General features: G+C 40.9%; 4 protein-coding genes and 1 non-coding gene across 22 annotated transcripts; 1 reads left to right on the top strand and 4 right to left on the bottom strand.

The window, feature by feature from the left end:
* Positions 1–21,283: 21,283 nt before the first annotated feature.
* LOC144364614 (zinc finger protein 621-like) lies at positions 21,284–32,793 on the bottom strand. Of its 7 annotated transcripts, none has more exons than XM_021732453.3 (5): positions 32,563–32,793; positions 31,683–31,763; positions 26,269–26,395; positions 25,597–25,704; positions 21,284–24,268 (listed from the first exon to the last, which is right to left on the bottom strand). In XM_021732453.3, the coding sequence occupies exons 2-5, from the start codon at positions 31,731–31,733 to the stop codon at positions 23,199–23,201; spliced, it is 1,356 nt and encodes a 451-aa protein (XP_021588128.1). In that variant the 5' UTR covers positions 31,734–31,763; positions 32,563–32,793; the 3' UTR covers positions 21,284–23,198. The 7 variants fall into 7 exon arrangements, with proteins under 7 accessions (XP_021588128.1, XP_077894220.1, XP_021588136.1 ...); XM_078038094.1 differs by having other exon boundaries at positions 30,411–31,763; XM_021732461.3 differs by having other exon boundaries at positions 32,444–32,793.
* A 14,671-nt stretch (positions 32,794–47,464) lies between these two features.
* On the bottom strand, positions 47,465–68,642 carry Znf619 (zinc finger protein 619). 10 transcript variants are annotated; one of them, XM_078038089.1, is made up of 6 exons: positions 61,963–68,642; positions 61,113–61,181; positions 58,300–58,470; positions 57,268–57,394; positions 56,593–56,709; positions 47,465–52,741 (listed from the first exon to the last, which is right to left on the bottom strand). In XM_078038089.1, the coding sequence occupies exons 2-6, from the start codon at positions 61,146–61,148 to the stop codon at positions 51,363–51,365; spliced, it is 1,830 nt and encodes a 609-aa protein (XP_077894215.1). In that variant the 5' UTR covers positions 61,149–61,181; positions 61,963–68,642; the 3' UTR covers positions 47,465–51,362. The 10 variants fall into 10 exon arrangements, with proteins under 10 accessions (XP_077894215.1, XP_040145977.2, XP_040145975.2 ...); XM_040290043.2 differs by having other exon boundaries at positions 61,798–68,642; XM_040290041.2 differs by having other exon boundaries at positions 56,593–56,706; positions 61,669–68,642.
* Trnav-cac (transfer RNA valine (anticodon CAC)) lies at positions 56,083–56,156 on the top strand. Its single transcript has one exon. It is a non-coding gene; the product is annotated as a tRNA-Val (tRNA).
* Positions 68,643–68,792: 150 nt separating the features above from the next.
* Rpl14 (ribosomal protein L14) lies at positions 68,793–72,085 on the bottom strand. Its single transcript, XM_005317407.3, has 6 exons — positions 71,923–72,085; positions 71,319–71,420; positions 70,802–70,896; positions 69,540–69,639; positions 69,401–69,454; positions 68,793–69,141 (listed from the first exon to the last, which is right to left on the bottom strand). Exons 1-6 carry the CDS (start codon positions 71,923–71,925, stop codon positions 68,839–68,841), a joined length of 657 nt encoding a protein of 218 aa, XP_005317464.1. The 5' UTR covers positions 71,926–72,085; the 3' UTR covers positions 68,793–68,838.
* A 20,407-nt stretch (positions 72,086–92,492) lies between these two features.
* On the bottom strand, positions 92,493–126,476 carry Entpd3 (ectonucleoside triphosphate diphosphohydrolase 3). 3 transcript variants are annotated; one of them, XM_005317405.4, is made up of 11 exons: positions 126,290–126,476; positions 125,434–125,486; positions 122,391–122,518; positions 115,574–115,691; positions 104,031–104,181; positions 102,076–102,235; positions 100,931–101,164; positions 97,156–97,428; positions 96,896–97,006; positions 95,971–96,108; positions 92,493–93,797 (listed from the first exon to the last, which is right to left on the bottom strand). In XM_005317405.4, the coding sequence occupies exons 2-11, from the start codon at positions 125,471–125,473 to the stop codon at positions 93,561–93,563; spliced, it is 1,590 nt and encodes a 529-aa protein (XP_005317462.2). In that variant the 5' UTR covers positions 125,474–125,486; positions 126,290–126,476; the 3' UTR covers positions 92,493–93,560. The 3 variants fall into 3 exon arrangements, with proteins under 3 accessions (XP_005317462.2, XP_021588075.2, XP_077894223.1); XM_021732400.3 differs by having other exon boundaries at positions 126,226–126,473; XM_078038097.1 differs by lacking the exons at positions 125,434–125,486; positions 126,290–126,476 and adding an exon at positions 125,276–125,387.
* Positions 126,477–144,179: the final 17,703 nt, after the last annotated feature.

Consider the following 144,179-nt stretch of genomic DNA (forward strand, 5'->3'; position numbering starts at 1 on the left):
ACGAGTTCACAGTGATACTCATAGTGGCAGAGGATAAAAAGACTTTTACCAAAGAATATTGGTTAATAAAAGTAGAAGGAATAATAGAATTGGAAAATAATTCTTTCAACCTCCAAACATTGATTCAGACAAGGATCTGAAATGTCCTCCAAAGCCTTGTATTTAAAGACTTGGTTCCTCAATACGCAGCAATGTTCAGAGGTAGGGCTTTTAGTAAATGACCTTGAGGTCTTTCACCTCATCAGTAGACTAATCCTTTTTATGAATTAATAGTTTGAATGAACTACTGGGAAATGGTGGAAGCTGTTGGCAGGTGGAGCACAACTGGAGGAAGTAGATCACTGGGGACATGCCTTTGGGGACTATATCTTGTCCCTGACCCTTCCTTCCTCTCTCTCTCTCTCTCTGCCTCCTGGCTGCAATGAGCTGAGCGGCTTTCTTCCACCATGCCCTTCCACCATGATGTTCTGCCCCACCTCAGGCTCAAAGCAATGAAGCCAGGCAACCATAGACTGAACCCTCTGAAAACATGAGCCAAAATAAATATGTCCTCCTGTTTATGTCAGGTATTTTGGTCACAGTGCTAAAATGCTAACACAATCATTAATGGATATAAAACCATTAGGTGAAAGATTGTTGGGGAATAAGAAATTACCATAATGTTAAACTGTTACACTATAAATCACATAATTTTAAAGAGAAAAACCTTCCTTTACAGTGGAAAGATCTAGTGGCCACCATCTTGACCGAGTGACCAAATTTAGCATTAATGACAGTAGGACATCCTGGCACCAATTGAGTCCCCATAGGAAGCTACATAAATGATACAGCATCTGGGCTGGGGCTGGGGCTCAGTGGCAGAGCACTTACCTAGCATGCATGAGGCACTGGGTTCCATCCTCAGCACCACATACAAATAAACAAATAAAATAAAGGCATTTTGTCCATCTACAACTACAAAAAAAAAAATTTTTTTAATGATACAGCATCACCATGAAATGTTTTTACCAGAAATGTCTAAAAAGAACCTAATCAAACCTCAAGACACTCTTCAAGTGTGTAGGAGACACAAAGAAGAAAGAAACAAGTTAAACAGGATCCATCAGAAGTAATCATATAAGTCACAATAAAGGACTTTTTTTTCTTTACAAGACATCTCTTTCCAAAGTCAATATAAGCAGAACTTTCAAGATGGTGGAGTGTGTACAACCATACCTTCACACTTCTCCATGAAAGCAATGAAGATGCTGACACGATTATTAAAATCAACCAAAGGGTTACAACAATCTAAAGAGGAGCTATTCAAAACCCAGTAATGACAGTGAGGTTTGTGGAGGTTTTTAATATATTTTTATTTGTAATTAATACATGGTGATTTTGTACATTTGCGAGATACAGTGTGATGTGTCAATACTTGTATACAATGAGTAACGATCAGATCTGCATGATTAACAAATCTATCACCTCAGACATTTATTTGTGTTGGAAACGTTCCAACTCCTTTCTAATTTTGAATTATTCTGTGAACTGTTGTCAATCGTAATGGTCCTTCTCTTCTACAGAACATTCTAAATTATTCCTCCTATCCAAATGTCTCTCATACCCCATTAACCAGCCTCCTTCCATTCCTCCCTTCCAATTTATAGTATTTTACCTTGACTTATTCCCATAGCCTTCTTCCTAGTTCTAAGGAAAAGTTGAAAACCAACAGCCTTTGGGTTTGAGCTCTTCAAGAAGGCCTGTCCCCAGAATATGGCTGCTATTTTATTCTCACAGCTCTCTAGAAAACCCCATTTACAGGGCATGGTCATTATTTGCCCCAACTCAGAACTCCGCTCACTCCACAGGAAATGCCCGATTCCCAGGGCACTGGCAAAAACAATAAGTAGCAAAGTTCAACATCACAGTTGCCTAAGGCTGCCATGTCAATCCAAAAAAATTAAAGTATGACAATATTGCCAAACCAAATAAAGAATATCAATACATAGAGATATAACAAAAAATAACCAAATAAAAATTGTGAGCTGGGCACAGTGGTGCACACCTGTAATCCCAGCAGCTCAGGAGGCTGAGGCAGGAGGATTGTGAGTCCCAAGCCACCCTCAGCAATTTAATGAGGCCCTAGCAACTCAGAAAGACCCTGTTTCTAAATAAAATATTTTTTAAAAAAGGGTTGGGGATGTGGCTCAGTATTTAAAGGTCCCTGGGATCAATCCCTAGTACCAAAAATAAATAAATAAATAATAAAAGTTTCAATAAGAGATCCACAGCATATTTAGTGTAGCAGAAGACCAAATTGTTAAACTAGATAGAGGTTATTAGTCTTAGAAATAGAAAGACAAATTATTAAGAAATTATTAAGAAAAATAAACAAATAAACAGAGCCTTAAAGACCCATAAATATCACCAAACACACTAACATCTGCATGATGAAAATCTCAGTTGACAAGAAGAGAGAGAAAAGGGTAAAAGAGAATTTGAAGAAATAATGGCCAAAAACCCCAAATCTGATGGAAACTGTTAATCTACATACCTAAAAATTCAATGTACCCCATTGTGTTAGTCAGATTTCCATTAATATCATAAATATTTGAGGCAATCAATGTATAAAGAAAAAAGGTTTATTTTGGCTTTGGAGGTCCATCATGATCATTTGGCCCAATGGTTTGGGGCTGGGGTAAGGCAGCACATCATGGCAAGAGCATGTGGAAGAGAAAAATCACTTACCTCATGAGCAAGGAGCAAAACAAAGCAAAGAGAGATCTGGGCTCTCACCATGTCTTCCAAAGGCATGTCCCCAGTGACCTAAAGACCTCTTGCTAGGCCTAGCTCTTAAAAGTCCCACTTCCAATATTGCCATCACAGGGACCAAGCTTTATTTTTTAGTTGTAGTTGGACACAATACCTTTATTTATTTATTTGTATGTAGTGCTGAGGATCAAACTCAGGGACTCACACATGCTAGATAAGTGTTCTACCACTGAGCCACAACCCCAACCCAGGAACCAAGCTTTTTTTTTTTTTTTTTTAAAGAGAGAGTGAGAGAGGGGAGAGAGAGAGAGAGGGAGAGAATTTTTAATATTTATTTTTTAGTTCTCGGCGGACACAACATCTTTGCTGGTATGTGGTGCTGAGGATCGAACCCGGGCCGCACGCATGTCAGGAGAGCGCGCTACCAATTGAGCCACATCCCCAGCCCCAGGAACCAAGCTTTTAACAGATGAGCTTTTGGTGGTCATTTAAAATACAAACTATAGCACTCACACAAGATTAAAAAAAAATGTACCTACACTTGTCATAGTCAAATTTCAAAAGCCAAAGAGTGAATCTTGAAAGGAATAAGAGGAATAAGAACTCTGTATGGTCAAGGAATACTTAGTAAAATTAATAGATGATTTATCAAAAGAAATCATGGCGTTAGAAAGTAGAAGGAATTATTAAAGTGCTGAAAGAAAAAGACTGATAAACAAGAATTATACCCAGCAAACTATCCTTCAAATGAAAAGAAGAAATTAAGGCACTCCCAGATAAACACAGAGAGAATTTGCTTCTAGCAGATACATTCTACAGAAATATTTAATAAAGTCAGGATGAAAAGAATGAAAACTAGATGATAACTCAAAGCTTCACAAGAAATTAATAGAATTGCTAAAGCTGACTACATAAGTGAATGTATAAGGTAAAAAGAAACAATTTGTATGATAATAATAGCACAACAGATAGGGAAAGAATGGACACTACTTGAGTAAAGTTTATATATACACTGAAATTAAGATAGAATTCATGTGAATTAGATTGTTTCAAGTTGTTATTGTAAAACCCAGGGCACTCTCTAAGAAAACAATTCAAAATTTAAAAAAATACAGTAAATAAAATACAGTAAATAAACAACAAAGAAATGTGAATGGTACATAAAAATATTATACAACATAAAATAAGGTAACAATAGAAGAACATAGGAACAAGAAAGACAATACAGACAACAAAGGGCAAAGTTGTAGACTAAATCCTAGCATGCTAGTAATTACATTAAATGTAAATGGATTAAATCTAATCATAAGGCAAAGATTAACAATATGAATCTTTTAAATTATCACAAATTAGAATCAGAGGCACAATTAGACTAAAAGTATGCAGAATAATAATAGGAGCTAAAATAGCTATATTAATGTCAGACAGATTTTTAACTGCTTCTTTAATTTTTTAATTTAAATATTTTAAAAACACAATTCAGCCTGAAGAATGAATATGGACAGATATGCACCCCAAAAAAACTTTTTAAATTCTTAAAACTAAAACTTGCAGAATTTTATGAAGAAAGAGACTATGGTCATTGGAGACTACAATACTCTACCCTCAATCACTGATAGAAAATTAGACATTAAGTCAGTAAGGATATAGAAGAACTGAACAACTGTATCAACCAACTTGATTGACCTCAAAGGCACGTAGCAATCAGTTTAATCAACCACAGCACAGTTCACATTCTTTTAAAATACACATGGGACATTCTCCATAATATACCACATTCTAGACTGTAAAACAAGTCTTTCAAGTGCTTCCCAAAATTATAATAACTTTCAATTATCTGCTCCACTATCTGTCTCCCACTCAAGATTATAAGATTCAAGAGGGTGAAGACTTATTCACCACTATATCTCTATCCCAGTTCAGCGCCTAGAACATAATGAGAATCCCCATAAATATTTTTAGGAGAAAAAATGAATATATTTATTTACTGATCCACCAATATGTTGTTAACTAACATGTGTATCATTAGTTATTAGAACATATCATGTGTTAGTCTATCTTCCATGGCTATTCTAAAATACTTGAAGCTGGATAACTTATAAAAAAAAAACACAGGCTTATTTATCTCACAGTTTTGGAGCAGCATGGTGCTGGCTCTTATATGAGCCCCTTGGCTATATCAAAACATGGTGGGTAGCATCATAGCAAAAGCATGTGCAATAGGGAGAGATGTTGAGAGCCACAGCCAAAGGGGCCCCAGCAAACTTCCAGCTGCCAGCAAACTTCCAGCTGCCGGCTGATGATTGGCTCACAGCAGCCCCAGCAACATCTAGCTGATTGGCTCCTCTGCAGTGATGTTCATTGGGCTGTTTCCCTGCCCTTTCAGTCCACGGAGCTGCTCATTGGGGGACTTCTTTGGCTCCGCCCACACGACCCAGCCAATCGGCCTCAAGAGCAGGAGGATTGTGGGAGGTGGTGAGGCTTGCGTGGGTGAGAGGCTTGTGGGAAGCCGGTGGTGGCAGTTGGGCTCTGAGGGTTTTTTCCTGAGGAGCTGTTTTGTTTGGCGGTTGTAGTTCTGAAAATAAAGTTAGTTTCTTTTGACAAGTGGCTCTTGAATTGTGCCCAGCCAGATTGCAGCAGATAAGATGATGAAACAGAAAGCCAGAGAGAGAGACTATCTGAGAAGGCTTGCTCTTTTATAGTAACTCTAAAGAACTAATAAATGTGGTCCCATGAGAGCCACATTTATTCCTTCTGAGGGAAACTCCTAATGACCTAAAGACCTCCTCCTAGGTTCCATCCCTTAAAGGTCCCACCATGTCTTCATATTGATGCACTAGAGACCAAGCTTCCAACATATAAACCATCAGGGGACACGCTGAAACCATATCCAAACCGTACATACATAGCACTTCATTTTAGAATAGGTTTGTCTCTAAGGCACAGTTATCATTTTAGATTCAGGTCTGCTAAGTTCCCTGGAAGTCTCTGCCAGCCTGTTTTCATTATCTCCACCGTTTTGAGGTGGGAAGAAAATCAAACAGAATTAGCATTAGTAGTCATTTGGGAGGGGAAATATGTTGCAAAGAACACAGTAAATCAGTCAAGGGTGAGGCAGAAAACATCACAAAGAGGATCGTCTGTTGGGTTGTACCAGTGATTACTATAGCATCTGGCATATCGTGGGCTGCAGGGAGGTTTAAAAAACAAAAAGTGGCTTACGGTTTGTTTTCTTATCTTTGATTCTGTCAATCATCAAATGAGAGTTATTTTTGTTCTCTCCCTAGAGGATAGACAGATATCTCTCAAACACTGAAAATCTAGATTTTTTTTTCCCCTCCACAGGAGCATTTAATAAGTATTTGTGTTTATAAAAAGTTAAACATCAACTCAGAATCTACAGACAAAAACAATCCCCCAACACAGACATTTGCTGTTAAAAGGATAAGTTTATTGAGAAAATAACTAGACTGGGGAGAGGATGCAATACAGTCTTCATGCTTCTCTGAGGAGAAGGATCTAGAATTTGGAAAGGTCATTGCCTCATAGTGGGGAGAGAAAGGGAGAAAGGGGGATGTGCGTCATGGTGTTCAGAGGGGCTGAGGTGGCAGGACTGCAGGGGCACATCTTCTAGTCCTTGGGAAGACTGAGTTATACTTCCTGCAGTGTGGGAATTCTGTGAATGAGACCTAGTTATCTGTGTTTAAGAAGCCATTCAGACAACTCTTAAGCGCATTCAAGCTTAAAGAGCCCTGGTCAATAGAATGAGCCCCATTCGTGTTTTTAAAAATTGTTTGTATATACATACAAATATATATCACATATATCCCATTTGCTTTTCCATCTAACAAACTCCTTTGTTCTAAATTAAGTCCATGGCCTACATCAAATCCTGTCACTTCTAGAAGAGTTTCAGATTTTGCTTCATGCAAATCATTCCTTCTACTACGTTCTAATAATGTTTGGTGAAACCTACATTATCTTTGACAGTTTAGCTATTAATCTTGAAGTCTCTACTTCCTAGGATTGCACTTGGCATAGAGTAGATACTAATAAATGCTGGTGAGGGGATCGTTGGCCATGTGAGAGATTTTTTTTTTTAGAACATTCTATCAAATTTAGCATTTTGATAGCGATCTATTGTGTCTATATATTACTTTTGTTTTTTTTCAAATGTTTAATTCATATAAGTTAAATCTTTAAAATAAACAAGTATAAAATAAACATTTTAACTAAAAATGAATATTCTATGAAAATATATACATTGAAGTACTTATGGCTAAAGGGCCATGATGCAGCAAGTAACTCTTAAATATTTTAGAAAAAAATCTAACACTATCATCTGTTCATCTCTGAGAGAGTGAGAAAGAGACAGAAAGAGAGGAAGAAAAAGCAGATGTTAGAATAGTTCAAAATGTTAACAAGTGAATTAGGCTATATGCTCTTTCTATTCTTTTTTTTGGGGGGGGGGGCAGAGTACCAGAGATTGAACTCAAGGGCACTCAACCACTGAGGCACACCCCCCAGCCCTATTTTGTATTTTATTTAGAGACAGGGTCTCACTGAGTTGCTAAGGCTGGCTCTGAACTTGTGATCCTCCCACTAAGTCTTCCAAGCCGCTGGGATTACAGGCGTGCATCATGGCTCCTGACGGCTATTTCTATTCCTACAACTCTTCTATAAAGTATAAATTACTTCCACATTAAAAAAGCAACATCGCGGTATTTTAGGTATTCAGGAACTAAATAATTTAAATGTACAAGAATATAAGAGTGGGCATGCTTCCGAAAAACAAAGGAAATAACCAAGAAAAACAGTCCAGGAGATCCAGAATCTGGAGACCACCCAGCACAGGAGGAGGATGTCTCCTTTTAGAAAGCAATTGTATCCCGGGGTTAGGCAGAAACCAGTCCAGATTACAGTGGAAGGATAAGCTCCTCAAGGAAAACAACAACCACAAAACCCTGATGGATTGCTCAGGGTGTGTGAGTGCATGAAACAAGACATACTGTTGTCTCACAGGGCGGTGGAAGAAAGCGGTCATAAAGAATAAAACAAGCTAAAACAAATCTCCAGGCAACTATGAAAGAAAGAAAATGAAACCATAACTTATAACTTAGCTTAGAAAATAGTATTCACACAGTTATGACCATGTAAATGCTGTATTTTGTTATGATCAAACCTTATGATATAATAAGTTATAATAAATATTGGGAGAATAGTAGAGTGGGTGGAACTGCCAAAAAGCAAAATCCTTAACCATCACAGGAGCTCAACAGATTCTATCTAAAATGAATAACTCCCTCTGTGAAGAGCAGCACAAACCTATGTGTCAGCTACAGTCAGTGACCCCAGGTCTTCCTTCTACCTGGGTTTTGTTCTCATTCCCTTCTGCCAATAGTCATGCACAGCAAGAGACATCTTCACGGGGTAAACATGTCTCATTTCAAGTCAATGGTTCTACAGCCCTTTCTGATCAGCTAGGGCGTGGCAGTGTGCTGCAGTTGTGCCCAGTAGCACCCAAAGGAGGGCTTGTGAGGGGCTTCAAGGAGTAGATCTTTTGCTTACAGAAGACACACTTAATGAAGTGGACTTTAGGTATTGTCACGTCTGCATGTGGCATTTGTGCTGATGCAGACTTCTAGTGAGTTGAGGGGAGCCAGCCAGTGAGGCAGAGGGGAGGTGCAGAGAAGTGGAGACCTGATCACACTGTGCCTTATATTTTCTTTTGGAAATACTTTTAAAAAATAAAATCCATAAGAAAGAAGAAGAGAGAGGAGGGGAGGAGAATGAAGGAGACAGAAGAGGAGAGGTGAGGAGAAGGAAAGAAAATCAAAGTTCTTCACCTAGATGTAGCTATGAATACTTAGGGTGCATATTGGTCAAGTAATTTTGCATATCTAAGTGTGTGTGTAATATATATATATAAATTTACATATATATATATATTTCTATCATATACATCACAAATGATAGAAAAAAAGCAAAAGGGGGTTGTTCAATTCCATCAGGTAACGCCCAAGTCCAGAGTTGAAGCAAACTTCTTTGAAGGTGAAGGCCACTTGCTTTACTCAAGGCTGAGAGGGGATGCTTAGTTCATGGACAGTGCGGCCCCCCACAATGGGTGCATCCTTGTGGTTAGATTCAGATAGCTCATCTCTGGCTAGAATACTCAGAAGTGATGCGCTTCCTCAGGTTATCATGATGGAAGAAGCAATTTCCATTTGCCCTTCATTGATGGTGTGAATTTTAGTCATCAGTCAAGGTTTGACTAGATAGATTTCTAGATAGTAACTGAGCTTTCTCTTGCAAAAAAAAAAAATATTTCCATGAGTAGATATTTAAGACAGTGCAAATATTCTGCTCTTTGTTCAATTTCTGCTTAGATTGAATATCCACTTGATTCTCACCTATACAAATCTTCATCTAATAGTTGCAAAATGATGATTCTACAATTCTAGCAGTTCTAGAACATTTATCACTGAGTGTCAGGAGCTGCCCTGGATGCAGATGCCTTTAAGTCTATAAATAATCTACCAATTATTATCTTCAGCCAGGCATGGCAGTGCCAGGTCGCAGTAACCTGGGCGTTACCCCAACTTGAATAATAAGGCGTGGTTCCAGCTGTAGGCGTCACCCCACTGGAGTTAAGTTACACTCACATAGTCCTTTGTCATCCTACCTACCCCTTGCCTATTTGAAAGGCTTCTCTCCGATTAAAGGATTCAGCACATGCTCCTCACTCTTTTTCTTGCCTGCCTTCCCCCCACACACACACCCTTGTGGAAGCTGCAGCTGAGGAGCGGTCACTGAACTCAAAGAAAAGGTACTTTCTGTGTCTTTATTTATTTCCCAAATTCACTTGGAGTGACCCTGACAGGTTTAGTCATGAGATGCAACAACTCAGCACATGGCATTAATAGAATAGTCTGAGTAGGGATGGAATTTTAGATTGAAAGTCGTTTTCTTCAGAATTTTGAAGGCACTGCTCCACTATCTTTCAGCATCCCACATTGCTGTGGAGAAGTCTGGTGCTGTTGTGATTCCAGTTCCTTGATGTGTGACCTGTTCCCTATCCCATCCACCCCAGAAATTCTTGGTCTAGTTTCTTGATCTTGGTACCCTGGCACTGTATAATGATGTGCTGGAATTCAAAATGTTTTGTCCTTTTCTTTCTCCAGTTTCCATCATCCTGCTCCAATTTGAATTGGTTATTGTTTAGGACAAGTACACAGCTATCCTTCTTTCCCTTCACTAGTCTATAAATATTGGCTTTTCCATTTCCTGGACACCAAATCTTTCTTTTTTTTTTTTTTTTTTTGGTATGTTCCCTCCTTCTGCTGAACCATATTCTCTAATACTGTATCTCCAGCATTAATGTCACTAGAAAGAGAAAAACCAATCGCAGCTGGATGTGATGTTGAACAACTGTAGTCTGAGCTTCTCAGAAGGCCAAGGTGGGAGGGTTGTTTAATATCAGGAGTTCAAACCCATCCTGGGTAATGTCAAAGCTCTATCTGGAAGTGATAAATGATACACAGGGACAAATACAGAATCATTGTACATAGTTGTTCATGGCATAATCATCTCTAGTATCCCTGGTTCAATAGCATCTATTAACTTGTCTAAATGTACAAAGCAGTATTATATAACTGATAAACTAACTCTGGAAAAATAATAGAGGCTAACAGGAAAGAGAACAAAAGGGACTTTGAGGTTATTGAATATACTTCTTTTTTATTTTAAAAAATTTACAAACTAGGTGTTCACAGCCACCGCACCACCTCTAGCTCGCTGAGCTCCAGCCAAAGGAGAAGGGGAGTAAGCAAGGAGGTCTTTCTACCATGGCTGGTAAAGCACCCAGAAAACAACTGGCTACAAGAGCTGCTCACAAGAGTGCGCCCTCTACTGGCGGGGTGAAGAAACCTCATCCTTACAGGCCTGGTACTGTGGCACTCATTAGAGGTTATCAGAAGTTTGTGAACTTGATTCACAAACTCCCCTTCCAGCACCTGGTGCAAGTATTGCTCAATACTTCAAAACAGATCTGTGCTTCCAGAGCGCAGCTATTGGTGCTTTGCAGGAGGCAAGTGAGGCCTATCTGGTTGGCCATTTTGAAGACACCAACCTGTGTGCTCTCCATGCAAAACGTGTAACAACTGTGCCAAAAGACATTCAATTAGCACGCCACCTCATCTGTGGAGAACTTTCTTAAGAATTCACTATGATGGGAAACATTTCATTCTCAAAAAAAAAAAATTATATTCTTCCTATTATTGGTAGTTCTGAACGTTAGATTCCCCCCCCCAAGGGGTCAAAAGGAACCTAAGTATATGATTGCAAGTGGAAAAATAGAGGACAGAAATGAGGTATTGGCTGTTTTACCATTTTCATTTGTGTGTGAATTTTTAATATAAATGCAGGGATGTAAAGCATTAATGCAAATCAAAATGTTTCAGTGAACAAGTTTCAGCAGTTCAACTTTATAACAATTATAAATAAAATTGTTAAATTTTTCTGGACAATGTCAGCATTTGGATTTTTTAAAACAAGTAAATTTCTTATTGACAGCCACTAAGATTGTTTGTAGCACTTTTATCATAGAGTAGATTCCATCCATTCACTATGCTTTTCTGAGTTGTCCTACATGCAAGTACATGTTTTTAATGTTGTCTCTCTTCTGTGCTGTTCCTGTATGTTAGTTATTAAAATATATTAAACTATAAAAAATTTACAAACTTTAAAAATCATGAATGCATCATTTATGTATACATAAGGTATTCATCAAAGTATTAAGAGTTTCAAAATTGAAATATTGTGCTCAATAATAAGAGACAGACTGATTACATGAAGGACATAAATCCCTACTATGTAATACTATTTAACACCCTCCAGCTATTTAACATATCAGAGATGACCTGCTGCCTGGGACATGTGCATGATATTCTACTAAATGAAAAAAAGAGAGAATTTGTAAGAGGATATTTCATGTATGTGTGTCTGTGTATGTATTTGTATTAGTGTGTACATGGGTATGTTCACCAAAGTGTTAAATGATAAAGTCAGGCATAGATATTTTTCTAGGTAAGTCTTTTGCTCTCAGCATGTATTCCTTTTCTAATTAGAAAACTATTTTGATTTAAATTTAAAAGTCACTTTACATAACTAAAAGGTTAAAAATGGACAATCTATGCAAATGGTGTACTATCTCTTCTAAGTTGTTTGTAAAACAATTAAGTACCTTGTTTATGGAACATGAGAGAACCAAGGAGTACAAGAAAATAATGCTGCCTCCAAACACAGCAGCTGTATAGAGAACCTCCCTTCTCAGAAACAGGCACAATTTGGCTTCAGTTTTCTGCTACCTCTATATTTAATACTAATTTATACTCTTACAATTTAATGGATATCACTCCTTCCATAATTAACCAATTTGCTGGTAGTCACTTAAGAACAAATTACAGATCTGCTGTAGCTCAGTGGCAGAGCGCTTGCATAGCCTATGTGAGGCACTGGGTTTGATCCTTAGCACCACATAAAAATAAACAAACAAAGACATTCTGTCCATCTACAATTGCAAAAGAAAAATTAAAAAAAAAAACAGAACAAATTACAACTAAAGTGCTAATGTTGCCTGCAAAATAATAGCAAGCACAACAACAAAAAAAACTTGCTTATTTAATTCATTTCTTGATACACTGAAAACTCCTGCTATCCTTGAGACTGATAACATTAGAGTTGAGAGTGGGCAATAAAATACTCTAGCTCTGTTCTCAACCACTGAAAACACAAATAAGGTTATTTACTATCTCTGAAGTCTCGTATCTTTTTTAGACAAATCTGAGATTTTTATATCAGGAAGGAAAAAAAATTAAAAAAAAAAAAAACTTGCAATGCCCTGTGCTGAAATATCAAATAGGAAAGGACACCAGCAAAGTTTGTATTTTTATTATTAAAATCCTAGGTGTTAGCCCAGCAACTAGGGAGGCTGAGGCAGCAGATCACAAGTTTGAGGCCAGCCTCAGCAATTTAGTGAGGTTCTAAGCAACCTAGCAAGACCCTGTGTCAAAATAAAACATGAAAAGGGCTGGGGCTATACCTCAATGGGAAAACCCTGGATTGAATCTCTAGTGGAAAAAAAAAAAATGTAAGGTGTCCTTATGGAAGTAGCAAAATGGAATAGAAAGAAATTTGGGGGCCAATTGAAATTTCCTATAACACCATAAATACCTTGCAACTAGTAAGTAGACAGTGGAAATAATAAAACATTGATTATTGACTCATTTTAGTGGAAGATGAGCCATCTTCCAATCAGGCTTTATTTAACAAAATTGCCAAAATGTCTCCTTTAGGCAATCTGTTTAGTCATCTGGCTTTTAAAATAATGCAATTTTAAAAATTCATTTATTTATATTTGCATTGCTGGGGATTAAACCCAGAGCCTTGCACTTGCTATGCTAGGCAAGTGCTCTACCACTGAGCTCCCCCCACCCCTAAAATATGATTTTTATATTAAAGCAATGTTTATAACTTCTTTCTGGACAACCATGAAGTAAATTATTAATACTAATCTACTTTGTAGGCACATTAAGAAACCACACTTTGTAGTACTTATTAGAGTAATATGAGGTATTTTAGAAACAAATGACCTATTTTCAGACAAGAAATAGGTGGCAAATATGAGTGCTGGACAACGGGCAGCTCTTGGGACAACTTCCTGGGATTTGGGAGAGGTTGACAGAAAGAGGCAGAAGAACAAAGGAGATAAGAGGCAGAAAGACCTCGTATTTTTTTTTTTTTTTTTGCCTGTGCCACTAATACTCGATCCCTCTAAACTTTCTCTGTAACTTTACATAAAATGTATATTTCTACGTAGTACATTGTTATAGATTTTTTAAAATTATACTCATCTTTTGTGTTCTAATTTGTTATATATGACAGCAGAATGCGTTACAATTCATATTACACATATAGAGCACAATTTTTCATATCCCTGGTTGTACACAAAGTGGAGTCACACCATTTGTGTCTTCATGCATGTACTCAGGTAATGATGTCTGTCTCGTTCCACCGTCTTTCCTACCCCATGCCCTCTCCTTTCCCCTCCCTCCCCTTTACTCTATCTAAAGTTCATCTAATCCTCCCTTGTTCCCGCCAACCCCATTTTGAATTGTTGCAGGCCAGCCATAGGCTGTGTGTGTGAACTGTGAGCATTTTAAGCGCTTAATGGACTGGACTGACGTTGCTGCTCTGTCTGGGCTGTGCACATCTGTGTCCTTTTCGCCCCCTCTGCCTTTTGATCCCACACAGCACCTGAGATGGGTGTGTCAATCAATCTACTGACCACAAGACATCACAAGCAAGACTCCACCCCCTGAAACCTGACCCTTTGCTTTATTTGGCAAGAACAGTCCATCAAACCTTCATTTGTGTCATTTGTGTGTTCCCCTTATATAAGAATAAAGAATTCAGGTGGCTCTCTCTCTCTTCCAATGGACCCCTAAGGTTGAGAGCTGTCCCGGATTTTGAAAATGCATTTCTGTGTTCTTATGTGTTTTCTTCGCCGTTTTCGTAACTTACTGGTGCAGCCAGCTTTTGGGAACCCAGCATAGGTCGCCAGCCCAGTTAGTTGGTGATAATGAATCAGCATCTTGTATCAGAGAAAACATCCTTATATCAGAGAAAGCATTTGGTTTTTTGGGATTGGGTAACTTCAATTTACCTGTAAATGCCACAATTTTATTCTCTTTTAGTGCTAAATACTATTCCATTCAACCAATACATATATGAAAAAATGGTCAACATCTCTAGCAATTAGAGAAATGCAAATCAAAACTACTCTAAGATTTCATCTCACTCCAGACAGAGTGGCAGCTATTAAGAATACAAACAACAATAATTGTTGGCAAGGATGTGGGGGGAAAGGCACACTCATACATTGCTGGTGGGACTGCAAATTGGTGCAGACAATATAAAGAGCAGTTTGGAGATTCCTTGGAAAACTGGGAATAGAATCACCATTTGGCCCAGCTATCCCTCTCCTCAGTCTATACCCAAAGGACTTCAAAATAGCATTCTACAGGAACACAGCCACATCAATGTTTATAGCAGCACAATTCACAAACCTAAACTGTGGAACCAACCTAGATGCCCTTCAGTTGATGAATGGATAAAAATAATGTGGTATATATACACAATGGAATACTATTCAGCATTAAAAGAGAATAAAATCATGGCATTTGCAGGTAAATGGATGGAGTTGTAATAGATTTTTTAAATTTCCTACAAATCATATATTACAGTATATGTGGGTTTTTTGCAACTTGAGCTTTTTTGTTTTATTTTGTTTATTGGGTATTCTGGTATTTGTTACTTTGGTTTTATTTTATTTTTTATTTGTTCAGTTTTCTATGAACATGATCTGTAACATCTGGGAGCACAAATGATATTCAGAATTTTCTAGCTATTCTTTGTCCTTTTCCCTTCTACATAAACTTTAGAATTAGGCTGTCTAGTCACATACATATAACCACTTTGGAATTTTGACAGTTTTAATTTCCTAAATTCATTTGACAAAAACTTCAATCTCAGTGTTGTCCTTCCCTACTCATGAGTGCATCCTCATTTAGAGTCATTTTTAATGCCTGTAACGGACATTTTTTATAGCTGCCCCAAACATTTTGAGAATCATTTCCCATTTTAAGATTTCTCTATACTATGATTCTCATGTTCCCAGGAAGAATCCAAAAACTGTCATTTCCCAAAATCCCCTGCTACTTAGAAGCACACAGATAACCATTTCCACTGAGCAGGTACATCCTTGCAGAAGATGAAAGTAAAGATCCTAAGATTCTACAATCTACCAAAGTGACTGTGAGGCTATTTTTTTTTTCTCCAGAATACAAAGCAAAACTTGTGGGCCAGCCTCTGTCTTCTGTGGGTGTGGCAGTCCAACAGCAGGCCCTGGAAGCTTCTAGGTTTCCACTGGAACTGTTTGGTACTGTGGTTGGTGGTTTTTCCTGTATTCTGATTGTGTGGCAACCCATCTTATGCCTTGTTTAGAAATTCTGTGAGCTGGCTGGGCATGGTGGTGCATGACTGTAATCCTGTGGTTCAGGAGGCCGAGGCAGGAGGATTGCAAGTTCAAAGCCAGCCCTAGCAACTTAGTGAGGCACTAATCAACTTAGCAACAACTTGTTGCTAAATAAAACATAAGGGCTTGGGATGTGGCTCAGTGCTTTGCCCCTAGGTTCAATTCCTGATACAAAGAAAGGAAGGGGAAGGAGGGAGGGAGGGAGAAAGGGAGGGAGGGAGGGATAAAATTAATTCTGTGAACTAACAGTATATAGCAAATCCCCTCTGCTTAAAGCGGATTCTGTTGTCCACAATTGAACACTGCCTTCTACGGAATTGGGGACCAGAAGTGGGTTACTAAATGTGATAGACCCTTAAAAATGGTGGAACTGCTTATTGGAAGTGACTAAGAACATGGTGGTGTAGGATTAGATATGGCCAGTAAAGTGTAGGTAGGCCAGACAAGATGGGACCAAATTGGCTGCATGTGTCTTCTCATTCTGGCAGTAGGATGAAGACAGTAGGATGGAGCTTTCTGTTCTTTAGCAAAGGAAGACACACAAATATCAAGGTAATGCCAAGACTGTGAAGATGAAAGTTTAAGAGAAAGAAGTAGAAAGTTAACTAGTCTAGGAAACTAGAGCTGTCCCGGATTCCAGAAATGTAGTGACCGAGAGGAAGCATCAAGGACCTACTTGAGGTTACTGGTCATGATTTAAAGTGAGACAAATTCAGCATGGCAGCGTAGTTTTTCCAGATCACTTTTGGTAGCAAATGCGCAGGACCAGAGAAGGCAAAGAACTGTACTTAGAGCCAGGGTTTTGTCAATCAAATGTGACAAAGCAAGAGAAGGGCAAGGACAAGACTGCAGAGGAATTACTTTAAGATTCGTCCTTGGAATCAAAGCTAGGTGAAGAAAGAATGGGCAAAACAGAGGTAAAGGACAAGTCTAAGGGAAGTAAAAGACAGTGAGAAATAGGAAATAATGGAAGTTGAAGGATTATCAGCATCAGAACCCTAAAGGATTAAACTTGAAAGGTGATAGAGCAAGATATTTAAAGTGCTGAGATCACAGAGTGGGTGACATTTTGGATGATAACAAGATCCACATATTGACCAAAGGAGTGAGTGGTGGAGGTCAAACAGAAACAGAAATTAAATGATTATCAGAAGGGTTATCCATTGAATCATCAAAAATTAAGACAAGAATATTTTGAGATATTATGCACCTTGAATATATGCAATTTTTACTTGTTAATTATACCTCAATAAAGAGGAGGGAAAAATAATGAGGGGGGGCGGGGGAAAAGAATGACAGTTGGCCAGGAACTAAAATTGCCAAGAAATGAGGGGCTGTGACTCAGAGACTAGGGAGTACAGCCAGATGATATAAGGATTCAAAACTGGAGGATCTTAGAAAAGGAGAGAGGGTGAAAAATGGTCTGGAACTAGCGAAGGAAAACAAAGAGGATCCAGATCTGGTGTTAGGTATGTGTAAGAAATACAACCACCATTTGGAAATTCTGCCATTTCAGAGCAAGGTAGGAAAGCAATATCCTCAAAGTTCTTTTTAGAGGAAGAAGGTAAAGACAATGTTCAGGGCTGAGACAAAATACAGGGAATTTTGCTAATAATGAGTGCCAATTGTAGAGAGTAGAATGAAAGGATTTCAGAAGTTAGAGAGAGGTAACAAATGACAGAGGGGATAGAGATAATAGATAATAGATTCAGAGATGTGCAGAGATAATAGACTCAACTTGCTGGAGTTCAGGGCTACCTTGAGATGACCAATATAAGCACAAAGGACATGATGAAATAACGGTGAGCAGACAGATAATTGGGGGATAATTAGAGGGTCTGGAGTCCCCCTCTTTATTTCTGCCAGTGGAGGCATAGAGGCCTTTCTGTGTGTTAAAGGTTTAACAAGTACAAATGAAGGCCTGGAGCCCCCCCCCCCCCCCGCCGCCCGCCCCCAGTTCTGGGGATCTGGTTGAATTACTTAATACCTTCTTCCTTTGCAACCTCTCCATCTCCTTCTCTTTAGTGCCTATTTAACTGTTAAAGCACATATACTGAACATCTTTTTGCTATTTTCCCCTCCTTTTATCAAATACCTTCTAGGGAAATTTTCTTTTCCAGTGCTTATACTGTCTCATTTCTGATATGCATTTTTAGTTTTTCAGAAGTTTTTTTCTTCCTCTGAATTCTTTTTTATAGCATGCTCTTTTCTCATGGATGTGAACATCTCCTCTAATATTTTCTTCTTACATAGTATGTTTCCTTTAAGTGGGCTTCGTTGCCCACCCCCACCCCTTGCTTATTTCAGCCTTTCATACTCTTGGCTATTTATTTATATCTAAGAAAGGAACTGTGCATGGTTATAACTTCTCTGTAGAGCCCTTTCATTGGGGAATCTGAGATGTCAGTGTCATTGGTCTTGTCTTTTGACCTGACCAAAGTGGTTTTAGCTTAGCAGGTGCCAGAGTCTAGTTGGCAGCATTTTTAATAGAAATCACCTAGAGAGTAGAGAGCAGAATGAAAGGTTTTCAGAAGTTAGAGAGAGGTAACAAATGACAGAGAGGGGAGAGAGTTGGGGGGTGACAGAGAAGGACCAAACATTGAATGTGGCACCCATCCTCCAAAATTCCTGAGAATGAAAGAATGGGGAGGTGACCAGACAATCGAAGTGGTTTCTAAAGACTTTCAGCCAGTTCCTGTTTTAGCCCCACTTGAGTCCCCTGTTTTCAAAGGTACCTGTGAAGGACTACAGGGCCCCAAACCCAACGTTAGGAATTCTAACCCCTGTGCCCTACAGGATGTTCCCATGTACAACCCCCATGTTAAAACCCCACAAGCTGCACGTAGCACTTCCCAGCTGCACGTAACACTCCAAGCTCTATACAATGCCACCACCAGATGTTCCATATAGATAATCCTGGGAAGGCCAAGCTTGAGCAAATAGAGTAAAAACAGTAACTAAAAGAATAGGATGCAATTTATGGGTTTCTTTTCTGAGAACATAAAGTGAAAAAAACAAGTTTAGCCCCCAGGTGACCTAAGGGGCTAGACCTAGAGGAACTTAGATAAACCAATAGAATAACTGTTACTGTGCTAGGCTGAAACCTTGCCCCCTGCTTCCTATAAAAACTCTGTACCCCCGAGCCCGTGTGTGCCAGTCACCGAAGCTCCGGCTGAGGTTTTGCTGTGCACCCGCAGGCGCCTGTGTGAGAATAAACCCTCCTGCTGTTTGCATCCAGTGTCTCACGTGGTCCATTCCGGGTTGGGGGATCTGGGGGTCTTTCACCTGAATCCTCTATTCTTAAGCCCTTTGGGAATTCTGCCTTATAGCCTGGCTGCTCCACTTTGCCAATGTCTTAGGATTCACCTTTCTGGGGTCTGCTAAAAGTCAGACTTTTTTGGACGGCTTTCTTGCTTTCTAACTGCTATCTATCATCATCAGTTTTATTGTCCTTGTGAGTTTGTAATTCCTTTTTATCTTTTACCTCTTAACTGTTTTAGTGGCGTGCCAGGAAGGTGTGGACGCTAACATTCATGTTCAATTAACTACAACTTTCCCTCATGTATCTTATATCGGCTAAATTTAGTTTAGGGTTGGGGTTTGTTTTCGTTCTCTGTTAATTTTGTTATTGTTTCCCACCACTAAGCATCCACCCAAACTATAGGCTTCCAAACTTACTTTCTCAAGAATACATGTAAAACTCAAGGCCATTGCCAAGTAGGAATGACACATCGAAATTTCCCTGCCAGGTACCCCATGTTAAATGGATTTGCCTTGGAAATTTGCTGTGACCTTGCATGTGTGTTTGAGAAAGGTGACCCTGCTCAAGGACCAGGGTGGATCCAGGATTAGGGTGTATCCTGCAGGTTTTAGGAAGTATCTGGGTTTAAGATAATTTAGGTTTAGGGCGTTCACGAGCCACCACACACCTTGTAGATTCAAACAGCAATTCTTTATTCCCGAACTCACACTGGCCTCTACACACGTTTTGGGGAAATCCGAGTTCTACCCGCCAATTCACGTCCCAAAATACTTTGTCAATTCCACGAGAACTCAGCCGGAACTCAGGCAGTAGGAACGCCCTATTCCCAGCAGCAATAAACTTAAACCTGGAACTTCCCTAAAACCACATTGTCTTAAACCGGGAACGCCCTAAACCCAAATTATCTTAAACCCAGATATTTCCTAAAACCTGCAGGATACACCCTAATCCTGGATCCACACTGGTCCTTGAGCAGGGTCACCTTTCTCAAACACACATGCAAGGTCACAGCAAATTTCCAAGGCAAGTCCATTTAACATGGGGTACGCTGGCAAGGAAATTTCGATGGGTCATTCCTACTTGGCAATGGCCCTCAGCACTCAATACTGCTCTGAGTATCACCTTTTATATCCCATAGACTGATCTGTCCTATTCTTTTTTTAAATATTTTTTAGTTATAAGTGGACACAATACCTTTATTTTTATGTGTTTCTGAGGATCGAACCCAGTGCCTCATGCAAGCTAGGCGAGCGGTCTACCACTGAGCCACAACCCCAGCCCTGATATGTCCTTTCTTATTGTTATTCAATCTAAATCATCTCTAGAATCTACTGTGCTCTTTAATCCAAAGCTATTTTGAAGTGTATTAGTTCTACAAGAAGAAAAAAAACATTTTCCTCTTTACTTCAGCCAATAAGCAAATAAGTAGCAAGAGAGCGCCAATGTCAACCCCCACAAGCCTTCCCACAGTGGAGACTCGAGAACTCTTCATATTCTCTCCTATGTGGAAACTAGAGAGAAAAGAAGCAGAAAAGAAATGGATGTCTCATGAAAACAGAAAGGAGACCAGTAGAATAGAGGAAGGAGATCAAGGGGAGGGAGTGAGGATAGGAAATTAATGAAGAATGAACTTGACCAAATTATGTTGTATACATGAATGAATATATAACAATGATATCTAATATGCATAATTACAATGCACCCATAAAAAATTGTAGACTTACCAGGCATGTATGAGTTGTCAGATGAATCTATTATGTTTAACTATAAAGTTCTAATAAAATAAAATTTTTGTTTAAAAACAAAAAAAAGATTCAATTTAATATAATAAAACTCATGGCCATGGGGGAAGGGGTTCTTCATAATTACATAAGATTTCTTTGCCTCTCTTCCCAGCAGGACATGTTTCACTTGCTGTTCTCGGTTCTGACATCACCTGAACTAATTTTAGAAGTCTCCCTAAAGATCCACTGTGAACTAAGGCAGTCCCTCCCAAATCTCTTATGAATGGATGTTTCAAAATAGCCCACAGGCATTTTCTATCTAAGTCTCTCTCCAAAGAATGGTCCACACCTAAAGATCTGGCCAATACCACAGGTACCCAAAATCGGAATTTCAGGTAGTTAGGTCAGAAAATTACTTTTTTTCCCCAAGCACACAGGTAAATTCAGACTAAGTTTAAACACAAAAATGTAAATACTTTTTTATTACTTGCTATGGAGAAATATATAGATAGCAAACAACACTAAAGGAAAAAAGTGTATGGCCTGTCCATTGTGTTCAGGACTTATGTTTACATTAATGTTAATAATGCATAACTCAAGTTCTTTTCCCTTATTCACTTCCACAGCCTTTTGCACAGCTGTAATAAAAGAACCTCCTCAAGGGATCAACAAGACCAACTAAGCTTGGTGTGGTGGTGCATACCTGTAATCCCAGCAGCTCAGGAGGCTGAGGCAGGAGGATTTCAAGTTCCAGGCCAGCCTCAGCAAATCAGCAAGGCCCTAAGCAACTTGGCAAGATGCTGTCTCAAAGTAAAAAATTAATTAAAAAAAAAAAGGCTGGGGATGTGGTTCAATGGTAAAGTGCTCCTGGGTTCAATTCCCAGCAATGGGGGGAAAAAATCAACTGAAAATTCCACTTCATTAACCTACAACAGAAGCCTAGTCATTGATCTACTATGCAGCCCTCTTTGTTTCTAAAAAACAATTTGGGAAGCTTATTCAGATTTAACCTGAGTTGGATTCATATCACCACTTCTATTTCTTTGGTAATTCATCAAATTCAAACTTAGAACTCATGAAACCTGGAGAAAAGAAAATGGAGAAATCAGTGCTTACAAAGAGAAAAAACAGAATTCTCATCAGGAAAAACTTATACAACAGATGCAACATGAATAAAAGCCTTTGTGTATATTTATTTATTTTGTTTGGTGTATCTATGAGTCTATTTATATAGGAAACAACAGTTAAAAAGAAACATCTACATATCAAGAGCTAAACTAAAGGGGAAGCTGGGAGCAACAGCACATATCTATAATCCCAGCAGCTCAGGAAGCTGAGGCAGGAGGATCACAAGATGGAAGCCAACCTCAGCAACTTAGTGAGGCCCTAAGCAACTCAGTGAGATCCTGTCTTAAAATAAAAAAAAAATTAAAAGGACTAGAGATATGGCTCAGTGGTAAAGTATCTCTGGGTTTAAGCCCCGTACTCAAAAAAAAAAAAAAAAAAAAAAACCCTAAAGGTGAAAAATCCTCCTTTACCCGTAAAGAAATGATTGTGCATGATTGCTATCTCCATTATCAATGCATAAGTTTTATTATTTCATATTAACTTGTGCATAGAGTATTGGATCCTCAATGATCCATAACAAAGGCAACACAATTTCAAAAGTATCAATACCTACCTAGTGAATGGCCTGGTAAATAATCTGCATTGATTTTCAAAGTCTATAAGTGGAAATTTATTCTAATTCTCTACTTCCACAGATTTTTCATGCCTCCTCCTATTTCTCTGAGGTTGCTTCTCTCTAATTACATCAGCCTAATACAGGGATGTCCTCTTTCCTAACCTTCCTTAATGTACCTAAGTAACCTCTCAGTTCTTCTAACACTGGTAACCCTAGGATGCAGTCACAGTCACTGTTGTTCAAGTCTGAAAGGGACCAATGGAAATGTTCAGTATTTCCATTTTCTACCCAGAAAAGAATATATTATATGAACACAGTCTTTAAATGTATACAAATTACAATGGAGTTTATATAGAAACAGTAGTAACCCATGTAAGGGAAAGGAAAAAATACAAATAAAATCAAATTAAAGTGGAGATCTGTTGGTCATAAGAGCCATAGGAATGTCAAGACAAAGCTCATGAAGGCTGGGAGTGGTGGTGCACACTTGTAATGGCTTGGGAGGCTGAGATAGGAGGATTATAAGTTCAAAGCCAACCTCAACAAAAATTGAGGGGCTAAGCAACTCAAGTGAGACCCTGTCTCTAAATAAAATAAAAAAAAAAATAGAGCTGAGAATGTGGCTCAGTGGTCAAGTGCCCCTGAGTTCAATTCCCAGTACAAAAAAAAAAAAAAAAAAAAAGCTCATGAGGAGTGAGACGGGATCAGAATAATTGGGGTGGGCTTCACAGAAGGAGTAAAACTCTGAAAAACATGGACTATTTGGGTAGATGAAGAAGGTATTCCAGATATAGGCAGCAGCATGAACAAAGGCCCAGAGGTAGGAATAAGAACAGCATTTGGAAAGGTGAGTGAAGGCACAACCACAGCGGGAGCAGGGCATGACCCCTGGACAGGAACTGGTACTAAGGCTGGTGCTAAGGCTGGAGAAGGGCACTGGGGTCTGCTCAGGCTCAGCTCAAGAGCTTTGACAGGCTTCTCCTCGACTGGGTGTAACTTCTGATGCTGAACAGAACTTGCGTACCATTTGAAAGCTTTTCCACACACTTTACATTCATAAGGCTTCTCCCCGGTGTGAACTGTCTGATGCCGAATGCAGGTTATTTTCTGAGTGAAGGCTTTACCACACTCCTTACACTTGTAGGGTTTCTCCCCGGTATGAATTCTCTGATGGACAATAAAAAGTGACCTACACCCAAAAGCTTTCCAGCACTCCTTACATTTATAGAGCTTCTCCCCTGTGTGCAACCTCTGGTGCTGAACAAAGGCCGCGCTACGGCGGAAGGCCTTGCCACACTCCTTGCACACATAGGGCTTCTCTCCAGTGTGGATCCTCTGGTGCAGAGTCAAAGCTGTGCTGGAGCTCAGACCTTTGCCACACTCCTTACATTCATAGGGCCCCTCTCCAATGTGGTTTTTCTCATGGACAATACAGTCATAGCTAGACTTGAAAGCTTTGCCACATTCCTTACATTTGAAGGGCTTTTCTTCAGTGTGACTCATCTGATGCCGAAGAAGCTTTGAGTTGAATCTGAAGATCTTCCCACATTCTTTACATTTATAGAACTTCATTCCACCTCGAAGTATCAGATTTGGATTTAGACTGAAAGTCTGCCTTAGTGCCTTGCTTTTAAAACCAAAATGCTGAGTACTGTTTCTGGGCCCTTCTCCCTTGGGCATGCTGTGTAGCTCTGTCTCTTCAGAGGCTTCCTGCTTTATAAGTGGCTCTTCACTCTTGATCCAGGATTTACCACCTGCCCAGAGAAAGCACAAGTGTTACCAGTTACTTAGCCCAAAGGAAAATGGTCAGGAGATGCCAATTTCCCCTTGAAGAATGATCTTTAGAAAAATACCCTTGAAATGGCTATAAGTACCCACAAAGGAGAATGAGAGACACAAAGATAAATATTGACATACAAGTGGAGAAGTGGAGATGCTCAAAAACAGACCAGGAAAGACAACCAGGAAATGGCCCCCATGAGGAAGCCTGAAGAATGAACTAAGGCAGGGAAAATGGAAAGGAGAACCTCAGGAATGGGAAGGAAAGGAGGGAATGGGAAAAGAGGAAACCAAAAAAGATAAAGAGATAAGAGGGATTGGCAGGAAATTTAAAAAAAAAAAATTAAGACAGACCAGAGACCTAGGAGAGGAAAAAAAAGATGCAAGAATGGGAAGAACAGAAAAACAGCTCAGCAGGTCTCACAGGCTGAGAAACAGAAAGCAGAAAAACATGCCCCACCTATAACCCAGGAAACCACCCAAAATTCTAAATAATACCCTAATAATCTTTAAAATATTCTATATAATGTTCTGGATGGGATAAAAGAAAATTCTTTCAGAAGGGCAGCTGGAACAGAAGTTGGACTAGAGAGCCGTGGACCACCATGGCATCACTGCTCAAGGACCCACATACATCAACTCCTAGAGTGCATGAGAAGCAAGACTGGGAATTCTCCTACAAAAGAAGCTAATCAAAACCTTCCAAGACTGGTAAGCCAGCTCAGAGAACTTTAGGTATTCTGAGCGTGTGTGTTGGGGATATGCTAGGAAAATATTCCTGGCCAAATATTCCAGTCCCATCTTTGACAAATACAATATGGACCTAAAGATTATGGGAAATGGAACTTTTAGATGAATCAGATACAAAAAAGACAAAGCCATTCTTGTCATTGCTGAAGGCCTGAAAATAAAATTTGTAGCTCTAATACAAATCAGTTTGGCCCACAGGATCACATAATCCTTAAAGTTGGCTGAGACTTCACTTCTTTGCAATGAAAAATTGCATTAAAAAAATCAAGAATTCCCACTGCTAAGTGAGATAAGTAGTAGTTTTGGAGCTACTGGGTCATAGCTTTACTGCTTAGAAAAACAGCCACATGAATGGGCCGACAGTGTGGGGCTGTGCACTCCTAGGGGCTGGTTTTTCCAGGCTCGGGGTCAGAACTCAGTGAGGACAGAGGTGCACAGGGTATGACCTTAGCAATGACTGGGAGCTTTGATCCCTGCAGCAGAAGAAACATTTCTCACACAGTAAACCAGGAAGGCAAGGTAAGAAACATTACAACTAGGTTCTCTTACTCACCAGGACTGAGGTTGTGCAAAACCTCTGTCTCCCAGGGATCTGCACCCCATGGCGCTTCCCCTCTCTCCAGCTGGGAGATGAGAACAGGTTTGTGGAATGGAAATGCTACTTTAGGAAGAAAACAAGAAAGAAAGCTAAGAGGAGACATCCAGCACTGTTCCTGAGACCTCTTCAACCTACCTTCCACTGGGCTTATTAGGGAGGGATATAAAACACCCAGAAGGTCAAGTGAGCTACAGAAGAGTTCCAAGGAGGGGGTCCAACTGTGCTCCACAATGAACCAGGGGGATATGATCCTCCTCAGGAAGAAACTTTTCCATCTGGTCCTGACTTGGAAGAAAACTCCCTCTAGAAGCATGTATGTACTGCTTTCCTGGGAGACTTCACAGAGAAGTACCAACATCCCTAAAACTGCAAGGATGGAGAAACAAAGCACTCACCTGGGTTAGGAGCCAGGAAGGGCCTTGCCCTCAGGTCCCAGAACCACACCCTTCCCTGGAGTGTAAGGAACTTCAGTTTTAAAACCAAGGGAATCAGGGATTTCCCCACCCAGCATCTCTGGAGGAGGGTGATAGCATCCCTCTGGAGTCACCAGGCCTAAGGGATACTAGAATCTCCAAAGCATATGAGGCACTAACAGATCTCACAAAGGGCCCCTGGGAAACATCTTACCCAAGGAAGCCACATTCTCATAATTCTCCAGCATCACTTCCCTGTACAGAGCCCTCTGCGCAGGCTCCAGGCTGGCCCACTGATTCTGGGTGAAGTACACAGCCACATCCTCAAAAGTCACTGGCTCCTGAAACAACAGATTCCTGCTCAAGCTCTGAGTAAGGGGAAGAAGGGGGCAGTCTAACCTGCAGGGAAGAAATAGCCCGGCCTCAGTTCACCACCCTAAGCCCCAGAGAAGGTTTCCTTAGGAAGAAAAGCACCCAGCACCCCAGCCAGGAGTTGGCTGTCGGCCACGTTTCCTAAAATGGGGAGCACCAGAAATGTCCCATCTATACAACTCTGGAGCCCCAAATTGCTATCCCAATCACATAACCTGGCCTCCAGTACTCTCTTCCTGGTAACCAGGTCAACCCTTGTGTTCCTGGCTTTACAGATCTGTTCCTCTGGCACTTCCCATTTTCATGTACTCCATAATCCATCACTGTATTTTTTATATATTACCATTAAACACAGCTGCCACTCACCCTGTCTCTACCCATCCAAAGCACATATACAGCCCCAACTGCCTCTTCCTCAAGATCATTTCTGTGTGCAGAGCAGCCACTACTTACAAATGTTCTGCATTTTCTACCTATCTGCTTATCAGAAAGCTGCCTTTCTTGAAAGAAACTTGTACCCTGCCTATTCTGGATGTCTTCTCTGAACCACCTATCTTCAGAGACAGGTAGGAAGTGCCCTGTCCCTGGACACAGATCCATCTCCCAGTCTTCTGAGCTCCATCCCACCTACCCAGGCTGTCCTCCTCACTGAGTATGCCTATCTCTGCCTTCCCAGGGGCCATCTCCATCTTCCCAAGAGTGGAGAGAACTAATGTTTGTTGATTAGCCCCTGAGGTGAGTGACTTTAAATCTTGTATTTCACTTAATCCTTACAATACATATATTGTAAGGAATTAACATTCCCATTTTTCAAATGATAAAAGTAAAGTGCAGAAAGATAATTACTTTAGCCAAGATCATACAGCCAGGAAAATAGTAGAGCTCTAACTTCAACCCATATCTATCAAATATCAAAATGGGCTCTTTCAGCATACCAGTCCCCCACTCTGGGCTCATAAACTTCTCTAAAAACATAGCTAACCCCCTGAACTTCATCAAAATCTGGTACTACCTTCCCTTTGGAGACTAGTTTCTTGAACTCCCCAACTCCTCAAACCATCACTCAATCCTTATTTACCATATATCCTACTGGCCACCTGGCCCCTCCTCCCAATCTGGATTAAAGGTCAGTTATTTCAAAACCACACATAACATACTGGGAGCCAGAGCTTCTGAACCCTTCCATGACGCCCTGTGAAGACCCAGATAGTTTCAATCTGACTCTCAGAGTCTCTAAAGTAGCCTGTGCCCTGGAGTCTGCATGGGGGAATAGGGAGAAAGGAAAGCTACTAGAACTGCTTTTGGAGGAAACAAGGAAAAAACACACCAAGGATAAATTCTGGCAATTCAAATTGCTCACAGCAGCTCTACTGACTCTACATGTAGGTCCTTATGAGAGGTCCTTTTAAAACAAAAGCAATGAAAAGAACTCAGTTTAAAGGAGATACTGATTGAAAAAGAACAAACGTAGACACTTCTCAAAGGGAAGCTAGCCTTTTAACTGAGCAATGATGAGGTGCAAAGCACGCCCCAAAAATCCAAACAGCAGACTAAATCAAGTTGTCCTGTGAGTTATCATCGCTTCCACAACTGGGCATCAAAAGCTTCTAAGGATGACAAACACAGGCTTGCAGGTAAAACCAAACCTTACTCCCAACATCTCCAAAGCTTCATGAACACCTTTTTCCTTCCAGCCTAATGCTACCAATCTCTTCCTCCCCAAATTGACCTTCCCATCTGCCATCAAATATCCCAAGTTTCATGAGTTCTAAAAATATGCTTAACATTAAAGGGAAAATGTACTCTCTTAAGACACTTGGGTTTAGGATGTCTTTTTTCCCTCTTATGTATTTTGAAGGTCCCTCTGAACTTCACCTTGTTATTCTCCACAGTATTTTTCATCATTTGACTTACTACATTATTCGCTGTTTATCTGCCCCACCAGAATGTGCCAATGTCTTGGCTGGGCACAAGATCACGAGCCACTCACACTTTGTAGATTCAAACAGCAATTCTTTATTCCCGAACTCACACCGGCCTCTACACACGTTCTGGGGAAATTCGCGCTCTGCCTGCCAATTCACGTCCCAAAAATACTTTCTCAATTCCATGAGAACTCAGTGGGAACTCAGGCAGCAGTAACGCCCTAATCCCAGCAGCAATAAACTTAAAACTTGGAACTTCCCTAAAACCACATTGTCTTAAACCGGGAACACCTTAAACCCAAGGACGGGATACTCCCTAAAACCTTATCAGCTCTAAACCCGGATCCGCCATGGCCCTTGAGCAAGGCCACCTTACTAAAGCATACATGCAATGTCCCAGCGAATGTCCTCTAAGCAACATGGGGTACGCTGGCAAGGAAATGTTGATGCGTCAATCCTACTTGGCAATGGCCCTCAGCAAGAATGTAAGTCCCTCAGGCAGGGATTCTATTTTGTTCATGATTGGATTATTAGCACACACAATAGTGTCTGTCTTATACTGGATGCTTAATAACATTTGCTGAAAGAAGTAATTTCAAAATTGGTTTGGCCATAGATGGAAAAAATTTTTTTCAACTTGTGAGGAGGGTGGAGAAGCTATTATGAACACCACTGTAACAGTAAAATGTCACAATATATCTGTTAAATCTGAGGGATGAATATTTACCATGAGCTGAGGTCCTATGTTCTGCAATCAGGCAAAAGAGCATAAATATAGAAAAGTAATGAACATAAATATCTTTGCTTGAAGACAAAATAACTATCTGTCTAAAAGTATCTAAAGACCCAAGAGAATAAACTGAAACACTTAGAACTGACAAAAAGTTCATTAACTTATTTAGATACAGGATAAGTAAACTATAATTACTAGATTTCCTAAATATCATTGATACCACTGGTTATCAGTCGCAAGTTCTGCTCCCTCACATGTTGAAGTATGACATTAGAGAAGCACACCAAAGCAAGCATATAAACCAGGGTTTATTTAAAAGGGGTAACATAGACTTCTTCCAGGAGGGAGAAGGGGGCTATAGCTGGTATCCTGGTATCCCAAGAAGTGAGGGTGTTTTGCCTTTTTATATGTCCTAGGCTTCCTTTGTTCTCCTGCTCTCTTCTCCTTATCTCTCTCCTTCCTGCTACTAGGCTCAGGAGATGCTTGATGGGATGGCAAAAAGGTAAGAAGCAGATGAATGGGAAAGGGCCAGATGAAGGAGCCCAGAACACATTAATTAACAACTTTATAACTCCGTATAGGGAGGATAAATTCCTGGGACAGGTTACTTTAGCAACAGGTTGGAGCAGGAGCAGGGTAGAAGAAGGGCTCTGAAGGAATTAACATTTCAATTCCTCCATTCTCTAGATCCAACCCTTGCCTATCTGCCTGTTTAATTCTGGCTTCATCATCACAAACAAGTGGAAAATATAATGGGAGAAAATAAGATGCCTTTTATATAAAAATAAATAAGAACACACCTAACAAATTTTCATGCAAGATCAAGATGAGGAAAACTAAATGTTCACTTACTTGAAGAATTGAGTAAATTAGAATATAGAATTTCTGAATAGAATCAAATTTGTTTAAAAAAAAAAAAAGGTCAGTTATTTCCAGACTCACCTATGAATTCAACAAAATTCACTTTCCCACCCCAAAAATAATAATGAGATTCATGTAGGGCTGGGAAATTACTTAAAAGACTTCTGAAAAAAAAATACATGTGAAAGACTAGTCAACAATATTTTAGGAGAAAAATCTGAAAGAAAGAAGAGGGATAACTAAACCATATTTTAAAAGGACAATATGTTAGCTGGGCATAGTGATACGTGCCTGTAATCCGAGATATTTGGAAGGCTGTGGTGAGAGCGTGAGAATTTGAGACAGCATAAGCAACACAGCAAGATCCCAGCTCAAAAAAAAAAAAAAAGGCATAATATGTCAAGAAAATGAGAAGATAAACCACAGACAACAAGCAAATATTTGGCTGAGCGCAGTGGCACACACCTGTAATCCCAGCAGCTTGGGAGGCTGGCAGGAGGATCACGAGTTCAAAGCCAGCCTCACTTCTTGGGTTACCAGGATACCATGGTAAGTCCTTGGAGGAACCTTAATGTACATTACTAAGTGAAGAAAACCAATCTGAAAAAGCTATATACATACAGCTCCAACTCTGACATTCTAGATTAGACAAAACTATGGAGAGAGTAAAAAGATCAATCAATTGTTGTCAGAGGTTAAGGTAAAGAGGGGGATGAACAGGAAGTGCAGAGAAGATTTTTAGGGCAGTAAAGCTATCCTGTATGATACCATAATAATGGATACACATCATTATACATTTGTCCAAACCCAAACTCTAATGTAAACTCTGGCCTTTAGGGGACAATGATGTGTCGACATAGATTCATCCCTTGTAACAAATGTACCTCTCTGTGGCAAGATGTACACATGTAGAAACCTCTGTTTTAAGTGATGGTAGGAAGCATATGGGGACTCTGTGCTTTCTGCCCAATATTGCTGTGAACCTAAAACTTCAACAAAATATCAAGACTGTTTTCAAAATAGTAAATAAAAGAAAGAACACTACTTAATCTCTTACCTGAACTTCAATATTCTCTTCATTAACTCACTTGGCGAATTCACCACTAAGGACTGGAATTTTTTTTAATATGTAATTCTAACCATGTCACCTCCCCCTGTTTAAAATTCTTCTGTGGACTCCCCCTGGACTCTTCTAAGAGAAATAAAAGTCCTCACCATGATTCACACAATACCTGTGCCTACTTCTCCCACCACATATTGAACCACTGTCTCTGGCCTCTTCCTATTTCTGGAGAATACCCAGCTTTCTCTCCCACATCAGAGCCTTTGCATCTAGCATTTAGAAAATGCATACTGGAAAAACAATACTGGTCTTTCTGGGATACATCCACAATTTGTTGGATATATCAATTCTTCAGTGAAGAATTTCTCTTGATTTCAGCAGATAACTTTTGTTGGCAGAATGTGACCGGGACTTTCACTGGTAGAATGTGATCAGGACTTCCATTTTTGCTGGAGAATATTTGGGTTCCCTCACGTCTACTTTAAAGCTACACATTCAAGTTCACCACTGTACACACAAAACACTTATTTCCCCCTCCATATATCTTACATTGCCATATCCCTGGTGACAAAATCAAAGAGAAAACCACAGCCTAGCCAAATGAGGCCCTCTTCATCCTTGCCTGATTACCTGATAGCTAATGTGAGTGAAAAGACTTAAAGAAAACAGCTCACCTGAGGCGGAGCTGTTTGGGTCATGGCTGATAGTACGTCTCCTGGCTTCATGTACTGTCTTCTGGGTTGGGAAAGCAGAACCTTAGAAGTTAAAAGAAGAAGAGCCGTGAGTACTGTGAATCCTGTCCTAAGCACCACACCCACCCTCTCACTGGAGAAACTCTCGGGCTGTTCTCACACCATGACCCCATTTCCTTCACTGCTCTGCTCAGCTGGACAATCCTCCAGCTGCCTGCTCAGTCCGAAAAGCATTCTTGAGTCCATTCACATGCAGTGGATTGAGGGATCAAAGAACCACCAGACAAGTCTCCTCATTGGAGAAGTGCCGGTTTATGGAGGAACAACTCTGCACATTTATAGCGCTGGGGCGGGTTTAACAGTTTAATGGTTTAGCAGTTGGCACAGGGCGCTTTCTGATTGGTGGGTAAGGATCATGAGTCAGCAGGGCTCACCATTGGGGGACTCTTCCTGCTGCTGTCTTGGGGGATGGGGAAGTTAACACCGGAAGAGAAGCTCGCGGGGGACTCCCAACCCCTATAGTGTTGGGTCTCTACAAACGTGGTTTTACAGACTGCTTACAGGGACCTTGGCATTGAGCAGGGGTCTCTCTAGAGACAGGGGGCAGGCGTGGCTGAATGCGGACAAAGGGGAAATAGGGGAAATACTCGTGTCCCAGGGACTGATGCTGACCCGAGACTCAACAGGGATTTGAACACCCCACCCAGGGAAGGAGGAAACCACAATATCAGAAACATAAATACCGGACGAGAGAGGCTGTCGGGACAAGATTTTTTTTTTGAGGGGGGGGGCAGAAATGAGGCTCACGCCTCGGTGGGGCAGCCGGGGGCTGGGCGCCGACTCTAGAAGGTCGCGCTGCTACCTCGGGCGGCTTCTGCGAGGCTCAAACTCTCGAGCGCAGGTGACGGAGGGGCAGGCCACCATTGGGACCCAGTTCAAGGGAGGAGGCTGACGAGCCGCCAGGGGCAGCGAAGAATCTGGCAACCCAAGACTTGGCCCGGTGGAACTTGCTAACAGACAACAATCTTCCTCCGCGAACATCTAGAAGAAGCTGGAAACTAAAAGCCGATCCGGAAGCAAGCAAGCGCCCAAGGGCCCTCTAGGCCGCCTGGAGGCCCCACATCTCGGTGGTCCCCGCCGCCGGACCCACGTGACTCGGCGCCCAGCGCAGTACTGGTTGCAGCGGCCGTCTACTGATCTGTGGCAGATGACACATCCTATATATTAGCATGTGTCTCTGAGACAGCAGCCTTTGGACAAAAGTGACACCCGTCTAACCAACTGCCTCTCAGCTGTTGGCCCACTTTACTGCGTGGATCTCCCGAAGCCCCGGCTGTGCAGGTGTGGGGAGAATGTCACTTGTTTTGTCATCTCCAGGAGGCCCAAGCCAGGGATCCTGCTAGAGTCCACGGTTGGCAAGGAAAACCACGGTTCCACCTACCCTTTTAGTCTTCGTCCTTCCTGGGACCTAGACGAATGTGGGACAGACTCATCTAACAACGAAAATAAATGTGACTGTTCCCAGACATCCTGTATATACAGGGTATTTTCTGTATTAAATGTTTTTGTCCTGAACTGACATGGGTAGGATACCCAAAATGTTCCGTATTTAGCTTTTTCTAATAATTACAAAAACTCATTAGTGCTATGTTTCTCTCCAGCAGCTGGCACTTGTATCATTTACATGGTAATATTGGGCGGTGGGGTGAATCATACCTTCACAAATAAAGATATGGACAGTCCCTGATGGTCTCTCTGAAGGAAGGGGGTGGGGGAGATGGAGGGTGAGAATTTGAAGTTCTTATTTTTCATAGCCAAGAAAGGAAAAAGCTGGCACTGTGGTGCGCGCCTGAAATCCCAGCTACCTGGGAGGTTGAGGTAGCGGGATCGCTTGAACCCTGGAGTTTGAGACCGGTCTGGACAACCTAACAAGGCCTCTGTGAAGCAAAGGCCTCACCTGGGTGCCCATCTCCTCCCCTCCATGCCACACCTCGGTAAATGTCATTCTAAAAGTTAGCAAGTACTTTGCAACCTTCTGAACATGAACCAATCAGTGGTAAGTACCCCCTCAAACCAGCCAATCAGTGGTGGCCTTACCTGCTGGACAACAACCAATCAGCACGTACCTCACTACAATAACCATGCTTCCAAAAATTCAGTGGATCAACAAGTAGCTTTACTCCATGACCTCTTGGGAGTAATGTAAGAAGACAGGCAGGCTTCACTTACTTATTTTTCACCTCTCTGGTAATTCTACTGAACATAGTTCAGGTACCTAGCTCCTACCCACCAAGCATTTAGTTCTACAAAAGAGAATTAGCCTCCTACCACAAAAAGCTGGAAGTGACCCTGGGTGTCTAAATATATTATTTTGTTATAGGAATCCAATTTCTTAGAGTTTTATCTTTCTTTTTGCTTGTTTTGTTTTTAATTACTTTCACATGGACTAACAACAATAGCACAAAGAAGTCCTATCATGGAGACTATTAGAAATCTACAGTATGACAAATCACTCTAAAACTTTGTAGTTGAAAGCAATACATTACATTTATTATCTCATAAAATGTCTGTGGATCAACAGTTTAGGAGTGGCTCAGGAACTGGTTTGTAATCTCATGAGATTCCACTTAGGTGTCACCTGGGACTGCCATGATCTCCACCTTGATGGAGACTGGAGGATTTCTCCCTAAGGCAGCTCACTCACATGACTAGCAAATTGGTTCTGGTTATTGGTGTGAAACTTCAGTCCTCCCCAGAGGGAGTACTCTCCCAACATGGTAGCAGGCTTCTACCTTAGGTGAGCAATCTAAGAGGTTGACACTGAAGCTGTGGTGTCATTTATGACCTAACTTTGAAAGTCACACCCTGTCATTCCCTCAGTATATAGCACTGTAGGTCAGTCATGATGCAATGTTAGGCAAAATAAAAAAAGGTATGAATGCCAGGGGGGACTGTTGTGTAGGCTGACTATGCAGAGATTTTACCTAACACAGAAACAGCCCTATTCATAATATCCATAGTATTTTCATTATAAAGTTTGTATGAGCAATTGTTTTAAATAAATTGGACTTCCAGGAACAACAGTGCTGAGGGCCATTGCCAAGTAGGAATGACGCATCTACATTTCCTTGCCAGCGTACCCCATGTTAAATGGACTTGCCTTGGAAATCCGCTGTGACCTTGCATGTGTGTTTGAGAAAGGTGACCCTGCTCAATGACCAGGGTGGATCCAGGATTAGGGTGTATCCTGCAGGTTTTAGGAAGTATCTGGGTTTAAGATAATTTGGGTTTAGGGCGTTCCCGGTTTAAGACAATGTGGTTTTAGGGAAGTTCCAGGTTTAAGTTTATTGGTGCTGGGAATAGGGCGTTCCTGCTGCCTGAGTTCCCGCTGAGTTCTCCTGGAATTGAGAAAGTATTTTGGGACGTGAATTGGCGGGTAGAACTCGGATTTCCCCAGAAGGTGTGTAGAGGCCGGTGTGAGTTCGGGAATAAAGAATTGCTGTTTGAATCTACAAAGCTGTGAGTGCCTCCTGATCTTGTGCCCAGGCAAGACATTGGCACAACAGCATGATAAGGACATATATTTGGATACTGTCCCTGTGGAAATGAACATTCACATGCATGTGTATGTATGTTGGCACACATATGAGTGTACATGCACACAAATACAAACAACCTTTAAAAGGTATCTATCAAATGTTATAATATTTTTAACTTGAAAGGGAAGAAGATTGGACACATTACTCCTCTGTTTGATATCAGCACACAGGGAGATAAATGAGAGCTTTGATAGGCCCAACTGAAACCTTAGGTTGGGAGCAAGCTACAAAAGCACATTCTTTCCCAGACAGCCACATCAAAGAAACAGAATACAGGCAAAGCTGACCTAAAGACATCTAAAGGGTAAAGGAACCAAAAGAGTTTGCACTTGTCAAATGTGAGTCTGCTCACATTTCAGGAAAGTAGTCCCTGGAGCTAGGTGGCTTGCCAGACCAATGCTGGAGAGATTGGCTCTTCCTAAAAACACGCTCTCCCACCCATTAGCCACTGCATAAGGCAAGAAAAAGAAATGTAAAAGTCACCTGGAGTTGGAAAGGAAAAGGTGAAACTGTTATTATTTGCAAACATGAGCCTTAATATTAGAAAATCCTATGGAATCTTATAAAATTATAAAATGCTACTAAATCTTATAAAATTATACCATGCTACTAGAACTAATATGTGAACGGTGCAAGGTTGCAGGATAGAAGATCAATACTCAAAAACCAATTGTAATTTATATACCAGCAATGATCAATGGGAAATCTACTCTTTACAATATTGAATAATATGAATTACTTAGAAATAAGTCTATGAAAAAGTATGAAAGATATGTTCAATAAAAAATACAAGACTGTGAGATAAGTTAACAAAGATCTAAATGAATGGACACCCATGTCCCTGGGTCAAAAGATTCTATATAAAGATGTCAATACCAGCCCCAAAACCACCCCACCCCAACATATGAATCTACACATTCACTGCAATCAAAACTCCAGGAGGTGTTTTATAGAAATTGACAAGCTAATTCTAAAATTTCTATGGAAGTACAAATGGCCAAATCATCTCAGACAAAAAAATGAAGTTGAAGAACTAACACTATATGACCTCAATACTTTTACTAGAAAACTATAGGAATTAAGATGATGCTTTAATGAGGTCAAACAGGTGCTTTAAGAAAGACAAACAGATCAATGGAACAGAATAAAATCTAGAAATAGACCCACATGTAAATGGGCAGTTAATATGCAACAACAGTGCAAGGGCAAGTCAGTGGGGAAGCAATCATCCTTCCAAAAAGTGACACTGCAATCATGATCCATAAAACACCAAGCTAATAAATTTTCCTTCATCAATACTAACATTTTCTGTTCTTTAAAACACCATTGAAAAATAATAAAGAGCATTTAAAAAGAACAAAACACCTACAATGAAAATCATAAATGATGAAAGCCTGAATGCCTTCATCTAATGGTCATGAATAACACAAGGATATCTGCTTTCACCACTTCCACTCAACATTGAAATGAATGTTCTAGACAGTGCAATGAGGCAAGAAAAATAAATAAAAGGCTTCCAGACTGGAAAGAAGGAAGTTAAACTGTCTGTACTCAAGATGACCTGTCTGTGTAGAAAATTCACTAGAATCTGCAAAAACAGTTACTGATATTGCTTGTCCAAGGAAAAACTTCTCCAGTCTTCAGGACAGAGTGAAAGGGGTCTTCTTTGTATGCAGTGATGAAGATTTCTGCTTTTCAGGAGATTTTTTTTTTTTTTTGGCTGGCCCCAGTTGCCAAACCTACCCCAATCAATCTCCTATTCACTAGTTTTCTTCATCCAGTCATGTCTTTTTTTTGGGGGGGGGGGGCGGTTCTCACCTGTCTACTCCATCACAGTAAACGATGCACAATGGAGGCCACAAGCCTGGACAATTTAGGATCTGGATACAGAGCTGATACCTGCTCCCTCTGGACATCAAAAGGGTAAAAAGGGCAGGAAAGGGGGGCTGCATAGGCTAAGAGGATGCTTGCTCCCCTGGCACCAAGTGGTCTGGGGCATGGCCAGCCTCCCTGCTTCACGCACTCCTTTGGGTTTTGGAGAAGTTATGCTGAAGAGAAATAAGGAGGCACAGGTGAGACTTCTGCTGCCTCCCACGGAGATGACACGTGTCCCGTTACGTCTAGCCACCTCTGTATCCCAAAGACATGGGTTGGAGAATGAGAGAGTACACGTCCACATCAGCATTCAGTCACCAAGACCGCAAAACGAGCTTTGCTTTACAAGGACCACAAGCCCAGCTCGGCGCCAGCGCCCAGAGAGCGTGGGAACCGCACCTGCCCGAGGCTCCGGGAGAGCTGCCGCGCTTCACCGCAAGTAGTTTTACCGCCCCCTCCTCTCCAGGAGCCTGGGAAGCACCGAGTCTCCAAGATCCCCTACCTCGATCACCATTGACTACCACTCCAGGGACAGACTGGCAAGCCTAGGCTGGGGTACAGGCAACGACCCTGCTACCGGCAGTTCCTCCTGGGGATGTCGTCAGGCCAGCTCGGCCCGCTGAATGATTAGTCTGGAGTATTAGGGAGGGTTCTCTCGCGTTTGCCACTCTGGCTGCACTTACAGGTACTGAGGGGACTACTGCTCCACATGTGCCACATTGCTTGGGTTCTGGGGTTGTGATGCACCCGGAATAATGAGACACATCTCAGCAACTTGGAGAAACTTGCAGCAGCTTTACAAGACACTGTCTTAAATTTAAAATAAAATAAAAAGGACTGGGGAGATAGCTCAATGGGATTCAATCTTAGTACTTCTCCCCATCCCCCCAAAAAAGGCTGAATATGTATTCATTGAGAGCATTGACTAGGCTAGGTCCAGAAACCTAGCTGCACCACTTACTAGCTGTGTGACCTGCAGCCAGTTTTTCTGCCTGCTAAATGAGTACAGAAGGTAGCACCGACCTCAAAGGACTGTTGAGGGTTAAGTCATTAATGAGTTAATGGATTGGCAAAGTATTTACAGTAGTGCCTAGCACATAATAGGTGTTCATGAGTTTGTTATGCTTTTTAATTGTGTTCTTTGTTTTTGATGATACAAAATAGGAGCTGCTGGGACTCCCGTAGATGTCATGGTTTACCCCCCCCCCAAAAAAAGCTATTAACATTTGGCCTTACAATCCTTTCCCACCCTATACCAGATGTGTGTTCAGGCCAAACCTTGGTTAATGGCTCAGTAGCCTATGAATAATGGGGCCTTCAATAGATCTGTCATGGGACAAGCATCATGATTCTCCCTCATTACCTATTTTCAATCCAAGCAAATTTCTCCTTCCTTACCCAAGAAGCTCTCCTTGGAGGAAGAAACAGAATGGAAGACTGTTTTACTTTGACAGTCCAGTACTTCTGAAAAAAGCTTCAGAGACATGGATTACTCACCAAGCACTGCTATATAGAAAAACTATCCTTCCCCCCTCTCCAAGAACAGGAATACTAACATCTGAACATTTGGATATACTCCTCTATTATCAAGGGTCTCACTACTTGGAGCTTTGTATTCCTTCCATAGGAAACTAGACTTGTGTTCCAGCTACAACACAAGTTGTGCTGTGGAGATTATATTAAGTATCTACCGATGTTTAATTCATCCCTATAGTACTTCTTGGCTGAAAACACCAATAAACATTTTTATTTTTCACAGTTTCTGTGGAACAAAAATTTAGGAAGGGCTTGGTTAAGTTTTACTGGCTAAGGGTGTCTCCTGAGTTTTCAATCAGATGTCACTGGGGCTTAAGTCATCTCAGGGTTTGACTGACACTAGAGGATCTGCCTTCAAGGTAGTTCACTCATATGGCTGAGGAACGTTACCAGGAAGTCTCAGTTCTTTCCCAAGTGAGTGTTTTTACAGCATGGCATCTGGCTTCCCTGAAAAGTGAGCTCTCCAAGAGACCAAGAATGAAGCTACAATATCATTTGCAATTTAGTTTTGAAAGTCACACATCATCATTTTCTAATACATTATCATCAGAAGCTAGTCACGATTCAGTGTGGGACAAGATACACAAGGACTTAAATTATGAGGACAGACCATTGGCGGTGGGGGGATGGTAGAGGCTATCTAACTCAGAGACTACCTATCACAAAAATAGTCCATTTTATAAAATCTATACTATATTTTCATCATAAATTTATTGAAAGCAACTGTCTTAAATGAGTTAGATTTCCAGAAATAACATGAAAAACACATATTTGCAATACTGAACCTTTGTTCATCCTATCAAAAAAGTCTTTAGCAGATTAGTTCTGAAGAGTCTCAAAAATTAAATATAAACTTACTTTATGACCTATTCAATGCACCCCTGGTATTCACCCCAGAGACATGAAAGCATATGTCCTTACAAAGACTTGCACAGGGGCTGGGGTTGTGGCTCAGTGGTAGAGTGCTCACCTAGCATGCTTAAAGCACTGAGTTCGATCCTCAGCACCACATAAATGTAAAATAAAGATATTGACTTCACTTAAAACTAAAACATAAAAAAAGGCTTGCACAGATATGTTCATAGTAGCTTTAGTCGTAACAGCCCCAAACTAAACAACCTAAATGGTTATCATCAGGTGAAACAAATGGATAAACAAATTAGATAAACAAACTCTGGTCTATCCATACAGTGGAATACTATTCAGCCAAAACAAGGAATGAACTATTGATACACAATAACAGGGTGAATCTCAAAGTAATTATATTGCATGAAAGAAACCAAACTGAAAACAAACAGCAAAAGCACATACAGAATTATTGCATTTGTATAAAACCCTAGAAAAGGAAAACAAATCTATAGTGAAAGAGAAGAGTTCAGTGGTTTCCTGGAACAGAGGGGGAACAGATTGGGAGGGAATGATTATAAAAGGGCATGAGGAAACTTTGAGGGTAAGAATATGTTTCTTATCTTGGTTGTGATTATTTGACAGGTGTGCAGCTATCCCTTGATATACACGTGGAAATGGTTCCAGGACTATCCATTCCCCCAGGATAACAAGCCCCTTATATAAAATAGCATTGTATTTGCATATAACCTAGGCACATCCTTCCATATACTTTAAATCATCTCTATATTACTTTTTAAGCCTTTATTTTTTTAAGTTGTTGATGGACCTTTATTTATTTATATGTGGTGCTGAGAATTGAACCCAGTACCTCACATGTGCCAGGCAAGTACGCTGCTGCTGAGCCACAATCCCAGCCCCTCTATATTACTTAAAATACCTAATACATTAAAACTGCCATGCAAATAGTTTTTATACTGTATTGGTTTTACTTGTATTGTTTTTATGGTTTTATTGCTATTTTCATTGTTTTTTCCCCTAAATATTTTCAATCTGAGATTGATTGGATCTGCAAGTGCACAATCTGTGGCTACAGAAGGCCAACAGTATTGGTCTAGAGATTTATTTTTTTTAATCTTATTCAAATATTTTCTTTTAAATGAAGAAAGCTAATGTCCATCCCTGTTACAATTGTGACTTCCTCAAAAAGTTTATTTTAGGTCAATATTTAGAAACATTATTTTTTCTTAGAGAAACTATAGATGATAAAGATATGAACATTTCCAGACTAGCTCACAGAAGCCTATCTTCCTCTAATTGTAACTGAAATCCATCCAAAAAATGGATTAGAAAATTAAATTCTCCCATTAAATGAAAAAACTGAGGGAAGCTCTCCGCAATTCTGAAACTCTCTGTTTAAAAGTAACCATTTTCATCCCCCACATGAGCCATATGAGAGAAGAAAATCTTTTGCCTATAAATTATTATGATGAAAGAAGAGGCAAGGCAGGATAAGTTCCCAGGTTCTCTCTCACCTGGACAGGCACCTCTCAGGGCTCCTCTGTCAAACAGTGCCCAGTGGCCCTCACAGTATTTCCCCTCACTCCAACAGGGTATCAGGACTGGTTTAGGGAATGGAATGCTATTGAAAGAGAAAGAAGAAGAACAGGAAAATAAGAGGAATTAGAGTGAATTATGGAACTCTTTTCAGTTCATATTCTGCTTTTAGGAAGGGGAAGCTGAAACACACAGTGAGGTGGGTCCAAAGGGAAGAAGCCAAATTATCTCAGGAAGAAATGAAACACATCTGGCCCTATCTGAGTTTGGGCTGAAATACTAGGAGTATCCTAACCACATTGTTAGAGGACCAATACCTCAAGAAAACAGGGATGGTCTATGAAAACAGGGCTCAATTAGGGAATCAAAAAACTTCTCATTTCCCATTCTTCCCAGAGCAGAGCCTTTCTTAAGGAACCTGGGACATATATTTTAATATTACAAGAGACCCCAGGCCTCTCCCCAAACACTAGTCCCTGAGGCTGGTGAATTGGAGAACTCAACTCATAGAGTTATAAAAACTGAGATTATGAGAAATATCTCAGCCTATAAGGGGAAAGAAAACAGAAAGTTTCCAAAGTACAGAGGCTAAGTAATAGAGGAAAGAGAGCCTTACTCAGAAATTACAGCCCTATAAATCTCCAACACAGCATCTCTGTATAGGTCTTGTGGGTAGGCACCTGGCTGGCCAATTACTTCTGGGTTAAATACAGTGTCACACTCAAAGGTTACTGGCTCCTAGAACAAAATATTTCCCCTTAAATCCTGAATAGGGGACAGGAGTGTGGGCACCAGCAGCAGATAATTAGATAGTCTGATTAAAATCAACATAGCAAATTAAATTTCCATTGGGAAATGGAAAGACATACAGAATAGAATATGTGTACACAGACACACATACACACACACACCTTCACTAAAGAACAACAACACAAAGGAATAATTTGCAAGAAAGAACATGTTCATGAATGAGAAGTATTTTTTCTAAAAACTTATTGCTCAAATTAATCTATAAATCGGGGCAATCCTAATGGAAATTATTTCTTATTCTAAAACTCAAAATTATCTGGATTATGAATATATATATACATATATATGTATATGTATGTGTGTGTGTGTATATATATATATAATATATATATATATATATATATGAATATGAATATTTGGGGACAAAAAGGGAATTGCTCTATCCAGACATCAACAGTGCAGTAAAAATATCCTAGCTGGACTCCTACAATTACCTCCTACTAGTCACATTCACTTTTCACTTTATACCCCCAATAGCTTTTCTATAAATCTCATTGATCTGATAGAAAAGAAAAATAAAAATTTTTTTCAATGGCTCCAACTACTCTTAGGATGAAACCTAAACTCTTTCTTATGACCTTTAAGTTCCCACATGATCTGACCCCTGCATCTCTCTACAGCTTCAGCCAGCCTTAGCTCTCTCCCTGGGCTCTGCATAATCCAACCACACTGGCTTCCTTTCTCCACTTCATCTTCAAACAAGTCAAACTCGTTCCTACCAAGGACTTTGTGTTTGTTCTTTCACCAACCTGGAATTCTCTCCCCTGTCTTTAGATCACAGTGCAGACATCATCTGGTCACTGAGACCTCCCAACTGGATGAAGGAGGCCTTGCCCAGTTGTACACAAGTCACACAAGAACTGGTCTGTGTCTGCTTCTCTCACCTCATCTCTATCTGCTCTGCCTGGTTCCTTTCACTTTTGAAGTACTTACCTTCTTTCTGTTGCTTAAAAACTCATAACATTGTAAGACTGTTCACACCTTGCTGTTCTCTGACTGATTCACTCCCTCACCTTATTCTGCTTAAATATCACCTCCTCAGAGCAGCCCTTCTTTCACTCCACACACTCTAGTCATTCCTCATTCCCTTACAAACCTTTCCCTGTTAGCATGTATCAGTCCCTGGCTGTATATTATGCCTCAATGGTGTTTTGTTGGTGTCCCCATTAGAATTTAAGTTCCTTGAAGACACTGTCTTGGTTACTATTAATGCAAAGCAGGAATGCCATAAATACCTGTTAAATAAATGAGTCTGCAAAGAATTTAATAATTTATTTATTTTTAATTTTAATATTTATTTTTTAGTTTTCGGCGGACACAACATATTTGTATGTGGTGCTGAGGATCGAACCCGGGCCGCACGCATGCCAGGGGAGCGCGCTACCACTTGAGCCACATCCCCAGCCCCAGAATTTAATAATTTAAATGATTTTTGTTAACAGAGAGAAGAGAGAATTTTTTAATATTTATTTTTCAGGTTTTGGTGGACACAACATCTTTATTTTATTTTTATGTGGTGCTGAGGCTCGAACCCAGCGCCCTGCGCATGCCAGGCGAGCGAGCGCAATACCGCTTGAGCCACATCCTCAGCCCTAATTTAAATGATTCTTATCACAATTTCCCACCATATTCACAAAACCCATGGCATGGCACACAGAGGCTGCTCAGAATATATCTGCTGAAAGAAAACACCCCCAGGTTTATGCTAATCCACATGTACAATTTATAGGGCAAATGTATTCCACTACAAGACTTTTTCTGTTTCAGTTTTCATCTGTAGATAGTGATGTGAATTCCCAGTTCCCAGAAAATGTTACTGGTATGTGCTTCCACTTCACCAATTAAATGAACTTTCTCAAAAACAGATGCTCTCTCTAACCAAAGCTATTTCCTGGTCTTGATGCTCTCATTTTACCATATACCACTTTCGCCAAAAATCATACGTATTCATGTGCATAGACACACATATAGACCTGCCATAGCTGTACTGCCAAGGGAAAGCCAGGTGGGACCCAGAGTATTGTACTGAATTTCTCTGAGCGCTAATAAAAGGCAGACTTAAAATCAGCTCATCTGTCCAGAGCACCTTTGACTTTCCCTGGCTTCCTGCACTGCTATCTGATCTTGGAAAAGGAAGTGCCTCTGGATCTAAGTGAGGAACTAAGCCAGGAATGAAACTGGCCTTCTCTTGCAGCCCCCATACCCGCCTACCCCCTTATACCCATGCCGGTAACTGGTTCACTGAGAATCATGATTGCCCTCCCACACAGGGGACTCCTGGCCCCAACTGCACCAGTAACTAATAACTGCTCCATCACTGGGAAACAGTTTCTAAATTTCTTCATGCTGAAAATCAGCTTCCTCATTTTGAAGACGGAGGCCAAGAATAATTAAAGATTGACATATTCTCTGGCTAAGCACAACATCAACATATGTTTATCTTCTGGCTTTTGTTTCTATAAATTGTAATGTCTTCTTTGGGACCCGTGGAGAAGCGACCTAGCTGCTTCTCAACCCAGTTTGATCAAATTGCATGAAGTTCATTCTTCCTTTTTTTATCGTTTGCCTCTTATGAGCGGCTGCTACATCCTGCCATCCTGAAATCCAGGCACGGTCTCTGGGCGAGGCCACCAGAAATAACTGAATTACAGCCAAGGCACAAAGCTTCTCAAAACACGCCACTGCACTTCACTGTCCACAGCTGAGTCCCAGCTAGACAGAATCTTGGCCCCAGAGGGGATACTTGGGTTGGTGAAGCAAGTAGTTGGTACTGAATGCGTCTCCATGCCTCTGACCGCGACCGAGAGAAGACGCCTCCGCAAAGTGGGCAGATGGCAGCTGGATCAATAAGAGCTTTAGGGCAAAATGCTCAAAATGCTGCTGGGTGCAAATCGAGCTAAAGGCTCAAGTGGCCCAGGTGCTAACGCTGGCCGCAGACTTGGGAGCTCGGGGAAGCAGAAGACGCGACCATGAGACACTGGAAAAGAAAGTGATCACCTACTCTCCCGAAAGAGAGTATTTGGCCTGCCACTGGCCACGAACCGGAAGTCCTGCTGGAGCCCGTCCTCTCTAGGAAGCCCGGAGGCCTCCCCTCTCGGTGGTACATTGGCTCTGGACCCACCGTGACTCGCTCACGGAGCTGGGTTTTCCTACTGTTGTCAATATTGGAAGTTTTTTTGTTGTTTGTTTTGGAGTGGTGCGGGGGATTAAACCCAGAGGCGCTTTACCACAGCGCCACATCTCCAATCTTTTTTTTTTTTTTTGAGACTTGGATGGCCTCGAACTTGAGATCCTCCTGCCTGTCTCCATCACTGTCGCTGTCTTGCACCATCACGCCGGCATTATTAAAGATTCTCTATTGATTAGCGGTGCAGCCTTACTTAGCCAGACCTCAGAGGCTGGCCACAGATGGGGCCGCAGCAGGTCCTGGAGGACACAGATGCTTCTAGATTTTGCCTGCACTCCAGGCTTCTCCATGTGCAAGAAAGATGGAAAAGCCAGACTTCTTGGCTTCCACAGCATGGTATCCATCATATAGGGAAATCGCTTTTTGTAACTCTTCTTAAACCCTCACCAGTGACAGGACTCTGTCCAGAAGCTGAACTGGTAAATATGAATGTAGCAGCATCTAGCTTGTGCTCAATTGCTACTTGTTCCCAGAGGACTTGATAACACAGCTAATTTTGACATACTGAGTGTTAGCCTTCTCCTAGAGAAAGACTGCAAACTGGGGAATTATTCCGATTTTTTTTTTTTTTTTTTTGGTACCAAGAGTGCCTAACCACTGTTCCACATCCCCAGCTCTCTTTAGTAGTATTAGTAGTAGTAGTATATACTTGTAGATGGACTCAATACCTTTATTTTATTTATTTTTATGTGGTGCTGAGGATCAAACCCAGTGCCTCATACATGCAAGGCAAGTGCTGTACCATTAAGCCACAACCTTAGCCGTTTTACTGTTTTTGATACAGGGTCTCATTAGGTTGTTTATAGTCTTACTAAGTTGCTGAGACTGGCTTCAAATCAGCAATTCTGCCTGAGCCTCCCAAGCCACTGGTTTTACAGACGTGCACCACCACACTCAGCATTAGTCCAATTTCAAACTGTAAACACTAGGGATTACCAGCCAAGCACACTGCAATCTAGACTGAACTGTAGGAGGAGGCAGAGCTCTACCCTAATTCTTGTTACAATATGGAGTACAAGGAGTGTAGATATCTCCAAAGGTGCTACTAGGAAATCTCTGCTGGGGCAGAGCAGTCAAGAGAAAGGCAGGGATTGACCCACCAGAGGCTGAACCTTCAGGAGACATGCCAATGGTGGCTGGATGAAAGGAGAAATCATGCAGCCACATTGTTTTTATTATTATCAACCCAGCTTCCATGCTGAAGTGGCTGTGAATTATAGAAGGAAACCCAGGGAGCACTATAAAAAGGACTGAACCAGGTGAAGATCTATAACAGAGAGCCAGCCTCATACAGCTGCTGAGTTGGCTGCACATGTAGGTCTCAAAGAGAAAGACCCCAGAACTAGTATTGATCCTTATACAACCATGGCTAAGGTGCTTGCTTACCCCAAATACAGAGCCCGGAGAAAATCAGAGGAGCCCATGTCCCTACCTCCTATAACTCCACTAGCTCTTCTACCCCATGACTGGCTGGAAGATCACTGATGAACCCAAGTAGAGAAAGTAGAGAGGGAAGGAAGGTCCAGAAGTGAGAGAACAGCAGAGACTGAGACTAAACCTGAGTGTGTGCCGGTTATTCCTGATTGCTTGGACTTTCCAGGTTCCAGACCTCCCTGGTTTTGTATTTTGGGCACTGGGGGTTAAACCTGGGAACACTTTATCATTTTGTTACATCCGCAGTCTTTTTTTTATTATCGAGATAGGTTCTAAGTTGCTGGGGTTTAGCTAAGGTGCTGATGCTGGTCTTTAACTTCATAATCCTCTTGTCTCAGCTCTTGATCCTAGAGGATTACAGGCATGTACCACCATACCTGGCTCCTTCTTGCATTCTTACCCTGGAGTTTCAGGATGCATGCAGGAATCCTCACAATAGGTTAAATGTATTTAATTCAAGGAGATGTCTCCTGTTTTTATTTAAAGAGTCCTAAATAATATATTTAGCTAAGTCACTGATAAAAGCAAGTCTCCAAATTAAACTCAGGTAATGACACCCATATACCTTGCCTAAAGGCAAGGGGACAGTCTTTATGCAAATCTCAAAACTAGTAAGTAGAGAGGGTAGGAAATATTTTTACTTAACTTCTAACACCAAATGTGTGGGTACACAATTCTCCAACTCTCTGGACACTAAGTAGTGTCCTAACAATTCAATTCTGGCACTAACTACCCAGAGTTAGTGTCAGACCCTACAGATCAAGGGCTCAGTTCACAAGACTCCTCCCAGTATAGATGCCAAATGTATGTCCTAGGCCATCTGTACTTCCAATTGACCAGTTTTAACTCATAGGTTCCCACAACCCACTCCTCGGGTTTGATAATTTGTTAGAATGACTCACAAAACTCACAGGAAGGCATTTTACTTGCTATTATTAGTTTTATTAAGCAGATACAACTCAGGAATAGTCAAATATAAGAGACACACAGGGCAAGGCATGGGAGAAGGGGCACAGAACTGTCATGCTCTCTCCGGGTGCACTCCCTTCCCAGCACCTCAATGTATCTACCAACCTGAAAACTCTCCCAACTCCCTAATTTAGGGATTTTATGGGAGCTTCATTATGTAGGCACAACTGATTGAATCATTAGCTACTAGTGATTAACTTAATCTCCAGCCCTTCTCCCCTTCCTATAGGTTGGGACTGAGGCTGAAATTTTCAGATTTTCACACATTGATCTTTCTGATAACCAGCCCCTATCCTTAAGCTATTTAGGGGCCCTCAATCACCAGTCATTCCATTAGCATACAAAAAGGACACTTATTACTCTGGAGATTCCAAGGGTCTTGGATGCCCTAGTATCAGGACTAAGACCAAATACAAGACACTTATCACACTGGAAATTACAAGGGGTTTAGAAGTACTGTGCCAGGAACTCAAGACTCATATATATGAAGTATGTGTGTGTGTGTGTGTATGTATACATACACACACACACACAGAGAGATAACTAGATATGTATATAGATATATTTCTTATTGTATCACAATTTCACAGGGGGAGGGGAGTTGGTATGTTTAAATATAACATTTCACTTTCAGAGAACATAGAAACTTCTTAAGGGAATACCATTGTTGGAAATTAAGTGATGCACAAGTTCATTTTTAGATGGTTGTCCCCACTAGGCGTGTAACAGAGCCCCTTTGACATTAAAAAACCCCAAACTGATTTTTGTCCCTCCATTCCTGGTAAAAGCTGTTTTAACCTTAGTTTCCTCATGCTGAGAATGGAAACTGAGAAGCTACCCATCAGTCAGGCCAAGTACTAAGGAAACTGGAATTGTAATATATTTCTCTGTCTAGGGCAACCTAGTCTTAAGTCTGTGTGTGTGTGTGTGTGTGTGTGTGTGTGTGTGTGTGTATTTCCTGTCTTTGGTCCCACTGTATCCCTTTTTCTCATAAAAGAGTTTTACATCCCTGAGCCCCCCCAAAGATAAAGAGTTGAGGCAGAAAAAGTCTCTATTTTCTTTAGGGCCACCTTTGAATAAACCTGTTTTCTTTCACCAACTTCTGTCTCCTAAGTTTTTGTTGAGCAGCAAGCAGCAGAACCTTCGATTATAGTAACAAGAGTTACTCATGGTCCTTGTCAAAAACCACCTGAGTATGTATTAGGTGCCAGATAACCTGGCAACAATCATCCCTGCACTATAAAGAATGACATATCATTCATCTATCTTCAGTAGTAGTGTAAGTGCTATGGAAGTTTACAATAACATTTGTGTAACAATTCAAGGAGTGGGGGACAATTCTAAGTTTCTGTTGAATGAAGGAACAAATAACTGAAAAATAAAATTTGCTAGTCAGAAATCCATAAATCTCTTTCCAAAGGACTGGAAAAGAATCCATTTATAGACAACCTATAATTTTCTAAGTTTAGGATGATGGGAAAGTGATAAACACTTAGCAGAAACCGTACTTGAAGTTTTGATCTTTTCCCAGGCTGGCAATATGCAGTCTGATACTCTCTCTCAATGCTGGACCCTGGCAACAAGCTGCAGCTCCACTCCATCACAAGGCCAACAACCAATACTCCACAGGGTACTATATTCAAGAACTCATATGATATATTCAAAAGTGGGCTTTGTATTAGATGATTTTGCCCAACTGTTGGCTAATGTAAGTGTTCTGGAGCACATTCAAGTTCAACTAGGCTGTACTATTAAAGGTCAGCAGATTAGGTATATTCAATGCATTTTTGAATCACAATATTTTCAACTTAAAGGGCTTATTGGATGCAATCTTATTGTAAGTCAAGGAACATCTATTTTCCCTTCAGTCCTCGCTTTCTTCGAATGTTATAATCTGCTGTCCTCCAGACCATTCATAGAAGTCTCTCCTACTTGAAGACTGGCCAGCTGAGAAGCCTCTTGCCCTGAACTTCCTTGCCTGCTATAACCCTCCTAGAAGCCCTACAGCCCTTGCTGTTTAATAATGCTTTGGTGATTAGGTCAAAAACTTTGTATAAGCGTCTTATGTCCAAAATATGTCAAAGAAACCAGTTGTATTCTTACTTTTTGTTATATTCCTACATTTAAAAAAATTTTAGTTATAGATGGACACAATACCTTTTTTTCTTTATTGTTTATGTGGTGCTGAGGATTGGACTCAGTGCCTCACACATGCTTTACCACTGAGCTACAGCCCCAACCCATATTCCTACATTTTGACTGCTTTTCTTGGCAGTGATTCCAAGCTCTTTCATATTCCAGAAGCTCCGCCCACAGCTTGGAAAATGAATTTGGTTTTTGCTTTTCTCCTCCTAAATTCTAAGTATTGCACAAATCTTGTGAAGAAATGAAAATAAATAAAAGTCCCCAACATCTTACCAACAATTTAAACTTCTCCCTGACTTGATCACCAGCACTGAAAAAAAAAATAAAGTTAAAAGTTAATAAATAGATAAATAAATAATGAATAAATAAAATTCTCCCTGAGCCAAGGGAACTTTTTGGGATGATAGATATTTTCTATATCTTAGTTACAAAACCATATTCATGTGTCAAAACTCACCAAATTATACACAGTAATAGGGTGGCTTTTACTGTATAAAAATGCATCTCAATAAACTTGACCAAAGCTAAAACCCAATCAACATCTCTCTTTACCCTACCTTAGAGATATAATTTTTGTGGTATCAATACAATAGTATACACATCACCTTCTTAATACTGTATTCCCGCTTAATTTTTTAAAAGTACCTTTCCATGGGTTACAATTGTCCTGAAGCAGTGATTCTAAGAAGGGTCAGAGCCTCTGGTCACTAGATGGAAAATATAGCCAAACCAGTGAGATCATAACATTTGCAAAGATCAGCATACTTAAAACACTTCTCAGTGTTTCCACAGTAGTTCATTAGAAAATTCATTTACAAGTACCACCAATCACAAACTGATTTAATAGGGGAATCTGAAGTAGGTGACTGTATAGTAACTGATCAGGAACGGGCTCCCTCTAGAGGCCAGAACTGTAACCAGCCTTGGCTGGGTTTCTTTCCTTGCCTTATTTTATTCCATCCACTCCAGGGGATCACTTTGCTCAGGTACCTCCTCTATATTACATAAGCCCAAGTTACTTTCTGTGCCTACATATTTGAGTGGGCACTGAAATTAAACAAAGATATAGTCAGGAATAGGAAAGGAACTCAAATAGAAAAATCAAATTCCCTCCTAATCAAGTTTAAAGACTTAATTTTACATTATTACTCTCATCCCTTCAAGTTCTTTCCATGATTATTTTCTTGGTCTATTGCACAGTTACACAGGATCCTTCTAATCATCACGACCAAGTCAATTAAAAACTTCCAAGGCTCAGATTCTCTCCCCAGTGATCTTTGCCACTGGCCCACCAAATGTCCCTCCCTAAATCCTGAAGGCAATCACTGGATACTTTCTCTGATTACTTCCTCCGGTGGGCTTTACAATTCCCCCTATATTTCTAAGTACATTGGCCCAACTCACACATTCCTTGAAGCCCAAAATGTTCTGCAAACTCTTTCAACTCCAGTAATCCCAGGGCCAGAGTGATGAAAGAGGCCAAAACTGGATGCTATAAATTTCAAGGACAAATACTGCCATTTCCTACCCAGGGGCTAAAAGAGAGTGATCAAACACAGTTCTTAAGTGTGACTACTTAAAATAGAGTTGGGAAAACAATAATGTCTTCCATAAGATCATAAGAGTATAGATAAAGGCATGGCCAGCGATCCAGTAGAAACCCTGATAACTCAAAGTGCGACCGGAATGGAGAACATGAGAAATTCACGGGGAGTGAGACAAGGGATGCAGGCTATGAGAGGATGACCTTTTAGGAGAAGCAAGATCCTGAAAGGAGTGTTCTACTTGTGCAGGTGAAGAGCTGGCCATTTCAGATGAGGGGAGTGGCGAAAGAGGTGCAGAGGATGGCCCTGGCTGGGATGAGGCAGAGCAGGCCCGCTGGGGAGAAGAAGGGGAGAGGCCTGAAGGACCCTGGGGCTCTATCGTGGAAGGCCCTGGATCTTGAGCAGGTTTCTTCCTGGTATGCAACTTTCGATGCTGAAGAAAACTTGCGCTCCATTTGAAGGCCTTCCCACACTCCTTACACTCATAAGGCTTCTCCCCAGTGTGGACTCGCTGATGCTGAACCAGGGTAACCTTCTGATTGAAGGCCTTTGAACACTCCTGGCACTTGTAAGGTCTCTCCCCAGTGTGGATTCTCTGATGCACTATGAAGCGAGAGCTGCAAGTAAAAGTTTTCCAACATTCATTGCATTTGTACAGTTTCTCCCCCGTGTGGAACCTCTGGTGCTGCAGGTACACTGACCTGCGGCGGAAGGCCTTGCCACACTCTGTACATTCATAAGGCTTCTCCCCAGTGTGGATTCTCTGGTGCTGGATCAGAACTGAATTAGAACTGAAACCTTTCCCACACTCTTTACATTCATAGGGCTTCTCCCCTGTGTGGACTCGCTCATGGATGATGCAGTCATAGCTACCTCTGAAGGCTTTCCCACACTCCTTACACTTAAAAGGCTTATCCCCAGTGTGGATTCTCTGATGCCGGATCAATTTTGAGTTGTAGCTGAATGTCTTCCCACAGTCCCCACATTCATAGGGCTTCTCTCCACCATGGAGTTTTTGATGCTGAAGAAGGTGGGAATTTTGACTGAAGGCATGTCCACATTGCTCACATGCATATGGTTTCTCCCCAGTGTGGATTTTCATATGCCGTGACAGTTTTGAGTTGTATCTGAAGGCTTTCCCACATTCTTTGCATTTGAAGGACTTCTCATCAGTGTGAGTTTTCTGATGCTGGTGAGGGTCTGAGTCTGGGTTAAAGTATTTGCTGTACTCGTCACACTTTTGAAACACCTGTTTCCTAGAAAGGCCCTGCTTTGAAACAACACTCTTGCTTCCTTGCAGTTTCCTGGCTGTCTCCTTCCTTTTGATGGTGGAAGACTTATGATCCTGAACTGTCAAATCTATGGGATCTCCTTTCTCTGAGTTTGTTTTCTTCCCTATGTCACATGGCTGTGGCTTCTCTAACCTGCTTTGGGGAACCTCCATCGGTAACCCCTCCTCTGTGGGTCCGTGGGACTCTGACTCTGTAGTCCTGTTCAGCCTTGGAGTTGGCTCCTCTTCCTCAGACTTGGTCTTACCACCTACCATAACAAAAAAACCCATAAAAATCTCTTATTATTTATGCTAGAAAAGGAAAGGGATTAAGCAGCATTAGCTTGCCCTGGGGACATGTATTCTTGGAGAGAGACAGACATTCAATGGTGCCCCAAATAGAAAGGAAAAGCCCTGGAGGTGGGGAAGATAGTCATGCCCTAAGGACAACAATAATGGGATGGATGGAAAAGCTATGAATGGAGACAAATGGATAAAGAAATACTAGAATGGGATGTAGAAGTCACAGGAAGGGAAAGCAATAAAGAGAAGCAAGGTGCAGAAAGAGACCTCTAAACTGGAAAAGAGAGGTGGGTACGCAGTTCCAGCACCACACAGTATCCAGAGAACTAGAGATGCTGTCTACAATAGCAGATCCCAAGGTCAGTCAAGGCATGAAATCTGTGCAAGTACTTTGTCTTTGAGTGTATGTGTGGTTCTGGGGATCAAACCCAGGACCTAGCATATGCTAAGAATACACTCTATCACTGAGCTACATCTCCAACCCTCTATCTTTTTTTCTTCTTATTATTCTTTTGGTGGGAGGGTTTCTAGGGATTGAACTCAGGGGCACTTAACCACTTAGCTCCATCCTCAGCCCTTTTTATTTTTTGAGACAAGGTCTTACTAAGTTGCTTAGGGCCTCACTAAGTTGCTGAGACTGGCCTCAAACTTGTGATCCTTCTGCCTCAGCCTCTTGAGTTGTTAGGATTACAGGCATGTATCACTGTGTCCAATCCTCTATCATTTTAAATGAGATATTCTTTATCACAAGCCTGAATGGAGAGGAAAAGAAACAATGTGTAACATCACTGGTTATGAAGAATTCATTAGACAATCACTATTTAAAACCCATGTGTCCTCTGGGAGACAGACTTCTGAGAGGAAATAATAGGCTTGGCTAAAAACTTAGTACATGGGGTTGGGGTTGTGGCTCAGAAATAGAGCGCTCACCTAACTCACCTAGCAAGGCCCTGGGTTCCATCCTCAGCACTACATAAGAATAAATAAATAAAATAAAGATATTGTGTCCAATTTCAATTAAAAAATAAATATTAAAAAAAAATGAACTCAGCACAGACAGTAGATAGCAACCTGGCTGGGATGGAGGCTCACCTTTCATTGCAGGCACTACAACATAGAAGCCATTTTTGCCTTTACAAGCACCAAAATGTAACACAGCTTAGTGTTTCTAGACCCCTGGTCACCAATTCATAGCTCAGATCCTAATCCAGTACACACACTTGAAAGAGGGTCAAAAGTTTCACCAAACAACCTCCTTAATGAGAGTGATGCAAATGGATTCCACCCCCAGCACCATCATCAAAAAAAGAAAAAAGAAAAAAAAAACCACATCGATGCCTTCACAACAGATTTTATACTATTTTGGTCTATTTTATTTACATATTATTTTGGGAGGGGGTACTGGGGATTGAACTCAGGGGTGCTTAACCAGAGTCACATCCAAGCCCCCTTTTGTTTTTTCTTCTGAGATAGGGTCTCCCTAAGTTGCTTAGGTGCTTAAGATCTTGCTAGAATGCTGAGGCTATCCTCAAACTTGCACTCGTTTAGCCTCAGTATCCTGTATTAGCCTATTCTTTTTTTTTTGGTACCAGGGATTGAACTCAGGAGCACTTAACCACTGAGCCATATCTCCAGCCCCCGCCCCTTTTTTTTATTTTGACACAGGGTTTGTTAACTTGTTTAGGGCCTTGTTAATTGCTGAGGCTGGCCCTGAACTTGTGGTCCTCCTGCCTCAACCTCCCAAGTTGCTGGGATTACAGGTGGGCACTACCATGCCTGCCCTATTCTAATTTTTAAATGCTGCTTATACTCTTTGATGACCACACAATGGTTCCTATGTTCCCTGGACCTGTAGCACCTGGGAACTTGTGAGAAATGCAAATTCTCAGGCCCTGCCCTAGTCTACTGAATCAGAATCTCTGGAGATAATGTTAGCAATCTGTATTTTAACAAGCCCTCCAAGTAATCCTAATGCACACCAGAATTCGAAACCTACTGATATAGTCACTAAAAAAAAAGCACACTGAAACTTCTAAGAGTTTAATACTGTATTGTCCAGTAGGGTGGCCATAGTCCTTAAATGGCTATTAAAATTTAATGTAAGTGGAATAAAATTGAAAACTGTTCCTCAGTTATACTAGCCACACTTCAAGTGTTCAAGGAGCTAACAGCTCTCATATTGGACAGTATAGATCTATAATATTTCCATTGTTCTACTGGACAATGCTGGTGAAAGCTTTTGATGGCTATGGAAAAGGGAAACACTGATACCATGGGAAGGCTGCCAGGAAAGGTTCTCTCTCAAGATGACCCCAAGGTGACTCATGTGTTAGGACAGAAGTAGGGGAATGGAAAGCAGCACTCGGGGTACAAAGGCTCAGAAAGGAACAAAGGATTGAGAGTATAAGAACAAGGCAATTGAATTAGACAGGTTATCTACCAAATCTCTGGATGGGTTTTTATATCTATTCAATTCAATATATTTCAGAAAAGGAAACCATTCATTCCATATATAAATATATTTTTTTCATACACAAGAGTTCTTTCAAAGGCTAATTATTTATTATTAAATGAGAAAATCAGAATGACTCCATCTTCATGTACAGTTTCACATAAATATACATACAAAGAGTTCTTATAAAAACTCAGTTCTAGGGTTCGGAATGTAGCTCAGTGGTACAGCACATGCCTAGCATATACAAGGCCCTGAGTTTAATCCCCAATACAGGAAAAAATAAATAAAACAAACAAACAAATAAATGAAAACAAAGTTCTTAACTATATCGTGTTTATGTTCCTAAACTGATGAACAGAAGCCTATTTCACTAACAGAGTTTGAAATGTGGAGAATAAGAGACTGAATGAATTATGTTATATGCACATTCAAATATAGCAAAATTAATCCCACTATTATGTATAATTATGATGCACTAATTAAAAAAAATAAAAATAAACCAGGCATGGTGGCACACATCTATAATTCTAGTGACTAAGAAGACTGAGGCAGGAGGATTCCAAGTTCAGGGCCAACCTCGGCAACTTAGTAAGACACTGTCTCAAAAGTAAAAGTAACTAGGTAAAGTGGCACATATGTGTAATCCCAATGACTCAGGAGACTGAGATAGGAGGATCACAAGTTCAGCACCTTGGCAAGGCCCTCAGAAACTCAGTGAGACTCTGTCTCAAAATAAAAAATAAATAGGGATGGGGACGTAGCCCAGAGGTAAAATACCTCAGAATACAATTCCCAGTACTGGAAAACAAAATTAAAATTAAATAAATACTAGTTTTAAAATGTTTGTTGGGCTGGGGGTATAGCTCAGTTGGTAGAGTGCTTGCCTCACAAGCACAAGGCCCTGGGTTCAATCCCCAGCACTACAAAAAAATTTAAAAATTAAAAAAAGATAAAATGTTGCAATCCTTTCACTTTCTGAAGAAAAAGGAGAGACAATGGAACATCTGGACTGCTGTCTTCTAGTCTGGAGCTGAAGCATGACTATTTTCATCCCACAACAGCCATGGTTCCGAAGAAATACCTTTTTCATCTCATGTTAAAATATTAAAAGAGAAGTAGCTGGGTGCAGTGGCACATGTCTATATTCCCAGATACTCAGAAGGATGGGGCAGGAAAATCCCAAGTTTGAGGCCAGCCTGGGCAACTTAGGGAGACCCTGTCTCAAAGTCAAAAAATAAAAAGGGTTAGGGATACAATTCACCGGGTTCAATCCCAACTACTGCAAAAACAAAAAGAGAAAGAGAAACAGACAGACACACAAAATCAAAGCTGGAAAAGAAGATGGTCTGTTCTCCTGCTCACCTGTGCACCTGCCTCCAAGGGCCTCTTCCCCAACAGGTCTCCATGAATCTGGGACCCATGGGGCTTCCCCCCGCTCCAGCTGGAATATCAGATCTGGTTTAGGGAATGGTAATGCTGCTAAAGGAGAAAGAAAAGGAATAGGAAGCTGAGAGAGTCACCACCAACCTCCCTCAGTCTACCCTCTGCTTTGCCAGGTGAACAAAGAGGCAGATGCCCAGGAGACCAAGTGAGGTTCATGAGGAGAGAATCTGGGGATCTAAGGAAGGGCTCAAAGCTTATTCTAGCCTCTGAGAGAACAGGAAGTACCCACAGTCACTGGAAGTGTATACCTGGGGTCCTAGGAGACTCACACACAGTAGATGGGCCGGGGTCTCCTCCAGGGAACAGGAAGACTGGAGGAATGAAGGTGGGGCACCAGGAACCTTCTCAGTTCTCTCTGCTCCCAGAGCAAACCCCTCACAGTACAGTCCCCACCAGGAACCAGCCAACAGGGAAGTCCTGTTAAAAACCAAAGTGAATCCAGATCTTTCTCCATTCAGCTACTCCTGAAACTGGGAATTAGGGAGCTCAGCTCATGGGTCATTAATCCTGGTGATATTAAAGATCCCAGATCTGCTAAGGGAGAATCTAGGAGCCCCAAAGGCAGAAGCTAAGTTTCAGAGGAAGAGGACTTACCCAAAGAAGTTATGTTCGCATAATTTTCCAACATCACCTCCTGGTACAGAGCCTTCTGCGCAGGCTCCAGACTGGCCCACTGATTCTGGGTGAAGTACACAGCCACATCCTCAAAGGTCACTGCCTCCTAAAACAACAGTTTCCTGCTCAAGTCCTGTATAAGCGCAGAAGGAGGCAGGGAAGGGGTGAATCTACTGCAACCCATAGTTCTGAGCCCTGTGAAAAGTTTACAATAATGAGAAACACATAGCACTCTAAGCAGGGGCAGCCTTCAGGCAGAATTCCCACTTTTCATATACACATCTCTGTGGGCCCAATATTGTCAGCCTAAGCACCCAGCCCAGCACCTGCTCTTCTCTCCCTGGTGATCACGTCAACCTATCTCTGCTTCTATAAGCCAAATATATTTTTCTGGCATTTTTCCTAAATTGACCACAGCAGGTATCTGTCTTTCACCCTGTGTTCATTCATCTTGAAGCACCCATCAGGGATCTTGGCTCAGCTCCTCTTATCTTTTTCCTCCACAGCTTCTACTAAGGACAGAGAAATGAGTTCATGGGGATAGAGTTCCTTTCATTCAACAATTTCTCCCTCTTTCTACCATCTTGCCTTACCAGAAAGCTGGTTCTCCTTTGAAGACAACATTCAGTGTCTCCTCCTCTCCTAACACACTTGACCCCAGGGACAGGATGGCCATGTCCCAATCCTTGTTCACAGATCAGCCCCTGATCACCTAAGCTCTGTCCAACCTACCGTCCTCTTCACCAGATCTATCTCCCTTTGCCTCTGCAAAGCCACCTACAATTTCTTAAGGAAGAAGGAAACCATCACAGGGTTAGGGTTCAGTGTTAGTTATTTTTTTTACCTCAATCTGTTCAACATACAATAATTTATGAAGCAAGAATTATTATTCTAAAGGGAATCATCAATATTAAACACTTTGAGATAGACAAAAGGGAGTCCTCTTCATCTGAGTACTTATTACAAGGCTATATAAGAAAATAAAAATTTTAAAATGAACTGACCACTTACATATAAATTATCCACTACACCATTCCAGTTCATCATCATGAATGACCCTCTCTTCACTGTGCATAGTGGTGCACGCCTGCAATTCCAACGACTCAAGGGCTGAGGCAGGAGGATCACAAGTTTGAGACCAGCTCGGCAACTTAGTGAGGCCCTAAGCAACTCAGTGAGACCCTGTCTCAAAATAAAGAATAATAAGGGCTGGGGATGTGGGTCAGTGGTAAAATACCCCTGAGTTAAATCCCTAGTACCAAAAAATAAAAAATAAAAAAAATGAGAAGCTACTTTTTATTTGTGTAGTAGTCTCTTCCAAGTAAAAGAAATACAACTAGAGAAGTACTAGATTTGTAGTCCTTGTTGTGAAAATTAGTCCTGACAAAAAACATCAATGATGCTGAATCTCAGGGGAAAGTTCAACAAAGAGTAGGATATTGGCATGATCTTAAATACCTCCCCATAAACTCCTTGTTGCAAGGGAAAAATCATAACTATATGTGAAGAAATGTATAGTCTCTTGCACATAAAAATGTGAATATAACTAGTATGAATAAGAAACTGAACTTTTAGTTTTAATTGACTTTAATTTTAAATAGGCAGAGGAAGCTAAGGAGACTGAGGCAGGAGAATTGCAAATTCAAGACCAGCCTCAGCAACTTTGTGAGACCCTGTCTCAAAATAAGAAATAAAAAGATCTAGAGATGTAGCTCAGTGATAAAGTCCCCTGGGTTAAATCTCTAGTACAAAAAAAAAGGAGAGAGAGAGAGAGAGAGAGAGAGAAAAGAGCTGGAAACATAGACCTTACCTTCTTTCCTCCACACTATGCTCTACCCCTCCACACCTCTGTAATTATCCATGCACTCTTTGGTTTCTTGTTTTCTGCAACACTAAGCTTCTCAACATCCTGCTGCATGAAGTGCACCTGTGATCAGACTGCTTCTGTTCTCTGCCAGCACTTACTACCTCCTTTATGTAGTGGAGCTGTGATTCTCGTGTGTGAGAAACAGGTTACAGAGGCAGCACAGTGTAGTAGTAAACAGCAGACTTGAGAGCCTTGTCTCAACACAGGGACAATTTTGCTCTCCTCCCCCAAGAGAAAGGTGACAATGCCTGGATATATTTTTAGTCATCACAGCTGCAGCATGATGGTGGTGGTGGTGCTACTGGCACCTAGTGGACAGTGGCCAAGGATGCTGCTGAATTATGCATAGGGAATCTCCCCAAACAAATAATTATCTGTAGATAAAATGTAAATAGAGCCAAGGTTGAAAAATCCCTGCTAGACACCTGAGGCTCAAATCCCATCCCTGATACTGGATAGAATACTAAACCTCTCTGTGCCTCAGCTCCATCATTTTAAAACTAGAATACCAATACTATTTTATAGGGCTTTTGTAGGATAGAATGAGTTAATATAGATAAGCACTAAAAATTCACCTGGCACACAATGTCATATAAATCTCAATACTTACTACAACCATATATGAAACTGAGGAAAGCTTCTAGAAGATTCCAGAATCTTCTAGAAAAATATTCCTCACAGAGACTTTAGCAGTGACTAACAGGTATATTGATATGCATGTACTTCCTTTCTTCTTTAGTAACAGAACCTAATTTCACCTGAGGTTGCACCCAACCCAGGCAACTAAGTGAGATCAATGAAACCCAAATGTAAATACTATCAGAGACTTCTTGGAAGGTCCTAGAAGGATGCAAACTCAGCTGAAAGGTTCACCTCTTTTGTTATCTCTACATCTAGCTAGAATACCCACATAATTGCCTGAGACCAAGCAGCAACTCTGGATCATAAGGTGGCCTAAAGCATGAGAACCAGTGCTAGGATAGTAGCGCAGAATGAAAGAGCCTGTGTGCATAACTGTGTAGTTGCCCTGGACTGACTCTCCCAAACTTGTTTAAGCCATTGTTGCTCTGAGTGGAAACTAATCCTGAGAAAATAGGCAAGCAAGGTGCCAAGAAAGAACAGACTGCCCCTACAAATGTTTTCCTGACTTGCAAGAACTAATTCTGGTTGAAGGGCTCAAACAGATTTGGATGGACCAATGTTCACAAAAGAAGCCACCATTGCTTGCTTTTAAGTCTCTGAGTATGGAGTTTTCTTATTACATGATCTATCCATTACATGATATACATAGCTTTCTCAGCATATGACACAGGACAATGGAAAAAAAAAATCAGTAAACTCATCCTCTACCATCAAGATTGGGGGAGGGGACAACTGCTCCCTATGCTACCTGAATCTGTGCCAACAAGGGCTATAGGCTCTCACAAAGGTTAAGCTGACATCTTTGCACTGAGCTGCTTCAGCTACAAATTCAGCATTCCCCCAGAGCACAGTACCCACAAGAACCAAACCTTCCAAATTGGCATTTGGTATCATTATATCCTACGCAGGCAGCATGCAGGGTAAACTCTCCTTGAGGAAGTACATGTCCTTTGGGTACTGTGATGAAGACTAGCATTCCTCACATTTTAACCAGCCCCTAAGTTGTCCATGGTTTCTAATTCAGGAGAACTGGCCTGAAATCCGGCCTTTCCCAACAAGCTTCCTGGTGATATCAAAACTCTCATCCATGGACCACACTTTTGAGTTTTCACCAAGTAGATTTCACTTTCTAGGAGAATTTCTTGGCTGGGCTTTCTTCTTTCCCAGCCAACATATTCTTTAATCAACTCCCTAGCATACTCCTTTGCCACACTCTGATGGAGGCAATGCTAAGCACAGGACTGATCAAATGAGGCTGCCGGGCCTTTCCTGACCTTTCCTGCCTCTGAGTATGCTAAAATAAAGCTCAGCTCACCTGGGACCACACTGTCTGGAGCATGTCTGGCTTCATGCACTGCCCTCTAGTCTTGGAAAACCTGCAGAGCTAGAGAAAAAAAAAAAAAAAAACACATTGAGAATGAGCTGTCTTATTTCCCACACTTGCTCTGTCTCCTATAACGGAACCAGATATCCTTAGGACACTATTCTCCACCATCCTCTCCACCAATTCCTGAAGTGCTGCAAATGCCCCCCTTTATACATTCTCTAATAAATGTGTCTGGCGATGCTGGAAATTCCTAAAATGAATGTCTGTGCAGCAAGGGTTAAGAACTGCAGCAGGTAACAACGAATCCCACCATTTTGCATAATTATGTTGCTCCAATTAAAAAATATATATGGAGAAACAAAAAAGAACTGCAGTGGTTTCGTGGCTTTTAAGAAAACCCGTGGCCCCACCATGAATGCATTGCTGAGTATTTTGTAAGAAACACCTGTAGGAATCAAGGCAAAGACTCGAAACCAGCCTTTGGAGAGAAGGGATCCCTGAATCAACAACGGTTTGCAGCGCAAAATTCAAGTGGCGAACTAACCTCAGGTGAAATGGGTAAGACGCTCACTGTCCCACTGGAGATGGTGACCACAGAACCAACCGCGATCAGAACGCTCCACCCGGGAGGAAGGGGACCCAGATGTGGGTCGCGGGCGCCCACCCAGCGTACCTCGAGCCAGAGGACAAGCTCTCGGGGCAGGAAGGTCAGTCGTGCCTCGACAACAGGGGCTGGCCAGGGTTCGGGCGGCCTCATGGGCCCCTCGCGGGGCGTCTGCGAGACCCAAACACGCAACCTTCAGGACCGGCACCAGGTTGCGCAACCAGAGCCGCTCACCGCAAGCTCCCGCAGAGCGCCGAATCCGCCAAGACGGAAGCACGACCCGCGGCGGCCGCTCTAGGAAGATGGAGGCCGTCCTCTCTCCATGGTTCGCCCAAGCGAGGCTCCAGGCCCTGTGCTCAAGACCGTTTCTCATCAGTCATGTGTCCGACTTTCCATCAATCATGCCTTAGCATCCCCAAACAGATGATAAATTCCTCCATGAATAAAAATAAACGCCTCTGGCTCTAGAGGTTGCTAGCAGTAATTTACCTAATGAATTGACAGCCCGTCTCCCACTTCATGGCTGATTGACCTGTATGACCTAATATCATGGAGTTTGGGGTCTGACTGCGGTGAAACCCTAACTCTACTGTTTATGAACAGAATGGACTTGCTCAAGCTACTTCTCAACTTCGAATGGTAATAGTTTCAAATTCATAAATTCAGCAGATTAACTGAGTTCACTCATCCAACACACTTAAGACTCTGTTAATAACTAAATCAAAACAAGTGCTATTTTGTTTTTGACATCATTATTACTCCTGAGTATCAGTGTCACTGTCCTGTAAAACATTCCCGTTACTTTTCCAGCCTAGATATAACTTTGATCATGGAGCTGGTGCCTATTGGGCAGGCATTATGAAGTTAATTCTGAGCTAGAGATCTGTGTCTACTGGCCCACCGTTTATTTCTACTTACCTAACCCACAGGGGCCTAAACGGCAACACTAAGATCATCATCTTTTCTCAACTTTTGCAGGGAGTGTCATGCATCCTACCAGCCAAGTTAGTGGTCTGGGAATTAACATTGGCTCCTTCCTCTACTCTTCTCTCACCTAGATTACTGAGACAGCCTCCTTCCTCCCTTTTCATGGTCTCCAGTCTAGCCCCCTCCAACCTTTCCTTCCCATATTGCAACCAGGGTGATTTTAGATGCATGACACTTCTGCTTTTTAAAATCCTTCTTAAATATATTCGTTTCAAGTATTGTTACTAAGCCTTTTGGATTCAAGAAAATCATCATTCAAGTCTTTTCTGATGTCAGTGCATTGCTGATGTTGCACCTTTACTTTCTCTCCGTGGTCTGAGAGCTCCTTTAGGGGAACTTCTGTGGTAGGCACTCCACCTGCTTCATGTGAAAAGTAAATGAGATATTGGTCTAAAATGGCTGAGGCAGAGTTCCTGACTCTGCATTTTCTTTTTTTTGTGTGTGTGTGTGTCTTTTCATTTTTTTTTCATTTTTACTTTTTTTTAGTCATACATGACAGCAGAATATATTTTGACATATAATACATACATGGAATGTACATACATCAATCATATTGTCTATTCTGCTGCCCTTCCTATACTACCTATTCCTCCCCTCCTTTCTCTCTACCTAATCTAATGTGACACTTTTTTTTCTCATTACATCATAAATGTATTCTGTATAACAGTGAGGTTCTCCTTCCATCTTCCGTGCAACTCCCCTTCTCTCTCTTTTTCCCTCCCACCTCTCTTCCCTATTTAGTGGTAGTCTTCTCATGCTCTTCCTCCCTATCCCATTTTGAGTCACCCCCCTTATATCAGAGAAGACATTCGGCATTTGTTTTTTAGAGATTGGCTAACTTCACTTAACATAATCTGCTCTAATGCCATCCATTCGCCTGCAAATACCATGATCTTGTTATTTTTTAATGCTGAGTAATATTCCATTGTGTATAAATGCCACATTTTAAAAATCTATTCATCTATTGAAGGGAATCTAGGTTGGTTCCCACATTCTAGCTATTGTGAATTGTGCTGCTACAAACATTGATGTGGCTGTGTCCCTGTAGTATGCTCTTTTTTGACTCTGCATTTTCTAATAATGCCTAAGCCAGAGTGAAAGTAAGGAAGGGTGCTGTTAGATTTTCTTCAAAGCTTGACTAAATAATTATTAATAAAATGAAAGTAAATATGACAATATGAATAACTGGAAAAAATAATAGAATTCAAGGAAAACATTAAAAGAGGGAGATATTCACACTGAGAAACAGTCTAATCTACCAAAAGTTCTAGTGATAATTAACTCAATGTATCTAACATCACTTTTTTTTCTTTTTTGTACCAGAAATTGAACTCAAGGGCACTCAACCACCACTGAGCCACATCCCTAGCCCTATTTTGTATTTTATTTAGACACAGGGTCTCACTGAGTTGTTTAGCCTCACTATTGCTAAGGCAGGCTTTCAACTCTTGATCCTCCTGCCTTAGTCTCCCGAGCTACTGGGATTACAGGCATGTGTCACCACGCCTGGCAACATCACATTTTAATATATGTAAAGCAAAAAACTATTTGAAATATAAGAAACTGATAAATCTATATTTGTACAGAGATTTTTAACACAATTCTTTAAAATTAAATAGGAAAAAATATAATACAAAGAATTTCAATAATAAAGATAACTATTTGAATAACTATTAACAGAAATTACTATAAACAGCATTATACATTTTGTTGTTGTTGTTGTTTGGTGGTACTGGGGATTGAACCCAGGGTTTTATATATGCTGGGTAAGCACTTTACCATTGAGCTACATCCCCAACCCATTACACACATTCTCTTTAAACTTAAGTATGCCATGTAGGCAACTAAGAAAATTTCAAATTTCAAGAAACAAATGTTGCTGGGCATGGTGGCACATGCCTGTAATCCCAAGGGCTTGGAAGAGGTGAGGCAGGAGGATGGCAGGTTCAAAGCTAGCCTCAGCAATTCAACGAGTTCACTAAACAAGTTATCAAGACCTTGTGTCAAAAAAAAAAAAAAAAAAAAAGAGCTGGAGATGTGGCTCAGTGGTTAAGTGCCTCTGGTTTCAATCCCTGGTATCAAAAAAAAAAGCAAATGTTGAGTTGGAAGTGTGGCTGACAGGTAGAGCACTTGCTTAGCACATGTGAGACTCAATCGCTAGCACCACACATCACACAAAAATGTTGTTTTATTTTGTTGTTTGTTTTTGGCAATGGGTGTTGAATCCAGGAAAGCTTCACAATTGAGCTATATCTCTAATTCTTTTAAATTTTTACTTCGAGGCAGGGTTTTGCTAAGTTGCTGAGGCTGTCTTCAAACTTGCAATCCTCCTACCTCAACCTCCTGAGTCACTGGGATTACAAGAATGCATTACATACCCAGTAAAAAAAGTATTAAGAAGCAAATATCATGACAGTTACACTCTGATTTGTGTACTGTGATGCTGTGGTACAATCCCAGTTACTTGGGAGGCTGAGGGTGGAGGATTACAAGTTTGAAGTCGGCCTAGGCAATTTAGTGAAACTATCTCAAAATAAAAATTAAAAGGGAGCTGGAGGTGTACAGCTCACTGATAAAACACCGCTAGGTTCATTCCCAGTACGAAAAACAACACACACACTGTTCAATCTACCAACTGCACTGATTGATTAGTAAATGTGCCCCAAATAAATGTAATTTTGTGTAGGAGGTAGGTACAAGGATATTTACTTCACCTAAGTATTGTGTGTGTGTGTATACACACACACAAAGTATATATAATACATATTATATATGCATAGTATATATTTAATATGTGTGTATGTGTATATATAGAGAGAGAGGGGGGGGAGGGAGGGGGAATCTTTTTTTGGGGGGGTTCTGGGGATTGAATCCAGGGCATTGTGCATGTGAGGCAAGCACTCTAGAGACTGAGTTATATTCCCAGCCCTGTAAGTACTATTTAAAGAGAAAAAGCAATTAGCAGCATTCCTACCCCACCGCCCCTCAACACCAGTACTGGGGGATTGAAGCCAGAGTCACCTTACTACTGAGCCATTTTTATTTTTTAAATTTTCAGACAGGTCATTCACTAAATTGCCCAGGCTATCCTCAAACTTTCAATCATCCTGCCTTATCTTCCCAAGCACCTGAGATTATATGTATGTGCCACCATACCCAGGTGGCAACATTCTAAATGTTTACCAATAGAGTCAAATGAACATCCATAATAAACACTATGAATTAATACTCTGCATTTTAAAGTTATATAATATAGGTATCATAAAATTTGCTTTAAAAATGAACACTCATATTATGGATTACTATGAAGAAGGTAAAAAGAAATAGGTGGACAAATAGGGGATTTGACCATTAATTTTGGTGTGTCAACTAAGGGATGCTTATTTAGTTCATTGGTAAAACATTTTTGGGTGTGAGAGTTTTTCTGAAAGAGATTTGTATCTGAATCAGCAGACTTTATAAAGATCACCCAGATCACCCTTCTCAATGTAGGTAGGTTTTATTAAATCTGTTGAGGGCCTGAATTTTCTTCTGAGTGAAATACCCATCTTCTCCTATGCTCAGCCTCAGCAACTCCTGGTTCTTGAACCTTCAGAAGTGGGCTGGGACTTACACTAATGGCTCTGAGTTCTCAGGTCTTTGGATTGAAACTAAATTGCACCAACTTCTTAGTTTCTAGTTTGTGGATTACAGATCATGAACTTCTTGGCCTCTGTATCACAAGTCAATACCTTTAAATTTTTCGTACCTCACCACATTGGTTGTTTCTCTGGAGAAGGTTTAATAGATGCCAACCAGATATGATTACTATAATGCATTTTTTTAAAGAAACAAATTACAGAATATATGCAGCATAAACATTGCTTAAAGTGAGGAATCATGTGACTAATTTTTGTACACATGAGAAATGCATAGAAAAATATCTGCAAGGATGTACATAATAGTTTCCTTTACAAAGTTCTGGAATTGGAGACCAAGGGGCCCTTTACTTTAAACTGTTTTATTAAGATGTCAATATATTTATGACTTGATTTAAAATTCAGGTATGCTAGGCATGGTTGCACATGCCTTTAATTCCCAGTAGCTTGGAAAGCTGAGGAGGATTTCAAATTCAAAGCCAGCCTCAGCAATTTAGTGAGGCCCTAAGCAACTCATTGAGACCCTGTCTCGGAATAAAATATATAGAGGGTCTGGGGTTGTAGCTCAGATGGTACAGCATTTGCCTTGTGTGTGTGACGTGTCAGATTCAATCCTCAGCACTACATAAATACAAATAAAGGTATTATGTCTACTACTAAAGAAATATTTTTAAAAAATATATAAAGGGGCTGGGGATGTGGCTTAGTGGTTAAGTTCCCGTGGATTCAATCTCCAGTACTAAAATTAATTAAATTCAGCTTCTTGGTGGATTTAAATGTAGCCTTTAATTTAGATACTAAACAGTATTTCACCCAACAAATGAGTGGAAAAATACCATGAATTAGAGGACATGCCGACTATCTGAATATCTGAGGCAACTGAAGCAGAGGCTCCTTGAAAATCCAACTATCCAAATTTTGTCCATAAAGCTACTTTAGAGCTACACAATTCAACCTGTTATTGAGTATCCTTTATGTGAAGACCTGATATTAAGGATACACACTATACTTATTTTCACAAGCATTTCATATGATACTTACCACAATATAAGGGAAGTATTGGGTCCCCTGACTTTTAGATGAGTTTCATAGATAGTACAATCCCCACTCAGTATTAACAAGATTTAAATCTGAATAGTACTTTTTTTTTTTTTGGCAATACTGGGAATTGAACCCAGGGGTGTTCTACTGGTCCTTGTATTTTAAAGTTTGAGATAGGGGTTCACTAAATTATTCAGGCAGGCCTGGATCTTGAGTTATTTCCTGAATAGCTGGGATTATAGGGTTGTGCCATCCCACTCAGCTTCAGTTTTTCTTCAAGCCACCTTCCCTGTGTTTTCCTCAACCTACCTCCCATTTCCAATTCAATCTGGATTATACTGTTATGCTAAGATATATCATTTGCCACCAAATCTATTATTTGGTCCAACTCTTATTTAGCCCTTTTCAGGTGCCCTATGTCCCAGACATTTTCCTAAAGTCCTTTGGATTTGTATTTCCAATTGTTCCCTAAAACATTCTCATCCTGACCACCTCATAGGCTGGACCCAAAATGCTGCAAAGAAGTGCTCTCCCACTTCCTCCACATGCAATTATTAACTTCTGTCCTGCAAATGTGTATTCTCATCCCCCTTAAACCTAGAGATTATCTAAACCTTTCTAGAATCCTCATGTAAAAGACATCTTTCCCCTAAAGCTAATGCCCGATTCACCATTCCATACTTTGGGCACTGAGCTTCTTTCATTAGCTCCTTTTCCTGATGCACCCAAAGATACTTAGCAAAATGAATTTCAACTTCCCTGTTTCTCTTTCACTTACTCTCCCGCTTTGGCAAACTCAAACCAAAAAATGCCATCCCAGGTTTCTTTCCATGTCAACCTGCTAGTTTCTAATCTCTAAATTTTCAATTGTTAATTCATGAACCCCACCTATCCTAACCAGCACTACCTTATCTCTAATAAGCCTCTCAATAGGCTATACAACTATTATCTACTAACCACTACAAAGCATAGGAAACAGGCTTTGGGGATTAGGGGTTTGCCCAAGTTACACAGCTTTAAGAATCAGGGGGATTACCTGAGCCCAGCAAGCCAAGATTAGCCAAGGCAAAATAGACCCTATCTCCAAAAAAGGGGGACCGAGCTAGAATCATTATCAAAATTTGGGGGAGAGGGTATGAAAAGACATCAATTACTATTTTTTAAAGAAAACTTTAGTCTCTTGTACATCAGGAGGCTGGAACTCTACCCGTGTGGGAAATTTTTTTTGCTTAAGGAAATAAAGTCACTTTCTAATTATCATGATTTGTAATTCGATCAGTTAGTTATGGTTGTGTTTAACCTAGCCTGGGCAGTTTAAGGAACTGAGCCTGATGTTTATCAATCTGCCTCCTAACCCTGCCTCAGCAACAAGTTTAAAATCCAAGGACTTTTAACAGATTTGCCAACATGTCAAAAGAATCTTTATTCCTTTTTTAATAGCCTCTTATGCTTTCTTGCCAGATGTCTTCGGAGCAGGTGCTTTCTGGGCTGGAGCTTTCTGACTCTTCTGAGCTTTTGGAGGCGGCGCTGCCTTCTGGCCTGGGGCTTTCTGAGCAGGAGCCTTTTGGGCTGGAGCCTTCTTGCCTGCTGGAGTTACCTTTTTTGCTGGAATTTTAGCTTTAGCAGCAGCAGCAGCAGCTGCTGCAGCTGCAATTGCAGCCTTAGCAACAGGTGCCTTTTTGGGAGAAGCTTTCAGGATAGCCGCCCTCTGAAGCTTCTTAACTTCATTCTTGATTATTCTGTTCCTCTGAAAAGTATCAACATAAGAAAAACATTTATTACATATGCATACATAAAACTGACATATGCTAGTTTTTAGAAAGGGCATATTTTCCACAACTAAATCCAAATAAAGAGAATAATTTCTTAAGGATACCATGAAATAAAGCAAATAACAAAACCTCTTTTCACAGTAAGCTCCAAAGAGGCATCAGCCTGAAATGGAAATTGGTTACTGTTTTCTTATCCAGAAGCAAACTTACAGGACATAGATTTTAAAAACTTACCATTTTCTTTGCCTTCATTACTTTATAACGATCAAAATCAGTCATCTTGGCTTTCTATTAAAAAAAAAAAGAAAAACTATCTTACTTCAAATCCTTCAAAAGAGATAAAGTCAGAATTCAAACGACCCAAAGTCATTACCCTTTCTCTGGCTTCAATCTTCTTGGCCCATCTTGTGGCTGCCCATTTTGTATTGATATCTGCCTTCTGCCAGGCTTGCCGAACATACTTCTGACGGGCACTACAGAGGCAAAACTATAGATTAACCAATTGGCCTTCTCTGGCACTGTAGATCAAACACAGGACCTTGCACAGATGCAAGCACTGAGTCACATCCTAAGGCCCTCTTTGTTTTGAGACACAGTTTCATTAAGCTGCCCTGACTGGCTTTGAATTTGTACTACTCTTGCCTCAGCCTCCCTTGCAGCTGGGATTAAAGGTATGTGCCAGTGTACCCAGCAAGTAATAAAGTTTTTAGGTCACAAAACTTTTTCCTTTAGGAAGGATTCCATTACACTTTACACTATAGTCTTACTTGGCATACATACCATCCGGCACAACAATGTGTTTTACCTACTGAATGGTGTTCACACAGCCAAGACATAAACTGAAGTAAAATTTTATCAAAACTGTAATCTAATCCATTTTACTAGACTTAAAAAATCATCACTGATGACATGTCACTTAAAGTAGTGGACATGCAGAAATCAATTTCCTGTTTTTACTTCATACAACAACTTGTGGCCAAAAATAAACCCAGTATGTATCACTCAGAGATCAAAGAATTACAAGAGTACCCCCCAAAAAAAACCCAAGTCACCAGAAACTCCTCTATTGTTGTGATCCTCCATGAGCATCTTCAAGATTCACCCCTAACTGTTCTTCAAATAATGTAATAATGTGTAATCACGGTAGCAACAGAATGGACATACTCATTCCAGGCTGTATGAATGGTAAGTTTAAAGATAAAACAGTACTCAAACATCCTAAATGCACACGCCCAGCTAAAGGTATTCAACATATGACAGTTTCTGTCCTATTAGGGTTTTTGTTTCCAGGTAGTGGTGGCAGATGTTAGGAGATGACGCAAATATAGAATATAAATATTTTCTGGAACACTATACAGGTATCCAAAATTAACAACTTAAATCCCCAAAGCTAAATACTTAGTTAACAACACATTAAAAATTCAACTAATGATAACAGTACTGAAAGAGACAAGAGTGACACACTGTTGTTTTAAGGCTAAAAGTGACTGTGACACCAGAAGAAAAGAGAAGGTCATTTTAAAAGTAAATAATGCCTATTTACTTCATAATATAAATCTTTCTTCTGGAACAGTTTTACTAGTATAAACAAAGCTAAGGAGAGGGGATTGTGATGATTGGTGGATAGTTACTTACCTGTGAGGAAACTTGAGGATGAAATCAGTGAGCTGCATACATTTGAAAGGCATGGCCTGTCTCCTTACCTGAGTGCAAGGTCCATCAACCAAAGCCTAAAATACAAAGATCAGGGATTTCAGTGTAAAACATGACAGCAATTTAAATGAATAAATATTCTGTATAATTACTTGTCTTTTCAGATCCATCCAACCCACATATTATTAAACCACAACAGTGCAAAGTGTTTTCTGTGCGCCTGAGTATGTTCTGAACTTGTTTTACAAATAACTTAAACACAGCCAGTGTTTTGTTCTAGAATTGGCCAAAAGCACGTTTAAATGGCTGAGGCAATACTCTAACCCAGAAGTAGCAGTTAAGTCTGCACTTGAAACCCCTACCCATACTGAATGGTAAAATAACAAAACACTGCCACCCAAAGAGCTCCCAACAGGTCACTTAATTACAGTATCATCTAAAGTGGGTACCATTCACTGCCACGTTAAGTCAAAATTAGGATACTTTTTCTTATACATACCCTATTCTGATCAATAACATCTACAATTGCAACCAGCTTTCCAGCATGAGGCCCAAAGGAGACGTAGGCCACCCGGCCAACCTCCACAAAACGCCTGAAAACCTGAAAGCGGGGGGAGAGAAAACACAGTGAATATTTTAAGGTTTGCTATAAGGTCCCCCAGCCTATAGGCAACATGGCTAATTCAGAACGACTCAGTGGGACACGCCCAAGTGCCTGGAGAGGACCTGGATGAACGAAATCCGCAGGGGTGGCGCTGGGGGAAAGCTGGCTTCCAGGCCCAAAGGCCCTGCACGCCCCAGAACGAAAGCACCCAGTCCAACTCGAACCCAGAGGCTGGGGAAGCTACGACGGTCTCAGCCATGCTGCTTTGGGTGGCGGCACGCACGCGTGGCGGCCCATGGCGCGCCGGGGTGCCGGGCCCTCAGCGCGATCGCCAGCCCCGCGCCCAGAACTGGCGGAATTCCGCGCAGAGACCGCCCAGGGACCCTCAATAAGCGTTTCCCAGGACTCTCTGGGTTCCATTCCAGGGCTCAAAATTCCCTCCGAGGAAAAAGTCAAGAGGCATGGAGCCAGTCACGGAGCCATCAGCAGTGAGACTCACCATGTTGGCGGCGTAGGGCGAGAAAGAAGGCCCGTTCGATCTTGCGCATGTGTAGAAGAGAGCCCGCCCCTGACGTAAAGAGACGCCGACGTGAGCACCGACTGATTGGGACCTGCGTGCGTGCGCATGCTCGCTGGAAAACAAGGTTTCTCCGGCTAATTGCCTGCTGATTTTTCACGGGCTTGTGGGATGAAGTTGAATTGGGTGGTTTGAATGGGCGAATTGCAGGAAAGTTATCCTTTCCTAGATCTTCTGGGTAAAGAAGAATACTAAGGCTATGTTTTCCATCAAAACTGTTCGCGTCCCATTTTTAAAAACATCTTCGAAGTGTTCACTGCTCTCGGATTTTTGTCTAAACTTTGATGTTACTCAGAGTTTAATACTAGGGCATTATTTTCTCATATTCTCTCCGTAAGTGATCACAGTAGTTTTGTTAACTTTTTATTTTAAAATAGTTTAGTAGAAATGCTACCAAACTAGAAGTAATCTCTATAAACCTTTCTACATTTCTAGATTCCCCAAATGTTACTATTTTAGGTTTGCTTTCTCATTCTGTCATTTTATTCTGGACCGTTTTGAGATGGAATTGCAGACATGATATTCCTTTCCCGCTACACTCTTAAATCCATTTCCTAACAACAGAGACATTCTCTTACATTGTAAGTACAATTCTCAAAATCGGGAAACTAATTAATTTAGTACACAACTCTTATTCACATATTTTCAGTAGTCCCACTTGCTCCTTTGGAGCAAATGGGGAAAGAAAGAAAAAAAAACCCTGGTCCCTATCTAATTGAGGGATTACAAGTTGTATTTAGTTGGCAGATCTCTTATCAGTAACAGGGCTGGTGCCGTGGTGCATGCCTGTAATCCCTGAGGTTCTGGAGGCTGGGTCAGGAGGATTGCAAATTCAAAGCCGGACTCAGCAAGTTAGGTGAGAAGCAGTTTAGTGAGATCCTGTCTCAAAAAATAAGAAGGGCTGAGGATGTGGCTCAGGGGTTAAACTCCGATGGCTTCAATCTCTGGTCTCCCAAGTAAACAAATAACATCTATAACCACCCATGACTGTGGCACCCAAATCAGGAGGTCTGCAAGTTTAAGGCCAGCCTGAGCAACTTAGAGAGACCCTGTCTCAAATTATAAAAGCACTAAGGATGTAGCTCAGTGTTAAAGCACCTCTGGGTTCAAATTGTCAATACCAAATTAATAAAATTTATAACAGTTGCTGAGCCTTTCTTAGTCTTTCATGATAATGAGGCACAAGAAAGGCAACTTGGGCCCCTTCAATGTCAGGTTTCTGTATAGCAGGACTAAAAGACTACAGACAATAAAAGCCAGGCCTCACCAAGGTCAGGCTGATTCCTGAAACTGATAGTGAAACATCTGTTGCCTAGTGGTCAGACCCCCTCCAAAAAAGGCATGGTAATCTGACTGGACCAAAAGGTTTACAAAGAGTTTGTGCACACTGCCTTACCCAGGGTTGGGTGCTATCTTTCTCAACCCCATGATTGAAATAAACCCCTAGAGAACACACATCCCTTGGCAACCCTCTCTTGGGATCCCTCCCCCTTGGGGAGTTCTGTTTTCTTCTATTACTCTAATACATCCTATTTGCTCTCACCCTTGTGTCCATGTGATTTCGTTCTTCGAACAAACACACATTCCACAATCTCACCCCAAAACACCCTCCTATTTTTTCTCTACAGATCTGGCCATTCTGCTTCTTGCACTCCTATTTCACTATACCTACACCCCCCCCCACCCCCCAACACATGGCCTGGCCTTTCATACACTTGAGTTCCTCCTTTCCTAGAATGTGTTCCCCTATTTCCCTTAAGAATCACAATGCAGCCCGGAGTGCTATCACACTCCTGAAATCCCAGACTCAGGAGAATTACAAGTTCTTCCAGCCTAGCTTCATTCACTTAAGGAAGCCCTAAGAAACTTGGTGAGACCCTCTCTCCAAATAAAAAATAAAAAGGGTTGGGGATGTGGCTCAGGTCTTAAACGCTCTCTGGCGTTTTAATCAAAACAAAACAAAACTGCAAGCAGGGTGTGGTGGCGAACGCCTGTAATCTCAGGAATTGGGAGGCTGAGGCAGGAGGATCAGGAGTTCAAAGCCAGCCTTGGCAATTTAGAAAGGCCCTAAGTGATTTAGCAAGACCCTGTCTTTAAATAAAATATAAAACAAGGACTTGGAATGTGGCTCAGTGGTTAAACGCCCCTGGGTTCAATCCCTGGTACCAAAAACAAACAAAACTGCAGCACATCTCTGAAGAACCACCTCAAGACCCCTTTCTAAACAGCATTAGGTTGCTTTGGATTTCTTCCAAGCTGTGTGTGCATATGTGCGTGTGTGTCTGGGATTGAATTTAGGGCTTGGAACATGTTGGACAAACTCTACTACTGAGCTGCATCCCCAGTCCGTTTTATTTTTTAAGACAGGGTCTATGTTGCCCAGGTTGGTCTCGAACTTGGGATCCTCCCGAGCCACTGGTATTAAAGTGTGCATCGCGCTGGGCTAAAAGCTCCATTTTAATGGCACGGTAATTTTATTCAAGCAAGCCCTGTCTATCCACCAGGAGACCGCCGGCGTGCAGGAAGGAATGAGATAACATATCCGCTACAGACGTCAGAAACCAGATGACCTGACCCAGTACACACAGAATTCTGGTTGGCGGGCTACGTGCCTCCCGGAAGACCCGCCCCTCCCGTCCAATCACCGGCAGGAAGGGCAATCTGAGGGTGACGCCAGAAACCAAGATGGCGCCCTGGGCTCGCTCTTAGCTCTTTGGACCGACCGCTAACTACCGGCAGGGCCACGCCCTTTCCAACACATTCAACTGGTTCTTCCAATCAGCAAAGAGGAAGGGCAATTCGAGGGCGACGCCAGGAGCCAAGATGGAGCCTGTACTAGCTCTCTACTTCAATCAGCCTGTACCTGTGGGGCCACGCCCCTGCCGAAAGACCAATCACCTAGAGGCGAGGCGTGATGCACACTTAGAATCTATGAGGCTGTCTTCAGGCAGGTAGATTCAGGAGTTTTAGGAGTTTAGCAGGTAGATTTAGGAGTTTTCATCCGATTTTTTTTTTTTTTTAATACAGGAAATGTCCTGGAAGCCCTCTCCCGGGCCCCTGTGCTGCTCCCTTGTTCTTGTTTGTTGCAAGAGCCGTGGATGCGCGGGGCAGGGTGGCCACCGTTCTTCGGGTTCCTGCAATGGGGCCTCCAGGGGTGGGTATCGCGTGGGGAGGGTAGCAGACGCCCAATTCCCCGCTTTGTCGCAGGTTCTCTGCTCTACGTAGTCAGGGTTGCCTACCTGTAACCAGATGGACCCTGGTATTTCTCTCAGCTTCAGCTTAGTGTTTCATATTTTTCTCAGTCACTGGAGATGAAGACCTGTTTTTTCTGAAAGCCCAAAGAGAAAGAAATCTAATCTCTTCAAGAAGTGAACCAAAAGCTACCCAGAACCCTGATTTAACTTTTTTATTAATTTTGTTTGCGGTGTTGAGGAATTGAACCCAGGGTCTTAGCAAGCTAGGCAAGTACTACTACCACTGAGCCACACCCCAGCCTTTTTCAGATTTTATTTCTGAGAAAAGGTCTCAAAGTTGCCCATACTGCTCAGCCTCTACACATACACACACAGTTTTATGGGTTTTTTTGTTTGTTTGTTTGTTTGTTTGTTTTTTGGTACTTGGGAGTGAATCCAGGGGCGCTCAACCACTGAACCACATTTTCAGACCTTGTTTTGTATTTCATTTAGAGACAGGGTCTCGCTAAATTGCTGAGGCTGGCTTTGAACTCGCGAGCCTCCTGCCTCAGCCTCCCAAACTGCTCGGATTACAGGGTGCGTCACCATACCTGGTGCGCTCGCGCTCTCTCTCTCTCTCTCTCTCTCTCTCTCTCTCTATATATATATATATATATACACACACACACACACACACACACACACACACACACACATATATACACATATATATATATATTAGTTAAAACATATTAACTAAATATTTATGCCACAATGTGGCATTTTAATACATGTATATGGTGTGTAAAGGTCAGATAAGGGAGTTTTGTGTGTTGTGGCATGCTTCAGTTATTCTGGAGACTGAGGTAGGAGAATTGCAAGTTCCAGGCCAGCCTGGTCAATTTAGCTAGACCTTTTCTCAAAATAAAATTGAAATAAAGGGCTGGGGTTATAGCTCACCAGTGGAGTACTTGCCTAGCATGTACAGGGTTCAATCTCCAGTACCGCAATCAATCAATCATTCAGGATAATTGATATATCTGCTCCCTCAAACATTTATCATTTCTTTGTGTTGGGAACATTCTTCTCTACTAGTGATTTTAAAATACACCAATAATTGCCCCACTTATCCAACTGTACTATTATAAAACATGAGAAGTTATTCCTCCTATTCAGCCTCATCCCAGTATCCTGTTAACCACCTTCTCTCCATTCCCCCTTTTTTCCCATACCTTTTCCAGGCTTCCTTTTTTTTTGTGTGTTTTTATTTTTTGGTATCAGGGATTGAACCCACTGAATCATAACCCAAGCCCCTTTTATTTATTTTTTAATTTATTTTTGTTTTGATATGGGTCTCACTAAGTTGCTTAGGGCCTTGCTAAATTGCTGAGGTTAGCCTCCAACTTGCAATCCTCCTCCCTCAGCTTCCCAAGTCACTGGGATTACAGGCATGCTGCACCCTGCCCAGCCCCAGGATGACTTTTTTTCTTCTTAAAACCTTTCTGAAGTGTAAGCCAACCCTAATGTGACCAAATAGACATGGTAGCCATGTGCATGACTATCTGACATGATAGGTACATTCGTATTTAGCAGTGAAATAGTTTTGTGTTATATCTGTTTTCAAAATTTGTAGTCCAGGAACCCTGAAGTTGGGGAAGACAGTGTCCAAACCCAATCAACCCAACACTACTAGGAACAAACCTGTAGTGAACAAAAATCAGGTCTATTGATTCACTATAGTGAATAAAGTTGCAGCAGAGACAGTGTGGAGCATTTAATAAAAGGAAGGAAAATATATAGAATTAGAGGCCTATGGGGAAGTGTGAAGTTTAACTGGAGTTTAAATGAAACAATGTTTTGATAATCTCAAGGAAAAGTGAGATTGTGAAAGGGGTCAACATTCAGTCTTAGACTGTTTCTGAAAATGTTCAGGAAACTCTTTTCCCAGGCTTGGCACCTGACTTGTAAATTGAAGTTGCTTTTCTGTGTTAAAGTCACTTAGCTCCTTTGAGCAAGAGTGGAATGCTTTATTCTTACTGACAAAGTTTCAAACAGCAAGTTTCTGAAAGTCTTTTATTTTAAAAAACATTTTCTCTGTAAGTAAGAAAGCCATACTCAAAGAAGTGGGTTATTATGACACCTTAAATGTGTAGCATGTCCTTGACAGAAATATTATTTCTTGTGAACTTTGCAGCTGTCTTTGTTTGTATTTCTTTTTCCTGCCTGTGAATAGCCATGTAGATTTTACTTTTTCAAACTGGGATAATTTTTACTTACTCTACAGAAATGCTGCTTCTATAAGCAAGAAGGCATTCTGAGGGTTATATCAATAGGGAAACTCTGAATCTTTTCTGTTGCGAAGCAGGAAGTAAGCTTAGAAACCACAGGTGTGACACACTCCATAATTAGAAGGACATTGGCTTACCAAATCCCAGAAAACTTAGTGAGTTGCAAGTGAAGGTCATTTTAGCAAACTGGTGATTATTTCCTTCCAAATTCCAGTTCCCAAAGAACCTGATGGAATCTAGAATGGATCAGGACTCTTGGGATGCAGTACCCAGCTCCTTCACTCAGTAATACAAGTTTGTCTTAATATTCCAGATGCCTGGGTGGTGTGTGTGTGTGTGTGTGTGTGTGTGTGTGTGTGTGTGTGTGTGTGATTTAACAACTAAGAAGGTAATTTAGGTATCTGTGTCAAGAAAATATTTGGGAATCATAGCAGATTGTTATTGTTTGTGTTTTAAATATCCTCCAAAGATCTATATGTTAAAAGCTTGGTCCCTAGCCTGGTGTTATTAGACGGTGGTGGAACCTCTAAGAACTCAGACCTAATGGACCGGTTTAGGTCATTGGAGGTGTGCCTTTCAAAGGGGTTTTAGCTCCACACTCACTTGCTTTCTTTTTTTGCTTCTTGGCCACCATTAAAGGTGAGTAGTTTGCTCTATCAATGCACTCCCACCTTGAGGTACTTCCTCACCACAGGCCCCAAAGCAGCAGGGGCTAACAACCACAGATTGAAACCTCTGAAACTATGAGCAAAAAATAAATGTTTCCTCTTTTTATGTTGATTACCTTAAGTATTCTATACAGTAACAGAAAACTAACAGATCTTAGGAACACAGGAAGGCTGCAGCAAAGATAGAGACTTTTGTTGCTTTTGAACATAAGAAGCTGTTGACACAAAGAAGTTTCATGCCCTAAAAAAGATGATTAAAATTCTTATTCTCTGTGAAAGACATAATATATAAATTCTCCCAGAACTGAGCCCAGTGTTGGAAAAGAATATTTCAGTACTCTAAGTAGATGAACAAATGCAGAATGAATTTATCAAGCTAATAGGCTTCCAATATCAGAACAAGTTCTAGGAGCAGGCAGAAGCAGCCAATTCTTTATATCATAGACGAAAGCACTAGAATCTTCTCCAAAGAAAATCAATATCTATCTATTCCCCCCCCCACCCCCAACCGTGTACGTTAGGTTCACCAGAGTGAAGAAGGTAAGATGGAGCTTTGTAAAGACCTGGTTGATTTTGTAGAGACCCTTGACATGACTAAGAATATCCAAACAGAATTCTTCCTGCAGAGAATAGCAGTATGGGGATTATCAAAGATTTAATAGAGGATAATTACACGAAGGGTCAGCTGACAAGGATTTGTGATATCTTTCTTAAGCCCTTTCATTTGGCCTCTAAGATGTAGGAAATGGACTCACATTTGTTCCTGTACAGTGGAACCAGTTACTAAACTTCCAAACTCTGTGGACAAAGTCATGTTACTACTAAGGAGATCCTCAGAACTTTTCACCATTCAGCTGGAGTTTCTAAATAAGTAGGGTGATCCTGAGAGGAGGAGGAAGAGAGAAGCATCAGTGAAAAATGCCAGGTGGAGCAATCTCTCAGTATCTGAACTTGTCCAAGACTGCAGTCATCTTCAGTATTTTGAAGAAACAGGCACACACAGAAGTTCTGAAAAGGCTTTTATATTCCACTAAGTCTGAATTGATAGTGATGATGGTGTGTTGCCCGGGTCCAGCCCCAGCGGAGATCCAGGGGTTTTGAAGGAGGAGTGGTGTTGTTGAAAGAATAGGAGATGGGACCACAGGTTGCAAGGTACAAGCAGCCTCCAGAAAGATCTGCTGCCCCTAGAGGGGGCCTTTATTTTTATACCTTTTTTACAGGTGTTTTTTCAGGTAGTTAATGAATAGCTTCAAAGCCCAAAATTTCTTTGATTTACATAATTTTCAAGAGTTACATTTTTTCTAAGATATTGAGTGCATTGTTTAAAATATTTTCCTGTAATCTTTGCTTTTATGTTTTTACCTCAATCACTAGGTGCTAGACTATACAACTCAACTACATGTCTCCTGACCTATTATTAACTTTGAACTTTAAAGCAAATCTTTAATGATTTCATTAACCTTTAACTTTAAAGCATACCTATGATTATTGGTAAACTTTCTTACTGCTAAACTACAATTCCAATAAAACGCACTTAAAATAGTGAAAGTCTATTACTTAAAAGCCTACTACTCTGAAGTGCCTTTAAAATATATCTATATTTACTTTACATTATTTTATTTTTTAATTTCCAAAGTAATTTCCTTTTTTCATATGACCTATGTAACTGCTTTCTTAAAGAGTTTCTTTGATCCTTTGTCAAAGTACACCTAGACTTACGTCTTTGTATTCTTTAGCTGAAGGTCAGGCTCTGCACCTCAACCCATTTGCCATTCATATTAACTGTGTGTTCCCCATTTTCATCATGAATTCCTGTGTAAGGCAAAGGAGGGAATGTATTTTTATTAGCCTCTTGTCCTCGAGGGGGATACCGTAATCTTCCTTTACTTAAGTAAACTACATATGGTGGTCCTTGTACTGTTGGCATAGCAATTGTTTTTCTGTAATTAGGCTACTGTACAGGTTGTGGCTTTAGAACTGGTGTGTGTGTTGGGCTTAGTATAAATTGTTAACCATCAGATAAACATTTCTTGTTTCTTAGGCTTGAAGAATAACATTATTGTTTGTATCCTGAGAGATATTGAAACATACCTTGGGACATATCTTAATTGTATCCTTAGTCTCATTCTGGGAATTTTCTTGCAATCTCAGGCAATATGTACTTTTATTATTGATTGACGTTTGCTCTACTATCCATATCATGAGTATCATAAACAAAATACCCATGGTTCTTGTTTCCAGATGGTGCAGCCCTGCCACAGCATCCCCCACATTGTGACCCTGTCAGACAGTGGGTGCAAGAAACCTTCACCAGTGTATATACATCTTTTCATGTATCAAGTTCTTGCAGCAGGACAGATAGCAGTCTGATACTGACCTCATTCACTTGTCTAATGAAATCAGATTTATCATCTAGACAAGGATATTTGTGACCCAGACTTTGTATCCTTATACAATGAGGTAAAGCGTGGGAATAGAGGAATTTTTCCTGATTCCTTGTGTTGCTTGACCAAGAAGTTCACAGTGTTTTCATAGTGAACCACAAAAAAGCCCTTTTTCATTGTCTTTCTGAACCATGTCATTTCCAAACCACAGGAGCAGCTGTTCAAATGCTGTAATTCATCGCTCAGTACTTTATCCCAAACAATGTGCATTGGTTGAAGAGTGATGAACCTGAGAGGCATGTATGAGGCATTCAGAGGAGATGTTTTCTACTTGGACAGGTGTAGAGCAGATCTGCAAAAGTGAATGGATGAGTGGATGGGTGTCCCACATCACAGCAGGCAGATATCCTTACTGCCCTGCAACATTTTAACCTCATATTCTATGTCAGCCTGAATTTAGGCTTTTCCATCCATAGCCACTGTGTCTATGTTCCACCTAGCAGAGGGAGGTAGTAGAGAGAACCATAATCTGACAGAGGCACTCTGATGAGAGCAAGGACATGAAGAGTCTAACCCTGACCTGTATTCCTCAGGTCATCAAAGTCAATGTATATCAGGTCTTAGAAGACTTTGAACCAGTGACACTAGCTGGGATACTTTGAATTTCTAATCTTATATACTGGCACTGGGCACTTGTCCTGGAGCCAATGTATCTGCTAATCGTGTTTTTGAATTTTGCTATTTTATATTAATTGTTCTAAAAAACTAGCTAATATAAATGGAACTTGTAATACCTATATTCTTTTAGGGGAAGTGGATCCTGTGAACTTTTAATGCAGAAAGGTTGGAAGATAGTAGAATAAGAGGCAGGCAGTGATCAGCTTAATGCATTTAAAATCCAATCACTATGGTTTAGATGCAAGTGGCCTTTTAAGTTTTCTTTACATTCTATTATTAGAACATAAAACTTTGCAAAGAAACCTTAGGTAGAAACCCAAGTGTTCTTTGTAAAAAGGAAAAAATATCTCAAATAGAACCATCAATACAGTTAAGAATCCTTTTATGAAACCTGAGACAGAGGAGAATGGGGAAAAAGAGGATCTTTAGAGAAAAGGGAAGACACAGAGAAAAAAAAGAAAGATATATCCATGGAGGAGAATGAGCCAACAAATTCAGTCATTGCTCTGGCTCTCTGGCAGAGAGACAGAGAGTTTTGCTAGAAGAAATACTGTCTGTTGAGTCATCCTTGGGCTCAGATCTTTGCTCTGTCCCTCTTTGGCTGTGTGATGTTGGGCAAACTACTTCTCTTCTTTAATCTCTTTTCCTTGTGAAATGGGGTTTAAAAGTTCTCTGTATTTTCCTCAACATTGTTGTAAACTAAGATGGGTGATGTGAAAAATACTTTATAAATACTTTTTGATGTATAAATAATTTATAGTTTACTACTACCCTGGTGCTGAGATATTTGTAAGCAGACCATTTTTTTAACTGATTCATTTATTTAGCTAATTTATGCATATGTAATGATCAAAACTCTAATTTGTTGGACCCTTTTTTGTGTATGCAAAAGCCTGTGTTAAGAAGGCCATATAGTTAATATAAGATAGCCCCTGCCCTCAAAGAACTCTAGCCTGGGACTGCTCTTCTCTTGGTAGAACATGCCTTCTGACAGCTCAGAGCTGCAGCCTAGGTTGAACTCATGTGTGTTATGGTTTGGATCTGGAATGTCCCCCCATGTATGAGACAATGTAGCTCATGTAGGAGACAATGTAGGGAATGTTCAGAGGTAAAGCAATTGGGTGGTGAGGTGAGGGCGTTACCTCATTAGTGGGTTAATCCATTTGATGGAGTCATAATTTGAATGGGTGCTAACTGTAGGCAGGTAAGTTGTGGCTGGAGGAAGTAGGTTACTGGAGGCATGGCCTTGGGAACTACATCTGTCCCTGGCTCCTTCCTTTCTCTCCCCTCCTATCCTCTTTCCTGGATGCCATGAACTGACAGCTTTCCTCCACCATGTGCTTCCGTCATGCCATTCTGCCTCATCTCTGGCCCAGAGGAATGGAGTCTGCTGACCATGCACTGAACTTCTGAAACTGTAAGCCTCAAATAAACTTTTCCTGCCCTAAGTTGTTCTTATCAGGTATTTTGGTCACAGTGATAAAAAGCTGACTGACAAAACTTGACAAGGGCTGGGCTGTATAGCTTGGTGGCCTTTCCCTCACAAAAGTTGGACCTCATTTGCTCTTGCCTCCGTGCTTGTGTGAACCTGAGCATTTTTCCTCAGGTGGCCTGGTGGAGTTGAGAAAGAGTGGGGCAGGAGGTCCCTTTAAATGACTGTGTTGAACTGATTGGTATTCATTATTCTCTTGTAGAGTGAGTTCACCTTAGAAATGTTGAGATGCAAGGGGGTTTTACAGGGAGGGTTGGAGGGTTGATTTGGATCCCAGGGCAAGACTCTTGGGCTCCCAGAGTCTTGCTAGAAGCCTATTAAGAAGGTTAAAAGACTGGTATAAATAAACTCTTCCCAACTGAACACTTCTTTGATTTTTCTGTTTGCCATTATCTAGGTAACCTAATTTCCCATGATTCCAGGACAAATAATTATAGTGTGCTTATCTATTTTTCCAGGACAAATATGTAGAAAGAAAAGGATGGAAAATAAGACCTTATGTTTGGGAGGATTTCCTGAACTGTCCAAGGGTGGGAAGAATAAGTAAAGTGTTCTTAGGCCATTAAAACTCTCATGAAACTTGAACAGATCACTAAAGGCTTCAGAGCTGTGAGGATTTCCCTAGTTTTCCACTGGGCCTCAAGTCTGAAGGACCTCCTCACCAACTCTGCCATCCCTAGGCTTTGTCCACAGGCTTCCATGCATGATGACTGCTGGGGTTAGCATGAAAGGTGAAGGTTAACTCCCAAGGGGCTTACTCTTATGTTGCTCTTTCCAGATTGTACATTTGGGTTCCTGCTGCTTCTTGGACTTGGGAGCAAAGAGCTAGGCTCAGTATTAATATGCACAGCTCTGACTTGGAATGTGGATGTGAGTATCTGAAAAATAGTGAATTGTCTAAATGTGAGCAGCAATAGCATTGAGGAGTAAGAGTGTCTGGTGTGTGTGTGTGTGTGTGTGTGTGTGTGTGTGTATGTGTGTGTGTGTGTGTGTGTGTGTGTGTGTGAGAGAGAGAGAGAGAGAGAGAGAGAGAGAGAGAGAGAGAGAGAAAGAGAAGTAGGAGTGTCTGGGGTTTTGGGGTAAGGTGTAGTGTTTCTGTAGGAGGGACACAGATATGGGTGGCTTGAGAATTATGCATAGCTGGGAGAGTTTGGTGAGTGACTGTATATGCATGAGCAGACACACAGATTCACAGATGTACCTGTGGCGTGTGTAATATTTCAAAGTGGAGCCCATGGTGTTATCCGTGTCTTTTCATGGGGACATGTTAAAAGACATGGATTTAGCACTATTTTTTTCCCCTTCTCAGCACAAGGACAGATACCCAACGTTGGCTTTTTCTAATGACTACAGCCACCAGGACTAATGCCTTACTATTTAACCACGATCCTAAATATTTACTCCTTTCCTCCCCAGGAAGCAGAAGAAATTTGCTTTGGATCTGTATGTATTTTGCATCCATGGGCTGTGAGAACTGAAGATAGAGATCATCAAGCAAAATCAAGACCATTGACATTCTTTATAACATAAATAATAGGTTGAGTAATTTATGATAGAAGAGGAGTCCAGGATGGCACCACTGATATATGCCAAGTGCATAAAACTGGGCCTGGAACAGAGTAGGTCCTCCATAAATATTTTCCGAGTAGAAAAATGAATATCCAAAGCTTTTAAATATAGTAAATGTCCACCAGAAGAGGTCTGCTTAAATAAACAAGCCAACATAGCTACTAAAAAGCTACAGGCAAATCACCCAACTAGCTATACTGATAAAATACTTTCCAGGATAGGAATGGAAAGTTCATGTGTGTTGGAGTCTTAAAAGCACTATAAATAGAACCTTGCTGCAAAGAGCTTTCTGAGAGATCTTACTTGGTCTGCTAAATAGATGAAAAGCTCCTGCATCACCATGGAAACACCTTTCCCCAAAAAGAATGATATTAGAACAAGAACATGCTGGGTAATGCTGTGTAGTGGTTAACAAAGATGCAGAATAAGTGACGAAGGCACTTGGGGGGAGTGATGCTGGTGCAGCCACCAGGAAGCAATGAATAGATTAATTTACTCATGTATTAATTCAAATACTGAATACCTACTGTGTTAGGAGCTATTCAAGGCACTTAAAACACAGAGGTGAACAAAAATAGGCTAAAGTTCCACCTCATGGAGTTTTAATTCTACTAGGTGGACATAGACAATAAACAAATATATAGCGTGTCATACAGTGATGAAAGCTACCGAGAAAAATAAAGCACAAGGGAGGGTGGGGCATGGGAAGGTGGGGCTTGTGAAAGTGGAATTGTTCAAAGAGGCAAGAATGACTATTTTAAATAGAATTGGAAGGGAGGGACTTGAGGAGAAGGTGACACTTGATTAAGGACCTCTGGGAGATGAGAGAGCAAACCATGGATGTCTGGGGGAAGAAAGTTCCAGGCAGAGAGAGGAGTTAAGTTCCTTCTTGGCGTGTGTGAAGAGGACTAAAGAGGCTGGAATGGGCTGAATGAGGGCCGGATGGTGTGAATGAGGGAGCCATGCATCTGGAACCTTGGAAGACCCTGAAAAGACCAGCTTTTATTTTGAGATAGGAGCCTTTCAGGAGAGGAGTGACTTGTGTTTTAGAGATTACTCTGGCATTTAGAGTAAGAATAGACTATGGAAGGAAAACTGTAGCTGGAGACAAGTTAGATGGAGGATTAAAAAAAGACAGTGGCAACATGTAAAACAGATAGTGTTGGGCCTGAAAACAGGATTTTTGTGTACTTCTGAACCAGCAGTGATACTGTCTCAGAGGTCATTAGTGTGTTATTAAGCCAAAATTATTTGTCTTTGTGCAGGAATCAAACCCAAGTCATGAGCATGCCAGACAAGTGCTCTACTACTGAACCATGCTACAAATCCCTAGTAAGCCAAATTTTGTGAACCCAAGTTGTACCACATACATACCATGGGAAGCTGTATTAGGCCTTCAGTTCCTATTGGCATAGCTCCTGGGTCAAAAACACTTTGTATGAAGAATATATATATAGGGCTGGGGATGTGGCTCAAGTGGTAGCGTCCTTGCCTGGCATGCGTGCGGCCTGGGTTCGATCCTCAGCACCACATACAAACAAAGATGTTGTGTCCCTTGAAAACTAAAAGATAAATGTCAATCTTTCTAAAAAAAAAGAATATATATATATATATATATATATATATATATATATATATAGAGAGAGAGAGAGAGAGAGAGAGAGAAATATAACAAACTCCCGTGTACACATTACTGCTCATTCATTACTCCCTCTTCTGTTTTATTTCGTAGCAAATCTGTGATATTTCACCATAAATACTTCAGTGTGCCTCAAAAGTGACTCTTTAAAAAAAAACACAACCTCAGTATCATTATCATACCAAAAAAATCAACAAAAATTCCCTAATATCTTCAAATATTTGACCAAATTTTGTCCTCATACTTTGTTCCTATTTCCTGGGATCCTGGAGTGGGTCAGAAGCTGCCAGTGAACAGCATCAGTTTTAAGGATATTTAAATCTCTAGAGAATAACTACAGAATTATGGCTGAGAATCAGCCGCACATATAGAAAACATTTGGGTAGATAATATATATAGAACTTCAACAAATATCAGGCAGTATTCTGAGTGTGCCTTATGAATGTTAGCTCATTTTGGTTTTGTTTTTGGTGGTGCTGGAGATTGAACCCAGGGCCTTGCACATGTCAGGCAAGTGTTCTACTGCTGAGCCATATCCCCAGCCCTAAATTATTTGATTCTTACAAAAACTAGAGATTTTGTTTCTGGAGTAGAGGTGATACTATTTTCCCTATTTCGCAGGTAAGGAAAATGGTGAGGGATTTTAAATTACTTGTGCTCTGTCATGTGGCTCCATAGTAGTACCATGATCCAGCCATGCTTTTTTTTTTTTTTTTTTTTGGTAATTGAACTCAGGGGCACTCAACCACTGAGCCACATCCCCAATCCTGTTTCAATCCTGTTTTGTATTTTATTTAGAGACAAGGTCTCACCATGTCACTGTGTTGCTAGGGCTTGCTTTTGCTTAGGTGGGCTTTGGATTCATGATCTTCCTGCCTCAGTCTACAGAGCTGGCTGGGAGTAATTCCAGGCATGCACCATCACACCCAGCTCAGCCATGCTCTTAATTCTATGAAGAATTCATTGAGCTTTGAAGGTGTAAATTTGTTAGGTGGATTCAATTAGGTTGAAGAAATGAGTGGCAATTCTTTTTTTTCAGTGCTGGGGATTGAGCCAGGGCCTTGCACATGTCATACAAGTGCTCTGTTCTGAGCTTCATCCCTAGCCCTAGCAGCAATCTTAGTTAAGGAATAAAATTGTTTCTACTAAAACATAAGATTTCAAAGGTGTTATGATAAAAGTTAAATATGGAGACCTTGAAAGATGGCTTCTTGATTTGTGATGCACTTAGTTGTCAAATAGCTATCTCAAGCTTAATCAGCATCCACATAGCTCTGATCCTTACTATCCCAGCCCTTCAAACTTTACTGTTTGGCTTTCCCCATCTGAGTCGACGGCAACTCCATCCATCCATTTGTTCAGGCCACACACTCTGGAGTCACACTCGATCTTTCTCTTTCTTACCCTGCAAATGGCCAGACAAAAAATCTTGTTGGCTGTAGCTTTAAAATTTATGCAAATTTAGACTACTCTTCCATTACTACAAAACTTGTGCAAGTCCCCATGATCCCTTGTTTGGATGACTGCAATGCCTGTATGGTAGCACTTCTAAAAGGAACCCAATTGATTCCTGCCTTCTGGTAGTTATATCTATGTATAATCCCTACACCTGTAGAGAGGGCCAGATCTAGTGACTGCCTTCTAATGCATAGAATATAACAACAGCCAAGGGATACACTTCAAGGATTAGATTATAAAAGACTGACACTCTCTTTGCCTCTGTCTCTCCCTTTCCCTCCTTCCCTCTAAACTTCTTTCATTGTCTCACACATGAGCTTTTGGGGGATACCTTACATTTAAACCATAGCACTCCATGTATCCATCATCCCAGCTTCAAGGACCCTCAAATCATGAGCCAGTCCTGCCTTATCTATATCCTCCCTCCTGTGTTATTTCTCATCAATTCACAAATGTGATGATCAATTTTGTATGCTAACAAGGTTAGGCCACAGTCCTCTGTTATTTGTTAGTCTAAGAGTAGTTGTGAAGGTATATTTTGGGTGTGTTTAAAGCACATAATCAGTTGTTTGTTTTGCAGGACTGGGGAATGAACCCACAGGCACTGTACCACCGAGTGACATCCTCAGCCCTTTTAATCTTTTTACTTTGAGACACTTGCCCAGGCTGACCTCAAACTTGTGATCCTCCTCTCTCAGCCTCCTAAGTAGCTGTGATTACAGGTATGTACAACCACACCCTGAATAAGTTGATTTTCAGTAAAGGGAATTATCTGAATGATCTGGGTCATCCTGATTAAATCAGTTAAAAGATCTTAAAGCCTGAGAAAGAAAAAGTAAATTCTGCCATGGCCAGCAGCTTCAGCTCATGCTGAAGGGTTCCTGCTGCCTTTCCTGAAGGCCTGTTGTGCGGACTTGGCTAGCCAGCCCCACAATTGTGTAAGCCAATCCCTTGCAATAAATCTCTTAATATGTATCTCCTACTGATTCTATTGTTCTGGTGGAATCTTTTTTTTTTTTTAATATTTATTTTTTAGTTATCGGCGGACACAACATCTTTGTTTGTATGTGGTGCTGAGGATCGAACCTGGGCCGCATGCATGCCAGGCGAGCGCGCTACCGCTTGAGCCACATCCCCAGCCCCTGTTCTGGTGGAATCTTGACAGGATACACCAGAAATATCATTTCAGGGGCTGGGGTTGTGGCTCAGTAGCAGAGTGATTGCCTAGCACATGTGAGGCACTGGGTTCAATTCTTAGCACAGAATACAAAAAACAAACAAATAAAGGTATGCTGTCCATCTACATAAAATTAAAAAAAAAAGAATATAATTTCAGTCGAAAAAAATTCAATAAGATTCTCAACAGTAAGGATTCTAGGGGGAAATTCATAAAACCAGTGTCTCACCTCAACAAAGATTAACAGTTATTCCTTAATAACATTAACTAATCAAATTTTCAATATCTGGTTATTTTTTAATATTACAAATATTTTGAACTAGTGTTTTTTTTTTTCCAGCATTTTAAATTAGATGGGTGTTGGTAGAAACTCACTTATGGAAAGATTTTCTACAGGGCTCCAGCAGAGGGCCTTCAAATCTCATGTGTTTTAAGAGGACATATGTTTGTCTCATTTCTGTTACAACCTCAGTCCTGTAGCTCACTGTTTGACACATAGTAGACTTCTGGTGAATGTATGATAAGCAAACAAATAAATGAATATATGGTTGAAAGAAATACTTTTCTAAACTTGTATCTATTGGCTACTCTCTGTGCCAGGCAGTGGCTAAATGCCATATTTTATCTTTCCAACTATCCCAGGAGGTAGGTATGTTTAGTTTTGCTTGTAAGTTCCCTTTTCATCTATAAGGAAATCAAGGCTCAAAGAGATTGAAAAACATTAGCTAGATCTGTAACTTTATTTTTATTTATTTTTAAAAAAAAATTTTTTTTAAAGTTTTTGATGGACCTTTATTTTATTTATTTGTATGTGGTGCTGAGAATCGAACCCAGTGCCTCATGCATGCCAGGCAAGTGCGCTACCACTGAGCCCCAGCCCCAGCCCTGAGTAACTTTATTTTTATAGGGTCATACATCCCATTCGGAAAATGCATAAATGATTCAAAAAAGGAACACCTGTAATGCCTACCTTGCTATAGAATCACACTGTCACCCCAGAAGCCCTATCATTATGGACTGAATATGTCCTTCAAATTCAGATGTGAAAGCCCTAATCTGCCATGTGATGGTATTTGGAGGTGAGACCTCAGGAGATAATTACAGGTAGGTGAGGTCATGAGGGTGGAGCCCTGTGATGGGATTAATGCTCTTGTAAGAAGAGATCAGAGAGCTCCCTCCCACCCCAGAGTTCAGAAGAAAGGCCTTGAAAGGAAGAGAACTTTGGCAGGGAACTTAATTGACTGGACTTCCAGTCTCGATGTTGGACTTGATCTTGGACTTCTTAGCCTCCAGAATTGTAAGAAAATTAATTTATCTTAAGTCACGAAATGATGATATTTTATTATGGCAGTCTAAGCAAACTAAGACACCCATTTATCCCTTTCCAAACAAACTCATCTTCCCCCAAATTTAAGAGTAATAATCTCCTTGCTTTTCTCTACAGTTTACCTTCTGTGCATGTTTAGTTTTGCCTGTTTTGAACATGATGTAAATGGAATTAAAGGACATATTTTTTTTGCAACTTGATTTTTACTCTCAACATTATGCTTGTAAGTTCCATCCATATTAAGCATGAATTTGCAGTTCTTTTCATTTCGTCAGCATATGATATTTTTGCCGTATAGATACATCACTGTTTATTCATTCATGTTATGGGATAGGCACCTCAGATGCTGCTCAAAGTGATTTACAGGTGTGTATACTGGCATGTTTCTGAGGCATATGCCTTAGGCTGGGATTTCTGTTTTTTTGGTATGTTTATCTTCTACCTTATTAAATAATACCATAGTTTTCCAGATTGTATTAATTTACATTCCTACAAGCAGTGTAGGAGAGTTCCAGTTATCTACATCCTGATATTGTCAAACCTTTTTTTTTTTTTTCTCCAAGTCCTGGGGATTTAACTCAGGGTCTCCTACATGCTAAGCACATACTCTACCTCTGAGTTACAACCTAGCCCCCGACTTTTTAATTTTTGCAAAACTAAAATGTATGTTGTGTTATCTCATTGTAGTTTTAATTTGTATCACCCCATCTATTAATGAGATTGACCACCTCTTCACACATTTGCTTGACACTTTGATTTCTCCTTTGCAAACTATCTTTTCAAGCCTTTTGACCATTGAGACCCATCTGATTGTGGTCCTTTTTCCCCCTGATATGTGGGAGTCCTTCATGTAATTTGGAAACCAGTCCTTTATCAGTAGTATATGTTGCAAATGCCTTCTTCCAACCTGTGGCTTGTATATTTACTCTTTTCATGGTATTGCTGGACAAACAGAGTTTTTAATTTGAATGTGATCCAGTGTAACAGGTGTTCTCTCTTGACTACTGCTCATTGTGTAGTGTTTAAGAAGCCTCAAAACCTTTCTCTTTTCTTCTTCTTCTTCTTCCTTCTTCTTCCTTCTTCTTCTTCCTTCTTCTTCTCCTTCTTCTCCTTCCTTCTTCTCCTTCCTTCTTCTCCTTCCTTCTTCTCCTTCCTTCTTCTCCTTCCTTCTTCTCCTTCCTCCTTCTTCTCCTTCTTCTCCTTCTTCTCCTTCTTCTTCTTCTTGTGCTGGGGATTGCACGCAGGGCCTTATGCATACGAGGCAAGCAGTCTACCAACTGAGCTATAGTCCCAGCTCTCTCCTACCTTCTTTTTGCAAAACTTTATAGGTTTGTCTTTCATGCTAAGGTCTTTAACCTGCCTGGGAATAATTTTTGAAAATGAAGTGAGGAAGGGAGTTGAATTTCCTCCATATAGATATTCAACTGTTCCACATATTTTCACACCCCTCTGACTTGACACCTGCCACATGCCACACCTCTGTCACATGTGAACTGACATATCAAACGACAAAATCTAAAACTAAATTCCTAGCTGCCACATGAGAAAGGAAATGTGATGTGATGGGTTTTAGACTCACTGGGCAAGAAGCTGAACTCAGAGTCCCCAGCTCCAGACACTTATTAGCTAAGCTGTGTCGGCATGAGATTTCACCAAGCCCAGGCCTTTCTTATGTGTCTATTGTAAGTAGACACAATTTGTGATACCTCATTGTCTTTATCTTCACCACATATTTCAGATGTAGCACTTGCTCTGGTTGGAGCCTAATGTGTCAAGAAGCCAGAAATACTTCATTAGCTTATTCCAAGTTCCCAAATAGATTAAAAATATTGGCTAGAACTGACCTTCATGCTTCAGTCTTGACTCTCTGTCTTGCAAAGACATGTTTTTCTTTTTCTTGCTAACTCTTGGTGATTTGGATACTATGTTCATTTGATATCTCTATATTTTATTTCCCATCCCTCATTCATTTATGGAAACCACTCTAATCAACAAATAAGAGTAAATTCTACATTCATAGCACTTACCAACATCCAAACCCATCCTTGGCAAAGTGTTAGGCCCATTGTAAGTGTTTTGTAGATGTCTGTTGAATAAATGAGTGAGTGACGGATGACAAGTTTTGTCCTTAGTATCCTATTGTCTATTTTGGAAAAAATCCATATGTATACACACAAAAAGATAAGTAATAATTTCTGTTGCTAGCTTTGAGAAAGTGGTCCAGGATATATATCATTGTGTGTATGCATATATGTGTGTGTGTGTTTGTACACGCACATGTGTGTGTGCAAGGAAAGTTTTATGGAAGACAGAACTGGAACTGGACATTGAGAAATATGCATTATTTGAGTGTGTGGAAGGATGACCCACAGTCTATGTAGGGAAGGACATGGGAGCAAAGGTGGTTTGGGAGGCCATCCTTGTGGCAAGTTGTGAATGTCAAATTAAAGTACAGAAATGTATGACTCAACTGGAGTTTCATCATAATGAAAGTACTTTGAACTCTATGGAATAAGGGTGATATTAACACATGATTTTTAAAAAAATTCCCTCCATTTCTTAATTTTAAAAAATTCTCATAAATACTACCTGAGTCCTTAGAAGAAAGAGCATCATACTCAAGTTAAAAAATGCACACATTGAAAGTCAAAATAAGAGTTCTTTATTCCATTTTTCATCTAACAAATGACAATCTGAAATAGTGTTGACTTTTAGTTTGTAGCTACTACACTTGCTGAAGTTCTTCTTATCTCACGTTGGAGGCAAATATTCCTGCAGCTTTTGTTTCTTTCCCCAAGTTGAGTTTTATGGCTGCTTGGCAGAGAGGCCTAAGACCTAGGAAAGAACTAAGGAGCAAATCATAGAACAGGATGCCTGCCGTGGTTATCAAAGATGCCTATGGGAATGGTGGGCAAAATACAGAGAACGTGCTAATAATGGAAAGGCAGGCTGAAGCAAAAGCCTAGTGAAGGCAATAAGTTCTGGAATGCAATACCCTCACTAGGAGTAAATGAGTTCTAGAAGAGGGCAGAGCATTGATGGTGAGATGTGCAGGAGGATACTCACACAGGTTGCAACCTAGGAACCAGAGTCCCGACTGGGAGCTCCATTTTGGGAATGGCTGCAGTGTTTTGGGACACTTCTGTGTATCTTCTGTGCTCTGTGCTCTACCTGCACAACAGAAGCCTGGCTATGGCCACTTTTTTGGGGAGTCTTCTCTCCCAGATACTATATTCTACCAATATGAAGGATTGCGATGCTTATGAGGCTGCTAAAAGAAAGTCTTGGTTAAGGGTCAATGGGAGAAAGTCACAAGGTAAGATATATGAGTGGATTAAATGCTTAATGGGTGTCTTGCCACAAGGAACACTGAAGGAGGGAAAATGGAAACTGAGCCCTGAGGTCAATTCTTCCATATAAAACTGTTATATTCTCAAACTCCTCTTCCTCTGGGGGATGGCCTGTCTCTCCTCTGTTTCCCAATAGATCAACAAATGGATAGAAGGGTGCCTGGAGGAGCAATGTGCACAGAATTGTTGAGGGATTCCCCAAGAGGCATTTTGGCAGAAGTCGGTATCCAAGCAGCACGTGACCTAGGTGTTTGACTTTAGTAGTATTTCCTGAAGGTAGCCACTTCACTTGCACTGCATGGTGCTCCCCAGGCTGGTTCTAGGGAACCCTGGGGCTCCGGGAACTGCTTTGAAGGCTCACTCAGAATCCACTGCATGGTCAAAGACACGCTCAGAGCGCCTCTTTGTCCTGGACATTGAACATAGGTACAAAAGAAATGCGAGACACAGCAGGGCTGTGGCTGTGAAGAAGGCAAGAATGCCCACAAAGACAGTCGGCTGTATGGGCAGGCGGATCAGGGGGCTCCCTGCTGGGATCTGGTTGGTCAGGCTGAGCATGTAACCTAGGGACCAGCCGATGCTGCTGTTCCCGACCTGTGGAGTAGAAGAGATGACTCAGTTCTCAGGGAAGGCATAAGGCTGGGATCCTATACCAGGGCACACCACTGTATACCCTGCAAGGCCTGCACAGGGAAATGTGGCCTGAGGAGGTCAAAGGGCTCACCCATGTTCAGACACCATACAGTACTACAAAGAATTGGGAGTCCCACCTTCAGCACTGCAGAGAAAACAGTTGGAAGAATGAATTCTAATAGCCTAAAAAAGGGACAGTTAAAAATAGTGAAAGCATTCCTATTGCCCAGGGGTGTCTGTGACTAAAGCAAGAAGACAATGAGCAATTTGCTGAACCCAGGGAGGTTCTAAGCACAGGAGATGAGTCCAAATGGGAAGCAAACTTTGCCAACTTCGTCTGGTAATTCCATCTAGTTTTGCTTTACATATTTTTAAACTGTTTTATTAGGCACATACATGTTGTGAATTTGTACCATTCAAAGTGAATGGAGTTATTTTTCATTGGGGGTAACCCCATCTGAAATGATGCTCTTTGTTTTAAAGAGCATTTTGTCATATATTGAATAACAATATCAACTTTCTTTTGGGTAGCATTTGCTAGATGATTGAAAACAAAATTTAAACTCTAAATTCTTCCATATGCTTATGCTTAAAGTATAACTGTTTCTCTTATAAATCATCTACTGATTTTTAAAAATCTAACCTGACAATGTCTGTCTTTCAATTGGTGGGTTTAGACCACTGATGATATATTGATATTATTTGGACTTCTTTACAATATCTTACGTTAGTGATTCCTACTAATGCTATTTTCCCATATTATTTTTTCCCTCTTTTCTTGCCTTAAAAATAATATCTGTATGTTTCCTTGACACAACAAGAATTTTAGGCTATTCTTATGTCCCTGTTTACTGTCACCTGTTACCATTCCTCTAACAGGTTAGAGATTTTCTATAGTTGGGTTATATGGATGGGCTTTTCTCTTTTACTTCAGTGTTAGTTTTATTTTTTAAATGCCATTTGTTTTTACTTTCAGTATTTTTGTAACATCTCCTGGGTTTATTTCTCTTCTTAGTTAGTTGCTGTTACCAAAAAATATTTTTAATTTAAGTCCTTGTGTGGCAAATCTTCCAAAGTCTTTTTATACCCTCATGTTTAAACACTAGCTTGGGTGCACAAACAATTCTTAAGCAGAAAGAATTTTAAACCTAGCATGTTTTCTCTATTCAAATTGATATTCAATAGAAAGCCATTCTCCATTCTTTTAATGTACTTTCCTGTTGGTAATTAGATTTGTTTGGAAGCAAAGCTTAAAGAGTACATGCCACAAACAGTACTTGATTCCAGACATCCCTGTATTTTTTGTAGATGACTCAATTTTACTTATGTGAAAATAGACAGTCACAGGCCTAATGCAGGATATTGATTAGTTTAATCTAATTATTGCCAAAGCTGATATTGAACAGACTGACTATGGCTTCACATCAGCCTTCCTGAAATGAGAAAGTCCTTCAGAATTGGGGAATGATGGCTAAATGTATCCCAAGGTTGAGTCCTGCCTGAGAATAAGGTGTGGTCGTGACAGCTGCCATTACAGTTTTTAAACATTTTGTTCACTTGATACTCATTCCTGTCTATTTGTCCGTCTATGAATAACACTGAGCCAAAATCTTCTCCATCCCTAAAGTCTTTGGCAGTTAAATACCCTAGGCTCATTTAAAGAGAAACTTCTTACTTCATGCTAATGTGCTAGTGTAAATCCCACATGCCTGAAGCCTGGCTCTTAATCTGACATCTGTGTAAAATGAAGAACAATTAGTTATTATCCTCTTGAAAATCAAGTTATATTTAGAACTTCTTTTCAGGAATGGAAAGGCTCAGATCTTTAACATACTTAGTTGTCACTCAACAAACATTTCCCAAGCAACTACCAGGATCTAGCCCTGGCACTGAAGGCTGGGTATATAAAGATAGTGAGACTTTGGCCCTTGCCTTCCAGTCCTTTCCTCAACTGGAACAGTCTCCTGTAAGCAACTCTGGTCTCCACTGTGTCTTCTCCCAGGAAGGTCAGGAGTGATCAGTCTGATCAGCTTGTACTCAGCAAATTTAAATCTCTAATATCCTTTTACTGTCTAAATTTCTTCCATTCTCTTTGGGGAGGAAGAAGAGAAAACAATCTTATGTCTTGACTTACTTCTTTTTCAAAACGTATTCGGGGCCAAGTCTCCTCTGTGAATTTGTATCCATTTATAAGCAAGTGGTAGATGTAGTGGGCTGAGAAGCAGTAGGAGCGGGCATACACCTCATCAAATTTGGGGAGCAGGAATGGGAGCTGAAAAGGAGGTTTAAGACATCTGAGAGGAGGAGTGGGCAGGTATACTTTACAATGCACATTTACAACACCTAAGGTTAACAGTCATATTTTAAAAAACCTTATCACCCAGAATTCTGTAATAAAAATGGCTATATTAAATAATGATGGGATTATGTAATATAGTGATTAAACAAAACCTATACAAGGTCACATAATAATAATCCCTAAGTCCCCTGAGTGCTTGTTATGTGCTGAACACCGTCCTTATCATTTTGCATGTGGTTAAAAAATTAATCCATGACATGGGTGTGAAGTAGGTTCCCTCATTACCCAGATTTTATAGATGTGGACATAAAAGAGCACAAACACTAAATTCAGGATAAACACACATACACGCAAAGGGAATATGCTCTGTTGCTATATTTCTTGTACTGACATTGTTCCTTTTTTTTTTCTTTTCTTTTGGCACCAGGGATTGAACCCAGGGGTGCCTTACCACTGAGCTAGAGCCCTTTTTATTTTTAATTTTGGGATATGGTCTTGCTAAGTTGCTTAGGCTCTGTTGCTATATTTCTTGTACTGACATTGTTCCTTTTTTTTTCTTTTCTTTTGGCACCAGGGATTGAACCCAGGGGTGCCTTACCACTGAGCTAGAGCCCTTTTTATTTTTAATTTTAGGATATGGTCTTGCTAAGTTGCTAAGGCTGGCTTTGAACTTGTGATCCTCCTGCCTCAGCCTCCCAAGCTGTTGGAGTTATAGGTGTGCATCATCATACCTGGCTGTACCTTTCTTTTAAATACTGACCTCACTCCAATCCTGGGAGCAGAAATTCCATGTACTTGAGTTGAAGGAGTCCAGGGAAAAACTCCCAGAAAGATTTAAAGCGCTGGCTGTATAGTAGAATCCTGCAAATGCCTGGAAGAAGTAGAGAGGAAATTTCCAGAATGGAATATGACATGGAGGCTTCAGGGTGGAGAAGAAGAAAGGGGTACCAGAAATGGAAAGGGGAGAGAGACATATTCTACAGGCACAGACAGAGATCTTTCAGGGGGTTGTGCTCTTACCACAAATGGCCCTTGAACCTTTGGCTGGTAAGTCCCATCAAAGGAACAGCCTTCTTGATCATGGCAAGCTTTGAAGTCAAATATGGAAGCCACCTTCTCCCTACACAGTGATGGGTTCCCAGTTCCTTCAAAAGTGATGAGGCTACTGGGGTCGTAACTTGTTGGCCTCTGCTTCTCAGTGCACAGGCTGTCAAATATGTGGTCCACAGTGAAGGTGGTGCTATAATTCCGAGGGTAGCAGGGGTTGGTGAGATTGGTTTCAGTGGGAGAATTCTGTGGGTACAAGAAGAGTGAGGTGTTAGGTGGAGGGCGAAGTCATTCCTTTTGGCAAATCCTCACTATTACTACTCTCCAATGTCAAGACAGAAAATGGGAAAAAATACCATTTTGTATCTGGGTGTACTGTATCCCAGCTTTCTAAGAAAGCCCTGAAGGGATGGGAAAGGTGCGTGTGAAGTTATCCTGAACCAGGCACAACGCTGAGCTCTCTCTCACTCTATTTGATCCAGCCCTTATGATAGCCCTATGAAGCAGGAAACTCCATTTTGGTGTGAAAACAGGTTATCTTTAATTTTTCATTTTTGAAGAGAATCTCTACCTAGTCAAATAATCTAAAGGGTACAAATAAGCATATTATGAGAATGAAGGCTCCCTGCCACCTGCTTCCAACCACTAGAGTCCTCTCTGAAAGCAGCTACTATGGCCAATTTTGTGTGTAATCTTCCAGAGATCTTATGTGCATATGCAAATATATTTTGTTTTCTTTCCTTTAAAAAAACACAAATGATAACACCTTGAATACACGTCTCTTTGCTTTTCTTATTTAAAATATATATCTTTGGGATCTTTCCATTCACTGTATGTGTAGATGGCCTCTTTTTAGTAACTGCTAGGGACACCCTCTAGCAGTTGATTGGGACTGGTTTCCAATCATTTTTCCAAAACACACCCACACACATCTCCTTGTTCCACATAAATCTTTGATCCATTTGTGATCTGTTTTATATAAAAACCAAGGCAGGACTGGGCTGGGTGTGGGTAGCACAAGCCTGTAATCCCAGTGATTTGGGAGGCTGAGGCAGGAGGATAGTGAGTTCAAAGCCAGCATCAGCAAAAGCCAGGGGCTAAGCAACTCAGTGAGACCTGTCTCTAAATTACAAAACAGGGTTGAGGGTATGGCTCAGTGGTCCAGTGTCCCTGAGTTCAATCCTCAGTACTAAAACAAACAAACAAACAAACAAACAAAAACAACCCCATTCAAAAAAAGAAAAACAAAAACCAAACAAAAAATACACACTGAGTCAGGGACCTGGTTTTACCTTTTCTAGATGGCTATCCAAACTTATCTGTGGTGTAAAGTGTTCTTTTATCTTATGGCAAATTCCTAACTGGGTTTGGTTCTATTTCTGGACTCCTTTTTATAAGGAATTGAATTTGAGCTCTATTCAATTTCAGAGCCATTAAAGTGTAGTACTTTTCCTACAGTAAAATCTGACTTACAACATTCAGCCCAACCTTGCATTTTACTGATGGGGAAATTGAGGTACACAACAAAATAATGCAATTGTCTAACAAAGGTCAGTAACAGGATTCTGCATAGAATTCTATAGTTCAACACTCATCCAATCTCACTCCCATGAATGTTTTCCAGAAAGATCTTCACATGTCTACAAAGGAGGTAATAAGATCCCTTTCTGCTCCAATGGTGTGAAAAAAAAAAAAAACCTGTGATTTTTCACAAATTGTTGTAGCCAATTTGGATTCTAGTATACCTGGGTCACCTTATGGCTGAAATATTTGTTGAAAGAGAAAAAAATCATGTCAATCAACTTGGTGTTTAGTATCAACTTCACAATCTGACTTATAGTTTTTAAATGACTGAAATAGTATAAATCATGTATGGCTTGGCATTTATGGCTTGTGTTCTGTTTTATATAAAAACCAAGGCAGGATTGGGCTGGGTGTGATAGCACACGCCTGTAATCCCAGTGACTAGGGAGGCTGAGGCAGGATAGTGAGTTCAAAGCCAGCATCAGGAAAAGCCAGGTGCTAAGAAGCTCAGTAAATACTAGTTATCATTTATCTTTTGTTCTTGAATTATTTGTTATGGCATTAAGTTCGATCAGCCAATGTGACAATTTAGGTGCTCAAAAATCAACAGTCTTCACCATTCCTAGTGTTTGAGGACGCTGCTATGGTCAATCAATGGGTTTGAGAGAAAAGCTCCACTAGAAAACCACACCATAATTTGTTCTTAATGTAAATCCAATTGAAATTGGAAAAAAAAAACAGAGACTATAAAAAATATGAAAAAAACTGATAAAAACTACAAGAGGTGGATGCATAATAAATGCATGTATAGAGATATCACAATGAATCTCATTAATTTGTAGAATTAAAATGTGTTAATTACAAGTAAAAAAATTTAAAAATAAACACACAAACTACATTTAACAACAAAGGCACAGAAATGATGAAAACTATAAATTTTACTGAAGGCTGGGTACAGTGGCACACACCTGTAATCCCAGCTGATTACTGCAATTAGGAGGCTGAGGCAAGATCACAAGTTTGAGGCTAACCTTAGCAACATACCAAGATCCTGTCTCAAAATAAAATAAAGAAAAAAAGATGGGGCTGGGGTTGTGGCTCAGCGGTAGAGCGCTCGCCTAGGGTGTGGGAGGCCCTGGGTTCAATCCTCAGCACCACATAAAAATAAATAAATAAAAACAGAGGTATAAAAAAGACTTATAAAAAAAGAAGAAAAAGAAAAAGGGGTTTGGGGAATTGCTCAGTGGTAGAGCATGCCTGGGTTCAATCCCCATTACCATATGAAAAATCTTATTGAAGGGTATAAACCAAGAACTAAATAAATGAAAAGATATTAATAATTCTGGATAGAAATTCTTAATATCATTAATAATTTTTACCAAACAAATATATATATATATATATATATATATATATATATATATATATATATTAGTTGTAGGAGGACACAATACCTTTATTTTATTTTTATGTGGTGCTGAGGATCGAACCCAGTGCCTCACGATGCTAGGCAAGCACTTTACCACTGAGCCACAACCCCAGCCCAAACTGATATATTTTAAATATAATTTTACCAAATATAATTGCCAAAACAACTGCCATCATAATCTCAATGAATAATTTCTTTTTGTTAGTACTTAAAATGATTTTGAAGTTCAAAAGAAACAAACTGCACTGACGTTGGGTTAATATTAGTGGCAGCCTTCCAGCTGATATCCCAGGTAGCCTTCTGTGCCCCCGGGCTTCACCACAATGATGGAATTTGGTTGCTCTACAGTCCCACCTATTAAAGGATATCCAGATGCCTAATATAGACCCATCCGAAAGAAGACTGTGCCTGCACAAGCTCTGCCTCCTCTCTTTCTAGCAAGTATTTCTCTTGTGATCACTAATATCATTTTGTCTGCACCCAGGGGAGTCTCAAAATTCTCAGGCTGATGTAGCTATTGGCTTAAAACAGTTTGTGTCCATAAAGGGATCCCAGGTCTTGAATCATTTATAAAGCATCTGGAACTCTGGATCTTCCCTGGACTTCTTACTCAAATTCACTGGAAAGTGGTCAAAAAACACAGTGAGAATTTAGACACAGAAGAGCCAATTAGAAAATGCTGTTATTTCCAATCACCTTCCAACTGAAGTGAGAAGGGCAGGCACTAGAAATCAGGGCACACTCCCCTGGGCTCAAACCCTCAAGGAAATACCTGCCATCCCCCAGCTCAGGTACCTGCAGGAGCATCGCCAGAAACCTCTTCTCAGCTTCATTCCGGCCGTAGCACTGGAAGCTGTGTGTGTACAGCGTGTATGTGTAGCCATACAGGGACACCTGCACGATGTCACTGATGTTCAGCCCCATCTTCTCTTCTGCCACGAAGGATATCTGGGTGGAGGCACCGCCCAAATCCAGGGCGCCTGTGGTTTCCACTCCATGTGGATGCACCCACATGTGCCACAAGTTCTTCTGCACAGTGGGAAAAGGAAGTGAGAAGAAAGGCCAAAGGCACCATCTCTTGCCCAGGGATCTCCGCCCAAGACCCAACTCCTCTTGCTAAGAAGGGAACATTAAGGACCACTTCTCTCCTTTTATTTCAGGGGTGGTGAATTCAAATGGTTCCAGGAGCTTGGCAGATAACACAGATGAGTCATAAATGAGTGAAACAGATTAGGTGTTTGGCGTGGGGACTGGTGGGGATTGTGACAAGCTAGTGAGTCCCCAAGCTGCGCTCTGTTGCCATGCAGGAAGGGGAGTCCATGGTGACCATTTCCTCCAGTGGCAGATGTGAGGATATCAATGTGTAGATTTTCATGTGAAATTTCCCAAATATTAACCACAGCAATCAATTTAAAAAGTTTAAAAATACATTCAAGCGGGGACAAAATGGGACTTGGATAGGATAGGATCTGAGTGCCCTCATTCTGGATCCTCTGCATCATATATAACATTCCTTTGCACCCAAGGAGCAGGAAGTGTAAGGACCGGACTGTAAAGAGGCCTGGGAACACAGAGTGAGGACTCCCTCTCTCTCTGGGGATTCAGGGAAGCAGACTGACTGAGGGTGCTGCAAATTCCAGATGGCCGTGGAGCCTTCAAAAGGTCCATGTGCAGTAGCAGGATTAAATTTAGATCCCTCTCCCCAATTTCTAACAAGCTAGTGAAGTGACAATATTCCCCCTCCTCCATGCATTTGGTCCTATTTATGATCCATGGTCCCTCCCACCCAGCTCTACGTAAATGCTTTTTTTGAGCAACTGTGTTTCCCTAGTGCACACACGGCAGGAATGCTCCATTGGCGGGTATTTCTGCTTAAACTATCTCCCTCAAGGGACAAGATAAACAGCAAGATTAAAAACCATGCATTTGTTTCCACACACCTCCAGGAAATTTCCCATTATATAGTTGGCTGAAATCCATCCATATACCCCTTCCTCTTGCCCAGAAATGATTTGAGCACCCCTAAAATCAAAAGGCTGGGACTTGAAGTAGTTTTGGATGCTTGCAAGGACTTCATTAGCTGCTGTTTCATTTTGCAACCTATGCGAGGCACAGAACACAAAAGGCTGAGTGCCTAGACGACACAGTCAAGTAGTCTCCCTCAGGTGATAAGGGAAACCCCCACAACCCCCGGCTGGCATTTTTCCAGATGTGTGCAATACACAGGCAATCTCTTTTGCAAGTTGAAGCCTGCCAAGGCAATTGAGAAAGCAGTGACCTCTTAAACTGCCAAGCAGGAAAAGAGTTTTCCATAAAAGTACAATCTGTCTTCCCCAACCCCACCTGCTCCTGTTTCATTCTCTAGCAATCAGCTAATCAAAAGAGCCATCTAGTCAGGCGTGGTGGGTCACACCTGTAATCCCAGCAATTTGGGAGGCTGAGGCAGGAAGATCTCAAATTTGAGGCCAGCCTGGGCAATTTAGTGAGACTTTGTCTAAAAGTAAAAAAATAAATAAATAAATTGGGGATGTAGCTCAGTGGTTGAGAATCCCTGGGTTCAATCCCCATTACTAGAGAGAGAGAGAGAGAGAGAGAGAGAGAGAGAGAGAGAGAGAGAGAGAGAGAGACAGAGACAGAGAGACAGAGAGAGAGAGACAGAAACAGAGAGAGAGAGAGAAACAGAGAGAGAGAAACTAGGGAAGGCATGGGGGTTGTGTAAGTAATCTCTTAGGAGGCAGGGGGGAAAGCGGATAAGGTTGAGTTTTCAGCTGTGCCTGCTTCACCCTTTGGGAGGGCTTCATTTTGAGGGGATTTGAGAGTCATTACAGCTGTCACTGGATTAAAACATCAGTATTTTGACCCACAGAAGAGAGGCAACATGGCATTATTAGATCACCCATGACATTGAACTATTATAGCACCTATCTGCTGCCATTTTCCCTATAAAAGAAAGCTCACTTGGGAGATTATTTCCCCCTTCATCAGTGGTTTAAGCAAACCCGGGGGTACTGGCTTACTCTTGGCTCAGGAAGAAGAAAAACCAATGCTTCAAGCCACAAGCAAGAACAGGGGCACTTCATGGAGAAGACTCAATCCAACTGTGAGCATGCTGTGATTTCTCTTTATGATCATGTTAAAGCACTTCTGTCTGTTCCTATTTTCTTCATGCCCAAACATGCATAATTTTCCATGACTGGGATCATGGACAAAGTGCCTTTGGAGCTGAATGAGTCTTGTCTACTGGTGATCAAGATCAAGCCTCGCTTCCAACACTTGGAGCAGCCTCTGTTGTGAATGGATTTATGTTTGATGTTTCTTTTTATTGCAAGGTTAAGGAAATACTCTATCAAAGGTGGGGGGGGAGGGGAGAGAAGGGAAGGAGACATTCAAAAACCACGCCACTGGGGCTAAAATTCATAGCTGCAAATTTAGCATGAGTTTATGGAATGAAATGGGATGTCTGTTTCATAACAAGTCCAAAGGGCTTTGACTGATGTGAGAAGCAGACATCCCATTGTTTGAAAGCAGATTTCAGGGACACTTTTGTGCATGGGAAGAAGCTACATAGCTAGAGGTCCCACTTATCACACATCTTAGCGGCTGTTCTCGGTGTCAAAACACTTCTGTTTTCTAAAGCAGATGTCGGTCATCTTTCTTTTTCCAGAGTTCTCAGTAAAATCACAAAGGTAGAGGGAATCAATTTTAGAACAGTTTCTTTCTGCATTTTAAAATAAAGACTAAATGTTTCCCAATCGTGAAAGCCTAAATTTAAGGCAGAATATGAGCTTCTTTCTCTTGGGTTTGTTCCCAGAAACAGAGATGTGTTCTTGGCAAGATTCAACACATTCTTGGCTATTTTGGTCATGGGAGCTCCTTGGCCCCACTCAGCCTTTACCTCAGCAAGCGCATCCCAGCCGTGGCTCCTAGGTAAATGCGGGTGGATCCGTGGAGGTGCTCTGGGACCTGCCCCTTGACTTTTAGCATGCAATCCTCAAAAGCTTTGGGAGCATCTTGAGGGTTATTCCCATAGCTGGAGATACCAGAACCTGAAAAGCAAAAAATCAGTGTTGGTCAGCATTCCCCAGAACCAACAGCAGGGACACAGCTTTTCAATTAAAACAACAATGTCAACAACAGAAAAAAAAAATCAGCTTTGGAAATTACTGGGTTCAAAATTACTAGTTTGAAAACTGGGAGATATGCTAAGTCATAAGAGGTCACAGTGATGGGTCCACTGTCAATCTCTGCAGGGAACAAACTAAAGGTGAAAAAACATGAGCCTAGGCTTTCTTTCAAGAAAATGTTTTCATAATGTAAGTTTTAAATATAGATAAAAGAAGAGAGAATGGAGTAATGAAGCCCATACATCAAGCTCCCAGTTTGAACAACCATTCTTTTTTAAGGGCCTCGCAAAGTTGCTGAGGTTGACTTTGAACCCGAGATCCTCCTGCCTCGGCTACCAGAGCTGCTGGGATTACAGGTGGCTCCACCACGCCTGGCTTGAATAAATGATTCTTATTGCATCTGTATTCTCTCTTATTATTTCCTCACAAAGCAAAGTACACATATCATTTCATTCCAGTACCTTGGTATGTATCATTAAAATATAAGAATTCTTTTAAAGAAGCATAGAGTTTCATTATTATACCTGTAAAAATTGGAAGCCATTTTAAAATTTTGTCTCATTTTTTGATTGACACATAAAATTTGTACATATTTATTATTATTTTTTCTTGTTATGAGGATTGAACCCCCTGAGCTACATCCCCTGCCCTTTTTTATTTTGAGGCAAACTTTTGTTAAGTTGCCCAGGCTAGCCTCAAACTTGCCATCCTCTTGCCTCAGCCTCCTGAGTCGCTGAGATTATAGGCATGCACCACTGTGCCTGGCAAAATTTGTGCATGTTTATGACTTACAATTTGATATCTGGATTTATGTACATATATTGGGCAATGATTAAATCAGGGTAATTAGCATATATATCACCTAAACTTTTATCATTTCTCTATGGTGAGTACATTCAAAATCTTCTCTTCAACTATTTTGAGAGATACAGAATGTTATTTTTAACTTTGAGCAATCTTTCCATAGCTCCCCCGCCCTCTCCCCAGCCTCTGTGAACTTTCAACCTCTATGAGATTAACTTTTTAGAGTCTACATGGGACTCAGATCATGCAGTGTTTGCCTAACTTATTTCACTCCATCCATATTGTAGCAAATGAAAGGATTTCATTCTTTTTTAGGGCAGAATAATATTCCATTATGTATACAGAACACATTTTCATTATCCATTACTTTAACAATGAATGTTTAGGTTGATTCCACATCCTGGCTACTGTGAACAGTAGCTAAGGCTCACATTGCCTCCATACTCCTTCTTTCATACTGTCTGTCTCTTTTTTCCTTCCTCTGTTCTCCCTCCTTCTCTCCATCTCTTTATTTGCATAAATCTGTATATTCATAAATTCCCTATGTTGCGATATTAAATCTCATTATTGGTTCAGTCCTTCCTATCTATTTTACTTGTAATCATTAGAAGCTGTACTTGCTCTTTTTGTTCAGGATTGCTTTGGCTATTCTGAATCCTTTATTTTATCATATGAATTTCCATATGAATTTAGGATTATTTGTATTAGTTCTGTGAAGAATTGGTATTTGGATGAGAATTGCATTGAACCTGTAAATTGCTTTTGGTAATGTGGCCATTTTAACAATATTCATTCTGTCTATCCATAAACATGAAGGTCTTTTCCCTTTCTACTGTCTTCTTCAATTTCTTTCTTCAGTGTCCTATAATTTTCATTGTAGAGGTCTTTCACATCCTTGGTCAAATTTATTCCTAGATATTTTGTTACTTTTTGAAGCCATTGTGAATGAAACTGTTTTCCTGATGGTTTTTCTCAGTGGATTCATTCCATTGTACAGAAAAGCTATTGATTTTTGTAAGTTGATTTTGTATCTGGCTACTTTGCTAAATTTGTTTATTAGCTCTACAGTCTTCTGGTGGAACTGTTATTATAGGATATATCATTTTCAAACAGGGATAATTTGACTTCTTCTTTCTTATTTGTTTCGCCTTTATTTCTTTCTCTTTCCTAAATTACTCTGGCTAAAATTTCAAGTACCTTATTGAATAGGAGTGGTGAGAGTGGACATCCTTGTCTTATTCCTGATTCTGGAGGAAATACTTTTAGTTTTCCCCATCTAGAATGATGTTGACTTTGCAATTGCTGGAGGCATCACAATACCTGATTATAAATTATACTACAGAGCAATAATAACGACAGATTGGTGCTGGTATATAGACAGATAATGTAGACTAATGGCACAGAATAGAAGACACAGAGAACAAACCCACACAGCTACAGTCATCTGATTTCTTGACAAAGGTGCCAAAAACTTACAATAGAGAAAATCAGCCTTTTTGACCAGTGGTGCTGGAAAAATCAGATATCCATATGTAGAAGAATGAAACTAGATCCCTATCTCTCACCCTGTACAAAAGCAAACTCAAATGGATCGAAGATCTGACTATAAGACCAGGTCTTTGGTGTTAGAAGAAAAAACAGGAAAACACTTCAAAACACACTGACTCAAGAGGACCCCTATATCTCAGGAAATCAGGGAAAGAATCAACAAATGGATGGCATCAAATTAAAAAGCTTCTGCAGGTGATAGAAATCCCAGTGATTTGGAAGATGGAGGTAGAAAGAATCATAAGTTTGAGACCAGCCTGGGCAACTTAGCAAGATCCTGTCTCAAAATCAAAATAAAAGGGGCTGAGGACATAGCTGTAGTACAGTGCCCCTGAATTCAGTCCTTGGTATAAATAAATAAATAAACAAGCAAATAAATAAATAAATGCTTTTACATGGCATAACAACAACAATAACAAAAAAAAAAAAAAAAAGAATGAGGGAAAATCTTTTCTAGCTGTTCTTTGGACAGAGTTTTAATATCCAGAGTACATAAGGAACTCAGACAACTCAAAATTTTTTAAAAGCAAATAACCCAATCAATAAATGGGCAAATGAACTGAACTGACACTCATCCAAAGAAATACAGAGCTGGGGTTGTGGCTCAGTGGTAGAGCGCTTGCCTGGCATGTATAAGGCACCACATCTAAATAAATAAAATAAAGGCCCATTGACAACTAAAAAGTATTTAAAAAAAGAGAAAGAAATACAAATGGTCAACAATTAGATGAAAAAAAGGCTCACTTCTTTAGCCATCAGGGGAATGAAAACTAAAACTACACTGAAATTTCGTCTCACTTCAGTTAGAATGGCAAAGCATCAAAATTACAAATAACAATAAATGCTGGGGAGGATGGCAGGTAAAAGAAACTCTTATACTTCGTTGGTGGGAATATAAATTAATACAGCCACTATGGAAATCAGTATGGAGGTTCCTCCAAACACTAAGAATAGAACTACCACATGATCCAGCTCTATGACTCCTTGGTATTTATCCAGAAGAACTAATGTCAACATACTCTAGAAATACATGCATACCCATGTTTATTAAAGCACAATTCATAATAGCCCAAAATTATGGAATCAGCCTTGGTGTCTGTCACAGAATTAAGTCACTTGCAGGAAAATGGACAGAACTGGAGAACATAATTTTGATTGAACTAAATCAGACTCAGAGATAAAGTCTGAGCTTAAGTAAGTCCAAGTTTAAGAAAGGAAAAATGCATGTTTTCTCTTATATGTGGAAGCTAAAGGGGGGAAACAGGCAAAAACGGGACCTAATGAAAGTAGAAGGGCGATCGCTAGGATAGAGGAAGGGAGGTCAGGTGAAGGGAGGAAGGAAGAGTGAGGGAGGTTATTCTTATTGATGGCCTCATCTTTGGCTAGTGGGGTCCTCTTTAGTTTGGCCTCTGAGATCTTTTGACATGACAGATGACTTTGAGAGCTTCTTTGCTTTCTGATACATTGTACATTTCCTGCCCCAGATCTGGGATCAGCCGTTTCTCCAAGGATCCTTGGTTCCTTGAACCAAGAAATAGGATTTAGTATCCAAAATTTGAGAGTTATGGTTCACTGCAAACTGTGAACCACACCTAGAAAAAACCTACTTCCAACTCAAATTCAAAACTACAAAATTTTACTTAGTCTCTTTAATCTGACATTTTTAGCTTCTTTTTCCTGTGCTAAACATTAAGAAACTCCAACATAACTCATTTGCTTTATTTCATAATCCACACACCAACAGTCTCTGTATACCAGTGCCAGCACTCCCAACAACTGTAAGATTATTAAAATGAGTTTCTGATTTTTTAAAAGTTCCTTTTGTTCTTAGAGATCCCACTAGGGATATACAGTCAAATGACTATGTTTAATCATTTAAAAATAGTCTTTCTGTATTGCTACACCAACAACTTGATAGAAACTTAGGCTAGTTCATTACATTTTGCTTTTGATTTAAGAATTGATTTTTAAAATTTTTTGTTTTATCATTATTAAAATATTTACATAATTCTAAAACCAAACCTACAAAACTAGATTTAGTCAGAGGCATCTAGTTCCTTTTCTTATAAGTAGTTTCTTTTTGTAAGTTTATCTAATATTTATTTAACATAAGCAAATATATACATATTTTGTAACCTTTAGATGAATGGTAGCTTACTATATATATTTTTCTGTACTTGTCTTTTTTGTATTTAACTTTTCCTAGTGAGCCTTCCATACTGGCCTGTAAATGTTCCTCATTCCTTTAAGTAACTGCATTGGCTGCCATTGTGTGAATGTAACTTAGTTTGTTCTACCAGGCCAGGGTCTGAGTTTAAGTAAGTCCAAGTTTAAGAAAGAAAAAAATGCAGGATAGACAAGGAGAATGGAGAGAATACTGCCCTTTTAGAACTTTCCTTGGTCCTTTGGGTATTGTTAGACCCATTATTCTCTTCTAAAGGCCTTTCTTGATTGTTTCCACTATACAAACCATCTTATCTGGATATGAATTGATTTATTTACTTATTATTTGGTGAAAAAATTCAGAAATTTATTTTTACCCTCTAGTAGGTAGACATGAGTTTCACATATGTTAATTCCTATTGCTTATCTCTAAATATAATAATTATACTTATTCTTAAGCTTCACCCCTTTTTAAATGCTTTTTACTGGTGTATTTTAATTATACATAAGAGTTAAGAGTGGGGGACTCATGGTAACATATTCTTACATGCACATGACATAATTTGAATTCCCCCACTACTATCCCTCTCTTTCCCCTCTTCCCTCCCACTGGACCTCCTCCACTCTACTCCCTTCTATTTTCATGAGATGCTCCCCACCACATTTCTTTTCTTTTCTTTTTTTTTTCTCTCTAGCTTCCACATATAAGGAGAAAAACACATGATCCTTGACATTCTGAGTCTGGCTTGTTTCACTGAATGTAATGGTCTCAAGTTCCATCCATTTTCCTGCAAAGGCCATACTCTGTATGAATGACTAAAACTCCATTATGTATATGACATTTTCTTTATCCATTTATCCATTGATGAGCACCTAGGCTGGTTTCTATAACTTGGTGATTGTACCATAAAACATTTTTTTTTTAAATCCTGAGAACTCTAATTACAAGTTTTACTTGGATATCTCCATTAGGATGTACAGACATAGATTTCATCCACAGTGCTAGATAAGCAAGGGCAGGCTTTTCCAGCCTTGGTCAAGGTCAGAACCTTCTGACCTTGGTGGCACTGGCCACCTACCATGGACAAATGACAGCAAAACAATTGTGGGTTGATGGGCACCAAGGCATGATCTCAGAAGTTCAGCATGGAAGGGGCTGGTAAAGAGCTCTCATAACAATATTAATAAATAAATAAAGGCTGCATATATATGGATATATGTATAATTTTAATATATAAGATATACTTTAAAAGAAGATATTTTCTCCTTTCTGAAAGGTAGGATTATGGATGATTTTACTTCCATTTTATTTATCTGTATTTATTGATTTTCATGCAACAAAATGTGTTATTTTGTAATTAGAAAGTTACATTTAAAAAGACAACAAACGTGGGATCTGTTTCTCAATATTAACATATGAGTCAGGCAAATTCTTATGAGATTAGTTAGCAGTATTTTTAAAAATTCTCCTTCCAAAATGTCAGTAAATCTAACACAAACAACAAAACTATGCAGAATGGCATCAGTCAGTGCACATGTTACTTATTTTCTTTTCTAAGAAACTAGTAAAATGCGTCCCCATAGACTGATCACTCACTTTCAACAGTTAGTTGAATAATAGCCAATTTTATTTTCATCTACATTCTTCTTTTTTTTTTCCATTCTTACTAGACTTTAAAGAAAACCCTAGACATTACATCAATTAATCTGAAAACACTTGAGTATGTTTCTAGAGTTAGGGAATTTTTTGGTACTGGGGACTGAACCCAGAGGTACTTTATTACTGAGCTAGATCCCCAGCCACCTCCCCACCTTTTTTTTTTTTTTTTTTTTTTTTTTTTAGCTTTTAATGGACCTTTATTTTATTTATTTATATGTGGTTCTGAGAATGGAATCCAGTGCCTTACACATGCTAGGCAAGCACTCTACCACTGAGCCACAACCCCAGTCCCCAAGCCCTTTTTATTTTATTTTGAAGCAGGGTCTTGCTAAGTTGCTGAGGCTGACTTCAAACTTGGATCATCTTGCCTCCGTCTCCCTAGTTGCTGGATTACAGGCATGTGCCGCCGCTCCTGGCTGACATAAGGAATCTTAACCTAGTCATAATTCTTAAAAAGTAACCTCACTGCTGGGCACAGTAATCCCAGAGGCTCAGGAGGCTGAGGCAGGAGGATCACAAGTTCAAAGTTAGCCTCAGGAAATTAGTGAGACCTTGAGCAACTTAGTGAGAATCTCTCTCAAAGGAAAAAAAATTTAAAAAGCAGGCAGAGCTACAGACAACAGCACAAGGATCACCAGCCTAGACAGTGCCCAATGAACTCAGTATCTGAGGACTGAGGACCGATATCCACCAGGGACCCCCAAAGGGCCTGGACACCTGGTAATCGGTGCTGGGTGAGCAAATATTCACCAACCTCTTCAGACTGGCCAGGGCACGCCAGTCTTGGGAAGTTTGCAACTGAGAAACCAGAAACCTAAATTATCCTTGGAGAAGCCACATGCCCTAGAGAACATAACACTTGCCAAACTTCAGCTCTTTAATTTAAGCTTCAGTTTGTGACCTTCTGGTCCCCGGGAGTATATATATGGATCCCTGAGGCTACTGTGATCAAAGAAGACAAGATCCATTTCTGGATGTGCTGTGGGCTCCATAACCATGTCATGGTTGGCATCCAGGGTGGGCTAAGTACTTTTTTCTAAATCAAGTATGGCATCCAGGGTGGGCCAAGGACCCTTTCTCTAGGAAAGTCCTAACTTTCCCTACAGTTAGAGGACTATGAGGAATTTCTGCTGAATCCTCTCTCAGGTTTAAAGACAGAAATTCTGTCACTACAGGACAGAACAACTATACCCAAGAAGATCCACCAGGAGCTCTGGAGTATGGAACTCCATGAATAAACAGTTAGCACTTATTGAGTGCTTGCTGTATACCAGGCATTTGCTTTCTCCCTTATATATATTGTGCAGTTTAATCTTCCATTCATTCTATGGGAGTAGGTATTGCTCTCACTATTTGTTTCTCACCTCAGAAATGAGAAGGTCAAGGCTCAGAGAGATTCAGCAACATTCCAGAGCTCATACAGTAGGGACGAGGAGAAGCCTCCATCACAGTCCTTCACTATCCTCTCTTTTCTAAAGGAGCAACCTGATGCCCTCTCATGCTTGGAGGTGAAGAAATGGCTCAGAAGTAAGCTGAACTAAGTGAATCCAGGATCACTGGCTGAGATCAGAGCAAGGAAACTGCTTGCCTGTGTTTGTGGAAGACATTATAAGCAATACTCAGAAAACATCCAAGAACCTCCAAACGGGCCATGGAGATGCCCCTTCAAACAAAGACTTATTGTCCCACCTTTCAGCTCCTTCAGAGTTTGCCTCAGCTGCAGAGAGCTGTCTCACTCAAGATCTTGTTCTTCCCAGGGCTAAAAACACCCAGCGACAATGGTGATGGGTCCTGCAGCCCAGCCATTCCCGGCATTTCAACCCACTGCAGGATAACTGATCAGCTGGAGCTTTATCAGGCATTCACTGAAGTTTGACTTCTTTCATCTAATTCTTCTGCCTCCTTCCTGCCACCAGAACACTCTCAGTTATTAGGATCTCCATAAAGTACCTTACATCCCAAACTCTCTCTTGACCTCTGCTTCTGGGAAACCTAACCTACAATATCTGTGCCCCAGGAGAGGTGAGCTCCTGGCCATCTTCCTGGGAGGGCAGATCACAGCTTACCTTGATTATTCAAATAAGATCCTTCATCTCCCTAAGGGAAAGACAAATCATCTCCAAGAAATTAAAGTATTTGGGCAGCTCACTGAAGGAAATGATGGAGGCTGCCTGGGGCTGGGAGGATAGGCCTGGTGTCTCTGACTTGTAGCCTTGAACTAAGGGTGTACTTGTAGCCCATTCAGGACTCACTAGCTGGGACACTCCAGGCCAACTCAAAGATCATAATGCTTTAGAGGGAAAGAGAACGGCTTAAAAAAAAAAAAAAAAGACATGCACACACACATACTGACTGGGCTTGATTGTGTGGACTGAAGACTTAATTGTTAAAGGAAAAATTGCAAAACTTTGATAGAACAATATCTTTCTGACCTTATGATAGGGAAGGAGTTCTCAAAATGTACAAAAGAACAAAGAATAGAGGAGAAGAGTGATTATTATACTGACATAAAAATTGAGAACGTCTATTCATCAAGATAGGTGAAGAAACTAAAAAAGACAAACTACGGTCTATAAGAAGATATGAGCAACAATCTATAATAATATTCACAAAGCATTCATATTCAGGATGTCTTAAAAATTCTGATGAATAAGTAAGAAAAGTCAAGCAATTCAGTAGAAAAATAACCAAAGGACATGCACAGGCATTTCACAGAAAACAGAAAAGGCCATAAATACATGAAAAAATACATGACCTTATTAGCAACCATGGAAATACAAATGTCCATTAAAAGGGAAAAGTAAATAAGCCAAAGGCTATTAGTATCACCATTCACAAACCTTAACATTGAGTTTCTACATTAACCCAATGTTAGTGAATAAAGCAAATTATAGGAAAATGTTTGATCATGTGCATACACATTTTATTTTTTCCCCCCAAATCAGTAAAAACTAAAAATTTAAGACAAAACTATAAAGAAGAACAAGGAAGATTTCATATCTTAGCTATTGTGAATAGTGCTACAATAAACACGGGAGTGTAGATATCTCTTTGATATAATGATCTCATTTCCTTTGATTATATCCAGAAGTCAAATAACCAGATCATATGGACAGATCTATTTTTAGTTTTTTGAGGACCCTCCATACTGTGCTCCATGATGATTATACTGGTTCACATTCTCACCAACAGTGGAGAAGAATTTCCTTTTCTCTTATATCCTCATCAGTGGATGAATGGATAAAGAAAACAAGATTACATATATATATATATATATATATATATATATATATATATACACACACACACACACACACACACACACACAAACACACACAATGGAGAATTACTTTGCCATAAAAGGAATGGAATTATATATCATTTGCAGCAAAATGGATGGATCTGGAGGTCATTATGTAACATAAATACACCAGACACAGAAAGACAAATACCTCATGTTCTCTCTCAGATGGAGGAGCTAAAAGCGTAGATATGAATATAAAACAGTGATTACTCGAGGCTGAGAAGGATGGTGAAGGGAAGAAAGTGGGAGGCTGGATAATAGGTACAAAACACAGAAACAGGGATGAATCCTAGTGTTCTGCAGCATAGTGGGATGATTGCAGTTCACAATGAACTCTTACATATTTTATGAATAACTAGATGAGAGAAGTTTGAATCACACTCCAAACATAAAACAATGACAAAGAGATGGAAACATTAATTAGCCTAATTTGATCAGGGCAAGTACTGAAATATAGGTATACATGTATTGAAATATCACACTGTGCCCCAGAAATATGTACAATCATTATAAAAAAAACTAAGAAATATTTAGAGAGATGGAAATGCCAATTACCCTGATTTGATTATTATACATTGTGTACATGTATCAAGTTATTACACTGTGCCCCATAAATAGGTACAATTAAAATTAAGATAAAAAGAAGAAAGAGCCAGGCATGGTGGTGTGAGCCTGTAATTTTAGCAACTCAGGAGGCTGAGGCAAGAGGTCAGCCTCAGAAACTTTGCAAGGCCCTAAGCAACCAAGTGAGATTTTGTCTCAAAATAAAAACAATAAAAAGGGCTGGGAATATAGCTCAGTTATGAAGGAGGAGGAGGAGGGAGAAGAGAGAGGAGAAAGAAAGAAAGAAAGAATAATAAGTGAATAGTTAACATAAAATTCAGGACATGTTTTGTTGGGGAGGAGGCAGAGACTTAAGTGGAAAGTAATTAAAGTTCTGACAATATTCCATTTCAGAGCATGGCAGCCTATGGGAGAAATCCATTTTGCTACCTCAGAGAACTGAGACAGTTTTTATTTTTTTAATTTTTCAATGGTTGGTGAGGAAATGAAAAGAAAATAAAGTTTGGTGACATGTGAGAATTAGAGAATTATATGAAATTCAAAATCTCTTGTTCATCTATAAAGCTTTACTGGAATAGAATCATCTCTGTTTATGAGTCGTCTATGTCCCTCCAAACCCACTTCCTCCCATACCCAGATACCACCTCCCCCTGTTCGGAAAATTTCCTATGTATTTCTTATGTTTCAGCATGTCTTATGAGCACAAGGGCTGACTTCCCTTGTTCTGAATGATCTTCTCAGCAAACAGAATTGGAACAGAAAGGCAGTATTTCCTTCCAGAACAAAGGGCAGGCAGGCTTTCCAGCCATTATAAATGGAACAGGTTCCTTAATCTCAGAGTTTCTGTTCTGTGATACAGCCCACTATCTGGCTGTCTTTATGTTATCCAGTATAAACTGGGAGCTGGAGAACCACTGCAAGAAAATGCCGACACTCTGGCCAGTTCTATTACTGTAACAAACTATCTTTTGTTTCTGAGCCAGGAGTCTTGTGTCTTTTACCAGCAACTCTACAAGTACGGTGGGGTAAAGTCTCAGACTATTCACAGTCCTTGACAATTCCCCATGTTTATGGATGAAAGAAACCAAAGCCCAGAGAGGAAAACAGGTAGGATTCAGGTGACCCCCCAAGATGAGCAGCAGCTTGAGCAGAGGAACTTGTATTTTTCCGATTCCCACTCCAGGGCTCACTTGCCTGACTCAAGGTCTCCAAAAGACTTAGGATTTAACCTTGATGCTCCTTGGGCCTCCTGGCCACACTTAAGTCCTTACCTTTCACACTGCATTTGAAGGTTTGACTGACCACTCCAGTATTATTCTCCTTCTCTGCGGGCCACTGATACACGTAGACGGTGGTTCTAGAAGATCCAGCATCCAGCACAATTCCATACTGAATAAAAAGGGAAGTGAGAGTCAGAATAGCTTGGGCCTCATGGAGGATTCATTTCCCAGTGGGCCATTGAGAACCCTGAATACCTTAATTCACATTGCTTCATGTAGGTTGAGGCAACCTAATGATAATGATTGTCTCCAAGCCATCTTTGGCTCCTTGGACTGTGGAAAGGAGAAGAGGTAAGGTAGGAGAGGTTCTAAGGCATGGTTCTCAATGTTGGCCATGTTGCGAGTCCCCCAGGGAGACTTAAACACCAGTGAGCAGGTGGGTAGCAGGAAAAAGACAGAGTTTGGTATGAAGGCATGCTGAATCAGATTTTCAATTAATGCTGAATAAGATGCCCAACCTCTCTGAGTTCTCTCGTCTTTAAATGCTTTACTTTTAGAAATAAATAGAAGACCATTTGCCTAAAGCTTAGTGGCTGCTCAATAAAACAGGCTCTTATCATATATAGAAAAGCCAGGCAAGTAAAATAAATAAAATAACAAAGCAAAAAACAAAAACAAAGAAAATATGCTCCTCAAATTTACAAATCTAATTTATTGGATTAACCCCTGTTATATTCCTTTTTTAATGGTCTTCTGTGCATATGGCTTCATATATATACATATGTTTAGATTTTAGGTTTTAAAATCCAAATAGGATCATTCTCTAGTTTTTTGTTTTTGTTTTTGCAATGTTCTTAAACAGTATTTCATGAACATTTCTTCCTGCCAGGAAAAATAGACTAATATCAACATTTCAATATATTCATCACACCCTCTATGAGATATGGAACAATTTACTTAACCAATTCCCCAATTCCCCGATTCTAGACAACTTTCTCCTATTACAAATGCTTGCTTCATGTGAACGGGGCCAAATTCTTTAAAAGTTGCTCCAGCTTCTGAATCACAGCTTCTCCATTGTATTAAACTAGGAAATCCTGTGTACATTGGTATTTGAGCTGGGGGCAACCTCTTAATCTCATCTTCTCAGTCTGATGAATGTTGATAGGAATCCTGACATGACATCCCTTGTGGAGAACAAGAGTAGCATTGTTCATAATCGTCCCAGGTGGAGATTGAATGGTGAGATTAAAGTGCAGGTCAGAACTGAAGGTAGGAAGGGAACCAGACCTCAGTGTCTCAGCCTCCTCCCTTTCCTCCGTCCTGTTGCTCACCTAATCACTACCCTTCCCACAGCACCTGTCATGCCTGCTGCAGACCCCATAAAACAAGACGCCCCAAATATTTATTACAACCATTTACATGGATGCATGTTTTCTCGATGTAAGAAGCCAGAGCTTCTGGGCAAAGAGCAAAAAGAAGGAAGAGTGTATATTCTTGTTTTCATTCCAGCTGAGGGTCAGCTTGCAGAAGAGGTGGAGCAGCCAGAGACTGCTCAAGTGGCTGTTCCTCCAGCACTTGCTGATATGCAGACAGGGCCAGCCCCAAGGCCCAACTCTATTTCTAACATGGATCTATCCCCCACTGATATTTCTAAAAATGGAAAAATTAGTCTTTAACCAGTCTTCAGAGCTAATTTGCCTAAATCAGTGGAAGTCATGTGGATCCACTGGAGGAGAGGAGATGGGAATGATTTTTTTTTTTTTCAGTTCAGCTAGTCAGGTGATTGAACGCTTGGATGGAAAGTAACAAGTAACCCTCTAATGTGGTGTCAGAAAAAGGCGTGGCTTGCACAAGGATCCAAAGACACACTCAGTGGGTTAACTGAAAGGAAAGTCTTCCGTTTCGCATCCCCTGGTCCAAACACTTAAAAAAAAAAGACTGTGATTGTCAAAAGCAAAAGCAAAGTTCATGAGGTCAGCTCTGTTAGATGTGCTTATTGTCATTACTAAATGATAAAAATAATAATAGTAGGGATGGGGATATAACTTGGTTGGTAGAGCGCTTGCCTCACTTGCACAAGGCCCTGCATTCAAACTGCAACACCACCACCATCAATAATAATAATAGTAGTCATTATCATCATCATCATCATCAACAGTATTGAGCACTTACTATATATTAAGAACTTTGCAATCGGCTTTAGTAAGTGCTATTGCCTTTATAAGGCAGGTGTAATCATCTTCCTTATTTGACACAGGGGAACAGACCTGGGATCAATCTGTAGTCATAGTTTGCCTCCTCTAGGGGGTTCCCAGGAATTCAAGGGGTGATTGTTCAGGCATAGGTGCTGAACTGTTATGGCGCTGTAGTCCTCCTATGTTTAGATAGAAAGTTTCTTAAAAGCATGCTCTTAGGTTAGGGTTATGCAGAACTGGCTGGATGAGAGGTGGACCAAGGGCTTTCTAGAAAGGAAGAAACCAATTATCCAATTTGTTCTTCAAGATGTAGATCAAAATGGGCCCCACAGCATCAGAAATCCAGGCTGCTGAGTAAGGCTCGATAAGGGTTAAAAGGAACCCATTTCTTCATAGCCTGGTCCAGTGGCTGTCATTGAGGAATACTGGTGGTACACGGGAGTGTGACCTACAACAGTCTATAATCTTGTGCCCAGTGTGGAGAATTCACATGAACTGAGCAGGTCACATGGGAAAAGTCCCTAAACCTTAAGAGTGTGTAGGACCCATCTTCAACAGTGACATCATGTGGCTGCAAGAGGCAACAGGCACCGGGGTATTCGTCATTGGATCAACAAGCCCCAAGATTCTTAGACAGCTGTGATTGGGGGTGGGGAGGGCGAAGCCTCAAGAGGAAGCTATTGGACTTAATGATAACCAAGCAGGTGGGGGCCTGACTAAAAATAACAGCGATGGCATCATGTTTACTCTTCAATCTTGTGGAGCAGGTCAGACCAGTAACCCAGACTGAGGACAGTTCTGACCCTTGATGGAGTTTCAATTGCTCTGCCCTTAAATTCTCATCAAGCAAGGTCAGGCAAGTCAAGGCTGGATTTAACAGCCAGATAACATGCCCCATCACGAGGGTCCTTCAAAGGCTGTGGGGGAGCTGCCCTTCATAGCAACTGAAAGGCAAAATAGGGCTCATGGCATGAAAACACAAATGTGACAATTAAAAAGCCCCATATTCATTTAATATCACCTTCACAGTACTCTTCCCCACCCCCAGCCCCAGCAAACATTGCAAAACTCAAGAAGACCAAAGTCTCCATCCCCTGAGAAAACCTGCATATGGAACATGATCGGCCAAGGCTGCCGTTCTGCTTCTGGTTCAACTGCCCAGAACATCTGTTTTTTTCCCCACATTTAATCCACCCACTTAAGCAGAATGCAACTTATGAGCTGATCTTCCCATATTATACAACTTCTTGTCTCCTGTAATGGGAGCCAAGGCCTGAGAGCAAGATTCTGAAGACATTTAAAATTCTCTCTTAACTGTCAATTCGTTGGTGGAGGGTGTGTCCAGTCCTTTCAAACCCTTGCTTAAGGCCACTGTTTCTGTTCTCTTCTTCTATATCGGCTCTGCTATTTTTCAGCCTTTGTCCTTTCTCTTTCTCTGTTTTCTCATCTGAAATCTGGGGATAATAATCTTATTATTTACATCGACCTGGTGTTGACGTTTTCCTGCCCACATCCTCTCAGATCTTGCTGAGGTGCGTAATCATCCATCACACACCTGCCCGGAAGACTTTCTCTAGTGGCCTGAGCCTACTTGAGCACATAGTATGACAGAAATACTAGAGCAACGTCCCTAGGAGCAGCTTGTCATCCAATGATTGATGAAGTTGGTGTATAATTAGGCCCTGTTTCGGAAAACCAGGAGTGAGGTGCTTGCCTTGACGTCCCAACATATGGGACAACTCTGAGGTGAATGATGCATGGGCTCCCTGAGATACTCAGGACTGAGCCTCAGTTGACCACAGTGCTGACCTACTAGATCACTGGGCCCTATAGACTGCCATACATCTGCCTCACTTCTCTGTTCCCTTCCCTATGTGTCCTGGGATCATCCCCAGATGATCTTTTTGCACTTGCATCTTGACTAGGGGAACCCAACCTTGGAGAGTAGCATGAATCGAGTGTGGCCCTCTCCTCTAATGGAGCCCTCAACAATGCCTGGAATTTATAGTCACGTGCTGCTTAATGACAGGGATTTCCCCTGAGAAGTGCATTGTTTGGCAATTTCATCACAGTGGGGACATCATGCAGTGTACTTAGCAGACCTAGATGGATAGCCTACTACACACCTAGGCTATGTGGTGTAGACTATTGATTCTAGGCTTCAAGCCTGTATAGCAGGTCACCATACCGAATACCACAAGCCCTTGCAACACAATAGTAAGCATTTGCACATCCTAAGCATAGAAAAGATACAGAAAATGGGCTGGGGTTGTGGCTTAGCGGTAGCGTGCTTGCCTAGCACACTGGAGGCACTGAGTTCGATCCTCAGCACCACATAAAAATAAATAAATAAAATAAAGGCATTGTGTCCAACTATGACTAAAAAGAAAAAGTTTTAAAAAGGGAAAGATACAGAAAAAAATATGGGATCAAAGATAAAAAATAGTTCACCTGTATAGAGCACTTACCACAAATGGGTAAGTCAGAGAGTAGGGAGTGAATGCCAAGGCTTAGGACTTTACCACAACTTTAGGCTTCATTAACATTGGACACTACATTCAACTTACAAAAAAGTTTTCTTTAAAGTTTCTTTAAAGTTTTTAATAATAAATTAATCTAAGATGACTGTGAAATTTTTTACTTTATGAACTTTAAAAATTTTAAGGCATTTTTACTCTTCTTAAATAATATTTTAAAGCACCAACACATTGTACATCTGAATAAAAATAGTCTCTTCTATCCTCCTTCTACAAGCTTTTTTTCCCCTTCTTTTGTTCTCCTATTTTACTTTTTAAGTGTTTTTGTTAAAGAAACCAAGACACAACAAACACATTAGCCTAGGCCTACACACAATCAGGATCATCAATATCAAAGTCCCCCACCTCCATGTCTTGTCCCACTGGAAGGTCTTCCAGGACAACACACATGAAGCTATCATCTCCTACAGTAACAATACCTCCTTCTGTAATCCCCTTTGAAAGGCTTGACTAAAGCTATTTTATACAGTTAACTTTTTTTTTTTTAATAATAAGAGGAGTACACTCTAAGAATAAAAAATATAGTACAGAAAACTCATAAACAGTAACATAGGCATTTACTATCATTACTTAATATCACACACTGTGCAAAATCATATAGACTATGCTTTTATATGACTGGCAGCGCTGTGGGCTTGTCGACCCCAGCATCACCACAAACATGACTAATGAACTGTGCTGTGACATTACAATGGTCACAATGTTACTAAGTGATAGGAATTTTTCATCTATGGGAATCTCATGGGACCAGCATGGTCTGTTTTAACCAAAACTTCATATGGTACATAACTGTACTTTTCATTACTCAATTTACTTCTCAATTTTTCCACATCCCTGAATGATGAACAGAGGACTTATATCCCAGAACAAGTAAAAGCCATCAGCTGGTAACTCCTTTAAACAACCAATCCTTAACATTTATAGGATCAGAGTCAACATTTTATAAATGGAGGTGTCTGCCCTGCCCCTTCTCCCTCAAACCTGTCCTCTTCCCACTGGTGGCAAATCCATAAAGTAAAGAAACTCTTGCACCTGTGTGTGGACAGTTCCAACCCACTGTTTTTGCTCTGTCTATATCCCCTGCCAACACCTGTCTCTTAGTCACCTCTCGGACTACCCTCAGGAGGAGAGGTAAACCCAGAGTGCAGCTACAGCTGGTTCTTCTGAATTGTAGGACCCAGAGTAGGGGCTCCAGTTATTGGAGTGTCAGGGTAGTCCTAGCCTTCCTTTCCCTCCCCAAATTCATTAAACCTTCCTGCATTTGGACCCTTCTTCTCCACCCTCCCTCCTGTTCAGAGGAGGATGTGTGCTGCTCCCATCAAAGGTCCATCCCTCCTCCTGAGGTCTTCATTCAGAACTCAGGATCAGGGGAATGTGGGAGATATGTGAAGAGGCCTTGGGAACAGAAGGGTCCAGGTTTCATTTCCAATCCTGCCATTCACTGGCCACACATAGGTTTCCTCATTTGCAAAATGGGAAGGGGTGTTGTACTCACCAAACCAGAGCAGTAGGATAAGAAGTATAAAGAGTAAATATTACTCTTAGTTGCAGTCTCAATTTTATATATTTTCTAGGAGAAGGCAAAGCCTGGAGCTTGGGAAAACAACTTCTGAAGGCCTTAGCTAATGTGTTGGGAGAAACAAGATAATCTGTTTCCTCTCATGGTTGGGCACTTGAATAGGTTTATTTTTTTCCCTTTTTTTACTCGTGTGATTCACGAGGGATGAGATCTTAAGTAAAACATCCCATCAAAGAACCCACTGCCATGATCCTAAGGAGATTTTAGTCTAATTCTTTTGAAGTATAGCTTCAGAATGTTAGATCAAACCTGATCATGGTGCTCTGGGCAAAATTAGTTTCTTTAAAAAATTTCTATTTCAAATACAGCCTTTGAACGGTCTTGGCTAAAAACTGTATCTTTGGTTCCTACAGTCATAGCAAGACAACAAAGTCCTCAGAGTAGGTATCACCCCCCGAATCTGTAGCCTCAACTATCACAAGCCCAGCAGGTCTGGACCTTCTCCATGGGCCTTAACACCATTTTCTTCTGGTTACAGTTGGGAACTCATGGTTTTAGGGTGATTGATGTCATAGCCCATTTCTTTCTTTTAATGCCAATTCTTTTGCTCTTACCTTTAGTCCTGGAGGGAGGATCTCTGGGTGGCGGATCTGGATGAGTGTGATAGCCACGAGCACCACAATGCTCACAAGCAGGACCACCAAGGTGACAATGACTGGAGTTCGGGAGAGAGCCTTGAGGCCTACAATGGGAAGACCAAGAAGACACAAGAGTGAGAAGTAGGAACCAGGTCTTTGTAGAATCCACAGACTGGGCCCATCATCATGTGCATGTCACTTCCTCTGTCTTTATAGAGACCCATGATTTTAAGATGGAGTAGCAACTTGGCTTCAATACCCATTTATTCTTCCCTTCTAAATTGCAGTCTAAAACAGTGTTTGCAGGGAGTGTGCGCACAATCTAGTTTTCTAGTATTTCTAAAAATGTATTATGCGTGTTACTGATCACCCCTGAGACATTTGAGATAACATTTATTATTATTATTATTTTTAATATTTGATTTTATTTTGAGGTAACATTTTTAAAAACAGATTTAAAACACATGGATTTTCTATTAAAGCAGATGAGATGATATTTTATTTTAAAATACTCTCAGGTAAAAGAAGTTAGTACTGTATGGAAATTTGTAAATAAAAATGATTTCATTTATGTGAAGTTCAAGAGCAAGAGGGTGACAGGAATCAAAACAATGATTGCCTGAAGGCATTCACTGGGAAGTAGCATGTGGGCACTTTCCAAGGGTGATGAAAATACTTTCAATATTAAAAAGACTATAGGGGTATACTGGTGTGTGCATTTGTCAAAACTCATCAAGCCTTTCAAAATCCTCTGGGGAAACTTGAAAATCAAAGTAAAACATCTTCTTAGGTACAATTTCCCTTTAAAAAAAAGATTCTTATAAATCATCCTCCCTCTCCTAAAACATACTCTCAGAAGGCAAGAATACCCAATTCAGAGGTAAAATTTAGGATTTATCCATTTCACTGCATATAAATTATACCATTTTTTTTAAAAAAAAGATAAAAGAGTCAACTAAAATGACTGACTAAGTAAAAATCTTGATTGAATTATTAAAGCATAAATATTAAATGGCTGAAATATAATAAACACTAGCAGAACAGAAAGATCACTGGATTCAGAGAATCCTAATATGTCTATTACCGATTGTCTATTTACATGTAAATTAGTTAAAATAAAATATTTATTTTGTCAATCTCCCTAGTCACATCTCGAGTATTCAATAACGACATGTGACCTTGTGACCCCCATATTGGCCAGAGAAGATCCAGAGCAGTTCTATCACTGAAGAAAGTTTTCTTGAAAGGCAGAGGGGTACATCCTGCCTTATTCCAGAACATTTACTCTTAGGACCATCATAACCTATGCTTTACTGTTTCTTTGTTTCTAGGAGACGTCTTTCGTGGAAATAAACAAGGGCCTGTATGTGTCGTCATAATAGAATTAGATACAGCTCCAATATCCAATTGCATCACAACACTCGCTACTTGGGAAGGGCAGTCATGCAGCAGGTCTCAATGGCTCAGAATAGCCCTGTTTCCCCTATAGTATAGAGGCAGTCACAGACATTTCCTGATGTTAAAGGTAGTCACTCCTGCATCTTAAGTCTCCTACCTTGCCATTGGGAGTGTAAACCAGAGGGAGGGCCATTTGTCAGTATTGACCAAATTGCAAATGAGCATACCATCTGACTCAAAATCTCACTTCTGGGAATCTATCCCACATAACTAGCTCCACGTGTATAAAATGACTTTGCGTAAAGCTTCTCACTGCAGAATCATTTGTAATAGCAACTGGAGGGAAGCCAACTTCTGTGGGCTGACCTTCAGAGCATCAGAAGGGGTTCTAGATCACTCCTCGGTCGTTCCAGAGAAAATACAGGACCCAGCCAGTAACCAGTTAATCCAGAGACGAACATCTGCATCAGATTTCAACAATTTCACATTGGAGTCAGTAATAGAGGTTTAAGGGATTTTTTCCCCCCCAACAAGACATGGTATAGATTTAATCTGCCAAGTTAAACTTGTACTTTGGAAGGCATGTAACAGATCAGTCTGTGTGTGGGATGTTAAAGTATGTGCGTTAACATTTCAAAGTGTTTTGGGGAAAACCTGGAAATCAAAATAAACCAGCTCCTTAAGTACAAATTTCCCTTTACAAAAAGAAAAAAAAAACAATACATATAAATGGGTCTTTATCTCCTAAAATCATATTCACTTGGAAGACAGGAATACCCAGTTGAAGACATGACTAAAGAATGTCTTTCAAAGGGGGAGGGGGATGAGATATGTAAGCAGTCTCCTGACCACAGCCACGGGGCTGGCCTCCTAAATCCTCTGTGCTTCAGCAGTTTTCAAGTAAAAAGCTATGATTACTTTAAGCAAACCCTTGCCCCAGCAGAAAAGCTTGTTACAACGCAAAATGGACTAGGCTAGGTCTCACTCATTTAAGAAATGCAGCCTAGAGCTGTGCTGTCATTAGGGTTGGACAAACACTGTAATTGCAAGGTGTCTACCTGACCATGGGGAGGCCAGAGCTTTCTGAGCTTCTACATGAGCAATTCTATAAAAGTGCTGCAGAGGCAGGCAAGGCAACTTGGAAGTGTGCATTGGGGAGAGAAAACATTCTGTACTTGTGCCTGCGGTATCAACCCCAATACTGACCCACGGTGGGGTGGAGGGTATTGTAGGCACCGTGCCAGCGACAACATTTGGATGGAAATACCGCAAAGATTTGAGTACATTACAATTCATCACAAAATTAACAATATTCTCAAGCACAATATTTACACACAGCTGGGTCAGGGAAACCACAAAGGCCAAATTAATGGATTATACAAACCGGAAAAACCATTTAAGCGAAACATGCATGTTAGTCCTTGTTTTGTGCGGCTTTGATGAAAAGCATTACTTTTCTTTACCTGAGAAACGCCAATGGCAAAACCTGGGTGAGCAACCGAATTTCAAACCCATGAGGTTAAACAGTCAGTGGCAAGGGACTTGAAGGGAAAACGGAGCTGAAGCTGGGGCACTCCCGATTTGACAAAACCATGCTTGCTGCCTACTGAGGGACACGAACCTGCTTGCTCACACGGTTGGCGGGTCACGACAGAAAACATCTTTTCTTCCCAGCTGCAGGTGAGAGAACACAGGATGACAACACGTGTATGGACCCGGCTCCAGAAGTTCAAAAAACGTGCACCCATTGAAACACAAACCCACTTCATTTCCTCCAAATCAAGACGTCATCCAGGACCATGAGCTTAAACCCAGAACTTTCAAGATAGACCCAAAGCTGGAACTTAATTCTAGCGTCCCCCGCTCCATGCAAGGCAAAGAAGGATGGCTCTGCTGAAACTTTAAACTGCAAACAATTTTTTAAAATTAAAAGTCCTCCCCCCCCCCCTGCAGATTGTTCCACCTGTACACATCACCCAGGCAGAAAAACCTTCCTCCTATTATGAACATTCATGAGGCTGCGGCAAGGCTTTGCTTTCAAGCACAACAGCAAGGCAGGTTTATGTTTGTGCGTGTCCGTGGCCCGCGAGCCCGGAGTCGCCCCTTAAAGACCCGGCAGGGGTACTTAGGGTTGCCTGCTGGAGATGGTTGCCAGAGGATGCCAGGCCCTGGCCTCCAGCGCCCCCAGATCCGGGGAGTTGGGTGGGGGGGTCACTCTGGATTGCGTCTCAACACAGCTGTGGGCATCTAAGCGCCCAGCGCATCTGGCGCTCGGTTGGGGCGCTCGGTTAAAGACGCGTCCGCAGCTCGCGGGCAGGGCAGGGACCACCCCCAGCCGCCCGAGGATCTGGGGCTCGCGCCCTGCAGCCCTCTGCGGGAATCTGATTTCGGTTCTTGCCCTCCCAGTTCTCACCCTGGGAGGGAGCCACCCGTTCTTCCCTCCTCCGCGGCTCGGGTGCCGGGTCCCCTGACTTTACCTGTGCGCTGCTGGTTCCAGAAAGGCGACAGGCGCTGGAAGTATTGGCGGAGGCGTCGGGGAGGCGGGGCGAGGTGGCGCGGGGGTGGCGTAGCCTCCGCTCGGGACCGCCCCCTCAGCGGTGTCAAAGCCGAGAACCTCTTCACCTTCTCTATTCCACTGGCGGTCGCCCCAGCCTTCGGTGGAAGCGGAACGGAGAGGGTGAGCGCCTAGTGGTTGAAGACAGTCCCTGCCTGCTCCAGGGGCCCACAGTCCCTCGCCAAGTTCTAGCCAAATAGCACTTCACCTTCCCTCTTGTAGTTCTCTCTGTATCACCTCAACCCAAAGTAGAAGAGGAAGGGGCCAGACTTTGCCCTAGATTCCTCGTAAGCCTATGTAGGGGAGAAGGAAGGGTCCTATCCATTGCCGGCTTCATTACCATCTTTGTCAAAGCAAAGAAGCTTTTGATCTCTTCTAGTTTCCTCCACTGTCACCCCAAACCTAAGTGGAGGAAAAATAGGGCCAGGGGCCAAGTAGTGGGCATGCATGACTTTTTGCAGTTCCCCCACCCAGGTGGAGGGCCCTGTACTGTCTTTGGGAGCTGGAGTGGAACACCGATAATGTTGGCAAGTAGGCAGGTGGGTCCCTGGGTCGCGTACTTCTGAAGCACAAAGCAATGCATTGAGACATTCCCTTTGGTATTATAGCAGAACCACCTTGACTACGCCCAGGGACATTCCCAGTGATTACTAAGCAATGTTTTCCCCTTCCCTGTTTTTAAAATGAGCATTTTAAAGACAAAATTCAGAGCTAGTTCAATCTAGAAGAGGTCAAATAGGAAAGATTGGGGGGCGGGGACAGCAACACCTGGGCAGCAGTGATCCCAAACCCTAGGAATGTTTCTAATGCAGTAGCAGGCAGCTCCTGGTCCCTCTGAGTGACCTCAAGGACCCTGGAATTATCCCAGGAAGAAGCCTGAGTGGTCTGTGTTGGTCCATCCTTCCTTGTGGCTCCTGGGGGTCCTGAGCCTGCTCACCCTCTTCTAGAGATATACCAGTTTCCTGTCGTGTGCAGTTGATAGAAAACCTCTATGAGGTAAGAGGGCCTTAAGAGAGAAGTGTCTTTCTTAGAGATGTCTGAACCTGGAGAGGAGGGTCCCAAGTGAGGGCTGTGTGTGTGCACATGCCCACATGCATTGTGTGAATGGGCCCTTGCTGTTGTATGGGTACAGGGTCTGCACTGGGTGTGTCAGACATTCAGTGAGTGCTGACTACATGTGGGCCAATGAAAGATAAGGCATATGATAGAGCTGAGGGTCCCTCTGTATTTAGTATTCCAGACCTGAGGTCAGTAAGATCTGCTCCAAGGGATAGATGCTGGTCCTAGCATCTCCAGTGATGGATTTCCTGGGAACTGGGAAAAGTGATTTCCTAGGAAGCCTGGAAATACAGTTGGTGATAATATCCAAAAAATAGCAGGGATTGGTCCATTCCAGCTTTCCTCTCTGCTTGCCTCAATCTACAGTTCTCATAATTTAGTTATGTAAGCACTAACCTCCTTTGAGAACCTTACAGTCCTCAACTCACCTTTAAGTTTTCCAAACTTCTCTGGAAACCATCTGCTCCAGGCACTGCGCTAACTTCTTTGCAGTGCCCAACTAGTCCTAGTCATTCATAGGCACTTTGCCATCTTCACTATGTAAGGGGACACACATAAACACACACACACACACACACACACACACACACACACACACACACACACATTTCCCCATCCACCCCCACATAGAAAAACTCATACCCCTTTACAGCTCTTTTTGATTATAAAATAATACAGATGTGCTTCACTTGATATCAAAGCATACTATAAAGCTATAGTACTTTAAAAAAGCCTAGTTTGGGCACAGGAATATACCAAGAGATCTAAAGGACAAAAGACACTCCAGTATCAGACTAATGGGTGTGGAATTTAGTATACAGAAATTGAGTGGTTGAAAGAACATATTCTTCAATAACTAGCATTGAAACCACCACTTTGGGAAAAAAATTCCCAATCACTCACCAAGCACACATACACACAAAAAGATTTTAGATGAATTAAAATTTAAATATGAAAAAGAATTTAACGTTCTGAGAAAATGTAGAAGAGCATTTTTATGATACTTGGGAAGGAACAGTCTCTCCTAGCATTAGATCAAAGCAGGAAGATAGTCAACCAAACTGAATCCTTAAAAATGAAAAATTACTGGTTGGGCCTAGTGGCGCACACCTGTAATCCCAGCAGCTCAGGAGGTGGAGGCAGGAGGATTGCAAGTTCAAAGCCAGCCTCAACAATTTAGTGAGCCACTAAGCAACTTAGTGAGACCCTGTCTCTAAATAAAATACAAAATAGGGCTAGGGATGTGGCGCAATGGTTGAGTGCCTCTGAGTTCAATCCCTGGTACCCATTCTCACCCCCCACTCACAAAAAAAGAAAAATCACTGTATTGAAAGATATGCAAACAAATATAAATTGTGGGGGAAATGCTTAAGAATGTAATAGCAAGGAATTTAAAACCATAATATAGCCTAAGGTCCTACGAATCCATAGAAAAATAGGAATGTCTAAAATAGAAAGATGGACAAATAACATGCACTGGCCAATTTAAAAAATAAATACAAATGATGGCAATAAAACTTTAATATCTTTAAACAAGATTTTTTTTTAAAACTGATGAATTTAGTAAAGTTTAAAAAGATGGCAGGTGCTCTGGTTGGAGCAGGTGGGTATGGGGAAGCAGGCCCTTAAGCTAGGCTTCTGCCACATGATATATCTTCCTTGCTCTCCAGATACTTTGGCCTGGTGTGTGCTCCTCTCCCAGATGTTCCACAAGGCTCAGGCCTGGGCCCCCTTTTCTTGCCTCATTCTCTCCCATTCATGTCTATGGCTTCTGTTCCACTCACAGAAGCCTCTCAATTCATAGTTTCTGCTCAGGATCTCCTTCTATACTTGAGGACTTAATGAATTTCATTTGACTTCTTCTGGGTGTCTTATAGGCATCTCACATTTCCTAAGTCTCAAGCTGAGCTCTTTATCTTCCCCTCCACCAAATTATCATCAGCTCCTTGAATGTTCCTTATCTCAGTGGCACCCACCCTCGTCCAGACAAACAAGGCCACGACCTGAGCTTTGTGTTTGATAATCTTGCCCTCATTCCTCATAATCAGCCAGTCGCGGATTAGGGCCAATTCTAACCTCTTAATCGTCTCTCCAGTACATCCTTCTCTCTATCTCCACCACCGTGATCTGAGCCAGGGTTTCTCCATCTGAGCACTATTGACATTTCAAGTTGAATAATTTTTGTAATAGAAACTGTCCTGTGGATTATAGGGTGTGATTTAGTAACATCCCTGATCTTTACCCATCTGATGCTAGTTTGTTATCCCCCCTGCCCACATCTTGACAAGCAAAAATGTCTCTAGACATCGTGAAGTGTCTTCTGAGTGATGAAATTTCCCTGATGAGGACCCCTGGTCTAAACTACTGTACACTCTTTCCCAGATGTCTCCTAATTGTAGCTAATCTCTATGTTCATTTCTTCCTTTCTGATCCATTTTTCTCACTGCTGCCAGCCCCATCTCCTTATTTATTCATTATTTTATTTTGCCTTTGGTATAGTTGTACATTTGATGGGTGTGGTGAAATGTTCCCATATATGTACATCTATCCGTTGTGTAATGATCAAATTTGTAATGATCAAATCAAATATTCATCACTTCAGATACTTTTTATTTATTGTGGTTATAACTTATCAAAATCCTGTAAAGAACATTTTTTTATGATACTGGGAAAGGAACAGTTCCTTCTAGCATGAAATCAAAGCAGGGAGATAGTCAACCAACTTGAATCCTTAAAAGTGAAAAATCACTGTATTGAAAGATTTCCAAATACACATAAATTGTGGAGAGATGCTAGTGATTTCGAAGAATGTGATAGAATATTTTAACTATAGTCACCCAACTGTGCAATGGAACCTCATAACTTATTTCTTCTAATTATAATTTTGTACCCATTGACCAATATCAAATATGAAGCTCTCCATCCTCTCTTTCTCTCATCCTCCATAGCTCCTTGTCACCATTATTCTACGAGGTACTTCTATGAGATCAGCTTTGTTTGAAATTCCACAAATGAGTAAGGTCATGTGATATTTGTCTTTCTGTGCTTGGCTTATTTGACTTAACATAATATCCTCCAGATTCATCCGTGTTGCAGAAATTACAGGATTTCATATTTTTTTAATGGCTAAATAGTATTCCAGTGAACATATGTACCCTATTTTTCTTTATCCATTCATCAATTATTTCCATTTCTTGCAACTAATGCTGCAATAAACAATGAAAGTATGTCTTTTTATTATACTGTTCTCACTTCCTTTGGATAAATACCCAGTCATGGGATTGGGTGGGTCAGATTCTATTTTTAATTTTCTGAGGAATCTCCATACTGTTTTCCATAAAGGCTGTTATAATTTACATTCCCACCAACGGTATACAAAGATTCTCTTTCCTCCATATCCTTGGCAGCTTTTGTTATTTTTTTTATCTTTTTGATAATAGCCATTTCAACTGGGATGAGATGGTATCTCATTGCGGTGTGGATTTGCATTTCCCTGAAGATTTGTGATGTTGAGCAATTTTTCATATAGCTGCTTCTCACTATGCCAAAACCCTCCCTGCAAACCTCTTCTCTGCTGCCCATTTATCACTGGATACAGAATCAATCTTCTTTATGATCTAGAAGCCCTTCAGGGGATGGTCAGTATCTCCCTGAACAGCCTCTAAGTCCCATGACACTTCTCATTTATGCCCTGAAGGCAGACCAACCTTCTTTGAGTCTTTCAAAGGTACCAAGCTTACTCCTGCCATGGCCTTTGCACCTATTTCCTCGGCTGGTTGTGCCTTCCCATTCTTTCATTCTCCTCTGATGAGCTCTGTGTCATACTTCTCTCACTTGAGCCATTGTTGCCTCAGGAGCACTCCCCAGTCTGGATCACACAGCCCATTGGGCCAGGTTCTGGAGTTGTGCGCTCCCTTAGCAGGCATTCCTTGCATCCAGCTGGAGTTTTAACGTGGTAATTGTTAAGCAAGTGATACCTGTTGCCTTTCACCATGAGCAGCAGCCCCAGGATGTCAACCCACTGAGTGGTTGGCAGATGTCAGGCTGGCAAGGCAGATAGAACACAGGCAGGAACTGGATGGAAAACCCTTTACTCACACAGAGGGAACAGAGTAAGATAGCCTCAATACTGGGTATGGGCCCCCCATGGCCAGCAGGGCTCACCTTCCAGTCAGTTGATGCAGGCAGGTGGTCTGCACACACCACCCTTGTGCCCTAGGTCAAGGTCCTCCACCCATCCCCCAGGGGATCTGAAATGCAGAAACCTGGAGATGTGCCTGAGGGCCACTGAACCACACTTGTAGGCAGAACAAAGAAGTACACATCAAACCCGGAACAGGGATCACAAAGCAAAGAGACATGCCTAGTGCAGGATATAAGGACTCTTTATCTCTTTGCAAGGAAATGTTCCAGGTCTAAAGTCACTCCTATGCATCATGCAGGGGGAGAAGCTGTGCATATTGCCTTTCCCACAATTTACTCCTGTGGCAGACAATGCCTATCAAATCTAGGCCTTGCCTATCAATTTCCCAAAATGCTCAGGTAGTGGTGGAGGTAGAGTTGTGTCCAATGAGCCCCTAAACAACCTATGTGGATTGGTTTGCTTCTTGCAGTGCCTCTCTCATTTTGAGACAGCACTTTATTAAAGTCACTAGAAGAATTAGATTCAGGAGGATGGTCTCAACCAGGAATTTCAACATCCTGGATCAAGCCAACTATTGAGATAAAAAATCTGTCTAGGGGAACTGTGGGTGTATAGCTGAAAACCCACCTGAGTATGTATCCTTTCCACTTCGATTCCCTTGTCCCTGAATTGTAAATGCACACAGAAATGGGTGTTAGCAATAACACAAATGCCACTTCTTCCTCCTGTACGAAACTGTGGGCTATTCAGTTATCCATTACCACCGAGGTTAGAAGTTAGTGAGTCCAGCTGATCTTGGCTTGAGGAGGGTGTGAGTTGTTATGTGATGGGCTGACCATTAAAACGGGAGTTTGGAACTCAGAAGACTTCAGTCCCAGTCACAAATTCAACGTTGTTCCAGCTCACAGAACATTCAATGCTGCTGATTCTTGTCAGGAGTTGTTCCAGGCATGGCAGAGGAAACTCCAGAGGCTGGAGATGTTCTTGCTTAATGACCTGGAGGGAGGGCTGCTTGGGAGGGCTGCCTGGGACAGCTACCTAGACTATGGGTCTGGGTTCTGAGGTCACAACTCCTTTGGGATCCCATTGCTTTCTAAGATCCAAACTTTTCTACCTTTGTGGTCCAACCTAGGAAAGGAAATCACATCTTGTACAAATTTGGCATATCCTATAATATTGCCTAGCTGTATCAGGGATTAGGAATCACAGGTGGGATTGATTGATTGATTCTTCTCTTGTTCTGTTGAGGTCTCACAAGAAGGAGTTTCTGGAAGGTATCATTGCCTTCAGCTTTGAATCAGAGGGCCCAATGGTGGTGCCACTGAAGCCAGACCGCAGATCACCCTGGGTAGCACGTTTCAGAGGGAAGAAAGAAGAGAGAGAGAATAATTGGCAATACTGGAAGTGGGATTTCACAGGCACAGTCTAATCAGGTGACTTCTTGGTCCTCCACTCTCTCCAAGCTCAGTATTTCCAAACAGGCATTGCAACACTGTGCTTCTCTTCCATTTGAGTGCAATATCTAGTGTCCAGATGGATCTGTAATACCTGGTAAGCCATTCCTTCTGATGGCCCTTGTGTAGTGGTTACTTGATTCTTCCACTCCATGACTCTATCATCCCACTTGCGTGGGAGTAATAGGAAGATAAAGGGTTCATCTTATGCTATGGGATCATGTGCATTGTTGTGTAGGTTGTGCAGTAGATGTGGTGCTTTGATGGGTTGAGATCCTTCTGTGTATCCAAACACATGGAAGAGGTACTTTTTCTTTATGGTACTGGGATTGAACCCAGGGGTGCATTACTGCTGAGCTACATCCCTAGTCCTTTTTATTTTAATTTCAAGGCAGGGTCTCATTAAGTTGCTGAGAGTTTTGCTAAGTTGCTGAGGTTGGCCTTTAACTTCTAATTCTTTTACCTCAGCCTCCTGAGTTGCTGGGATTACAGGTGTGCACTATTGCATCCATCAGAAGACAAGGTGTTCTAAAGCCAAAGTAGAGGTTTCTGCAACTATACGGTGCCCTGGAATGGTGGTCCCATCTCCAGGATGTGTCCATGGTAGTGAGGCATTGCTGGAGTTCATGTCTGGGAACTCGAAATCCAGTATGGTTAATTTGACACATGGGTATAAGGCAAATGTCCTAGTTGATATGACCTTGGCTTGGTTAGCAGCAGGCATCACAGGACTGTGCTGCCTTTGACTTTTGTTTCTTTTAGGGTGAGGTCTTATGATTTGACAATTATTACATCTGAGGTGACCTTCCATGCCCTACTCAGTGTTAACTCAAAGGGACAATAATAGTAATTTGATGAGCACATGCTAGGGCAGCTGTGAGTCCAGTCAAGTTCCACTTCAACATTTTTTTTTTTTTGCTATGGGATCAACATAGATAATAATTTGATTTCTTTCCCAATATTCAATATTCAAGTTGCTGTCACAGTCCCTATCCTCGCACAGAGGAGCCCTTAATGGTCTAATCATTAATTTGTCATATTATAAGCTCATTTGCAACAGCCTATGTGTTTGTAAATATATAATAGGGAATTGCTGTTAGGGTGGCCTGCATATCCATGAATATTGGGTAGAGCATCTTTGTCTGTCTTAGTCAAAAGGTGGCCATCCTTTGGGTAGGTGGCCACAGTGATCTCTGGACTCCATCGGCTTTGAGTTTCTCAGATACCCCAGTGAATCATGTCACAACATCAGCTAGAAAATCTTTGAATCAGGGTCCTCACTTAGGTAGAGGGTGGAGCAGCCTCCAACATTGCTCCTGGCTTTTCCTTACAGAGTTATATCTTCTCTTCCACCTAGCCTTTTGTTCTGCTTTTTTTTTTTTTTTTCTGAATAAGGCATTGGGGATTGGGTAACTTTAGTGGTAGGTGGGAATAAATATGCCCTGCCATTGTTGCTGGAATCCTCTCCTCAGTTGTGAATGGCATATCCCTTGATGTGGTGGTGATGTTCTGTGCCACGTGCAGCCCCAAACATCAATACCTAAAATCTACTTAGCAGTGGGAACCATGATCATTAGTGCTTGAAATGGCCCCAAACACCCTACCTATAAATACACCATCACCTGCCGGCCATGGGTCTCAATGTGAATCCCAAAGCCTCCTAAGGGCACCATTTACTCCTATACCTGGAGGGCTACCTGGAGAGGCCTGGGATTATTGTCATTTGAACACCAGCATCCATGAGCCCTCTACAAGTCGGGAACCTCCTCTTTCTCTCCTTTTACCCTCCTAGGAGCTCAGGGCTGTTGGCTCCCACTCAGAGAACTTGGCCCCACCTCTCACTGTTCTTGTTGAAGCAGGGTGAGGTCAGGATAGATGTGAAGATCTTCATCCTCTCTAATTCATCACACTCTCAGTTGGAGTCATGTTCTTCACTGTTGCTGTCAGGGTGCAGAGAGACTGTGGCAATTTGTAACTGCCCTTTTCCAACCATGTCCCAGGGCTTAAAAAGGGTTCCTTATGTGGGGCTGGAGATATTTCCAGCCCTGTAAGCCCTCCTCCTCGTGCCTCTTTCTGGCTCCAAACAGGGCCTTACTTTTAACTTAGGAGGAGCCTATAGCACTGGTGGAGATCTATGGAAATCCCGTCAACTTCCATTTTTTGTATTCCATTTCACTATAGTAGAGCAACATGGTTGTGTGGGAAGGTGCTGCTCCTCCTTTCTCTTTTCTCCCTCACCCTCTAAGGTTCCCTTTGGGACCTTTGGAGTGGCTTCTTATCATCAGGTTTAAAAGTGAAATGATTATATTTTGAGAGGTGTAACCTGAGCAGAGGATTAATCCACTGATATGCATTAACAGGGTGGTAACTGTAGGCAGGTAGGGTGTGGCTCAAAGAAATAGATCACTGGGAGTGTCTTTGGGTTTTATATTTTATCCAGGTGAGAAGAGCTTTCTCTCTTCTTCCTAGTGGCCAGGTCCTGAGCTGCTTCCTCCACCACACCATTTCGCCATGATGTCCTGCCAGAGATATGGAATTGGCCGACTATAGACTGAACCTGTGAAACCACCAACCAAAATCAACTTTTTCTCCTCTAAGTTGTTCTGGTCTGGTCTTTTGGTTACAGAAGCAAAACTGATTAAAACATTTGCCCTGTACAAAGTGGGCAAAATTTTCTTGCAGCAAAAGATCGGTGGTAGCTTCCCCAGATGATGCCTCTGAACCTAAAAATTTTGTATGAACCTTTTCATCTAAAAGTTCACCTACTTGGGACTCCTCTGGCTTTTGCCTGAATGTGGACTTTTTTTTTCTTTTTTTTCTTTCTTTCTTTCTTTTTTTTTGTATTTCATTCTCAGAAAAAGACCTTATTTCAGTATTTTAATCTTCAGCAAAAGCATTGGTGATGTTGCACTGGGTGAAGACAGGTCTTACCCAAAGCCCACAAGTGACCAGGTTTGGGCAGAGCTTCCCACACAGGGTCCTTGACTTTCCTTGGTGATCATTTATGACACCTAATGAATTAAACAGGATGCTCCAGGAAACAGAACCAACAGAATACACACTCAGGTGCACACATGTGTGCACATACACACACACTTATTAATATTTACCTACTTATTATAAGATTTTTGGTTCACATGAATATGGAGGCTGAGAAGTCCCATGATCTGCAGTCTATAAAGCAGGAGACCCAAGAGAGTCAATGGTATAATTCTATTCTGTGTCTGAAACCCGAGAATGAGGGTCATTAAGGGTGTAAGCCTCAGTTACAGGGCAGAAGACCAATGTTCCAGCTCGGGCAGTCCACTAGAGCAGGGGAACCCTCCCTTTCTCCTCCACCTTTTTGCTGTATTCAGGTCCTTGGTGGATCAGTGATCCATCCATATTGAGGAGGACCATCTGCTTAACTCATTCTACTGATTCAAAAGCTACTCTTGTCCAGAAACACCCTTACAGACACACCCAGAAATAGAGTTTAACCAGCTCACTGTGCATCCCACAGCTCAGTCAAGTTGACCTGTAAAATTAATCATCACATCTGATACAGTGGGAGACGGCAGGTGGCATGGGAGGGTATAGGCAGCCAAGATCCAGGGTATGGTCCTCCGATTTTTTTCTAGGATCCACCTCTTCCATCTCCACCCTTATCCATTGTTTCAGTTTATCCTGCCAACAGAGAGACTGTTTACATCTCCGTTCTTGTGTCATGAGTGTGAGTCCAGTATTTCCATCAGCCTGTCACCCTCGGGAAGCTGGCATCAACTCTAGGATGACTGAACCTAAGAGCACTTGTGCATCTACCACACCGTGGCATAATTTGTAGACAATCCTGATGGCTGAGCCAAACTGTAAAATGAGTGTCACCTGCTGCTTCCATTCAGAAGCAGTCGTCCAAGCATGTCAACACAATGCATGGTTTGCAGGTGTTGGGGTTATCAGGAAAAACTCACACAGGCACTGGCTGGAACAATAATTCACTCATGTAGAAGAGAGAGCAAGATCAACTTCAGTACTGAGCATTGGCCCCCATGGGCAGCAGGTCTCACTCACTCCTCATCCATTGCAGGAAGTAAGTCTGAACACTCCCTTCTTATGCTGCAAGTGAAGGGCCTCCACCTGTCACCCAGGGACTGAAATACAGAAAGCTGGGGATGTGCCCGAGATACCTACCTGCGACTAAAGCAGAACTAAGAACATATCAAACCCAGCACAGAAAAAGATATTCCAAACAAAGAGATATGTCTAGTACAGGCTGTGAGGACTCTTTATTCCATGCAAGGAAATGTTCTAAGCCCCAAACAGGGGACAATTTCACAGCAGAAATTTTCTGTGCACTAGATAGAAAACCCTGTGCAAGTAGAAATCATGCTGTTCTGACACCACTTTGGTATTCTCAATGCCTAGCACAGTTGCATACTTAGTAATTCTCAATAAATATGTGTTGAATGAATAGGATGCTGTTTTATCAATCTGGCATATTAACCCTTTGACTACTTCATATGATGCTTTCCTCCAGGTTTTCACTTAAGACTCATCACTTTTACAAGTGACTGTTTCTCTCTCTCTCTCTCTCTCTCTCTCTCTCTCTCTCTCTCTGAATGTTCATTGAATCTTGTAGTATGTGACATGAACAGAAGATATCTAATTTATGTAATTGGAGATAGTTCATAGCTAATTAGATTATAACCAAGGGACAGCCAGGTTATCAGAGAGAATGTTCTATTAGTAGTTAGGAAACCTGACTTCTAATCTCAACTCAGCTAATTACCAGCTTATGTGTGACTCTGGACACATCTCTAGACTAGTAGAATCTTCAGTTCTCTCTCTCTCTCTCTCTCTCTCTCTCTCTCTCTCTCTCTCTCTCTCTCTTTCTCTCTCTCTCTCTCTTTCTCTCTCTCTTTCTCTCTCTCTCTCTCTTTCTCTCTCTCTCTCTCTTTCTCTCTCTCTCTCTCTCCCCTCCCTTGTTTCTTCTTTTCCTCCTTCTTCTCCTTCTCCTCCTCCTCCTCCTCCTCCTCCTCCTCCTCCTCCTCCTTCTCCTCCTCTTTTTTCCACTGGGAATTGAATCCAGGGGCACTCTACCACTGAGCCACATCCCCAACTCATTTTGTTTTTTATTTTGACACAGTGTCTAGCTAAGTTTCCCAGGCTGGACTCGAACTTGAGATCCTCCTGACTCAGCCTCTTGATTCACTGAGATTATGGGTGTGCACCATCATACCTGGTCCTCAGTTTTTCATCTGTGAAATGAGGCATTGGGTAGAATCAAATAGCCTGATTCCATCTGTGTGTATGTGTGTGTTTGTGTGTGTATGTGTGTGTTTGTGTGTGTATGTGTGTGTGTGTGTGTGTGTGTGTGTGTGTGTGTGTGTGTGTGCAGTGAACCCAGGGTTTCATGCATGCTAGGTGAATGTTCTACCACTAAGCTATATCCTGAGCCACCCACCATTTTTGAAAGCTCAAGGATAGAGATATTAATCATCAGTAAAACAGAAATGGTTGGAGTTTGGAGAGATAGCAGTAGTAGACAACAGTAAATATCTAAAAGTAAAGCCTAGGAATAGAAGTCAGACCGCCAGGAGTCAGGAAGAGTGGAGGACGAGGAACGGAACAGGTGTTTGTGTGAATGTGTGCCTATCCCAGACAGCTGTCATTTCTGCCCCCCTCTAAAGCAGTCCTTACCCCACCGTTTCAGCCAGACTTACATTCTATTGAAACTCATTACTTCATTTTTCTCGATGGCCTTTATATGATCCAACAGATGTTTTGCTCCAAATTATAACCTTTTAGTGGACAGAGAGTTGTAGATAAAGGTCTTTTCCACCTGACATTTCAAAAAAAAAAAACTGTATTAGTGCAGAGAAGCAGAACACACACACACACACACACACACACACACACTCAAAGAAATTTATTTTATTAGATTGACTCATGTGGTTGAAGAATCCCAAGGTCTGTGGTTAACAAATTTAAAGCCCAGGAAAAATCAATGATAGAGTTCTAGGCCTAAAGATCTAGGGCCCTAGCTTTAGTTCAAGGTCAGAAAACCAGGACAGCTAATGGTTAAGAACCCTGCTAGACTGATCTTTTTATGGCAGAAGTCAAATTGTGTGGATTTACTGATCAAAATCCTACAACTTTTTCTTTTAATAATGAGCTCCTAATGTCTAATAATGGAATAAATTCAAATTCAACCTAGCATTCAAAGATCCTCTTCTACCCAATTTATTTTTTTCTACTTTTTAAAAGTTTATATAAATAGTGTTGTATAGTCTATTCTTTTTTTGACTTGTCTTTTTTCCCTCTAAAGACTCCCCACAATTTATCCATGTTGATATTTACAGATCTATTTAAAAATAAACTGTGTACTATTCTATTGTGTAATAAAATATAGTTTAATCATACTTTTCCTACCTGTAGATTTTTAGAATGTTCTCAGTTTTTTTTATTTTGCATTGCTTGAAAACATTGTTGTACTTATTGGTTTTGTTATTATTATTTTTAAATGAATAAACAAATACCAAATACGTATTTTTTTTTTTTTTACTTCCCAACCTTAAATTCTACTGCATGTAGCTAGGCCAATATTAATGCATTAGAATTAAATATGACCTCAACAATGGAGGTCATAGAAAACTCTGTGCTAAGCTAGCTCTACCCAAGTCACAGATTAGCACACACTAAGGCCTTTTTTTTAGAATTGGGCTCTGTCTATGCCAGGGACCAGTGTGGCACGATCAGGTCTAGACAAAGCCTTTCAATGGGACTATTTACAAACGAATGCCTCACTTGTCTCCTGGTCATCAATTTTAACTATAATCTCTTTCCAATTTTTACCAACTGATGTGGGGACACGAAATTCTGCACTCCTCTCCGGAATAGGCCCAATTTGCTTCACTTGACTGGCTTCAGTTTATCTCTTTTCCACCTGATTGGATTCTGCATTCTTTTCATAGTTTTCTTGCCTGGCCCTCAGCCACAGCTCTAATATCATTTTGCTAATAGTCCTCTATTGTGCCTTTGTTTGTGATCTCAGCTCATTTTGTTTTCATTTGTACCATTTTCTTCTTTCAACTTAAAAAAAAAATGTTTGGTCCTTGTTCTAACTTCTTGAGCACAGTGGTTAGCTTATTAATTTTAAAAAGAAATTCCTGTTTCCTCTCCATCCATCTCAGGCTGTACTCATTACTTCAAATGACCCTTCAGTTGTCCTCCACAAATTTTCATATTTAATGCTTCTGTTTTAATTCTATTATAAATATGTGGTGATTGCCCCAGGACTTCTTTGATTATTTGAAAGTACTTAAAAAGTGTTGTCTTCGTTTCTGAAAATGTGAGGTTTGAGAGCTAGACTTTTTATAGCTTACTTGAAGTTTTACTGCACTATAGTTAGAAAATTTGATGTGTATAATGTTGATCTTTGGTAGCTCTTAGGGATTTCTGTGTAACTATGTGCTTGGTTAATTTCAAAGATATTTTATTGAGCTTGTAAAGACTTGAGAATTCAATTAAAATTCATTTGCATGCAATAAATTTCTCAGTTTTTTATACAATTCTGAGTTTTAGCAGATGCCAAGAGTCATGCAATCATCATGATCAAGATAAAGCACATCATAATCAAGATAAAGCACATTTCAATCACCCCACCCCCAAACTCCCCTGTATTTCTCATTTTTTGTCAACCCCCTTTACCCTTAGTCCTTGGCAACCACTGTTTCCCATGCCTTTGATTTTGTCATATAAATGGAACCATATAGTATGTGACCTTTTGAATCTGGCTTCTTTCACTCAGCATAGGTAGTTAGGATTCATCTGCATTGTAGCAAGTATTAGCAATTCACTTATTTTTTTTTTACTGCTGAATAGTATTCCATTGTATGGATATACCACAGTATGTCTATATACTCACCAGTTAAGAGACATTTGGATATTTTCCTGAAGCCCATGTTGAATCAGTGTTGGTATAAGACTGTTGTATGTTCCCAGTCACTTGTTCCTTTTGTCATTATGCAGTGCTCCTCTGCACTCCCAATGATGCTTTTGGCTTTAAATTCCTTTGTGTCAGTCATGAATAGTGCTACACATTCTCTACCCTTCTCTTGCCTGCTGACCTACAAACTGTGTAGCCCCAACTCCCTTGCCGGCTGCCTTGGCCCCTGTGTCTCTTGAAATTCCATCAATCAGCTTCTGAGGTCTTTTTTGGGCCTGAAATCCCTTTGGGTTACAGTAGTTTTTAGCTCATGCTTATCCCAATGGCCCCTGATTCTCTCTTTGTTTATGGCATCTGGGAATGACCCTTCTTTAGTTTGACTTCAGCTATGTATTAGCCATTTGTTTGCATCGCATTTTGTGCAGTGTTTCTGTGTGTCTGTCTGAAGGATAGACCCATCTGTGGCAACTCAGTCTGCTGTGTTGATAGGACACCTAGCTCTCTTTTTTATTCTCTTTTATTACTTACCCAGTGCAGTCTGGTTTTATGGTGATTTGTGAGTATCTTCTTTTTCCTCCATCAGATTGCAAACTTCTTGACAGCCCCTTAGTCTCAGTTCATAGCACAGAGCAGAGTGAACACTGATTTGAACTGAGCTGGAATCCCTGGACATTTGGTTCTCACCCACTGCGAGAGCCTCAGATAGGGAACTGTCACTGTGATTGGCTTCATGATGGAGCCGTGAACCAGTCTAGCTAATGTCTTGGGTCACAGCTACGCTCTGAGGACAGGTTGTCTGCCTGTGAGTCAATGCTACATCCTGTACCTGCAGAATGACATTAAATCAATTATTTGATTCCTTTTCACTTTGGTTTCTTTGTAAATTCCTTATAAATTACCCTTTATAAGTGATTTTTCCTGAGGATTACACAATACATAGAGTTTATAAAAAATGATCTTTTTGAAGATTAAGTATAACATAGAATTAAGTAACCAAACAATGTACTTAACTTCCAACTTAAGACATAATAAGGGCCCAGTGAATATTGGCTTCAGTGATAACAATCAGAAGGTGGTTTATCATGTGGCAAATGCACAGTTAAAAAGAACTGAAAGATGACTTAATGATTGTAGAGAACAGCTCCTTTGAGAGCTGTGGTCTCACCTGATTCTATAAAATACGAAAGTAACAACAACAATAAAACACACACCCACTCCTACACATCCATTTTGAGAAATATAAAAGCAAAACTTGCCAAGTAAGATTTTTTTACCATTAACTTTCTTTGCCTCACAATCACAGATATTTCTGACTCTAGTCTAAGATCCCTGTTGATATTTATAAAAATTTGAGCCAACCCCTTTTGAGCAATTTTTAAAAATTGTTTAAACAATCAACTTTGATACCAAATCCCAAAGTTTTAGAAATGAATTCACTGAACAAAAGTAAAAATAAGAGTACAAGAAATGGATGAATTCCCCATCGATTTGATTTCTTGTGGCTGGGGGGAGGTCATTCTTTTTTTATCTTTCTGAAATTAGCGTGTTTCCACAGAGAAGAAAGCAAGATTTTCAGAGAAGAAAGCCCTGCCTCCAACTTCTAAGGCCTAAGCCCTTGTAAGTGTTCCCTGTACTGGGCATACAAGGATAGACTATAAAATTCAGCAAATTACACATTGTCCCTTTAGATAAAATATTAGTTGTTTTATTTTGATTTTTCCATTTTTTTAATGGTTTGGATTTAAGTTCTATTTTAGTTTGTATTTCACTGGGCAATGACAGGGGCATTTGTACAAAGTTTTGCACAGAGGATTAAGTTTTATGATGTCTTGTGAATCTTAAAAATGCAAATATTGATGAGTTCCGGTGTAAGTCTCCGGTCCTCTGTCCTGGCCCTTTCTATACACATGCACCATTTTGCCACGTCAGAGCACATGAGCCACAGTTACAGGTTCTGACGATATTCGTTCTACCAATGGATACAAAGGGGAGTGGTGCGTGTCACTAACATGAATTAGCTCAGGAGACCTCGTGCCCTCAAGTGTAATTGCAGGGTTTCAAGTCTCCACCCCTGTGGTTATCCCAGAGCATCACTGGGTGTAAGTTTTCCCAGGATATTTATGGGAGGAACTGAAGGGGGCACATAGATAGGGACGGAAGCAAGTCCCACTGCAGCCTTGGGCTCGGCTCCTTGCAGAAATCACTATGTAAAGAGTCGATGCTGCCAGGTTAGGGCTCTGATTTGAAAGATTCTCCTTTTGGAGAAGCCTGGATGTTCATCTGGAAAGATCTCTGCCCTCCAATGGTGCTTTCATGGTGGTCTTCACAGCCCAGCTGCAGACGGCACCATTCATGTGGGCTTCAGCCCTGGAGCTGGGCAGGGGGCCAACCTATACAGCCAAACACAGGGGCCTGGCCCTGGCCAGTACACAGCCTTCAGGCCAGCAAGGCTCCTCTCATTCTCCTCTTCTTGTCTTTTGTCTTCATAACTTCTACAGGGTCAACTGTAAAACTGGAGGTTCAGGTGTCCACCTGTCTGAGTTCTTTCCACTAGACTTTAGATTGAAGATTAAATTCTTTCTGCTTTTGGGTACTATGAGCTAGAGGTTGAATGCTAAAGATTCTGTCTTTAATAGTAATAGTGATAGGCCATCAAGTTTATTGTATTTAAAATACTAACAAAAGACACACACACACACATACACACACACACACACACACACACATATATATGTACATGCTATACATTCTAGATTACATAGAATAGAGTTTTCTTTTTTGTGACTATAACTAAAGGGGTCACAGGCTGGAATACCTGGAAGAGACACAATGAAATAGGGGCTTAGAGAGGTTGAATGTTTTGCTCAAGCTCACCCAGCTAACACCATCTGTATAGTAACCCCAGCTGTATGGTAAAGATGTTGTATAAACCTATTATCTGCTTAGTGATTTCTAGTGATGGTGGTTGGGGAGGCAGTAAAGTTTATTGAGGCGTACTTTATATATAGTAAAATGCATAAAATCTCAAGTGCTTAGTCTGATGACTTTTGTGATGTGAAATAATGCTTTGTTCAAGTTATGAGGCGCTTCCTTCACTCCAGAATGTTGTCTTGTATCCCCTCTCATAGATAACCTCCATTCTGATATCCATCCCCATTAGCAAGCCCTGCCTAATCTTAAACCTCCTATAAATGGGATCACATGATGTGTGTTTTCAAGTGTGGCTTTT

This window comes from Ictidomys tridecemlineatus, chromosome 2, assembly GCF_052094955.1.
Source record: "Ictidomys tridecemlineatus isolate mIctTri1 chromosome 2, mIctTri1.hap1, whole genome shotgun sequence".
Classification (NCBI taxonomy): domain Eukaryota; kingdom Metazoa; phylum Chordata; class Mammalia; order Rodentia; family Sciuridae; genus Ictidomys; species Ictidomys tridecemlineatus.

Coding starts and splice junctions, on each gene's coding strand:
- LOC144364614 (XM_078038092.1), bottom strand. CDS start 25,999: ATGTTGGTACTTCTCTGTGAAGTCTCCCAGGAAAGCAGTACATACATG. Junction 24,269..25,596: donor TTTGCACAACCTCAGTCCTG/GTGAGTAAGAGA, acceptor TTCTCTGGGCAG/GTGGTAAATCCTGGATCAAG.
- Znf619 (XM_078038088.1), bottom strand. CDS start 61,881: ATGAGGCCGCCCGAACCCTGGCCAGCCCCTGTTGTCGAGGCACGACTG. Junction 61,182..61,668: donor TCTTACCCATTTCACCTGAG/GTTAGTTCGCCA, acceptor TTTTTTCTCTAG/CTCTGCAGGTTTTCCAAGAC. Junction 56,710..57,267: donor TGCGAACATAACTTCTTTGG/GTAAGTCCTCTT, acceptor TTTCTCCTTTAG/CAGCATTACCATTCCCTAAA.
- Rpl14 (XM_005317407.3), bottom strand. Junction 69,640..70,801: donor ATCCTCAAGTTTCCTCACAG/GTAAGTAACTAT, acceptor TTGCCTCTGTAG/TGCCCGTCAGAAGTATGTTC. Junction 69,455..69,539: donor AGATTGAAGCCAGAGAAAGG/GTAATGACTTTG, acceptor TTTTTTTAATAG/AAAGCCAAGATGACTGATTT.
- Entpd3 (XM_078038097.1), bottom strand. CDS start 125,327: ATGGGTTTGAAATTCGGTTGCTCACCCAGGTTTTGCCATTGGCGTTTC. Junction 122,519..125,275: donor TTGCCATTGGCGTTTCTCAG/GTAAAGAAAAGT, acceptor TTCCCATTGTAG/GCCTCAAGGCTCTCTCCCGA. Junction 101,165..102,075: donor TAATGGGAAATTTCCTGGAG/GTGTGTGGAAAC, acceptor CCCACTGTGCAG/AAGAACTTGTGGCACATGTG.